Source organism: Esox lucius, chromosome 12 (genome assembly GCF_011004845.1).
Source record: "Esox lucius isolate fEsoLuc1 chromosome 12, fEsoLuc1.pri, whole genome shotgun sequence".
Lineage (NCBI taxonomy): Eukaryota > Metazoa > Chordata > Actinopteri > Esociformes > Esocidae > Esox > Esox lucius.
The window spans coordinates 32,667,477-32,810,731 of NC_047580.1; the positions used below are offsets into that span (position 1 = coordinate 32,667,477).

Sequence of the window (143,255 nt, forward strand, 5' to 3'; positions counted from 1 at the left end):
AATCTGTAAGTGGAATCAATATCTTATCTTAGCTAGCCATTTGAATTCCAAATATAAACACAAGTGTTGATTATGGGGCATAAATGACCAAATGAATGACATGGCACAACATTTTGGGGACCAGTTTTTTTTTCTTCTTGACAGCCCAATTTTTACAGAAATTGTCCAGCATCTTTAATCGAGAAATTGCATGACTAAACTAGATGTGTCATGTCTTAATTACATCACCCTGCTGTTGCAGGAAATGTGTTTCGTGTGAACAGCTTCATGTGTTGATGAAAGAAACCTAACATTTCTCCACAGTGTCTTTGCGGTGTCTCACAAGAAATTAAAAAATATTCCTCCATTCAGTTCAATTATGATTTATGACTCTGACCTTCAGAATAACCCATATCTGCATAAGGGGGAGGCGATATTGTTCAACCATGCGAGTCCATCATATTGAAGGACGATTCCAAACGCTCGTCTCCACTACACCCAAACAACACATCTGGATCCTTATTACTCCAAATCCACTGGAATCTTTCAAATCGATGACTGACACGATAAGAAAATGGCCTTTTGTCAAAACAGAAACTCATTTGATCGGGATGATGTATATCGCCATTTGCCTGAGAGGAATATTGATACTGCAAGCAGTTGTTGGCGGTCCTAAATTGTAACATTGTTGATGTAGGCTAGACACAGGGACGGGGAAAATGGAAGACTTTAATCACGGAACTAAGACATAACAGAACTTGAAGGCAGAAAAATACAAACAAGGCATGAAAACAGAACAATGTTAACCAGCAAATCATTTTAAAAAATGGCCGACAAGACATGAGGGTGATGAGGGTCACAGCAGAGGGCAATAATGACAAAGAACAAGTGGCCATGTGTCCATGTGATGGAGAGAGGGTGTTAGGTTTCACAGGCACAGCAGGCCGAAATACCATCGGACACTGTTTGGGTCTTGGCATGTCAAAATGTACAAATTAAAGAATGCACTTTCACTGTATTCACTTGTGTCACTGTGTAATGGTTGATTGAAAAAACTTTTCATGGAAGAACAAGTTGCATGTTCTTTTGCAAAATACTTGATTTTGTGTCATGTATGTCATATTTTGAATGTCCGCATGTAATGTTTTGCATGTGCATTTTGCAGATTCAGCAAACTGTTCTGAAAACGGGAATTCTGCTCGGATGAAAGTTCTCAAGTAATCGGAAAAGAAGTATAAATAGAAAAACGGGTAACACACCCCATATTGGTCTGAGAAGCCTATGTCATATCCTGTATCCTGTGTTGTCATTGACCATAGTGAAACAGTTCTGGAACCGCACCTGGTGATGACATTGCAGATGAGGAAATTGCGTCAAAGATTGCCTGGCTAGCCAGCTACTTGAGTGCTTGCCACAGATATGAGAATGAAAGATAAATAGAGTGACAGCTGTCCACTTCCCTCTTCTATAGGGTTAGTCCAAGGCATAAAACACCATGGTTACAAATTATTCGTTTACATGGACAAAACAGACATAATATTCAATAAAAGTTTCATTCTCTCTCTGCTTCCAAGTAAAATAAGCCTTTTGAGGCTCCTTTGGGAAGTGCAATTTGTCATTCGGGGACACAATACAAAGACAGTCATCGTGCCTTACAAGAGTGCTCTAAATCCCCAATGTTTCACTAGCAGCGTTGGTTCTCCCAAAACATACGCGCTTACCTGCTATGCTCGCTCAACACAATGTCGAGGGACCTATTAAGAATGATTCTGAACAGCAATCAGACACTTGAAATAACATTTGGCATTTGGCAGTAAGCAGGTCAAGTAACAGTCTGTTCTACTAGTGCAATAAACTGAACCATAAACGCAGAGTCCTTGGATTACACACAACCTGTTGGGCACAGAAACCACTGCTTTTCTTCTAACAACAAACTCTGTCAGCATCCAAACCCTCATCTGGTTTGCGCCAGGCATTACACTCATTCAGACACAATCATTATGGTTACTCCTGTTTATGCATGTCCTTCCACAGACGATCTACAGGCCTTGCTTTGAAAACATCTGCCTCTGATTTCACATGGCGTCAAACACTTTAATGAACACAACCCTGTCGATGTAAGCTTGGAAAGGCCCACGTTTTCTTTATTTTTCTCTAAAATCCATGCAGAATATATCCGTCACAGAATGTGGAAAAACTGAACGCTGCCAGATTTGAAACAGCTGCCAATATAACACTCAGTCAGTCAGCTGAGTCCTGTCATAAGCAATATGTTTTCAAAAAACCCTATTGCAACAGTGGATGATACAAATTAACGCAACCTAATTTGCACTAGTTCATCACAGCATGAGAATAATCCTTTATCAACAGGAAATGTGGAGATCGGACTTCCTTTTGTAGGTTGTGAGACGTCTGTTGGGCCAAATAAAACCTACTGGAACATCTTGAAGTAGAAATGACCAACATGCCTTTTAAATCCTTCAATAACCACTATCAAGTACCGGCGACCAGGAGGCCCTCAAACCCCCTGAACTGTATCCCTGGAGAGAGCACACAGAAGCAGATCTTCCTGACATTTGCTAAATCCCTGCAGAACTGCCTGTTAACAGGCTGGCTCCCCATCACCCAGACCGCAGGTTACTGGCTTGGCAAACCGAGTCATGAACCGGAAAACCCCCCGTGACTCACATGAATCACGACGTGACTCACAACATTACAAACATTTAACAACACGGATCCATTCACACAACCTACAGCCCAGGGGCCTGAGAAATGCATACGTACACACGCTGCCCTGCCCCATGTTTCAAGTCAACATAAAAGAAGTGTTTAAAAATATCCATTCACAGGCATGAAAACCTGCATCATCCAGCAAAAACCAACCCATCACTGTTCTCACGATGAGACGCAACACAACATGGGCAGCGTTGTAGCTTTGCGAAGGAAGTGTACACTCGTTTCTATTCACAATACATCATTTAACCAGCAGTCACGGGCGGGAATTGAACACACAACCCTGTGTTTCAACACCAGGCTCTGCCAAGGGAGCTACACAGGACCCGTGACAGATGATGACAGTGACAATTCCACCTTAAGCCTTGTCGCTGTGTTGCATATGAGAACATTGCAATACAAAAATTGTTTTGCTACTTATTTTGTACCCTTCGCCTGACTGATATCTTTCCCTCTGATGCTTTGGAAGCTCTCTGAGGATCATGGCTTTCGCTCTGAGATGCAACTAAGACAATGTCAGGAAAATCCGACAGCTGAACTTTATTTGTGATTAATCAGAGTCACTTTAAATTATGGCAGGTGTGTAATGACTTCTCATAAACATGAGTTTGAATGTGATTGGTTAATTCTGAACACAGCCACATCCCCAGTTACGAGAGGGTGTGCACACTTATGCAACCAGGATATTGTAAGGTTTTTATTTTTCATTTTTCCCCCTGAAAGACTTCCGTTTGTCTTTCAATTGAATTGTTCACATTATAGGACACATTAAAAGTGGAAAAAAGTCCTGACATGATTGATCTTCGTCTCATTCTTTTACATCACAAAAACCTGGCACTTTAACAGGGGTGTGTAGACTTTTTATATCCACTGTAATGGGAAGATATAGATCAGGAGTGGGGATAAAACCATTTCAAAGGCCGTGAAAACTCTTAGAGGAAATGCCTGAGCTTGTATCATAGGTTTAGTCGTGGGCACAGTGACAACCTGGTTTGGACAGACGCCATATTTCATCTGCTTGTCAAGGTTGTCAGTGGTGCAGCGTTAGCGGTGGCAGCGTTTATTGTGAAACCTTCACATGTCAAGAAAGGGAACACACATACTTTATTGTTGCCACTTCCATCAAACATGATCAGATGTCATCATCTCAAACATTGTCTAAGAGTAATAGTCACCAGTTTTAGTCACCAGTATTAGTCACAACCGCAGCAGATAATATGTAATGTAATTCACAATCTACGAAGAAAGAAAAATCAAAATCAAGTGATAACCAGACTCATGAAGTCTTCAAACCCTTATAAGGTTGTGAGGAAGAATATGTTTTAATGATATTAAAATACCAATGCATCACTGAAATGGAGAAGAGAGCGATAAAACAACAACATCCTTACAGAACTGTATAAAATTGTCACGTTTTCATATCATACTAACCAGAGCTGCGGGCCGAAACAAAAAGTAGCGTACTTCCTCCGCCATCATGCATAGCATCATGAAAAACAGTTCCCCCATCATGCATAGCGTCATGAAAAACAGTTCCCCCATCATGCATAGCGTCATGAAAAACAGTTCCCCCATCATGCATAGCGTCATGAAAAACAGTTCCCCCATCATGCATAGGGTCATGAAAAACAGTTCCCCCATCATGCATAGCGTCATGAAAAACAGTTCGGCCATCATGCATAGCTGATCCATAATCACAGTCTTTTTATTTGTCAAATGCACCGAATAACACATTCTGAACAATGAAATTCTTGTGACATGGCACACAGCATATGTAAGAATTAAGTTTAAAGAATTGCACATAACAATGTAAACATTACACTGATTGGACAATTTTCATGTGTCGTGTTCCTGGGACAACTAGAAATGGGTTCCTTCTCCGGTGCCTCAGCTTGATTAACTTGGCTACCAGTAGTTTTGTTCTAGCACTCAAAGCATCAAAATGCATCCAGGCTATGGCTAGGCCTCCTTCCTTCTCAAATATTTACAACTCACCACTTTTGTTGTTCCACCAGTGTTAGTGCTAAACTGCAACTTAGCCTGTTTGGTTTTAGACTGGCTCGTTAAAGGTAAACATGTCGTATTTGTTGTGTGCATTGTGGTTAGATGCCCCCAAACCACTTCCAGTCTCAATACCTCTGTCTGTTTGTCTCGCTCTCACTTTCCATCAATCTCTATAATGTGGTCCCTTTGTCGTGGCTCTTCAGAAGCCCAGGGCTGAGCTGTACTCCCAGGTCATCAGCTTGTTGACATAGTGGTCTGCTGATGGGACATTGAGACTTCGCAACACACAGCAGGTCCTCTGGTGTTTTGATGTGGTTCAGTGTTGTCGTTCCTCAGTGCTTCCAGATACTTTATGCTGAGGTAACCATGAGTAGGTTTTTGGGGGATTTGAAAAAGTATGTATATTTTTAGGTTTAGCTAGTGTTGATGTTCTGACATCATTTTTCTTCTCATTTGCCTACACATTTATGGTTTTTCCTTTTATGTTTCCTCTTTTGGAATTAAACAGTACTTTTATTGTTCCTATTAATATAAATGTGACATTTATCCACAATAAGAAAAACTTACTATGGTTTCATTTTAAGTGAAAGTGCAAGAACTGATAACATTAACGCAATCAATAATATGTTTTGTGTTTGATAAATTATTGTGTTGAAATGAAAGTATACAACTCCCTGTCATGTTTGAGCCTAATACTTCTCGAGTTGCCTGTATACATCTGGCCAGTAATGGTTTATTAGCATGTAAAAACACATTTTAACATTTGAATAAGCACAAATGAATGCAATAATGTTTTCCTAGCTCCTGGTAGATTTAATTTGTTCATAAATAATTTGTGTTAAAATCAAAACAAACTTCCAGACTCCCTTCCAAGCGGCAGTTGGCCGGCTTGCCTCTGAGACAGTCGGTATTCTGTCATGCTCCAAACCAAACAATTCAGACTTTTTTTATGTATGCCAACCCACCTGAATGCTTAACTCTTGTTCCCACAGACACACACACAAACACATTCATGCACTTACGAATCCATTGTACAATGACAGATTCTCCCCAGTACACAAACACGCCCACCCATGGACGTATGTCCGATATTACGCAAAGACTGACACACCTGCCGGGAATGGTTTTTCACGTTAGTTCATCCACATGTGGCATTGGTGTTCTGGTATTAGTTTAGCCATTGCCAGCACATTTCTACTAAGTATTTTATGCTTCCTCTTTTGTGATTAATCTGTATTTTATTGTTCCTATGTTATTTCCCCTAATGCTGAGTAAAAACATTATCCAGAATTATTTCGTAAACCTTAATGCATACACGACAATCTTTTATTTGGATGACAGGTTCACACACATATAACCACACCCAGACAAGCACGCATATTCACAAAAGACAGACAGACACAAGCACCTGCTGAAGCTGAGTCATCTGTATTGTTTAAGCCTGGCTGACGGAAACACATCCACTAAGAGAGCCAAGCCAGCCTGCAGGCTGATCACAGCCCTCGGTTTATTGAGTAGTTTGTCCATAGGACAACAGTCAGAACTAGTTATTTATTCCCTTTGGAGAAGAGCTTTAATCAACACTGTCCTTCGTACACTGTCTTTTTACAATGCTTCTGAAGCCATTAGCCATTAGCCCCCAGGGAGAGACCAGTTGACACGGAAAGGTGTTTTTGGAGCCAGAGTACGATTGACTGGGTTTGACGCCCGAGGGGTAAATGTATGTGTCATAACACTGTTTGCCTGCACAGCATAAACTTAGGTGTTCGCTTAAGGAATGAAAAAGATGTCAGGATTACGTTGTGCCTGACACGAGACGTGTCTTCTTTCATAAAGTTGAACAATTATAATAAAAACTACAGCAGTTCATCCGTTTCACATATATATATGAACCCTCAGTCTGCTGTTGGGGTGTGAAAGAGATGCAGCATTTTTTATTTTATTGCAATTTGTTCACACAATATTTCAACAGATGTGACAACACCTCATCTGTGTCAAATCCTATTTCTTTTTGCAATAATTCAGAGAAACCCTACCAACCTTCTGCCCGTCACTACCATAGGTGGTGCCACACTAACAGTGAAATGATTGGGAACGGACCCAGAGAAATGTGCAACGCTTCACCTCATTTAATATATTTTATTCCTGTTACTCAAAACCTCTACGGTAAAGTTTCAGGCATGACACAGCTCACACGTGACGGGTCATGTGATGGGGCACACAACCAATCACGTTCCCGGAATTTGGTCCACTGCCACCGGTACTTCCTGTGCCACTCATCTTCAAATTATGGCCAGCTACTGGCAGAAAGTAGACTGGGGGAGATGACCATCAGTCTCATGCACCCAGGCTGTGCCCACGGGTAAATATGGGATTTGAGTTTCATGGTCCTGTCTTCTGTCCTTACCCTTGTCCATGTGTCTCGTCTGATGTATCTACGTCATGTCCTGGAGAGCCCTGACAGATGTCCTCCAGGTTCCCCTTTTTCATTCCAAGGTGCCCTGAATGGCTACTCATCACCTCTGGTCTGCTTCTCATGTGGGCCGTAAGTGTTTTGCTAAGTGTATTGCCACTGTGGCTCGCATGAAGAAATCCCCTTACGCAGGTTGGAACGAAATCCTGCGAGTCATCTTCCTGCCTCACTATTGTGTGTCTGCGACGTACAGAGGTTTTTACTGTCCGACACCATCATAGGAATGATTTTTTATCATATGTACACTTCAACTGTGTGAGACGGAATCTAAAACAGAAATCCAGAAAACCACATAGTATGATTTTTAAATAATTAATTTGCATTTAATTACATGATATAAGTATTTGATCACCTACCAACCAGTAAGAATTCCGGCTCTCACAGACCTGTTAGTCTTCCTTTAAGAAGCCCTCCTGTTCTCCACTCATTACCTGTATTAACTGCACCTGTTTGAACTCGTTACCTGTTTAAAAGACACCTGTCCACACACTCAATCAAACAGACTCCAACCTCTCCACAATGGCCAAGACCATAGAGCTGTGTAAGGACATCAGTGATAAAATTGTAGACCTGCACAAAGTTGGGATGGACTTCAGGACAATAGGCAAGCAGCTTGGTGAGAAGGCAACAACTGTTGGCGCAATTATTAGAAAATGGAAGAAGTTCCAAATGACGGTCAATCTCCCTTGGTCTGGGGCTCCATGCAAGATCTCAACTTGTGGTACATCAATGATCATGAGGAAGGTGAGGAATCAGACCAGAACTACATGGCAGGACCTGGTCAATGACCTGAAGAGAGCTGGGACCACCGTCTCAAAGAAAACCATTAGTAACACACTACGCCGTCATGGATTAAAATCCTGCAGCGCACGCAAGGTCCCCCTGCTGAAGCCAGCGCATGTCCAGGCTTGTTTGAAGTTTGCCAATGACCATCTGGATGATCCAGAGGAGAAATGGGAAAAGGTCATGTGGTCTGATGAGACAAAAATAGAGCCTTTTGGTCTAAACTCCAATCGCTGTGTTTGGAGGAAGAAGAAGGATGAGTCCAACCCCAAGAACACCATCCCAACCGTGAAGCATGTAGGTGGAAACATCATTCTTTGGGGATGCTTTTCTGCAGGGGGGACAGGACGACTGCACCGTATTGAGGGGAGGATGGATGGGGCCATGTATCGAGAGATCTTGGCCAACAACCTCCTTCCCTCAGTAAGAACATTGAAGATGGGTCATGGCTGGGTCTTCCAGCATGACAACGACCCGAAACATACAGCCAGGGTTACTAAAGAGTGGCTCCGTAAGAAGCATCTCAAGGTCATTGGGTGGCCTAGCAAGTCTCCAGACCTGAACCCAATAGAATATCCTTGGAGGGAGCTGAAAGTCTGTATTGCCCAGCGACAGCCCCGAAACCTGAAGGATCTGGAGAAGATCTGTATGGAGGAGTGGGCCAAAATCCCTGCTGCAGTGTGTGCAAACCTGGTCAAGAACTACAGGATACGTATGATCTCTGCAATTGCAAACAAAGTTTTCTGTACCAAATATTAAGTTCTGCTTTTCTGATGTATCAAATACTTTTGTCATGCAATAAAATGCAAATTAATTACTTAAAAATCATACAATGTGATTTTCTGGATTTTTGTTTTAGATTCCGTCTCTCACAGTTGAAGTGTACCTATGATAAAACTTCTACATGCTTTGTAAGTCCGAAAACCTGCAAAATCAGCAGTGTATCAAATTCTTGTTCTCCCCACTGTATATACGAATATATGGCACTGTGTTTGAAAGTTGTTGGTCTGTGTCTGCAGAGACCTACCAAAGGTGCTAAGATGCTGGAGCTGGATATAAACCACTTTTCATAATTGATGAAAAAATCTCTCAGTGTGATAAACATGCACAAATAACTACGAAACCCAACATAAAAGACACCTGAGTAGGTCTGAAGGAAACTCAGAGCTTCAGGTTAACCGGGCTTCATGTTTAATCTCAGTTTTCCCCTGAGAACCACTTGTTTACAGTTCCTTCAGATGGCATTACGTAATATGGCTCACGCATTTGATCATCTATGATTTCGGTGAACATCCATGGCATTTCACCACTGCCATTGGAACATCTAAGAGGCATGTTCCCTAAAATGATTTAACCACACGGTTTTGCAACACCATTATTACATGCTTGTACCTGTTGTGAAATGATGCAGTTGTGTCCAGAATGACTAAAATGTACATATCAAAGATCACTTGGTGATTTAGGTCAGCTTGGGGTGGTTTTCAACAGGGACTTACACGTGGCGTTTCATCATTTTGTGAGGAGTTTGAACATTTATGTTTGATAACACATTACTGTTGACAGCTCCACACAGCGCAGCTATGTTATGTTAGAACGTTTTGTAGGATGCGTAACCTTCCTCACGTGGGATTGGATGCCCTAGACAGTCGTCTAACTAGAATAAAACACAGAAAATACAACTTGGCCCAGTTGGCCCACTGACTCAGTCTGTCACAGTTTTCCAAGTCTGAAAACAGAGAAGTGGAAGCAAAGTTCTTTCAAGACCATGTTGTGGCTTAAATGTATTATTTTAGATAACAGAAGTTCGGTTGTGATCTCACATACAGCTTTAGCATGTGTTGCAGTTCCAAAACCACTTGTTATATGACCAACAACAAACATTGTCTAGCGGAAATGAATCATATGTATGAGTCAAAATAATTTATATCAGTTATCTCACGGTGCTTTTCCCTGAACCTGATACAAATTAGATGCAATTTTGTGTACCCCTAAACATACAGGCAATAGGTTCCTATAAGAAATAGTGCTTTTACATTAAATGAATGTCATGGTTGCAGAGGTTCTGCCCACATCCCGACACAATGTTTTGACCAATATAAATCAAAACGACTATTTTGTTTTATTAATTATTATTCCAAGAAAATGTCCCTGACTGCACACATCATGTGTCAAAATGAAGGCTCTGAATTGAGGTAAATAGGGGCCATCATTAAAAAGCAAATGATGGGACAGAATGTTTACATTATTCCATTTTGGAAACCCCCTGAACCATAACAAAGTAAGCACAACATTCAGTAAGTAGGAGGGATCATTACTAGGGGAGAGGGGGTGGAGGTTAGAAATGTGTGACTACACTAAGAGTATAAATACTCAGCCCAAAGCACCACAGAGGAGAAAGGCAACTGGAGTTCCAAGTGCCAGTCACAACAAAAAGATTGGTGAACGACAAGAGGCCAACCCTGCCAACACCGTTGACGTCCGCAGAACTCCAAGTCAGAGAGTGACTTTCAGATAACTTCGCTCACTGTCTCCGAGTCCTTTCGTTGACTTCCATTTCCAGGGTAACTTTCAGCTCACCTCGGCCGCGCCATGATGAGATCCGCAGTCTTGGGTTCGTTTGTGTTGGGGATGTGCATGTTGGCGGGGTGGTGTGTTCCACTGAAGAAGACTGTCTCCGTGACCTTCCCCGGAGACGTCCTGAGGAACATGACCGACATGCAGCTTGCAGAGGTGTGTATCAGTCGAGTGGAAACGCAGCTATTAATCTCTGCGAGCAGATGTTTAATTTGTCCCGCTTTGTTTTGTGAAAACAAAACATATGGCGTGAGGGTGGAGGACTCATTTATAGTCACTTAAGTCATTTAGGGGAGTCGCCCAAAGTCGTCGTGTTTCAAAGTCGTTGGTTTGCCAGCGATTTAGAATTCAAGTTTGCTACAACAAATCACGTTGTGTTTGTATCCTCTTCCAGAGCTACCTGAAGCGGTTCGGCTACGTGAACGTCGAGCGGCGCAGCGGCTTTCAGTCCATGTTGTCCAACTCCAAGGCTCTGATGAGGATGCAGAGACAAATGGGCCTGGAGGAGACGGGTAAACTGGACAAGGCCACCGTGGCGGCCATGAAGGCCCCTCGCTGCGGAGTGCCAGACGTGCGCAACTACCAGACCTTCGACGGCGACCTGAAATGGGACCACAGTGACATCACATACAGGTGAGTTGCAGAGAGGCAAAAACACAAGTGTTGTCCTTGGACAGACTTAGACAGGTGACCGTGCGTGTAAGAAATTTAGCGTGCAACGGCTTGAGTGCCTTGTGATACTTTAGGATTACTCTCAAATTTTCTCACTTAGTCTGGTACCACTCAGAAGAGTGGTCGGGGGCATGTTTTTGAACATGGTACGGCGTTTAACACGCTTTTACTTCTGTACAGGGTCCTGAACTACTCCCCAGACTTGGAGGCCTCACTGATAGACGACGCCTTCGCCAGAGCCTTCAAAGTCTGGAGCGATGTCACGCCTCTGACATTTACACGCCTCTTCGACGGCACTGCCGACATCATGATATCGTTTGGGAAAAGGGGTGAGTGGCCGCCGTGTGTGCACCACCTGTTTAGCAGCGTTGTATATCTCAGGAGAGGGATTTGCCAAAATACAGTTTCAGTGCCTTTAAAGTTCAGGAAGCAGCCGAATTGTCTGAACTAAAATTCAATTGACCCCAACTCTATATGAGATGAATGGCATTAATGCAATGTTGTTGTTTCTTTTTAGATCATGGAGATGGTTACCCCTTCGATGGTACAAATGGTCTTCTGGCCCACGCCTTTCCTCCTGGCGAAGGTGTGCAGGGAGATGCCCACTTTGATGATGATGAAAACTGGACTCTAGGCAAAGGAAAAGGTACAGTTTGAATCCAGGCAGAGAAGTCCCCATATGAGTAGCGCACGCCGTCCGTACTATATTGAGTATTGTCTCCCCCTACTGTCCGCTTTTAGCATCGTATTGAATCTCCACTGAACTGAACAGAAGTACTGTACACCTTGGCAGGAAAATCAACCGCTGTGGAATTAAGCCCTTGGGCTGTATGAATCATTTGATAAAACACTTAGATGGCTCAATGTTTATGTAAGTCATGTCCGTTGTTCACAATTGCAGCAGGTGAAAAAACATGTTTGCTTCCTTCCAGTTGTGAAAACGTTGTACGGCAACGCGAACGGGGCCTTGTGCCACTTCCCATTCTCTTTCGAGGGCAAGCAGTACTCCAGCTGTACCACCGAGGGGCGCACTGACAACCTGCCCTGGTGTGCCACCACGGCTGACTACGGCAAAGACCAGAAATACGGCTTCTGTCCCAGTGAACGTAAGATTAGCAGTTGAGGGGAAATTGACTGGACGGCAATCCTTTAACAGGTTCTTTGCAATAATCACTGTGTGTCTTGCTCTCTTTTTCCACACCCAGTTCTGTACACGATCGACGGAAATAGCAACGGCAAAGAATGCGTGTTCCCCTTCGTATTTCTCGGCGAGACTTATAACGGTTGCACGACAGAGGGCCGCAGCGACGGCTACCGTTGGTGCTCCACAACGGACAACTTTGACAAGGACAAGAAATACGGCTTCTGTCCCAACCGAGGTGAGGCTGGCTTTTCTCTAAAATGTTATTCTTTTTATGGTTGACCATCTCAAAATTTGTTGTCCGCTGAGCGGGGTTTACCTAGGCATCTTTGGGACTATTCATTGAGCAAGAAACTATTCCAGTTCAACCATCAAATCAAGCTACAGCACATAAAAAGAAAACAGATAGCCTTTATTAACACACTAACATACAGTAGAGTGTTTCTTCCTGCTGGAACAGATTTTGCTGAAAGCTACTTGAGTAAAATATACTATTAATTGGTCTTATCTTAAGACGAACGCTGTATAACTGTCTCTCAGGATAAGAGGCTCTGCTAAATGACAAAAAAAAAGGCGAATGTAGATGAACCATTGGCTTTGTTCCCTCTGACAGTCCGTGTTGCTCCGTCTGTGTTGGCTTGACAGATACGGCTGTGACAGGCGGAAACTCTGAAGGAGAGCCCTGCCAGTTCCCCTTCGAGTTCCTGGGGAAGCAGTATGACTCGTGCACGAGCGAGGGGCGGGACGACGGGTTGCTGTGGTGCGCTACCACCAGCAGCTATGACGCAGACAAGAAGTGGGGCTTCTGCCAAGACAGTGGTGAGTGAGTCAGAAATGGCACCGGTGCAATTTGACCGTTTTCTACTGTGTCAACTTAAACGGCTGGCTCAGATGAATTACTCTCCAGTCGTCTGTAGCCCGGTTCTGGATGGATGAATATAACCAGGAAAACGGAGTGGTTCATCTTTGTTCACTAGTGCAGGAAGTGTGTACTGTTTCAGTTGATTTGCTCTAAGCTTTTACGCTCTCAGCAGCTAATCTTGTTTGGGTCTACATAAAATATTAAATACATGGAAAGAGTGGGCAACAGCACAATAATCAAGGATTATTTTCAGTAGAACTTTTAAATACTGTGAACTGTTGGTGGTCTGGTCTGGCCCAAGGTCTGTTAATTACTAAATCTATTGGCATAACTGTCAAGACAAACGTGACAAGGAGTTAGCAAGGTAACACAATGACCGGCGATAAGCAATAGGGGCTGACCACAAGGTTAAATCCAATTTACTGACATTATCTACCGCCCCCCCTCACTCTTTCTGTTTTTTTTTTTTCTTTCTCCTTCTCTCAGGCTACAGTCTGTTCCTAGTTGCAGCTCATGAGTTTGGCCACGCCCTGGGTCTGGACCACTCCAACGTCAGAGCTGCCCTCATGTATCCTATGTACTCCTACATTGAGAACTTCTCCCTGCATGAAGATGACCTGCAAGGCATTCAATATCTCTATGGTATGGACCTGACTATACAATACCAGTTTAGTCCTTTTTGCTGTCATGATTCTTGGGTGACATTGGCCATATAAGTTGGCCAGGACAAACCAGGCTAGAATATGACACGACGGCACAGCACTCTGTGTTTTGTTTCCCTGGAAACCTGGTGTTGATGGCACAAAATGAATATGCGGTCGTTCATTCATTAACATTCACACCCAATGCCCCCCCCCCCTTCAGGATCCAAGACAGGCCCCGACCCTACACCCCCAGGACCCACCACCACCACCACGGATGAGACTGAACCCGACACCGACACCACGGATGAGACTGAACCAGACATCACTACCACGGAATCGACCATGGTTACCACCACACTCCCAGTGGACCCCTCCCTGGACGCCTGCCAGATCGACAAGTTCGACACGATCACAGAGCTGGAAGGACAACTGCATTTCTTCAAGGACGGGTGAGCTACAATGTCACCTCAGCGCCCTGAGCTTTGGGCACGGTACCGTAGATACGCTTGGGGGCCGACTAGAATGTGCAAGCGATCATCAAGAGCACTTTTTTTTATTGTCTTTAAACGTGGCAAGGCTAGGTAAAAACATCCAAGGATATATTCAGCTGAAGTCCTCATGCTGATCTTTTTCCCCGATGACTCAACAGGCAGTACTGGAGGTTGTCAGACAAGACTGATAGTGGGATGGAGGGTCCGTTCTCCATGTCCAAGAAGTGGCCGGCTCTGCCTGCCGTCATCGACACGGCTTTCGAGGACCTCATAACCAAGAAAATTTACTTCTTCTCAGGTGAACAGAATTCTTATTTTACACAGACGCATTTACACACGCGCGCGCGCGCACCTGCACGCGCTACAATCCAGAAGACATCAACCTAACCTTATTGTCCTCTCCTACGCAGGCACTCGCTTCTGGGTGTACACAGGACAGAGTGTGCTGGGACCCCGCAGCATTGAGAAGCTTGGTCTGCCCTCCAGTGTGAAGAAGGTGGAGGGAGCTTTGCAGAGAGGCAAAGGAAAGGTGCTGCTCTTCAGTGGAGAGAGCTTCTGGAGGTGAGTTCAAACTTGGGGGTGGGGGGGGGGTTCCACATGGTATAAGGGCGGGGGTTAAATAAGGTTGTGAAGTCGTATAAGGTTGTGAACTGTATCGCCCGTTGCTATGGATGAAAGTGACTGCTAAGTACTGTGACATATTATTAGCCATTATCATTACATACAGCCAACTGTTTTGAAATGAAACTATAAAAGTAACTGCATCATTAGACTTCATGTGGAGTCAGGGCTGGCTCTAGGCTTTTCGGGGGTCCCAAGCAAAACATTTTAAATGCATTTGTTTTCATGTTTTGCAATAACCAAACCAAATATATCTGGCTCTCACAGGATGGATGTGAAGGGACAGAAAATCGACACTGGATACCCTCGTTTCACAGACATCGCCTTCGGAGGAGTGCCCAGTGATGCTCACGATGTGTTCCACTTCAAGGGTAAATATTAAATGTTACTCCTCCATTCACACTGTAGGCCACAGATGTGAAAATCAAATATTGTAATAAAACTGACAGATTATCAATTGAGGACGTGAGGTACAGTACTGTAAACGGATTGTTCCAGTTATTTATCACGGCGATTCCCAGAATAACGACATCAAGGCACTTCACATTGCATCCAGCATCTCTAATGAACGAACGCAGCGCACAGAAGGTTCACACTTTTGTTTGTGTTGTAGGCCACATCTACTTCTGCCGTGACCGTTTCTACTGGCGAATGAACTCCAGGAGGCAGGTGGACCGTGTGGGCTATGTCAAGTATGACATTATGAAATGTTCCGACTCCTAAACTAGCTTCATTGAGCTACCCGTCACTTACAGGCCTGAGGATGGAAGAACCTTTTCTATTTTGCCACTTTACACACAGACGGACCAGTTCAGATTATTTTGGGCAAAATACAAGAATTGGGCAAAGATGAGAGCTGTGGGGATTGTGTATGTAGCCTTATAGTGGGATCCCAGACCTGTGCATTATGTTTTGTCAGCAGCCTACTAAATATTTGTTCCACTTATTTGCTTATGACCAATCTGTTCAGCACTGAAAAAGTCTGATGTGAAAAGATCTGATTTAGTTATAATAAGCCATTCTAAGATTAATGATCAGAATTGAGCTGCCCTTGTTAAAGCAGCCACTATCACTGGTATTGTCTTCTTCCTCTTCTGCAGTTATAAGGGTGTCCCTGATGGGGAGAAATATTCATAAGGGCTTGTGGCATTGTGGGTGTGTCGTTTGTCATTTTGATACAGCATCCCTGTAAGTTGTGTACATTGTGAAAGACCGGAATGTGGTCCACAGTACATTGACCAAGCCATTAAGGTTAAATACATAAGGAAGTGCAGTATGATCAGCACTTAATTTTTCATAGCTACCTGTGTGAAGATTAGACTATCTAAGCTCCATGTAGGCCGAGCAAAAAAATTTATTGTTTTATCATTAGTAGATTCAATTCAAAATCTATTTTTGCTTTAGCCTTTCTGCCTGGTGCAGATATATTTATGATGAGCCATGAATAGATATTTATTTTGCCCTCTATTTTCATTTTTATGTTGTTACAATGCTATGTTTGTTTATTTTGTGCTATTTTATAATTCTGGACTGGCTCAAAAGCCATGTATTTTGCACTTCATCACTATTAAGTTATTTTTTTATTTTAATGGATGTTTTGTATTTAAACAGAACTGTCAATTAAATAAACAAAGAACACTTTATAAGTTGTCAATGTATTCGTCATTGTATAAAAAAGTATCATGAAAACAAACAGGCGCACAGTAGTTTACAAACGTGCCAGTTCCTTTGATGTCCACACAAAGTCACTGGCAGCCAAGTAGTATATTATCATTTCAGACAAGCGAGGCAGTGCAACACACTATAACCATTTAAACAATAAAAGAAACTCAAGAAATACATACGATGTAATTATAATCTGCAAGTTGCAATTTTACAGAAACATACACTAAGAACTACGCATTTTACTAAACATTCTAACAGGGTCTCGCTACAGTCGATATTACTGCGCCGCTGTGGGGCAAATTCTGTAATACGCCTTCCTCTGAAAACAATAGTCCTGTATTTTCCCAAACGCATCTTCATCATAAGGCGGTTTATTCAATCGAATCGTTTAAAATGGTTAAAGAACAATGCTGGACTAAATATAATAAAAATTATGAGCACAATTTAAAGCGTCTTCCACTTTTATATGGAAACATATAAATAAGATCCGGTTGGTCGAACAGGAAACGAGGAGATACTGATGGCGCCCGACTAGAAAGGAGTAGCAATTACCGCGTAGAACTTCATATTCTCTTTGGCGTGCCTACCGAGATATAAACAAATTCAAATCGTAATACACGGTAAGTAAATATCCCAAGGAATCTCGCGCAGTGTATACACATTTATAAAATTTTCCTCAGGGACGGACGTTGGGCGGACTGTTTTTGCTGAGGCCCTCGAGGTCCCTCCGCCTTAGTAGGTTCTAGAATGCCTGAATGCAAAGAGGTGGCTCGCGGAAAATGGCGGCGCCGAGCAGGCAGGAGAGAGGGCAGCTAGGCCTGTTTAAATCATAAAGAGGGTTCGTGGCTGGTTACACGCTGGACTCCAGTTCTGTTTGGCTAACGTAGAGCTGTCAAAAATAAAAAGAACAATCATTGTGTATTTTTGTTGTTATTCAAACGGCAAACGACTGTGCCTGTATGTATACATTACTGTACATCGAGTATGTGTTAAATAAAGGTAACCTCAGCAGTCAGCAGATTTAGCAAGATCTGACCTGTCCAAGAGAACCATCTAGCTAGGCAGCTAACCTTGCTGGCTAGTAACTATCAGAGCGAACGTTTGTAACTTAGTTACAGACCAATAACCTATTGTTGGTTTATACATTAATTATCAAGGTTGCCTATGTGTTATATCGTTTGGCTAATAATAAACCACGACTAGTAACACCACTGAGCATTTGCAGGTAGCTAGCACTAGTATGGTGGAGGATCTGTGCCTTTCATGTTATTGAATTGGTATCTGTACCTTTCAGTGCCAATGAAAGCGCATAAATTAAAACTAAAATACCCGCATAAAGTTTATTCAAACAGCCAGCCAGCCACAGTCAAAAGCACATGCAAACAGAGCTGTATCCATGAGTGTTCTGTAAAGTATCTTCAAAATAATCCCTTGAATTGAAGTCTACACAGTCATGCTGCACAATATAAATATCCATTAAACGGTACATATTCCTTTTTTCCCTTTCAGATTCCACTTTCATAATTTACGCTGATTTAGTACACAATCTGAATAGATGAAAGCATGATGACATGCTTAGAAGAGTAAATTGAACACTTGGGCACATTTGAATAAATCCCACTGAGATGTGCTTTTATTATTGTAGGTCAATATTGGTTATATGTATGTAATCTGGAAACACAGCACTCACTATAAGAGTATATATACAGTAAAATCTGACCGGGAGACATCCGCTTCATCTCACTTTATATTGATGTGTCCTAAGATGGAGGAGGAGATTGAGGTGGAGAGCAGCAGTGATGTGGGCCCCTCAGTCTCCGGCATGGAGGAGCCTTCTGAGAGCGGTTTGGGGATGGAGACCTCGGAGGCCATGTCTGCAGACAGCAGTGATGCAGCCGCGCCCCATGCCCACCACCACCACAGCCACCACGGTCAGCGCAACACGGCCCCGGAATCAGACTGCCACGTGGGACAGAGCTCCGAGGGGGTCCTGGTGAGAACCGCACTGTGCCTGTCGGTCACCTTGGTTACTGTGCAACTTAGTGTCCTCCTACTGGCGTCGATGTCCACCTAGCCGTGTTGTGTTGCGATCTGGACTCTGTGTGAGCACGTTAAATTTGTAAAATTCATTTGATTGATCACTACAAACACAATGATTTGATTCAAATTAGGAAAAGAATAGAAGCACCTGTGTTGTGCTTTTCATTAAGAGGCACAACACAGTTTACAATAAAAAATAATTTAACATTTGTAATCAATAACAAAACCGTTTATAAAATATAATGATGTATAGTGAGCACTTTACAAAGACTCTTGTGTGCCTTGGTATGGGCTCATGCTGTCGACTGGCATTCACCAGTCCTCTCACTACCCTGTCCTTCCAGGGGTTCCTCCCGGAGACTAGCTCGAGCACGGACGTCACCCACCACAGAGCCGCCGTAAACCTCCCGGACTCGTCCTCTGTGGCCCAGTCCACCAGCGTGTCCAGCGTCTCCACGGTAACCCAGTCCGTCTTGGTGTCCGGGTCTGCCCAGGTGAGGTGGCGGCGGTGCTGTGTAACTCAGTTCTGGTTGGGCGTGGCGCTGGAAACACTCCAGTCATGTGTTCGAGTCCGGGTTCCTCGCTACCTGCTGCGGGGGCCTCCCGTCCACAGAGCGCCCTCCTAAATGGCGTTTGTTTTCACAGGTCGTGGTTCACTCCAGCGCTGCGGTTTCAGACTGCGGGGGTATGATGGTGTCCGACTCCACAGCGTCCACATCGTCAGACCTGGGGTCGGCCATAGACAAGATCATAGAGTCCACCATTGGCCCTGACATCATGAACGGTGAGGGACAGGCGCCGTTTCCTGATGACAGCCCTCTGCTATAAATGAACGTGTTCTGGTTTAATCACCTGGTCACAGAGGCTACAGACTAATCAGAGGTGGTGGTAGTTGGCCGCGTTGCTTTGTGAAGGACGTCTGATCTTCTAAGTAGCCAGCTTGAATGGGTTCAGAGGGAAACCTACTCACAGCGTGGATGGTGGTGACAACGGGCTGTCTTTGTTCCCCAGGGTGTATTTCCGTAACCAGTGCTGAAGACGGAGCAGAGACCAGTGAGGTGCAGTATTTAATACTGCAAGGACCAGATGACGGTGAGCTTAAAAAAAAAAATACCAGTGCTTCCTGTGTGAATACCAGGAAGAGTAGCAGAGGTCTGTAATAGTCCTGACTACCTCTGGTCCAGATTTTGTTGCTGTGGTCCAGGTCACGTCTCCCTCCGTGGTTCTCCGACCTGCTGTGACCTCCTCCTCTTTCTCTCCAGGGGCTCCTATGGTTGCACACATGTCCTCCTCAGCCCTGTCCAGCCACCAGCGCATTGCCATCGAGGCTCTCGGGGAGGGCCCCACCTCCACCTGTCACGACCAGGGAGGCCTGGAGCCCGACCAGCCCGACCAGCCCTGTGGGAGCCACTACCCAGACCACGGGGAAAACCGGCCCCAGCGCTCCCATGCTTCCCAGTATGTGGAGTGTGGTGTCAGGGAGGCTGACGGCCCGGACCAGGTAAGGGGTTTTGGTCCTCAGGTTGACGCACACCAGTTCCGGACTCCAAAGGCAAAAATAAAGTCTAGAATCAAGACTACACAAATGATGTCGGAACACATCTGACTAACCAGAAACACTTGTCAATCCAGTTGTCTCAACACTTTTCAATCCAGTTGTCTCAACACTTTTCAATCCAGTTGTCTCAACACTTTTCAATCCAGTTGTCTCAACACTTGTCAATCCAGTTGTCTCAACACTTGTCAATCCAGTTGTCTCAACACCTTTGGTGCCCTAAGGGGACAATGTTTACAAAGTCATTTCATGTCAATAAGCAAATATACCATACCCTCAAATAAAATCAGAAAATCTGTACTTTAACCTCATAGTAAATATTTGATGTCAAATTTCATCCCTCTAATGAGAATACATGATTTATCATTGTCATTAATGAGAATACATGGTGTATTATTGTCATTAATGAGAATACATGGTGTATTATTGTCATTAATGAGAATACATGGTGTATTATTGTCATTAATGAGAATACATGGTGTATTATTGTCATTAATGAGAATACATGGTGTATTATTGTCATTAATGAGAATACATGGTGTATTATTGTCATTAATCAGCAATAACCTAGTTGCAATTTGGCATAACTGCCTTCCTCAGGGACAGAAAGCTTCTTATCAAACAGGCAGTAGATCCAGCGACCTTTCGCTTACTGGTCAGATGCTCTCTGATGACTTTTTCTATTTATTTGGTTCTTCAAATTGCTTTAATTCATTTTCTGAGTGTTGCAGTTTTAAATAAACTTCATTTGATTGGACCAGACAGGCGAGTCCTCCTCCTCATACATAGATGACGAGGAGCCCGACCAGACGGAGCGCTTTTCCCGCCCAGAGTATGGCGTGGTGGACAACTCGGACCAGGAGCTGCGCGGCTACGCGGAGAGCAGCGCCAGCGGAGCGGCCGACTCCAACCCCTCGTCCGCCGGCGCTCGCCGACACCACACCCACTACGTGGTGGACTGCAGCGCGGGGACAGGGGCGTACCTGGAGTGCGCCGGGAACGAGGCGGAGGAGGGTGAGGACGCGCGGTTGCAGCACTCTCGCGGCTACATTGACAGCAGCAGCAACAGCGCCAACCCCTCCCAGACTCACCAGACCCTGCGGCAGTACGTGGAATCCGGGGCCGCGGCCGCCGACGCGGAACTGCCCGGTTGTTCCAACTCCCAGGCTCACCAGACCCTGCGCCGGTACGTAGAGTCCGGGGCCGCGGCCGCCGACTCGGAACAGCCGGGCTGTTCCAGCTACCAGTCCCAAGGGACGTCCGCCGCAGACTCACATTATCGGTCCCGCGAGAGCCGGGGAGACGACCCAGACCAGCCCGGCCACTCTGACCAGAACTGCCACTACATGGACACCACCAGCAGCAGCACCGGCCCGGAGGAATCCCTGGGGAGGTTTGTCGGGGCGGGGGGCGAGGGCGGCGAGGGGTCGTCCACAGACCGCCGGCACCCGGGGGCAGACGCGGTGGACTCCGGCTCAGCCGATCACCCCGAGGCCAGGGAGTGCACGGAGAGCCAGCCCGGGCCTTACATCAGCAGCAGCGGGACCTACTCCTCTCACCCGGAGGCCGAGGTGGAGGAGGCCCAGACACCACGGTGGTCCCCCAGCTTGGAGAGACCTCCCAGGGGACAGGAGAGCGGCGGCGTGGCGGCGGGGGCATCCGGAACTGTAGCCGCGGAGGAGGGTTCTGGGGGCGTGGCAGGGCGGGGGGCGGCGGCCGGCTCCCTCCCCCACACCATGGCCGAGCTGGAGGACATGATGGAGGTGGTGATTGTCCAGCAGTTCAAGTGCAAGATGTGCCCCTACAAGAGCGTCTCCAAAGACACACTCATCAACCACATGAGGGACAGACACTTCAAACCCGCAGGTATGGCTGCTACCGCCGGAAATTGCCTCAGTTTAGAAATGTGACACGTTCAGTGCTGTAGGACATCTGTTCACTCTGTCGGGCTAAGGGCGTCGCTTGGCTAAAGAGGCCTGTGTATGATGACATGGATATGCATCCAGTCAGGACAAAAATTCGATATTGATGCAGTACTCCACTGAGCTTGATTATATTTTTTATTGTTTTCAAGGACTAATTGTATTCTGTTTCTGTGAAACTGGCCCTAAAAGTACTTTTTATTACTTTTAGGGCCGGTTTGTTGGTCTATCGTGTGCATTAAGGAATGTGGAAAGTGGCAGTTAAAGGGGCACTGTGTAGAATTTTGCCTCTAACGTTTACCAAGCTGAATTTAAACAATAAATGACCAAACAATAGCTAGTCCAGGGTGGATTAGGGTGGAGGAAATAATACTGCAAGTGTTTGAAGTGAGTACTTGGGGACTAAAAGTCAATGGCAAACTGATAGACAAAGACGAAAGTTTAAATGGGGAATATCTCCGGCCCTCTGAGCAAATTCTGTCGAGAAATATGAAACCACTAACTGCAGATGTTTTCCAGACAGGTATGCTTGTAACACCGTAGAAATGCCACGTGGCCCCTTTCATCCCCCACCTTGTAATTGTGAAGCTCTACCTGGGTGCTTGCTGTGTGTGTGTGTGTGTGTGTGTGTGTGTGTGTGTGTGTGTGTTCCAGGCGGTCCTCCTCCGAAGAAGCGAGGTCGCGGTCGTCCGCGGCGCAGTGACACGTTGGCCCGTCAGCAGGCTGAGGTGAAGCCGGAGCCAGAGGAGGCCGAGGACGACGACATCGTAGACGCCGGGGCCATCGATGATCCCGAAGGTACGCGGAGGTCACAACAGCCCAGTCAGTCAGAAAAATACAAAGAAACGGGACACTTTCAGGTCGAAAACCCACAAGGAGAGACGCCGTAACAGAGATGTCGCTATGTAGGAAGTGGTGTTGAGATGGGAGCAACTGTTCTATTGTCATATGTCGGAGGGGTCAAGGGTCTGTTTCTTCGATGGGGAAGCCGCCAGTGAGTGGAGACGGCGATTGAGCAAGAGATTTAGTCTCCGGACATGATCTGGAACAGGGATGAGGGGGATATGGGGCGGAGGGGGCGGTTTGCCAGGCGAATGGACATACCAGGTTGAAGGATTTCATCTTGCGAGAGCAGGTAAAACAGGGTTAGTATATAGGGACCAGGGGCCTCTACTGAGGGAATGAGGGCCTGACGTCATTAGCTTTTTTGGAAAAGTGGTTGACAGTCATATGCAGAGAGGGAAGATTACATGAGTGTGTAGAGGAGTGAGTAGAGGGTAGAAAATAGTTTTCTGGGGTTGGAGTGATAGAAAGTGGGAGGACAGTACATGGCGGGACTACAGAAATGTAGTGATGAGGCAGTGGAATGAGCTATGAAGGTGTCACGCTAATTTAACAAGTATCCAAGAGCATTTTATCGCTTGCTCTTGAGAGTCTCCGGCTGAGTGTTTGGCACTTTGTGACAATTGATTTTGACAGGGGCTTTATGAAACACACGTGGCCCAATAAGAAACCCACTTCCCCTGTTCTCCCTGTCGCCCCACTTCTCCAGAGGACAGTGACTACAACCCAGCCAATGAAGACTGCCGGGGCCGCCAACCCGCCCTGCTGAGACAGCCTGCACCCCCTCCCTGCTCCTCCTCCTCCACGGACCGACCCCGGCGCCGGGTGGGACGCCCCAGGAAGTTCATCTACACCGAGGGCACCTCCAATGGCAAAGGTTGGGGCGGCGGCGAACGACTGCGAGATAGACGCTTCTCACTTCTGACTGAATGTGTCTCATGCAGGCTAACATGGAGGATGCCGCCGACATAACATCCTTTAATGAGGCACTGAGCCACCCCAAGCCGCCAAAACAGCCTCAGGGCACCTTGGCAAGTGTCTGGAATTTGCCTGGAGGAATGCGGTGCATCACTGAGTGTTTTGGTTGTGATGTAGCTGGCAAAAATAAAAAATAACCCGGTCACGTCCGTAGTTCCCAGAAGTGTTCAACTAGGTTAAGATCGGGTGACTAAGGTGCCCGGGGCGTATTGTGCAACAAAAGCATGCCAATCAGGCTTAGTCACCCACACCTTTCCCAAACGTCTCTTTCAAAGTCGCTGAAGTCTTCCGACCGTGGTAGTCGGAATGATGGTCAACTGGGCTCGCCTGCCTTCTAGAACATTACATCACCTATGAATTATGGGATGTTAATTTAACATGTTGAAGCTCCTGCTGCCTCTCATCTGCTCAACGGTTCCTTTTGTCAGTTACCGGTGTCTTGTGCCACTAAGTTGTGGAGGCGACCAGCCTTAAAATAGATTGTAAGAAGATGAAACGTGGACTTCTTTGTTTTGCTGGAGAGTTGTATTCTTCTGACCAGAGGCGTTGTTTCTTTCTTTCTTGGCTTCTTGCAGAAGCAGAAGGAGCTTCGAAGCCGGTGAAGGGGAGTGTTGACCCTCAAGGCTCAGAGGAGGCCAGTTCCTCGGGCCTGGGAAGTGGACCTGCTCCCTTGGCCAATGGAAACCCAGCGGAAGCCGGCATTAGCCAATCAGACTCCGAGAACAAAGACCCTTCATCCAACGGGAGGCCGGAGGAGGCAGATTTCTTCCCCAGGAAAAGAGGTCGACCCTCCAAGCGGTTTCTCAGAAAGAAATACAAGAAGTACATGAATCGCAAGTAAGGCTGAGAAAGCTTTGTATAGTAGTTTAGTTCTTACTAACTCATTAAAGGGATAGTTCATGATTTTGGCTCTTTACCTAGGCTCTTTATGTGAAGGAAGTCTATATGTACCATTTGAACAAAATGACTGCATGTTTAGTAATCAAGCAATTGATCGCTAGAGGTTGTTTTGCAAGCCAATGCTGGACGCAGATCCATACGAATGACATCCATTTGATCCTTCAACTCTGTGTGTCCTCAAAGAGCCGTAAAGGACCGAAGGAGCTTTCAGGACCTTTTTCCTTAACCATTTGTTCTGTTAGGTATTACAAGACACTGAAACCCCTGCTGAGGCCCCACAACTGCTGGATTTGCGGCTCGCGCTTCCTGTCCCAGGAGGACCTGAGGTTCCACGTGGACTCCCACGAAGGAAACGATCCGGAGTGCTTCAAGTGCCTGCAGTGTAACTACCGCTGCAAGCGCTGGTCCTCTCTTAAGGTGAGTGGGCCAGGGTGTCCCGGTCGGGGGTTTAGTCAGACGTCCTGGGCCCTCCAGAATTGTCACACACAACTGTAACTGTTGCTAATCAGCTCGGTGAGACTCAAAATCCAACGGTTGTTTCCAAATTGTTTATAATCTTAATCGGCAAATAAATATTCTTCACCAAAAACATTGTTAACGATTGGCCTCCCTTAAATGTTGATGGGATATCGGTAGCTACGGCATTGAAAGCAATATTTCAATGGGCAAATCTGAAAATTGCTTTGTTATTACTGATGTTCTTAAGATCAATGTGTTGTCAGTGAGAATCCCGTCCGTTTATCGGGATGTGGAAAACGAACAGGGAGTCGCGCATTTAGATGCCTGCTGCTGTATTTGCTGTATTCCAGGAGCACATGTTCAACCATGAAGGAAACAAGCCCTTTAAATGTGAGGAGTGTGACTACAGCAGTGTGTATAAGAAGGACGTCATCAGACACTCGGCAATACACAACAAAGACAAGTATGAGCACACACACACAGCAGTTCAGACCAGTCGCTTCTGCCACCTTGTGTGTTTAACTGACAACTTGCACTGCAAGTCTGGTGTCTCATTGAGATTGATTGTTTTGTCGACATTCATCAAAAACCAGTAAACTGTGATCAGTCAATTTGTCAGTCAGTCAAATCAGTATTCTTTGGGCCGACTGACACGTTTTGTATTCCCTTCACAGGAGGAAGAAGCCAGAGTCTGTAAGTACTTCCCCCTTATTTTATAAATGTAAATGTCTGTCATGTAAATGGTCCCGCTGATCTGACTTGTCACGCTGTGACAGGCCTGTGGTCTGCCTGTTGCTTGACCTCCTTCCCCTGGAACCAACAAGTTGTTCCCGCTTGGCATACAGAAAAGATTGGGTCAACCTTCCACAGCGCATTAACCCCAACCATCCCTGTGTGATCTGTGCCCATTTCATTCACTGAAATCAAATGACAAATACTTTTACCCAGTAGTTTATCTGTACTCGCCTGGTGTATGAAGTAAATAGAGATGTTATGCCCGGCGCGGTACCATCTTTTGATGCCATAGCAGGCGTGTGGTCTCTCTGACTCCCGGCAGGTGTCCAAGGTGCTGTCGTTCCCGTGCCCGGTTTGCCACAGAGTCTACCCCATGCAGAAGAGGCTCACGCAGCACATGAAGACACACAGCGCCGAGAAGCCCCACATGTGTGACAAGGTCTTTGGTCGCCGGACAACCGTTTCAGTAGTACGCTTGTGTGTTCAGTGACGTTCCTCTGAATCTTCACGAATGCTTCTCTGTGGTTTCGCAGTGCGGAAAGTCGTTCAAGAAGAGATACACGTTCAAGATGCATCTCTTGACTCACATCCAGAGTGTCGGCGACAGCAGGTAAGTGATGGAACCGCCTAAAGCAGAGCTTGTTCAGCTAGTTGTCTTTGTTGGACAAGTTCAGCTAGTGCATCTGCTTTTTGTTTTCTGTACAAAACCCAGTGAACATGTTTGTATACTATGACCTTCCTTTATTTTCTCTTTTGTTAGGATTTTCTTTTTTTGCCACCTAACATCTGGTCGATTGAGAATCTGACCGAACGCCTGTTTCCGTCTGTTTCAGGTTCAAGTGTGAGTTCTGTGACTATGACTGCGACAACAAGAAGCTGCTCCTCAATCACCAGCTGTCCCACACCAATGACCGGCCCTTCAAATGTGACTACTGTAAATACTCCACCTCCAAAGAGGACTTCCTGGTCTCTCATCTGGCCATCAAACACACGGGTGAGTCACAGAAGATTAGGTGGCAGTTGGGCTGGCATGTGGGCTAGAGGTGGAAGAGATCGTGCAGTCGTCGGAAGGTGACTGGTTCAAACCCCGGCCTAGCATACGAAATGGGAACTGAACTGGGAACTGAAGGGCTGCTGATATCTGGACCCCTTTTACACAGATCCCCTGGAAAATTCATTCTGAGAAGTTTTTGAATAACGAACTGCAGTGTAGTCTGTAAGAATCTGGGCAGTGTTGTTTTCACTCTGTACTTGGCCCAACACATTGGATTTTGAAATGAAACAACGACTACAAGCATAATGTGCAGACGGTCAGCTTTTAACTGTTATTTACGGTCCTGGTCAAGCGTTTTGACACACTTTTTTTATGTCCAAACATTTGACTGGTACCGTACACCCATAAACCTTAGATGCTACCAGGAATTACAGCCCTTTCTCTACATAGTCAACCCGTTTCAGGCGACCATGTTTAAGGGCTGTAATTCCTATGGGGTTTATGGTTCATGTTTAGGTCAGATATGTAACCGTCCAAATATGTGGCCCAGGCGAGAAGCCGTTCTCCTGTGAGATGTGCCACTTCATGACGAAGCACCGCAAGAACCTGCGCCTCCACGTCCAGTGCCGCCACCCAGAGGCGTTCGAGGAGTGGAGCGCTACGCACCCGGAGGAGCCCGTCAGACGGAGGAGGAGACCCTTCTTCACCCTGCAGCAGATCGAGGAGCTCAAACAGCAGCACGAGGACACGCAGGGCCTGCAGAACACGGTGGTATGTATGCCTGTACAGACCTCACACGCTGAATAAGAGCGTCCGCTTAATGACTAAAACCTAAATGCTAGCTAATTATATGTGGAACTGACCTCAAAACCGGCATTGTAATATATATTTTTTGAAGCATTTGACTGAGCCTGACTTGGGTTTAAGTCTGTGCACCTAAAGGAGCGTGAATGAGGAGCTGGCTGATGGCTGGTCGTGGCTGAGGTTCATGCACGTTCGTGACAGTATTCATCTCCTCTGTGTCAGGTGTCTGTGGACCCCGCTACGCTGCAAGCAATGCAGACGATGCAGAGCGCTTCGGTCTCCCAAGATGCAATGGGGAACACCACCATTATCTATGAGCAGGGTATGTCCCCTCCTCCCGCCTCGTTCGTTCTTCGCCTGACCCAACGTGTTTTAGTATTTGTGTGGACCCGAGATCCCCGGCAAACCTGGCAACGTTTGCGGTTCATTTTGAGGCATTTAATGCGCATGACATTTTTGTTCCACAGCCGGGACCACAGACCTGTCGGCCCAGAATGCTCTGGACCTGCTGCTGAACATGAGCAACGCCAGAGAGCTTGTGGGAAACTCACTACAGGTACAGAAAACACTCTTCAGATTGGTGTCAGTGGTCATATTCATTCTTGTTTACTGCTGCTGACATGGAACTTTCTGCAGTTTATATGCATGGCGCTATAGCTACTAATAATGAACTATAGGCAGATGTTATTGATGGATTTTTGTGTGTTTTTTTTTGTCTTTACTGTGCTCTATTGTGTGTGTTATCAGAAACGTTCAGATCAGTTTCCTTCCATACACATGCTCACACTTAAATGTACAGTTTAAAGTACATTATGCTAATGTTTATGGAGGGATGAAATAATGCAAAAACTTGTATGTGAATGTTTATCCGTTTTGTCCGTTCTGTCTCTTCACAGGTACAGGTGTTGAAGTCATCAGACTCCAAGCGGCTAGAACCGGGGTCCTGGACCGGGGTTACCTCGGCGACAGGGGGTCCTCAAAAGGTTGTGACCTTCCACGTGACCGAAAATGGAGAGACTGTAGTCCAAGAGGTACGTATAGCCATATTCTACCCATGATGTAATGTAATTGTACTCTATAAATTGGGTAGTTTGATGATGTACAGTGGATATAAAAAGTCTACTCACCCCTGTTAAAATGCCAGGTTTTTGTGATGTAATAATAAGAATGAGATAAATCATGTCAGAACTTTTTCCACTTTTTATGTGACTTATAATGTAAACAATTTGAAATCTTCGAGGGGGAAAAATGAAAAATAAAAACCTTACAATAACCTGGTTGCTCTTATAACTGAGGATGTGGCTGTGTTCAGAATTAACCAATCACATTCAAACTTATGTTAAATAGAAGTCATTACACACCTGCCATAATTTAAAGTGACTCTGATTAATCACAAATAAAGTTCAGCTGTTCTAGTAGGATTTTCCTGACATTTTCTCAGTGGCATCTCAGAGCAAAAGCCATGGTCCTCAGAGAGCTTCCAAAGCATCAGAGGGATCTCATTGTTGAAAGATATCAGTCAGGGCAAGGGTACAAAATAATTTCCAAAGTATTAGATATACCATGGAACACATTGAAGACAGTCATCATCATGTGGAGAAAATATGGCACAAATATGGACGTCCCTATGGAGGCCTACAGCAACATTAAAGGAACTGCAGGAATTTCTGGCAAGTACTGGCTGTGTGCTACATGTGACAACAATCTCCTGTATTCTTCATTTGAATGGGCTATGGGGTAGGGTGGCAAGTCAGAAGCCTTTTCTTACAAAGAAAAACATCCAAGCCCGGCTGAAGTTTGCATGAACAAACATCAAGTCCCCCAAAAGCATGTGGGAAAATGTGTTCTGGTCCGATGAAACCAAGGTTGAACTTTTTGGCCATAATTCCAAAAGGTATGTTTTGGTGCAAAAACAACACTGCACATCACCCAAAGAACACCCTACCCACAGTGAAGCATGGTGGTGGCAGCATCATGCTTTGGGGCTGTTTTTCTTCAGCTGGAACTGGGACCTTAGTCAGAGTGGAGGGAATTATGAACAGTTCCAAATACCAGGCAATTTTGGCACAAGCCCTTCAGGTCATCTGTTAGAAAGCTGAAGAGGAAGTTCACCTTTCAGCACGACAACGATCCAAAGCAAACATCCAAATCCACAAAAGCTTGGCTTCACCAGAAGAAGATTAACGTTTTGGAATGGCCCAGCCAGAGCCCAGTTCTGTATCCCATTGAACATATGTGGGGTGATCTGAAGAGGGCTGTCCACAGGAAATGTCCTCGCAATTTGGAGCGCTTTTGCAAAGAAGAGTGGGCAAATATTGCCACGTCAAGATGTGCCATGCTAATAGACTCCTACCCAAAAACACTAAGTGCTGTAATAAAATCAAAAGGTGCTTCAACAAAGTATTAGTTTAAGTGTGTGCACACTTATGGAACCAGTTTATTGCGAGTTTTTTATTTTTCCCTCTCAAAGATTTCAGTTTGTTTTTCAATTGGAATTGTTCACGAAAAAGTTTTGACATGATTTATCTTGGTCTCATTCTTTTACATCACAAGAACCTGGCATTTAAACAGGGTTGTGTAGACTTTTTATATCCACCGTATGATAATGCAACATTATCATATATCACCATATTAGGTGCAGGAGGTGCAGGAGGGATATGAGGCGACGACCAATGAGAACGGAGAGATCACGCAGATCGCCATTCAGGCGTACGATGGGGCGGAAGGTTTTGGCGTGGTGGAACAGGCCACAGAGGAGATCCACAGCACCGGGCGTGAATACAGGTACGCCCAGTCGTCTGACCTGTTGGATACATTACCCCGACCTCATCAGGGGAGCGTTCAACTGGGGAAATCGAGGAGAATCCCTTTGTGAAAGACAATTATTTTACCACACACATCCAGGTTGCCCTTCCCCCCGTTTTTCACGATGGCCTGATCAGTCGTGTGGTTGTGTTTTCAGCAGCGGTGACGTGAGCCCACAGCCCATGGAGGAAGAGGAGGAGGGGGCTGAAACGCTCGCTGAGAACGGGGAAAAGTACTACCTGACGTCCGGGCTGGGAGACGGCGTTCTGCAGCAGGTGGAGGTAAACTCGATGGACGTTGGACTCCGGGATGGGGGCCATTTCACTGTGTCCCCTCGCCGAATGGTCACCCCGTCGCGTATGTGGTTGTCCCGACAGTGTAGGGTCTGGTGTCATCCTCCCGCTCTCTCCCGGTTCTCTGTCCCCAGCTCTCCAGCGAAGCTCCGGGATCTCCCGTCGCGCCGGGAGCCTGCCGCGGCCAGAACCAGCAGAACCCCAAACGCTTCTCCTGCCGCATCTGCATGGAGTCGTTCCACGGACGCAGTGACATGGAGAACCACAAGAGGGCGCACGTTGACCCCTCCACCTTCAAGTGTCCCGACTGTGACTTCACCGCCTCCTCCTGGCTGGATGTAAAGGTGCGTGGGCGAGGGGCTTTTCCGCCATCAACCCTGGGCCTTTGAAAAGACTCTCCCTGTTGAGACGTTGGCTTGATTTTCTTTCTTACGTCCCGCGCTATTTTGTTATCCTTCTTTTTGTGTTCGCTATCCGACGTGTTTCAACCTTTTGACGCGGCACCGAACGCCAATATGTTTTGTTTCTCCGGTCCGGTAGACCCACATGGGCCTGCACGCCTACCTACGCCCCCACAAGTGCCCCAGCTGCAGCTTCGCCTCCAAGAACAAGAAGGACCTGAGGAGACACATGATGACACACACCAACGAGAAGCCGTTCACCTGTGAGGTCTGCGGACAGAGGTACCGGCCCAGATCTAGACGGCAGACTTCACTGTCCTTCTATCGAAGTGAATTTTTTTCTTTTATTTTTATCGGCGTCTCCATACAGACGTCTGGGTTGGTGTAAGCCCTGGCTCGAGGGAGTTTCCAGGGGGGGGCACTAAAGGGTGGACAATGGGGAAGGGAGAGCTGACTAAACAGCCGCGCCGAAGCTTATTCTGCCCTCCTGTCTGTCAGGTTCAACCGAAACGGACACCTGAAGTTCCACATGGAGCGACTCCACAGCCAAGACCCTCCGGCCCGCAAGACCCGCTCCGGAGCAGGCACCCAGCAGACCATCATAGTCAACAGTGACGAGGAGGCTCTTGCTACGCTACAGTGTAAGGAGCGCACACACACACACACACACACACGCAGCCTAATTGGTCTTTTGATCCATCACATCGTGTTAAAAGCTGACCTGATAGTGCTTCACTAATTTGGATTCCGGACACACAAACGGCCACAGAAACAAACGCTAACCTGCTGACCTTTTCACGGGCTGGATTAGCTGAACTGGTTTCATGCGCGTACAACTCAATGCGCTCCTCGCTCTGTTGGAAATGCTGACACCGTTGTTACATGGTGAGTGTAAACCAATTTTTTGCATCTGTCTGTCTGTGTCTCTGTCTGTCGATGTGTGTCTGTGTGTTTGTAGCCGCCCTGCAAGCAGGTCAGGCCATCAGTCCGGAGCGTCTTCAGCAGGCGCTGGGTCAGGACCACATCATCGTGTCCCAGGAGCAGGGCCTCGATGATCAGGAGGAGGCCACGTACATCCAGCAGATCACCACCGTGGATGGACAGACGGTCCAGCACCTGATGACCGGAGACAACCAGGTGATTAACACCGTGGAGATCTTGCATCAGTTGACCGAGGCGAACTAAACGATCGCATGGGGAATGTCGCCTGGAGATTCTGGATTTCCTCTATTCTCTAATGGGAATAGGTTTGGGTCATAAGCATGTCTAGGGGGGGTCTGGGGGGGAAATACACTCTACCAGGATACATTTAGGAATTTCCAAGGTCATGACTGGGTGTGTGAGAGTGCGATGCAACCACCATACACTCAGGTTGGTGTTTAATGGTACAGACTGAACAGTTTTCAGATACCGATAAGTTGCCAGGACAGGGACCCCGTTTGACCTTTTTATCAGCTAACACATTCTATAGAATTGTACAACATCACAAAGTTCAACACAGTTAATAATAATTTCTGTCGTTGAAGTTGTATTTTGTCTTACACAAGTCTTGAAATCCGATATAGACATCCGTTCTTTTGTGGGCCCAACCTAAAAAAACTGCGCAAGCTCAAAATGAACATGGTGCCTTATGGGATTCCCCTTTGCTCCCTGAGCCTGCTTCGCTTCACACTCATCGGAACGGGCCACCAGTTGCCCTAGTAGCCCCAAAACCCACTTTCTGTAAAAACAGTGGGTGCGTGCTTCAACGTGCAAAAGGAGGACAATGAGGAAGACGACAATTCATGATTTGGTCAATAGCTAGAGAGCAGAGGAGGCTAGTGGTTGGATACAGGGGGAGGATGATCTCCATCCATTCCAGCATTCAGGGATTTTCTCAGTTCCAAGGTGTTACGCTGCTATATTATTGTGCTGGGGGATATGAGGAATGTACTTTTAACTTTTCTCTCCTCCAGTTTTACATTTTAGGAGGAGATGAGGTCCTGGTCCACACCTGCGGATTACCTCTCTAGGTTTCTTCCTAAAATTCGACCTTCTTAGGGAGTTTTTCCTAGCCACTGAAATCCAACACTACTGTTGTTTGCTCCTTGGGGTTTAAGGCCGGGTGTCTCTGTAAAGCACTTTGTGACCACTGCTGTTGTAAAAAGGGCTTTATAAATAAATGTGATTGTTTGATTGAGGGATGAGTCCTCCTAGAAACGCCGTTCTGGACGCGTGGTTGAGGAAATGACCTAGAGGGCTGGGGTGACCCCGACTAAACAGTGCAAAGACGCTTAGAGATGTGGTGCCCTCTGACCCTCCCCAGGTGCAGTACATCATCTCTCAGGAGGGGGTCCAGCATCTGTTACCCCAGGAGTATGTCGTGTTGGCCGACGGAAACCAAATCCAGCTGCCAGACGGACAGATCATCCAGTACGAACACGACGGGACCTTCCTGCAGGAACAACAGGTGACTGGGTGGGGGTGGGGGGTGGGGGGGGGGTCATCTGCACACCGTCCTGAAACCGTTATTGGCCAGTGTGAATGAACGCTCGTACCATAACGGAGCAGCAGTGGCGTTTTAGTTTTTTTGACGTTGTCTTAATGTCTCTCCAGATTGCTCTGAGTCATGACGGGCAGATTCAGTACCTGCCCATCACCTCGGAACAACAGATGGTCAGCCCTGAAGACCTGGAGGCCCACTCTGCTGTTACCGGTACGCTCCGGACATTGCCCAACCCCGTGGGTCTGAACCCTTGCCTCGGGGGGTTATATTGTACTGCTGCAGCGCGGGTTCGAATCTGGCCTGTTGCTCTTTCTGCAAAAAAAACCCCAAACATTTCCAGCGTAAAATCTTTTTGTAGAATATGTTTTAGAATGTAAAGTATTTTAGAATATGTTTTAGAATGTAAAGTATTTTAGAATATGTTTTAGAATGTAAAGTATTTTCTAGTGGCCAGCGGGTGTTTCACATGTTCACTACAGCACTGTATTGAAGGGGCGCGGTGATGTCAGGTTTGCCATTTTAGGTCCACAGCAAACATTTAAAACACATGCTAGTCTCCAAGTAGAGGGTTGGGCATCGCCCCCCCGGTGGTAATAGCAATTAAAAGAATGGTCCCTGTCTCTCCGCAGCGGTCGCGGACGAAGCCACGCGGCAGACCCAGACGGTCTACACTGAGGCCACTCCGGAACAGCTGGAGCAGCTCCAGCAGCAGGGCATCCAGTACGACGTCATCACCTTCACCGACGAGTAGCCGTGACTTCGTCGCCTTTCGGGGTCAGGCGGACGTTGAGTGCGACGTCACCGCTGGGTGCGGCGGTGGCGCGGCGCGCGTGACAACGCCGGCGACTTCCGTCCGTCCGCCGTTCGAGAGGTTTCGGCCCGGGACGCCTGCGTCACGCTGCCAAGAACTCTGGGCAGCGCCTTGCTTCCGGCTGAACCCGTTGAACGCGCCGCCCCACCCCGCGGAGAGCCTGCTGTGCTCCTGGGCTGGTGGGAACAGTGGTTGGATGCCAGCTATCACTCGTCTTTCAGAGTGTCCAATTAGACGAGACGTCACAGTTCAATAGGCGTTCAAAAAGCTTTAGTATGTTCTTTATACTGCACCTTGTCGCTTCTGAGGTAATCATAGAAGCTGCTGTACATTCAATGAGGAGGCCACTTGAGGTTGGATGGTTTACGCTGTGTAACAAATAGCCCCCTATTTCCAATGTAGGGGGTCTTAAATGGGTTGCCATTTGATACCCAGCTGGACTATGTAATTATTTAAAATAATATATCTGCGTGTGCCTCAATAAATGCATTGACTTGCAAGACAATGTCTTAGACGGAGGTTACATTAAAAGGCTGATGTGTTTTAGAATAAAGCACAGCTTTCAATGAACATTTAGTTTGGCGTCGGAGAAGACTGTGTATAGACAAATGATTATATGACCGCAGGATTGATTGTGATTTGTGGCTAAAGAGTGATGGTAATCATTTGGTGATTGATATGTACATATCTTTTTGCATATGAAGCATTTTGTTCCATAATCGAAGGATTCTGCTTGAATGAAATCGCTGAATAAGCTAAAAGCTGATACCAAATAAATCACTACTAATTCAAAGTTCCAATTGCAACATTTTATTGACGCTTACACATAACAGCAGATTATGCAGCTGTCGCAAAAAGCTTGTTTTGGCCCATGAACATTTCATTCAATTAAATAAAAACGCTTTAAAGTTTAATCCAAATGAAAGTCTGGTACATGTAAGTCCCAAGCTGCTCTGTGCCTAAAAACAGGAATCAAGTACAAAAATAAATGGATTAAATAGTGTATCCAGCCAAACTGGTCACAAAGGATCTGAAGGTGTGTGTGCGGGTGTGCGCATGCATGCGTGATTGAGTATCTGCCAGGTGTTAACCTGGGGGAGTGTGAAAGTCCATAAGGCCTTGAATGTGCAGATAAAAGTGTGGGGACAGTTAAACAACCTGATGGTCTGTGGAAGCACATTTACACTCTCTGGCTGCGATGCTCCTGAACCTCCCCTGTTGATACTTTGTGTAATGTCTTTCACCTGCCTGTCTCCCCAACATCGCTTTGTCTACTGGGTCCCATCAACCAGAGGTTCTGCATTGGTTCGAGGTACCCACTCCTTAGTCCACTCCTCTATAGAACAGCACCCACTTGGCCTGTCGATGCACAATGGCTTCCAACACAACACGCTAGCCCTAGGAATGTACAGTGTATTTAGTCTAAGCCGATAATGGCAGTGCTCTGCAAGGGTGCGTTGCAATTTTGAGACACCCCCCCCACAGATGATGGAAGTGTGTTTTTCAAACGAAGGCTCAACCAGCTTTGAAAAGCAGAAGGATGCACGTGTGAAGTCACTTGTCTGCCCTCTCCTCAGCTGGTTCCCTTTGTTCTGGTAAATGCTAGGTTATGCTGTTGTACAAGAGTGGACACAGCCTTATTTGGTCGGCGAGCAGTGGATGTGGAAGATGGCCGCCGGGGAATAGACAGGGGCTCGGCTTCAGCAAGGATTTGAAGATGAAGATTGTCTTTGTCCTGCTGCTACTATTAGGTGAGATGTTATCCCTGTGAATGTGTGCCTATTTGCAGGGTGATTTTTGACACCTGTTCTGTCACACATTGTCTGCCTTTTTAATGTTGTGTAGAATGATGAAGTGTTGATTTCATTGTTTTTTTCTTTTTTTTTTCTAAAAGTCCCCCAGATAAAAGGGCAACGAAGAACAACTGTGCATGGACAGATGTATGGACAAGTTGTAATGCAATTTTTCTTCCACCCATACTACAATACTTTTGAAAAGTTATGTTTTAAATTTACTGAAGGGAGATTTATTGTTGTTTTGAGCAACAGAAACATTTTTAGTAAGGTCCTGAATGGAAGAGTGTCAAACAACGAATACAATGGTTTAATGGAAATCAGGATATGGAATTTACAGCAAGTGGACGCTGGTGATTTTAGATGCGTAATAATCGGGACCAAAAATACCATCTACCATGATTTCCATCTTGAGATAGGTAAGGACCCTTTTACTGTGCCAAAGCTATGGTTGCTAGATCAATTGTTTGGTCTTTTAAGTCATTGATCTAGTGTATAATCCTTGCTTCTTGAAGGATCTAACAAACACTCCTGCCTTGTTATTTTCTAATGGCTTTAAATGTTTGACACCAAAACATTTCAACATTCCAGGAAATGTTCATGAGGAATAGTATTTCAACCAGACTGAACGGTTGAAATCAAGGATTTCTAAATGCTGTCTCTGTTTAGATACATTTAGTCACAGGAGTCAGCCCAACGCTCCCCTTCCTCCTGTCAGTTCCACCATCGGAGCCTCCATCTCCTCTTCCTCATCTGAGACATCTGGGCTTGTTGTCTCCAAGGACAACAGCAACAATCCCAGGTGCTGTACATGCCTTTGTTCACACACAAAGTTTATGTCGTCCTCATAGTAAATCATGTTTCAGTTCCCAATAGTTTTGTGAGCCATAATGCTTAGGTCCTTTGTCTTTTTAGTCCATTTCATGTCATTCCTTTTCATTTTAGTTATTTTCATGTTAGTTCATTCAGATCCTTGTTAATCCTATTAACAGTTATGTTAGTCCTATTCGTTTTCATTTTAGTCCTATCCACATATGTCTTGTTAATGTTAGTCCTGTTCCTGTTAGTCGTTTTTATGTTAGTCCTGTTTATGTTAGACATTCATGTTAGTCCTGTTCATGTTAGTCTTGTTTATGTTAGATATATTTACGTTAGTCCTGTTCCTGTTAGTCATTTTCATGTTAGTCCTGTTTATGTTAGACATTTATGTTAGTCCTGTTTATGTTAGTCATTTTCATGTTAGTCTTGTTAATGATAGTCCTGTTTATGTTAGATGTATTTACGATAGTCCTGTTCATGTTAGTCCTGTTCATGTTATTCTTGTTCATGTTTGTCTTAGTACTTTTTGTCCTTTTACTATTCATTTTGTATTATTCAACTTTGTCTTCATTCACCTGTCAGTATTTCCTGGAGTTTGGGTTTAACGCTGGCTGCAGGACTGTGCATAAGTGTGTTGTCTGTCACCATAATCTCAGTCACAGCTGCCATGGTTCATCGCAGAGTCAGAGCAAAAAGTAAGCCGACTTAAATTCTATTGCATGTTTTGTGTTAGTTAATGTTTAACAGACTTTCAAATGTGACTTTTACTTTGTCACACTTAATCCAATTTAAAATGTTTTTCTCAGAGAAGTGTGGAGCAACCACCAATGACTCAGCAGATCACATCATCTCTGTAAGTGCTAAATTTGAAAATTTCCCCTGTGACTCACTGTCAAATGTCCAGATTAGCATTTAGAACAATTTGAAGGAGTGGCCTTTTCAAACGGTCCCAAACATAGAACAGGGAACCCCCACTGAACGATCTAAGTCAAGAGTAACCTCTAACTAGACAAACACCAATTTTTCCAGAGATGTGAGCTGAGATTGAAGCAATGCAGATGATGGAGACAATACACATACAGTATATTAAACATTACAAAGTTGACTGAATTATAACATGCGCTGGAGCATCAGATTATATATATATATAACTTTATTTCTGCAAAAGGAAGTTAAGATGAGGCAGGTCTGTTACTATAAAGAATTATATAAAAAAAAAGATTAACAAAGGATAACACTGATATTTTTCGGCTCCAAGAGGTGGAGACCAGTCTGTACCCTGATCACAGTATTGCATATTGTCTGTTAAAAGGGCATCTAAAACCCTAAGTGATTTCTGTAACTCCCTTAAATTTGCACGATCTGCAAACGTCTCGCAGCGATGTCGTAACACGCCGTGTCTCTTCCCGCCTGACGTTTTTCTGCAGTGTCCACCTCAGGAAGGCAGCGGTGTTGTCTATACCACGGTGGACTTCAGGCCTAATGGGTACCCCCCCACAGAGCTGTACGCTAACCTGCAGACAATACACAGCAGCCGTCCCCCCGGAAGAGGTCACGACCTTGAAGCACCCCCAGAGCATGATGGGACTGTGGTGTATTCCACACTCGCCAGCAATCCTCGCTGAACTGCCAAAATACCTACATCTGTATGTTTTGTCTTGAGAACACAGACTGACACAAAATAGCACAGATTGCTCTGAAGCCGATCTGTGTATGTTGCTTTAGTGCGGATTACATGGGGAAATGTGTTAAGGTGGTTGATTTATATCCTCATTCTTTTTAGCTTGAAACCATCTAAATAAACTATAACTCAACTCCACTTGGATTTACTTGGAGTTTTTTTTCCAATTACAAGCCTTTATCGACAGGTTGCGAAAGGTCCATTAATAGAGAGGTTTCAAACCGAAGTAGCTTATTACAGGGAAAGAGAACTCAACACAGACAAATTCAAAAATACAGATGGATGTTTCCATACTATTTTATGCATTGGCAGCTGAGTAACACTTCATAATGTTCTATCTTCTTGTTGGCCTTGACCTGACAACAGACACAGGCATTTTGGAGTCAGAAAGGTAGATCTTCACCACCTGCTCCCATTTAACAAAACCTACATTCAAGTAGTTATTACTTTACTTACTGCAACTGCAAAAAAATTAAATAAAAGGGGTTCTCAGATAATATAATTAAGAGTTCTTGCTGGAAGTGGAATATTTTTAGATTTGAGATCTTCGAAAAAAATACCTTTTTCTTTGTTAGCTAGAATGCTAATACCGGTTGGAAGCAAAAGATTTCCCAAGAATAATTTTACAGATTTAATTATAATAAATACATACTTTATATACACAGGAAACTGATGAATGCCTTAAATCCACACATGATGTGATCTTGTGCAACACTGTGTTCTTCTCATGCTGCATGGTTTGCAAATACAGAAATGTGTGTTCCCTCGTAATTTCAGGATTCTTTCTGGAAAATCTAGATTTTGTAAACCTATTCCCAGTGCAAGCCAATGTTAATGTCCCAGCCACACATACAGTGCCTTGCCAAATTATTAATCTAAGGTGACACTGGTTATGTTAGGAAGTGTTTTAAAAAAGTATATAAAAACAGAAAACGTTGCTTGCAGAAATATTCAGTACCCAGTTTTACACAGATGCAAGAAACCTCCCTAACTGAGGAAAAGAGCACAAAATAAAAAGTATTTGGATTTCCCAGTGAGCACCTTTGAATCACTACTCAGGAAGGGGAAGCTGTGTCACACCAACCAGGCACTGTCAATTAAAGTCTGTGCGTGGTCAAAAACGCATAAATAATAATAATAGTAAATAAGGAGAAAAGATTTTGTGGCCAAAATGGATGAATGTCCTGTAGTTTCCCAATAAAAAAATCCAGATCTGAATTCCACTGTGTCTATTGAATTGCAACCACTCTCAGTTTTTCTTTCTTACAAATGTTTCCATAAAACCAGTGTCACCTTACAATAATTGATTTTGTCAAATATCAGACAGAACAAAAAATCAGTGTGCTATTTTTAATTCAGTAGATTTAGAGAATTGGTCAGGGATTTCAATTACTCTTGCAAGGCACTGTACATAACATACGAGTATCTATTGGAAAAGTCCATGATATTAAATGCTAGCTGATCTCGTTACACTCTTAAAAATACATAAAAATTGTGTAGACCTTCTTGGCTGTTAAAACGATTCCAATCGTTTCCCACAAATGTCTTGTTCATGTTCACACCAGATCTTTTCAAATGAGAATATAAAAATCGAAATGACTGGTCAAAAGACAGACTAGCGGGGAAAGCTCATGAATGGTCTGCCTGAGTGAACACAGCCAATGACACGCAGACGGCAGTAAGGAGGAAGTTGATGGTCGTGTGAGTGCAGCCTCCGGGAGCCGCGGTCAGAGAGACCCCCTTGACCGCATTGACAGCCTGGGCCAGGCCGACCGTGTTGTTCTGTCTGTTGAAGACTGTGTAGAACTGCCGGATGAAAACATCCCAGAGGATCCAAAGGTCTGGGGAGCCAGTACCAAAACCGGTTATGCAGATGTTGGAGGTCTACAGAGACCAAGAGAGAAAGAGAGAAATTTTTTACTTCATTCCTCTCCGATATGAGGCCTTTTGCTTCACTGTGATCTAAAAGAAGTTAGTCATAAAAGAAGTCTTGGATAAACAGACACTCTGAGGTCTTTGCTCTGCTACACATCTACATGAAATTTCCGACTGGTTTTGTGGTAACTGCGTCTTTTAGTGGACTCTACCTGGGTGGTGTAGGCAGATGCTGGCAGAGTGAAGGCATGTCCGTTGAGAGTGAAGGTCACAGAGGGCAAGTTAGGGATGTTGTTGCAGTTCACGATGGCCTAGTATAGAAATGAATACGACCACATCTTCTACATTATTCTGTGGATTAGCAACAAGAAGGCGGGGGAGGTGGGGGAGAAGAACAAGAACTCACACTGGCAGGGAATAGGAAACATGGGGTTTTGTGTGAGATCTATATCCTTGTGATGACAAGGATCGAGAGAAAAACCATATGTTAGGTTTTGAATTAGGGTTATGTTTGAGTTTAAGTATTATCCTGTAGTTTCCCAGTCCCAGATTAAGCCTAATCCTGGCGTAAACATCAAGCTCAACAGGAAAATACATAGGAATTTATTTTTAGTCCTGACCTAGTCTTAATCTGTGTTCTGACCCTAAGGGTTAGGTTATTTAGGTAAGGCTCAGAGTAAGTCTTACATTTTAGGGCCAGGGGATAGGGCAGAACATTTTCTTAAGGATCCACACATAATATAAATATCGCGGTGTTGGTTAGCCAGAACACATGGAGCAGAGAACAGTAGAACATTCCTTTATTTCTTCAAACAACAAAAGAAACAAAAGGCGAGAAACCAACCGAAACACTGTAACACAAAACAATGAACCATTCCAAGTGTGTGAGAGCTGGAACCTAAGCCAGCTCCCCAATTAGAGGCAACACAGTGCAGCTGCCTCCAATTGGGGAGCACCGAGAACGGCAGTACAGAGATGCCTAGAGGCACCTCTGCCAGGACCTGACAATACAGTACTGTGCACCTAGGCACCTGAGAAAGTTGAACTAAAGTCATTTATTTGGATATTAATTGTTTATTTGTAGAATATGTGTGTGTGGGTGGGTTTACACTCACATCTCCTTGCTGGTCTGTTGTGGCTCCGATCAAGGTGTTTATATTGTTGATGTCACTGTCTGGCCCGACAATCAGAGAGGTTCCAGTGTCCACGATCGCCTGGCAGCCACCAGTACAAGCCGCAACTTTGCTGTTCATTGTAACACTGTAATGACCAAGATCAGCTAAAAAAATGGGACCTCATTTATTTCTTATGTTTTAGTTTCATAGCAAGTTCTTCTCACAAACTCAAGACTGAAAGTAAGTACTGTTTTGAGGGAAAAGCTGATCTGGGACCAGGCTAAAGAATAGGCTATGTGTGTGGAAGAGATGCATTATGTTGCCTGCAGCAACAGGAATATAAATATTGGATCTGCTGTTTACCTGGCCATGCTGACCTGCCAGTAGCTCTCTGAGGACAGGGGAACCCAGGTGATCTGTCCAGTGTAGTAGTTAGACTCAATACCACCGAAGGACACCACACTGTTTCCTGAGCTTCTATAGGAGGAGAAGTGTCAAGGGTCAGTAATGTCATTATGGTTCTCAACAGTGGCCTTTCCTAATGCAAAACAGTTCAGTGTATTTTCCTCAATTCATCTCTGTGTTGCCTTGACAGCTATATCGGACTGGCTTTTCATGCCTTTTTGGTGAGTTGTGAGTGGTCATTGGCCTTGAAATTCTATCTGAATCTGCCAACGCTGCCCTGCTTTCAGAAGTTGGCCATTCCTCCAGGGGAATTATTACAGTTAATGCCTGTGTTTAAACACACACTGGATTTAAATCCCATCACATGTCACATAATCTTTTCAAAATCACACATATTTTGCAGAACTTATCAGGGGGTTTAGAAATTAGTACGGGAAAAGATCTGAATTTGTCTGGCTGTGTGAACGCAGCCTTGGTTACCCGCTCAGGTAGATGGAGAAGAGACTCTGGTTCACCAGGCCCTGGGTGATCATGTTGTCAAAGACAGGTGTGGCCCCAGAGGATGATATGTCAGGGAATGCCAGTCCCAGGATGCCATCTGCATCCATGTTGGTCATGAAGGTAGCTTCAGTCTGACTGGCACCAAAGATCTGCTTGATCACGGCGATGTTTCCCACCTAACAAAAAACAAAAAGGTATTTTGAGAAATACTCACTAGGGTTTGTTGAATCCATTTAGAATGTATTTTGCTGTGGCAATGTAGATGGTCTAGCTAGCAGCAGAATTTAACCCATCCACTCCAGTGGCTCCAACGCAGTACACTGTATGTCTGTATGATCAAGGGGCCTAAGCAAATTGCTAAATAATTGTTTATGTGCACTTCTCAAAACTGTTCAAATTGGCTAAATGAATTACAAAAAAAACACATTGCAATTTGCAACGTCAAAGAGAAATTTGATCAACCACAGCAGATTGCCATTTTTTATTATCTTTTGTTTACCATTTCTTTACCACCATTTGAAAGGGTGAAGATTTTTGGAATGTGTTTTTGTTATGTAAACATGGATCCAGCCATGTTTTTTTGAGGGGGGGTTGTAAATTATGTAATGTCTCCTTTCACATTAAATGTACATGGTATATAATAATAATGAGAATCTAGCAATGATTTACGTACCGAAACTGTGTCATATCCCAACTGTCCAGTCATGCTGCCAGTTCCGTACTGAACCGAAACGGACTCGTTCGCCCACTTGAAGGTGCTGGACTTTGCAGGGTTGAATCTGGCATGGTTCTCTATTCAAAACACGATTATGTTCATTACAGAACAAGTACATTGCTGAACTGTGCCATTCACCCATACATTAATTCATTCATACATTCATCAGTATTGCAAGCATTTAGTTATTATCTACAATACATGTTGTAGGGAAAGATATTAATTGAAAGCAATTGTATTTTGCTGTCTGAAACCTATTTCATTGTTTTGCAGTGAACTTCAAGGTCCCTCCCTCGGACCCAAACTTCAACTCAGTCATCCAGTTCCAAAATTGGTGGCGCAACTCTGTCACAGCAGATTGTGTATTTGATAAATAGCCGTTTTCCAATGCCCACAGTAATATTACACAGACTACTACTTTATACTCATCTCAGGCATGGCTGAAACAATAAACAGATCATCATTAAATAAGGCAGTTCAATAGTTAGACACATCACTAGGGACATGTGAGCATCAACCAGAACTTCAGGTAATTAAGAAAACGTTCCTCAACGTCCCTTTCCCAACGTTCCCCAACGTCCCAGCTCTGAGCTCTTACTATAAAGTACTTATGTTGTGGAAAATGCTCCTGAACAGCATGAAATGACAAAACCATCAACTCTGTCTTGATTGTAAATAAGAAATTCTACCCCTTGATGTTTTTTTATTTGAGTACTTAGAAATTGTTTTTTTTATGTTATTCCTGACCTGTTATGTGAAGTGACACCTTTGATTATTGATTAAAATAAAATGTCATATTTTTTTCTTTTCACGTTACCAACATGTCGAATATGTTCTCTGTATTAATATTTCCCTTACTTATTCCTCTTGTATTTCAAATGTAAAATGGTATAAATGAATAAATAAATTAATATTCATAATAACAATATTGCACAAATATGTTTCCCACTTAACTCACTGTCTCAAGCCCCAGTTTCTTATCAAAATGAAAACCAGTGTCATCCCACATAACTCAACACATGCATGTATTCACATGCCTAAACCTTACAATCTGACTGGGAAATCTCTCTCCTCCCATTGCTTCATGGGAAATATTCCAGGTATTTGACACCTGACACCCTAACCATCTCAGAGGCAGCCTCAACCCTCCCTCAACTTTGGCTGGATCAGCATTAAAAGTTGTTCTCAAAACAAAAACCAAGCATTTACATAACACAGAATTACAGATGCAAACCATGTAAGTTTATGGGTGTGGCTCTAACTAACAGTTTAGTTTGCCAAGATAATTACCTTTGGTGGCAGATACTTCCTTGTAGTGATGACACTATTAGGTACTGTGTTTTCCCCAGTATCTGTCCTGGACTGTGAAGAGACCTGTGATGACACTCCCTAGCATGGTGCGGTGGGTCAAGAGCCTGAACAGACAGCTTGTACCCCTTAAGTCATCTTCACTGTGGCGAAGCTCAACCTCTCATCCACCCTGATCCAGGACAGGCATATATGCATTATTCACAGCAAAACCACATTGCTGTACTCACGGCAGGCTTGGCTGGAGCACTCTACAGAGGGCACCCGCAGGTTGGAGGAGCCAGTATCGAAGATGACCTTGAAGGACTGGGGAGGAGTTCCAATGGAGATCACACCATAGTAGGCCAACTGCAGGGGGACAGAGGAGAGATCTGCTGTTAGGGTCACACAGGAAAACATTTTAGATCACTAAATACAGGAAAAGGCGTACTATGTAGATATATCAGTGTATCTACATAGGAGGAGAGATGTGCTGTTAGGGTCAGTCATATTGACATGTTTTAGATCAGTCAATATGGAAATAGACCTATGTAGATACATAGATGTTAAGAATCATGGTTGTTATTCCAGTCGTGTCACTCCTGGGAAACATGTCAACCCAACCTGTCAAGATGAGGACCATGATTCAGTCTGCCTCCTGGTCCAGATGTTTGTGCTCAATAGCAATTAATGCAGAAGTCACAGCACAAATAACTTTCTATTGCTCCTGTTTGCTGCCCTCACTCCTCATTCCCATTTCACCACATTTTGAAAAAGGTCATAGGTAATTGAAGAGAAATGTCTCGCAGAGTGAAAGTGGGCAGAAATGTGCTTCATATTTCCCCAAAGACGTCTGGGACTAGATTCATATTAGTAGTGTTTTTGGCTTACATCAGCATCGTTGGTCATAGCTTCATTTCCAATAGACTGAGACGACTTGGTTTTTGAGTTGGAAAGGAAATTGAACTTGGCCATTGGGTTGGAAGGGAATTCCTGTCTGGTCTCCTCCCATATACCCTTCTCCATCAGGTTCTCCCTAGCATCATAGAGATTCTGGAAAAACATTTACACTTAGAATGGGATACATTTTAACTTGCCATATCAAGGTCTATGTGCAGAGATGAATATTGATAATATTAATTCTGTGCCCTCACACTTGTCAATGACAAACATCCCCATAACATGATGCTGCCACCACCGTCCTTCCCAGTAAAGATGGTGACTTTTGGGTGATGTGCTGTGTTAGGTATGCATCAAACATAATGCTTTGCATGTACACCAAAAATTGGCAGGATTACAATTTGTAACACCACATGACTACAGAATATCCTGAGCAGATGGCTTACTTGGCATACTTCTAACTGGATTCAGGGTTGGCTTTTTTTAAAACCATACAGGACAGATTTGTGGAGTACTTGGGATATTATTGTCAGTTTCACACTGTGAGCAGTCTATGCCTGTAGCTCTGTTGAAGTTGCCATTGGGCTCTTGGTAGCACATATTTCACTTCACAATTTTCAAGACTTTTGAAATATTTGTACACCCATGATCTGATCTGTGTCTTTCAACAACTTTGTCCATTAGTTCATTTGGAAACTCCTTAACCTGGTGCTCATGGTCAAGGGCATACATTGCAATTAATTTCCTAAAAGAGAGAACCTACAGAAACTGCTGAATTTATTGCAGACCAATTAACATGCTGTGTGATTTTAAAACTGGTTATACCTGAGATAATTGCGGACTGCAGATAATTACGGATTGACACTCTGAGGCACTGACACGAAGAAAATTCAAGTGGATGTGGACTTTCTACAATCATTGTATTGATGGGAAATTGGCATGAGAAATTTAACACAACACAAATCCTGTCCATACATTCTGTCCATACCTCCTGCTAGGGAGAGAGAAATGGAAGGAAAACATCATAGACTCATGCTGAATAAAGATGGCGCTCCCCTGACTTCTGGTTGCATTTACTTTGTTCATGGATCAAACTTGGACAGAATCTAACAGTATTTTCTGTAAACTGGCAATGGACACAACATGCTAATCACATTCCATAACGCCTTTTGAAACAGGGGAAGAAAGCGGCAACGACCGGGAAAGTCCCAAGCACAGGGGAGTTGCATGTTGACGCTGAATGTGCCAAGGGTTATCTTCATTGTGCACCCTTTGCTAAACTATCTCCAGGCTGGCTGGACCGGCTCACACCGTTTAGGTGACCGACAGCGTAACAATTGTGATCACTGGCTGAACACTTGGCTGTGGTGTTGTCTCTCTCTCTCTCGTTGTGTTTTAGCCAAGAGTTCCCAGTCAGAGATGCCAGAAGCAATGGTCTCCTCTTCCACGGAGACCATCTTCCACAGAGACCACACACAATTTTGCTGATGTTGTAGACCACATTTTTGGAACAAGGTCTCATGAAACCAATGATGTCCAGCGTACAATACAGATGTAGGGTACAAATAGTACATTAACGAATGTGACGTTGTGCAGCAGCATTGAGTGATGGGTGTGTGTGTGTGTGTGTGTGTGTGTGAGTCAGAGTCAGAGTGAAGTATCTTTTTATATGTGTCTGGGAGAATGGGCGTGTGTGCGTTTTGTGGGACTAGGTGTGTGAGCGATTTTGTGGACCCCAGCGGCTATATAATGTGTTCTCTGTCTAGAAAAGCTAATTGCTAGCTCCCAGCAAGAATACTAAGAAGTTTTCTAGGTTTACTTTACCTGTATTTCTTGTAATTTTATAGACCATTTAGTTTAGCCCACAGCATGTCAGGTATTCTTTATCAGGTATTACCTTGTAATGTGGCATAATTACACAGTCCGTCTTGGATTTTGAGTAATAAATAAATTCAAGCCTTGTGATCACCAATCCCAGCCTCTAATACGGTACAAAACATGACTATTTTTATTCTGAGTAAGCTATCCCTTTAAAGATTGTTACCAAGTCTGCAATTTTTTCAAGAAAGCATTTTTAAGCATTTTTATTCATTCACCCTAAATAGCCATATTTTATTATTTAGTATGGTGTACTTTATCTCTGTAAGTATCACCATTATTGATCTGACTGTTAAAAAGTTTTCTTCTGATCTCTTTGTTTATTGTTTTCATTTTATGTGGTTTATTTTTAGTAATCTGTGTGAGTTTGTGTTATCTTGCACTGTTATGCTTCAGGCTAAATGAGAAATGGTTCTTAGGCACCCTGACTGGTGAAAAAAGGTGTAATAGAAAATAAATAAAAATATTTTTCACTAACATCTCAGAAAGAGTCTACTGGTTTTAAAACACCTTATAACAAACAAAAAAACGGTGATGAGATTCGGACCCATTGTTTGCAGGTCTCTAACCACTAGGCAATTTGACGGGGTACTCTGTCACACTTTAATTAAATAAAGGATTTACTTTTTAAAACTTGTTAATTGGTTCCATTATTTCTGAAAAACAAACTGCAACCACAGTGACTACCAACCCTATATTGCGTATCTAATCCAAAAGTAAACACAGTGTGTTTGCTTGCTTATCAGGTAGGCTTCGTATGCTCATGGGAATAGAAGACTAGAGAATTGGCTAACTAGTTTGACTTAAAAATGTACACCTTGGGGCAACGAACATCCATTAGAATTCACATTTACTCAAAGTATCAATCAATCAAATTTATTTATAAAGCCCTTTTTACAACAGCAGTTGTCACAAAGTGCTTTACAGAGACAAGGAGCAAACAACAGTAGTGTTGAATTTCAGTGGCTAGGAAAAACTCCCTAAGAAGGCCGAATTTTAGGAAGAAACCTAGAGAGGACCCGGGCTCAGAGGGGTGACCAGTCCTCTTCTGGCTGTGCCGGGTGAGATATTAGGAGTCCAATTGGAATAATAAATAAATGTCTCCAGAGTCTATTTGATTTTAGACTAGGTCAGAAGTATAACCAGGTGGACAAGGACAGGGACAGCAACGGGCCCCCCAAACCAGGTAATCCGGACTTGAAGGTAGAACTTGGACTTGAAGGTCAAATATAACTGTCGGATAGATTGGAACAGAATAGGTTAAAAGTAACCTATACAATTTAGTTTCTGTCTTGAGATGAAAGACATGTTATTAGCAGTACATTTCTTTTGATTGTTTTGATATTCAGCTTCCTCACCAACTTGTCAGTGGGTATTTTAAAAGAGGTTATCATCATATACAGATTAGTGGGGGTATAATAAATGTAGCAATTCTGAGATCATCCAATTGTAGAATTTGGAACATAGTATGCATTTAGTTTTACTTCCAGCCTGAGGTCCGTAAGTAACTTTTGTGGTAGTTGGAAATCAGACAGCAGGAAAGTAATGCTGGTGTAACAGATATAGCATACAGTACTGTGCCATCTGCTTAAAAATTTAAATGTGTTTCTCCCAGTCACAGATATAATTTATATACAGAGTCAACAGTAATGGACCCTCAAATCAAAACATTTGGATCTCGGGTGTAAATAAAAACACATAGATTCAGTCTCATCTATCCATAATAATAGCTTGGGATCTATTGCCGAGGTCCTTCTGAAACCATAGGCCAAGCCAGTTTTCCTGTAAAATAGAACAATCAACTGTATCAGTACACTGGTCAATATATAGAGCAAGTTCCTCATCTGAAGCTTTGGCAATATCATCCGCCGCCTGTGTGGCTGGTATTGTGCCCAGGTCTAAAACCAGACTGATAATTCCTCAATACACAGTCATCAAAAAAATAAATAACACTACTGTATATTCACGAATGACTTTTTGTGCTAGACAATTTAGAGAAATTAATAATCGTCAAGGTCGCTACAATCTTCACCTTTGTGTGGTGGGCGGTCTCCCTCATCCTGGGAATGACCCCAGATATCAGTGTTTAATAAATAGCCCAGCCCTAAACACAAGACCTGGGTCAAGTTTGTCAGCTTTCGACGGACAGGGGGGAGCACAGGTAGAACAATCAGAGCTTGACTCTACTAATAAAATACCTTCAGTTTCCTGCTGCATTAATATAGTTCCAGCAAAGTCTTTTCCTGTGACTGATTCACAAAGGCAACAGCATGCAAGGCCGCAGGGGAGCAGATCCTGCTCGACAACTTTGAAATGATCAATCAGGACTTCACACACAAAGTGGCCAAAGTGACACGTGAACTGCCACACCCACCCCCAAAGTAACCAGCCGCTGCACGACACAATCAGTTAGGTGATCTCATATTACATGGTAAGGAGCCTGAGAACACATTCCCATTTACAGCAACGAAGTAGGAGCAATTGTGTTTCACTGCCTTGCCCAGAGAACAGAATGACAGGTTTTGTACCATGCCAGCTCAGGATATAATCTCAAAACCTTTTGGTTTCTGGTACAATGCTAGGCCAGGGGTTCCCAACCCTTTTTCGGTCACCATACCACAGACTGAGTTTTGCTTTGCTCAGAGTACCCCTGAAGTACCCCCTCATATTATCTTTTACATGTAAGATGATGGTATCATGAGTCTTCGCATGTATCCCCTGTTGACTGACCAAGTACCCCGAGGGGTCCTTGGGTGCTTGGCTACTTGTAAAGTCAACTAAAGTAGTGGTCTCTTTCTGAGATCTGTATACAAATAGAGATCTGTATTCAGGTAGTAATTAAAAATAGTAACCTATTGAGATGTGTTTTCAAACAGTCGTCAACTCCAAAGTAAGCAATTCCCTGGTTGACTTCCCTGATTAAACAGAAAAAATGTAAATGAGAAAGAACAGTCTGTTGGTACTTACTTGACATTGCACTCGGAGATGGCCACCAGGGCACACAGGACTACAGCCCACTTCATCATGACTCCGTCTGGTTCTGGGCTCGTCATAGACTCAGTGTCAAGTTAAGTCAGGTAGTACAGAAGCAGACAGACGTCTAATGACAACATACAACAACATACCTGTGGTTCAGTGTATGGTGATCAGGCGTGGTCTGCTCACCATACAGTGATTTTGTTCACTCCGGAATGTGACTGTCAATTGACTACGCACATGCTTGCACTTGACTGAACTGAGGTAAATATATATTGAACAACAAGCTTTGTGGAAAGCAAAACCATGTAACGGAACAAATAAAAGACACATTAATATACTAATTATACTATTCCCATCTGACAGTCATCAGCATTACTTCAAAATGTTTGTGTGTGATGTTTATAAATGTGCTGTTATAGGCCTTGTGCATATTCTCCCAAATCACCAAGGGTAATGGTTCTACATTACAAAATGTTTTTCAGTGTTTAGTCAACCCTCCCCCAGTTGTGAGGAAACATATTTTTTGCAGTATCAGGATAACTGACTGTTGAAATATTTGATAGCATAATGCTACTATAGACATGTTGGTACTCTCTCCAAATGCTGTCCTCTGAATTCATTGTTTATTGGTTCAGAGCAAACATTGTTTTCTCAAGAGTTCTTTCTTATCTTCTGTTCCTATTGCCCACACATATCAGTTAACATCTATCATCATGTGAGCAGGTTGGGTTAGTTAAAAAGATACTGTAACTTGGTATCGGGGTATTGTCTGTCTATGATAGTTGTTTTGTCATTTGAAAAGGTCAAACTTTCAGATGTTATGAATAGAATCAAATGTCTTTGTCCAGTTTCGTTTGTCTTTGCCACTGCAGAGCGGAATGATTTGTGCTTTTTAAAGATTCTTTGGAATTTGGTGAGAAAATGTTATTGTAATTGTCAATTTGATAATGTTTTACATTTTATTGTTTGTTGTTACTGCCCTCACCTGTGTTCCTGATCACTTTTCTTTAAGTGCCTCCTCCCCTAGTGTCTTGTCTGTCATTGTTTGGTTTTTCCAATGTTTCCTTTTGGTTATATACAGTATATTGGTGAAGTCCTCTGTTCTCCCAGTGCCTGGGTATTGCCTCCTATGTGCAGTTTTACAATATAATATAATTTTTTTTATTTGGTCTTGGATCTTTTTTGTCGTCAATAAATAGCCTATATGATATATTTCTGCTCTCAGTAAAGAACAGTGAAGAGTGTAAAAAACTTTGGAAGATAATGTTTAAGAAAGGGACACTTATTCCCCAAAATAATCTACTGGCTTTAGAATACTTTGATACATTTTGTGAACTGTGTCATAGATATTTGGTAGTGTAAATAGCTTAATTCATCAGACCATTCTCTATTAACATCCAGCGCATGGAGAGCTGCACCAATTACTTTTACAACATAAAGCTGATGGGTCAATTTGGGTCTCGATGTTAAAAGAGATGTTAAAGGTGACTTCAAATAAACTGATGACATGGCTGATAATTTCTTGTCAGTTATCCATTAAAACTAGGTGGTTAGAGGATAAAGGAACTAAGCCATGACAGAAAAGGAACTTGTCATTGTGCAATCTTAGTAAACTTTGGTAACAAGCAGGAGAATATTATGTTAGCTGGACAATACCATACTATTGATTACAGATTTGAGTGGATACTAAGTTTGTGCCATGTTTTCAGTTCTGGTCAGGTGGGTCAGAGTTAGCATAGTGATACTTTGATATCACACACTGCACAAGTGAGTGATTTGGCTATTTCAGTCAGTAAGGATAACAAGGAATTGTCAAGAGCTTGGAAGCCCAGCCATTAGGCAATGCGTGTCTGTTGAAACATGCCACTGCTCTCTTATGAACAGTTTTGTTTGTACGACAAGTGTATTGGCCACTGCTCCTCTTCATCACTATGAGGTAAATCATTTTGAAAGTTGAGAAATTACAGTTGGACCACAGGAAATGGTGGTCCAAAGCAACAAAGGTTGGTGCAACTGAAATGACAACAGAAATCAGAGAGAACAGGGGAGGAGAACAAGAACATGCAGCCAGACTAGAACAAAAAGACTGTGCAGCTAAAGAACTTGAGCTTGAGGGATTTGAGCACGAGAATTCTGTAATAGACATAGAATGAGAAGCACTTAGAATGAAGACAGGTCATCCTACACCCTTAACAGGATTTGACCTTGATCTGAACATTCGGCTTGTACTGCCTTACGATGAAAAGCAGGTGTTTGAGCAGGTTGCCAAATTCTTAAAATGGCCATCTGAAATCTGGCCACTGTGTCTCCAGAGAATTGTTGAGGGAAAGCTCCAAAGTATATGTGTTTTAGCTATTTATTTGAGTTCAGATAAAACTGTTAAAGTTGATCTATTCCTTAGGTTAACCAGTTGGCCCATTATGCATACATGCAAAATTACTACAAATTGCGAGTTACAAAGTCATGTTGAAATTGAATGGGAGCAAAGGTGTCATTTTGAGTGGTGATGTGGTTCTCAAGAGGGTAAGGTCCTTAGGGCTTTAAAAATACTACCTGAGCTGTGTAGTATTTGTCTAGAAGAACAAAATGTTGGCCAGATTTGAATCTGAGATCAAATAAATATATACAGTGGGGAGAACAAGTATTTGATACACTGCCGATTTTGCAGGTCTGTCATTCTTATCATAGGTACACTTCAACTGTGAGAGACGGAATCTAAAACAGAAATCCCGAAAATCACATTATTTGATTTTTAAATAATTAATTTGCATTTTATTGCATGACATAAGTATTTGCTCACCTACCAACCAGTAAGAATTCCGGCTCTCACAGACCTGTTCGTTTTTCTTTAAGAAGCCCTCCTGTTCTCCACTCATTACCTGAATGAACTGCACCTGTTTGAACTTGTTACCTGTATAAAAGACACCTGTCCACACATTCAATCAAACAGACTCCAACCTCTCCACAATGGCTAAGACCAGAGAGCTGTGTAAGGACATCAGGGATAAAATTCTAGATCTGCACAAGGCTGGGATGGGCTACAGGACAATAGGCAAGCAGCTTGGTGGGAAGGCAACAACGGTTGGCGCAATTATTAGAAAATGGAAGAAGTTCAAGATGACGGTCAATCTTCCTCGGTCTGGGTCTCCATGCAAGATCTCACCTCGTGGGGCATCAATGATCATGAAGAAGGTGAGGGATCAGCCCAGAACTACACGGCAGGCCCTGAAGAGAGCTGGGACCACAGTCTCAAAGAAAACCATTAGTAACACACTACGCCGTCATGGATTAAAATCCTGGAGCACATGCAAGGTCCCCCTGCTCAAGCCAGTACATATCCAGTTCCGTCAGAAGTTTGCCAATGACTATCTGAATGATCCAGAGGAGGAATGAGAGACAAAAATAGAGCTGTTTGGTCTAAACTCCACTCGCCATGTATGGAGGAAGAAGAAGGATGAGTACAACCCCAAGAACACCATCCCAACCGTGAAGCATGGAGGTGGAAACATCATTCTTTGGGGATGCTTTTCTGCAAAGAGGACAGGACGACTGCACTGTATTGAGGGGAGGATGGATGGGGCCATGTATCGTGAGATCTTGGCCAACAACCTTCTTCCGTCAGTAAGAGCATTGAAGATGGTGTTCCAGCATGACAAGGACCCGAAATACACAGCCAGGGCAACTAAGGAGTGGCTCCGTAAGAAGCATCTCAAAGTTCTGGAGTGGCCTAGCCAGTCTCCAGACCTGAACCCAATAGAAAATCTTTGGAGGGAGCTGAAAATCTGTATTGCCCAGCGACAGCCCCGAAACCTGAAGGATCTGGAGAAGGTCTGTATGGAGGAGTGGGCCAAAATCCCTGCTGCAGTGTGTGCAAACCTGGTCAAGAACTACAGGAAACGTATGATCTCTGTAATTGCAAACAAAGGTTTCTGTACCAAATATTAAGTTCTGCTTTTCTGATGTAACAAATACTTATGTCATGCAATAAAATGCAAATTAATTACTTAAAAATCTTACAATGTGATTTTTGGGATTTTTGTTTTAGATTCCATCACTCACAGTTGAAGAGTACCTATGATAAAAACACTGTATATACGTATATATATATATATATATATATATATATATATATATATATATATATATATATATACAAATAGGGAATGCATAATCATCACAGTATAACACCAAGTCAGTTAAACTTCAGGGATATCAGTCTGTCCAGTTAGGAAGCATAAGAGATTATGAATCAATGTCACCTGTTTTGGTGCAAGTGAAAATGACAACAGGTGCACTGGAGAGGCAAGAGCAGGACAACCCCCGAAAAGGGAATGGTTGCAGGTGGTGGCCACAGAATATTGCTCTCTCCTTGTCCTTCCTGACTGATTCTTCTCTAGTTTTGTCTTTTGCTAGTGTCCTTGTCACTACTGGTAGCATGAGGTACCTGCAGCCCATTCAGGTTGCACAGGGTGTCCAGCGCCTCCAGAATGGCACATCCATATGTGACATCACAAGACGGTTTGCTGTGTCTCCCAGTACAGCCTCAAGAGCATGGAGGAGATACCAGAAGACGTGCGGTCACATGAGGAGAGCTGGACAGGGCTGTAGAAGGTTATCAACCCAGCAGCAAGACTGGTATCTGCTCCTTTCTGTGAGGAGGAACAGGAGGTGCCCTGCCATAGCCCTACAAAATGACCTCCAGCGGGCTACTGGTTTGCATACTCACTACTGAGTCACATTATGAGTTGCCCTGATAAAATGCACGCAAGTTGGAACAGCCTGTGATTTCAATTGTTTACTTTGATTTTCAGCGAGTTTGGGGTTTTTGATTTACTGTGAGTTCTCAACGAATTACACAATGTGCATTAAAGATTTTGATCTTTAATATATTTCATTTATCAAGACCCGATACATGATTTAGGTGTTCCCTTAATTATTTTGAGCGGTGTGTGTACAAACAGGGACTCAAAGCGTTAATGAGCAGGACTGCTGATCTAGGAACAGGTTTCTTTAACAGGTAACTGCTGTGGGCTAATTAACACAGAAGGGTTTTTTCTATATTCAGAAGTTCTCATGGGTTCAGCAGTCCCGTCTAGTCATTGCCTAACATCTTGTCAACATGCGTCAAGAATTTGTTTACAGGCCTCCACCTGCTTGCGTGACCAAGAATATCCATTTGATCACTACAGAGAAATGTCCAGCATTAGCTCAATAAAGCAACAGTGGGGGGAGTAGCTTTGAAGTTATTTTGATACTTTTTAAAAAGGTAAGGGTTATTGTTTTCAGAGGTTTTGGGAAACCATCAGGGACTCTGGTGTTATGCCATCAAGGCAAAGCCGGTTCCACCTTTGGGTGAGCAGGTTTGACTGGGCTGAGTGGGAGCGGCCCTCCAGGACGAGACCCAAAGGTTTGTGCAAGGTAACTGAAGGAGGGTCAGTTTCCGCCTCTTCTCCATAGGTAAGAACTACGATGTTGCTGTAGATGCGAGATTCAACTGGCGGCAGGTGGCCGGCAATGTTCTGAATTAGTTGCAGTGGGTTGATGTCTCAGAGAGACCTACCAACAGAGAGTTGCAGTATTACAGACAGGAGATGGTAAGTGCCTAAATTAGTACCTGTGTCACTTTCTGTGTGAGGGTAAGATTGTATTCTACGAATGTTGTAGAGCATGAACCTGCAGGAGCGAGTCAGATCCTTGATGAAAGTTTGTTTAAGTATTTACTCTCAGAAATATTTTTGTAACCCCCAATTTCCTTAATTATTTCCTTTGTATTAGCTGTGGTCTGTACTTATTCTTGCAAAATTCTGTGAACCTTCAATAAAATTCCTTGGCTTTTCTATACTCCTGGTTGAAAGAGCCTTGCAATCTAGAATAGACAGGACATCCAGGGATATTTGGAAAACCAGGGAATTTACTGAACATTTTGCAACTCTACCTTTGCCTTCTTAGCTTGACCTATCATGCAGTTTCCACAAGAAGGTTGTTTATTTAAGGACAATGGGGCTAAATAAAATCAGTACACAGACACAGACATGTTGCAATGCTAAATATATATTCTATTGATTAGTATTTGTGGAACAATTCACAATCATAATGTTCCTCTTCATGGCAATGCTATGCTACAAATGTAGTGGATCTTTGTTGTCAGTCTATCTGTGGATCTCTTAGACAGCCTGGGCCAGACCAACCCTGTTGTTCTGTAGGTCAAAGATAGTATAGTACTGTCGGATGAAGACATCGCCAAGAATCCAGAGCTGGTCAGAGCCGCCGTTACCAAAACCGGTAATACAGCCATGAGATATCTGCAGAGAAATAGATACACAGAATTAAAATAAGGCATTATTTCACATGCATCATGTTCCTCATCCTGAAAGCAGTCTATGGACCGGAAATATAAACTTCTGCTAACTTTAGCCATTACTAGCTACAAATCATTGAAAGTAAAGGTGTGTGAGTAATCTATGTCTTCCCCCAAAAAAGTTGTGACTTAAGTTAGCTGCTCTGTTCATCGCTTCTGTTTAAAAAAAACTGAACTATCAACAAGCATCTTTGAACCCTCATCAGATACTTTCTAGTCTATCTTGACCAATGGACTTCTATGGTGACAAACCACATTGAAAAAAAAGTCTACTCTACTTTAAAGACTATCCTCTGAAACACATCAACATTAAATATTTGCAACATGGGTTTTATTGAACTACAACCTGGGATGTGTAGGAAGATGCAGGCAGGTTGAAGGTATGTCTGTTCAGAGTGAATGTCACCATGGGCATTTTAGGGAGGTTTTTGCAGTTCACAAAGGCCTAGAAGAGTTACAACCCCAGTTAAAAAGTTAAATTATCTTGCAAAACATGGTACTCTGAGGCACTGATACAACAAGATGTGTACTGTAATAGTAAATGGGTGTGTAGACATTCTACAGGCCCTGTAAAATACGCCAATGCTCTTTTTGCATTGTGTGTTAACAAGGCTAGACAGCTTAGTACAGATTGGACTGGCTCAACTCATCTCTCTACGAGTGTATGTACAGCCTGACCAAGTAAGACCTGTACCGTTGTTGACCAAACAATGCATAATGAAAGAGATAAAAACCCAGCATTCTGACAGGTCAGGAACACAGTCTGGATGTGTCAGCCAATACAAAATCTGCCAAACATTTAAAAAACACTCGTTAGCCTGAAAGAAAACCGTATTGTCTAAAAGAGTGAGCGTATAAAAAAAACTGTATTGTGGACTGAAAAGACAGAGATTAACATAATTAACATAGCAAGAAGAAAGGGAAGTGGGGAGAAATGAAGTAACTGACATACCACCTCACCTGTCCAATATGGTGGAGGGGGGTAATGCTCTGGACAAAGCTGCCTCTGGGAAAGGCTCACTTGTTTATATTGATGATGTAACTGCTGACAGCAGCAGCAGGGTGAATTATGCTGAAACCTCTTGTCTGCTCAGATACAACCAAAGAGTTCTTCAGGGCCAAAGAGGGGAACGTTTTTGCCTGACCAAGTGAATAAACTAATCTGAATTAATTTGAACATGCCTTTCACATGCAAAAGACAAGAATGATGGCAAATCTGCCAGAAACAAGAGCATCGACAGGGAAGATAGCCCTTGACTGGAGATGTCTGTGGGCCGCAGACAGAGGCAGACGTGTGTCTAAGACCAGCCAAACAAGGGGGGCTACTTTAGGTTTAAGGTTAGAGGTATTTGTTATAAACGGTCTTCATAAGTACTCACATCTCCAAACTGGTCAGTGGCGGCTCCAACCAAACCGTTCATGTTCGAGATGTCGCTGGTTGGCCCAACAATCAGGGAGGTTCCAGTGTCAACAATCGCCTGGCAGCCACCTCGACAGGCCACAATGTTCCCGTTGATGGTGACACTTTAAATGACAAATATCATTCCAGCATGGACACTCTTTTCATACATTTAGGTCTGGACATATTTGGACACAATTTTCATAATTTTTGCATTGGATTTGGATAATTTTTTTTTACCACTGAGATGCAATTGAAATTCAGACTTTCAACTTTATTTCAAGGGATTGAACAAAAATGTTGTATATGAAACGTTTAGGAATTGCATCAATTTTCACACAGTCCCCTTATTTCAGGGACTCAAAAGTAATTGGACAAATTAACACAATCATAAATAACATTTTCATTTTTAATACTTTGTCAAGAATCCTATGCAGGCAATGACTTCTTGAAGTCTAGAATGCATGGACATCACCAAACGTAGGGTTTCCTCCTTTGTGATGCTTTACCAGGCTTTACTTCAGCTGTCTTCAGTTGTGGTTTGTTCGTTGGTCTTTCTGCCTTAAGTTTTGTCTTCAGTAAGTGAAATGCATGCTCGATTGGAATGAGATCAAGCGATTGACTTGGGCATTGCAGAATATTCCAATTCATTGCCTTAAAAAAACTCCTGGGATGCTTTCGCAGTATGTTGTGAGTCATTGTCCCTCTGTAAAGTGAAGCGACGTCCAATCATCTTTGCTGAATTTGGCTGAATCTGAGCAGACAATATGTCCCTATACACTTCAGAATTCATCCGGCTGCTTTCTGTCTTCTGTCGCATCATCAATAAACACTAGTGACCCAGTGCCATTGGAAGCCATGCACGCCCATGCCATCACACTGATAATGTGGTAGGCTTTGGATCATGAGCCATTCCAAGGCTTCTCCATACATTTGTCTTCTCATCATTCTGGTACACGTTGATCTTAGTTTCATCTGTCCAAAGAATGCTGTTCCAGAACTGGGCTGTCAAAGTCAAATCTGGCCTTTCTATTCTTGAGGCTTATGAATGGTTTGCACCTTGTGGTGAACCCTCTGTATTTGCTCTTGTGAAGTAATCTCCTTATGGTAGACTTGGATAATGATATGTCTACCTCCCGGAGAGTGTTCTTCACTTGCCTGGGTGTTGTGAAGGGGTTTTCTTTACCATGCAAAGGATCCTACGATCATCCACCACTGTTGTCTTCCATGGACATCCAGGCCTTTTTGTGTTCCAGAGCTCACCAGTGCATTCTTTTCTTTTCTCTGAATGTACCAAACTGTTGATTTAGCCTCTCCTAATGTTCTTGCTATCTTTTTTTTGCAGCCTAAGGATGGCCTGTTTCACTTGCATTGAGAGCTCATTTGCTCATGTTTTGGGTTCACAGCAACAGCTTCCAAATGTGAATGCCACACTGGAATCAACTCCAGACCTTTCACATACTTAATTGATGAAGAAATAATGAAAGAATAGCCCACACCTGTCCATGGCATAGCTTTTGAGTCAACTGTCCAAATACTTTTGGTCCCTTGAAAATTCCTAAACCCTTCCTTTGGATGTGAATACCTTCAAATTAACTATAATTACCTGCATATATTCTCTTGTGCTCTAGTTGTACTGTAAAAATGCTATCACAAACTTAAGATTGGAAGTAGGAATGTACATTTCATGTATAGCTTCAACAGATATTATTAATGGGTGTTCCCCAACTACTGCTGTAGTCGCACCAAATTCAGCAGGCTGAGGCAAAGAGTAAACATTTCAAAACTCTTACGGGTTTAGAAAAAACATGTTTCTCGTCAACAAAGTCATCTGCATAATCTCTCTGGACTCTGCTACTCTTACCCTGCAGGGACTAAATTCTTTGCATGTTTTTTTTTGCATGAGAGAAACAATGAAGTAATTCACGACGCGCTCTATGTTGTGATTTCAGCTTGCAGAACAATAATCTTGAGGCAACAGGAATAAATATTGCATCTGTAGTGTACCTGTCCATGCTGACCTGCCAGTAGCTCTCTGAGGACAGGGGAACCCAGGTGATCTGTCCAGTGTAGTAGCTAGACTCAATGTTACCAAAAGACACCCTGCTGTTTCCGGAGCTTCTATAGGAGTAGCAGAAAGGTTAAAGGTCAATCATATTATTTAAGTGGCTCACTGGTAGCCTCACCAATAAGTTAACGTTATTGCGACCTTGATTGGCATAGATTGGATGAACCTTAATTTTTAAAGCAACATTTCTGCACTTAATAATCAGACCTTCCTTCATATGACCACACCTACAAGAGAGTAACTCTAGGCGATGTGAGTGTGTCTCTCCGAAGTTTCTCAGCCCAAACTGTATAGACTAGGTATAGACTGTATAAACTGTATAGACTGGGGAAAATCTGTTGTCCTGACCTTCAGTTAAAACAAAAAATATATATATTTCTGGATATGTTTGCTAAATGAACAATGTGGCATGTTTAAATGTTGATTACCAGCTCAGGTAGACAGAGAACAGGCTCTAGGACACCACACCCTTGATTAAGTTGTTAAAGACTACCATTAATGTTTTGTACCATTAATGGGTTGGTAGCTACGTATACATACCGAAACGGTGTCATATGCCAGCAGTCCAGTCATGCTGCCGGTTCCATAGTCAGCAGACACAGGGTGGTTGGCCCGCTTGAAGGTGCTGGACTGGGCAGGGGTGAATCTCACATGGTTCTCTATTCAGAACATGATCAGGACTACTGTGACTATACACATAATATATTCATCCTACACACTGACTGCGCATGAGACTACTTCGTGATTAGTCTGACATACTTTAGACAACGAAGTGAGACAACTAAAGACCACACAGGAAAAACAAATGATCCTGTACATAGACTACCCACAGACTTCTCGGAAGAACGAATCAGAGAGGGTGCTGAGACACAGGTTGGTCAAACTACACGGTCCACAAAGACACAATATTAAACAGTGTACAGAAGATACTGTACATAGACAACTCAAATGATTTGGACTACACAGAGAGACAGACCACTCAGCTCAGAGATTGCCAACAGATCACAGACACTACGTGCAGAGAGCACTGAGGTTACTCAGACTAGCCAGAGATTCTACAAAGAGAGACTACTCAAAGACTACTCCAATATGAATATAAGTATTGTCAAAAGGGCTCCTGGTCACTGTAATGTTTTGCCGTGAGGGGCGGACCCCCAATAAAATCCGAACTAGGGACCCCAGAAACAAGGCCTGGCCATGAAAGACTACTCAACCCCTGGAGCAGTTCACAGAGGGCACCCACAGGTTGGAGGAGCCAGTATCAAAGATGACCTTGAAGGACTGGGGAGGAGTTCCAATGGAGATCACACCATAGTAGGCCAACTACAGGGGGACAGAGGAGAGAATATTAGGGTCACAAAAGTCAACATATTTGAGTACCAAATATACAAACAGCTACGCTGAAACAGTGATGTAAAATATAAAATCGACAAAAATGTTTCACCTACTAACAACTTGACTTTTCAACCACTTATCAGTGAGTGGGAACAAAGGAGAGAGGTGGGGAACTGACTCTCCCCCAAATGAAAAAAGGCCAAAGGATCATTGGACAAGACTAGTAAGGTTTCTGTCTTACATTGGCGTTGTTGATCATTCACTCCTTTCCGTTGGTCTGCAAGAACTTGGCTGTTGGGTTGGAAGGGAATTTCTGTCTGGTCTCCTCCCATGTGCCCTTCTCCATCAGGGTTTCCCTGACAGTCTTCCCCCTAATCATAGAGATTCTGGAGACACGTTCTCAGTTAGACTGGGATTCATTCAAACCATGGCGTTGCAGGGTCTACGCACATATGCAGCGTCTTCATTGAGAAGACTTTTCACCGTGTCAACACACTGTTATTTCTGAAAAAAGGAAAGTCATACTGGCAATGGGAAAGGCCTGGTAATAGTAGATGTTATACCCAAGACCAGTCTGTGAGTTTATTGGATCACTGCAAAAAAGGATTATCAGAAAACCAAACAACGTTTGAATATTATAGATGTTATTTGAAAATAAAATGATTTGTGATAACTGGGCAGGTTGAAGACAGAAAAAGCTGTCAGCCTCTGATGAACAGTACTTAAAGGTCACTTCCTTCAGGAACAGATAGAAATCCAGAGGTGGCGGCAATGGAATGGGTTTAGATACTCTGAAAAGGAAGGAATACAGGGTTTCAGATGAGACTGAGGGGGAACTTCTTAGCCTCAAATTAATGTAATGTCTGAACGAGGAGGCAGTTTCAGGTGCTGGAAGAACAGAGAGCATCACTTAACTGATCATATCTTTATGCTTAATTGACTGGGTTACAAAACAAAAAACTTAAAAAAGGTCAAGAAAAATAGAGAATGAAAGAACAGTTGGGCTGTTACTGACCTGGTATGACATTCGGAGAGAGCCACTAGAGCACACAGGACAACAGCCCAGTTCATCATGACTCCGTCTGGTTCTGGGCTCTTAGTAGAGTCACAGTGTCAAGTTATAGCAGATAGGTATAGAGGTGCTTAGATAGGTGTGGTCTGGTGGATTTTATTTTATATAGTAATGTGTCGATTGATTACGTGCAGTGGGTATAGAAAGTCAACACCCCCTTTCAAAGCGTCCACCTTTTGTTGGCTTACAGCCTGAAAGGCATGGTGTTCTGATTTACTGTAGCCATGGTATTCTGATTTAATGCAGGCATGGTGTTCTGATTTACTGTAGGAATGGTGTTCTACTGTTGAGATGGTGTTCTGTTGTAGGCATGGTGTTGTCATTTACTGTAGGGATGCTGTTCTCATTAACAGTAGGCATGGTGTTCTACTGTAGGCATTGTGTTCCATGGTTGGTATGGTGTTCTACTGTATCTATTGTGTTCTACTGTAGGCATGGTGTTCTACTGTATGCATGGTGTTCTACTTTAGGCATGTTGTTGTACTGTAGTCATGGTGTTCCATTGTACGCATGGTGTTCTACTGTAGAAATGGTGTTCTGATTAACTGTAGGCATGGTGTTCTACTGTAGACATGGTGTTCTACTGTAGGCATGGTGATCCACTCTTGGCATTAATGTTTTACTGTAGAAATGGTGTTCAGATTTACTGTAGATATTGGGTTCTACTGTTGGCAAGGAGTTCCACTGCTGGCATGGTGTTCTACTGTATGCATGGTGTTCTCATATACTTTACAGTAGGCATGGTGTTCTACTGTTGACATGGTGTTCTATTGTAGGCATGGTGTTGTCATTTACTGTAGGCATGGTGTTCTCATTTATTGTAGGCATGGTGTTGTCATTTATTGTAGGCATGGTGTTCTCATTTATTGTAGGCATGGTGTTCTCATTTACTGTAGGCATGGTGTTCTACTGTAGACTTGGTGTCCTGATTTACTGTAGGCATGGTGTTCTACTATAGACTTGGTGTTGTGATTTACTGTAGGCATGATGTTCTGATTTACTGTAGACATGGTGTTCTACTGTAGAAATTGTGTTCTGATTTACTGTAGGCATAGGGTTCTACTGAAGGCATGGTGTTCCACTGTTGGGATGGTGTTCTACAGTAGAAATGGTGTTCAGATTTACTGTAGACATTGGGTTCTACTTTAGGCATGGTGTTCTACTGTAGGCAAGTAGTTCCACTGCTGGCATGGTGTTCTACTGTATGCATGGTGTTCTCATTTACTGTACTAAATTGTGTTCTATTGTAGGCATGGTGTTGTCATTTACTGCAGGCATGGTGTTCTCATTTACTGTAGGCATGGTGTTCTACTGTAGACTTGGTGTCCTGATTTACTGTAGGCATGGTGTTCTACTGTTTGCATAGTGCTCTACTGTATGCATTGTGTTCTACTGTAGAGATGGTGTTGTCATTTACTGTAGCTATGGTGTTCTACTGTAGGCATGGTGTTCTCGTTTACTGTAGGCATGGTGTTCTACTGTAGACATGGTGTTCTCGTTTCACAGGATGGGATTCTGTCATCTGTGTTGTCCCTCACTTTGACACACCTTTGGCAGGATGAAGCATTGTGCTCCCATCCTGTGAATGGGTTGGGTAAGTTAAAAGACACTGTAACTTGGTTTTGGAGTATTATTGGTTTTTTGATTAATATTTTTAAACATTACATTATTTATAAAAAATTACCAGTGTTGTAAGAAGTATGTATATTTCAGCACTTACACTGAACATGAACATGCAGCAAATGTGACCAGGTCAAAACTACATATAATGCATCACAGTCATGATCAAGTCATTGATTTGTCTTTTCTATTCATTTGATTTCATTCATTCTTTTGATTCATATTTATATAATTCATCCGATGAGTGAAATTCTAGTGGATGAGAACATTTCTTACCAATTGTTTTAAACAGTTGTAGCAACCTAACAGTAACCTACAGATACTCATACAATTACCACACAGCATTAACACCACCATATTTAACCGAATATTATGGCATTTACTATCGTAGTTGGTGGTAGTCTATTACATAGCTATTCCAGCCTGTAAGAAAATAAATAATATCATTAAAAAAAAAAAGAGAATTCTTTAGCGACAGATGATCAGTAGTTTTAAAACAAAATGTTTACTTTAGATTATGTTTTGTCATATAAGTTGGGCACCATAAACAGGAAATGTAAAACAGATGATAGCGACAATGGCGGCAGTCACCATGAGCAACTGAACAGCAAGCTGATTGCTTTTTCTTTAAACACAAATGCAAAGAAAACAGTTTGGATGGGTCAGTGCAGCTCCATTTTTTTGTACCATAATTCTCAATGGCCTATTGGGCTTATTGCCCTCTGGGGTACCCACTGTATCTGCTCTATGAAGTGGTAAAACATCACCTTCTAAACACAAACTTGTTTTTCCATTGGTAAACTAGCTAGACCAGACTGGTCCCTAATGAGACCCGTCACATTGTGTTAGGGTTTCACGTACATATTATTCATTCACTTTTTCCAAAGAGTTTCTCTGTTTCTCTGGAAAGAAATTAAACAACTCGGAAGAGAAACTACATATGTATGGAATGAGCAGTGACATTGGAAGTTAGGGAGCTTCCATTAGGCAAATACTGGTTCTGGTTCACTTCAGAAAAGTAATTATTAAAAGTGCCCTTTATTGACATGTTTACTGCATTGAAAATTAATATTGATATTAAACTACAATATGGCCACAAATTGGCAACCACAACAGATTTCACAACACTTTTCACAACACATTTTTCACAACACATTTCAGATATCAATATAATGTGACTTGATGAAAAAACAGCTTGCATTCCACTGATCCACATTTTAGATTCCTTTTTTCCTTCGTTGCCAGGCCCGTAGGGCTTTAACATACACCTGCAGGGCAAAGAGAAATAAAAAAGAACAATCCCATTGTTTTTGGTTCATAACATCTGAAGGTGTGGCCTGTTTAAAGCCAAACCAACCTTCAAAGACCAAGGCACCGATACCAGCATACTGAAACTGGCCGAACCCACTGTCAAAATAGGACAACAAGACCTAATCCTCCAAAAGGTGTGTCAACGTTATCGAGCGGTACAGATAAGTGAGAGTTTGCTCTGAACAGCTACTACGCACTTCAGATCAGCCGATTATAGAGTGCCTTCACATTCTCCACATATTGTTACGTCGTGGACTTCATTTATATTTGATTAAATATATACAGTGCGGTTTGAAAATATGTGAAGCCCTTGTACAGTTTGAAACTATTGTTCACCATGAAATCTTTATTTTATCACAAACACTCTTTTTCATCCAAGATAACAGGTTTGTAGTTACCACTTTCACATTTATTCACCGTTAAACCAACCTGAAGATCGCAGTTAACCGACACTTCACAGCCCATATGACAGAGCTTTAGAGGATCTACGAGGAAGAATGGGAGATCAATCAAATTCAATCAATCAAATTTATTTATAAAGCCCTTTTTACAACAGCAGTTGTCACAAAGTGCTTTACAGAGACACCCGGCCTTAAACCCCAAGGAGCAAACAACAGTAGTGTTGAATTTCAGTGGCTAGGAAAAACTCCCTAAGGTCAAATTTTAGGAAGAAACCTAGAGAGGACCCAGGCTCAGAGGGGTGACCAGTCCTCTTCTGGCTGTGCCGGGTGAGATGCCAAATCCAGGTGTACTAAACTGGTGGAGGCATAGTCAAAAAGATGTGATTGCTGCCAAAGGCGCATTTACAAAGTACTGTAAAAAGCATCTGAATACTTGTACATATGTGTCATTATGGGGTTTTGTGGGTAGATTGATGGCAAATAATAAATGCAATAAATTATAAATGAAGTCAATAACACAAGAAAACACAGAGAAAGGGAAGGGGTCTGAATACTTTCCAAGGCTGTACACACTCTGATGAACCAAAACATTATGACCACTCACAGGTGAAGTCAATAACGTCGATCATGCCCTAACAAGGGCACAGGTCAAAGGTCTGGGTAGATTAAATGGTAAGCAAACAAGAAGTTATTGTAGTCAGTGTGAACCCTAACCTTAACCCTACCTAACCCTACCTAACCCTAACCCTAACCTAACCCTAACCCTAACCTAACCCTAAACCCTAAACCCTAACCCTAACCTAACCTAACCCTAACCCTAACCCCTAACCCTAAGGATATATGGGCAGAAGTATAGACCTGAGTGACTTTGACAGGGCCACATTGGCTAAATGACTGGGTCAGAACATCTCTGAAACGGCAAGGCTTGTGGGGTGCTCCCAATTAGCAGTAGTGAGTACCTACCGACAGTGGTCCGAGGAGGGACAAACCACACACCGGTGACAGGGTGTCAGGCACCAAGGCTCATCGCTGTGCAAGACCACGCACGTGTGCGCCGTACACCTGGGGAAGTGATGGCACCAGAATGCACTGTGGGAAGACGACAAGGCCGGTGGAGGGAGGGTGACGCTCCGGGCGAAGTTCTGCTGGGAAACCCTGGGTCCGGGCATTCATGTGGACACCAGGTACACCCCTCTAAAGCAATGGTATTCCCTGATGGCAGTGGCCACAGTCAGGAATTGCTCGGGAATGGTTTGAGGAACATGACCAAGAGTTCAAGGTTTTGCCCTGGCTTGAAATTCTCCAGATGTGCAGGACCAACAGGTCCCATCCACGGCGGCTCCACCTCACACCTTACAGCACTTGTAGAGTCCATGTCACCTTCAGGGGTCTTGTAGAATCCATGTCTTTGAAGGTTGGTGCTGTTTTGGTGGCACGCGGAGGACCAACAGCAATTTGGCAGGTAATGTTATAGCAGTGTGTATATTAGCATACACATACACTGATATACACATCATTGTATATATATGTGTGTGTGTGTGTGTGTGTGCTTACACACTCCCTGTAAGCGTTCATGTAAATATTTCTGATGCTATTATTATTTGTTTTTATATTGAAGGAATGTGAAGTACATATTTGCATTGTCTAGCAGGAATGGGAAGTACATATTTTTATTGTGTATACATGGTACACTCTGGTTAAAACAATGTGAACTTCAACACACATTCCGGAGTGAATGAAATACAACAGACCACGCCCTCCCACAGGTGTGTTGCTGTACGTTTTCTTGACATCTGTCTGTCCCTATATTACAACCGGTCTGCTGTAAGATCACAATTAGTTTGAAGAACCAGACGGAGTCATGATGAAGTGGGCTCTTTTGCTGTGCGCCCTAGTGGTTCTTTCTGAGTGTTGTATCAGGTCAGTACCAGAACACCGGTTCTTTCATTACTTCTATTTTTGTCTCAAGTCATTTGATTTAACCAGGTAAGTATTAGGCAACCTGTGTGATCTACTAAATGTAAACTTGAATAACTACAGCTCCTATAAGTTACTTTGGAGGTGACTAAAATTATTTAAATACAGATTTCAGAAAATAAGGACATTTAAAACTACTTGAATTAATATTCCAGAAAACAACTACTTTGTAGAAGTATTTTAATACAGATATCAGAAGGGACTACTAAAAAAGATTACGGGAATACAAAATATACAAATGTAATACTTTTAAATCTACTTTAATACAGAGCTCAGAAAGTAATTGAATTAAGATCTAAAGTAATACTACTTTAGTGAACTATACTTGAATACAGATCTCAGAAAGAGGAAACCAGAAAATTCCTTCATATACAGATCTCAGAAAGTAATGCGTCACCTAACTGACTGTGTGCAGGTGCATTCCATTATCTTCCTGAGTCTGTGCCATCAGTCTTATGTTCAAATTTCTGCCAGGGGAGGGTAAGGCCAGCTCAATTGACTCAAAAGTCAAAACTTTTCTTTCAACTTTTTTGGAAAGGAAATAAAAAGGGGCAGTGGTCTCTTAATATTTTCTGGAGCAATACATTTTATGACTGCAACTGTGATAATTGTGCTTTAATGTACTTTAATGAAGCACCTGGGCTATTGTTGTAGTATGCACTGTGTCTCCCAGCTCAGCTCAGACTGGAACTCCTCATGGTGGCTTCCCTGACCACAGCCTTTCTTGCCTGGACACAACATTTCTGAGGATGGCCAGTTCTACACAGATTAACAGCTGTGCATACTGCCTCCGTTTCTTAGTATGGGACTTTACTGTGCTCTGGGGGATATTTAATCCCTTGGATGTGTCCTTACACATTCACCCAAATGTAAAGAACCTTGTTCTTTTGAAGGACCTTATTGGTTTGCTTTAGATGTTCCTTTGTCTTCATTATTAGTTATTATAGGAAGTGTACAAACCAACTAGGGCACTCCCAGAGACAAGTGTACCTGAAATTGTGTAGGACACATTAATTGCAAGCAGATGGACTTCATTCAAGTTTCTGACTTCTAAAGTAAAGACAGTTTGTAGCACCATGGCTCATTCTAGTGTGTAAAATCAAGGAAGGTGAATAATTCTGCTAACATTTATGTTCTTACTGTAATTAACATTTTATTTTTCAATTTAGGGACATTAAGGGCTTTTTTAAAAAATGGTGTTGCAATTAAAGCTATATAAGGATGGGACATATGTTTTAGGTCCTCCATCCTCAAAACGTTTTAATGTTAGTTAAGGAGAGAACCGTCTTCAAAAGTCCATTGTTTTCTGCACTGGCCTGACTAAATTACAATGTTCAAATCAATCAAACAACAAATGGGTATTTACGGGCATTTTCCAATAGTGAAAGCAACAGATTAATCTTTTAAATAAAGACACTGCGTATGTTCATATGGTGATATGGGAGATTTGAATAAATCCCAATCTGAATGTGATTTGTTTTCTCCAGGATCCCTCTGATTAGGGGAAAGACTGCCAGAGAGACCCTAATGGACAAGGGTATATGGGAGGAGACCAGACAGAAGTACCCCTTTAAACCCATGGCCAAGTTCCTCCAGACAGGGGATGTGGCTGTTACCAACGACGCTAATGTAATAGAGAGATGTAATAGAGAGATGTAATAGAGAGTCTAAAGACTGATTGTGTTGGATTTTGTGAGTGAGTAGTTTGAACCCTTGGGCTACACATAAACAAGATTTGCTAAAAAAAAATTAGACAGTTAGATGGAAGGAAAGATCCAGACGATGTGTTATAACACAACAGGGGATATTTTGACAAGAGACCAAGAGGGGATGTTGGCAGGGCCGGAGGCAGGCAGTTTGGAAGTGGTGGGGCTTGAGGCAGTGGTGTAAAGTGGTAAACTCAGACTCAGCCTTGTCCCCAAAACTCTACAACCTGGATCTGGTGAGGGTGAGGTGGTCGGCTGTACCGGAATGCGGTGATCCAGCTGGTTGGTGGAAAGTTAGGCCCTCCCTAACTTTGTCCTTTGACAGTTAGGGAGGGCCAAGGAGGTGATGGACCTCCAGGCCATGGCCAGCTTGCTTCCAGGCACAGAGCTCTGGTATGAACCAGGGGGGGGAGGTGGTGAATTAAACAAGCTTGGTTATTAGTCATGAGTCTTGACACTGATGTATCTACATAGTATGCCTTTTCCTGTATTTAGTGATCTAAAATGTATACCTGTGTGACCCTAACAGCAGATCTCTCCTCTGTCCCCCTGTAGTTGGCCTACTACGCCGTGATCTCCATTGGAACTCCTCCCCAGTTCTTCAAAGTCATCATTGATACGGGCTCCTCCAACCTGTGGGTGCCCTCTGTGAACTGCTCCAGCACAGCCTGCCGTGAGTATACGCCAGTGGTTGAGCAGTTTGGCTAGCCTTAACTATTTTAAGGCCTTACGAGAGATTTGGTTGGGTGGCTGCCAATGTGCCTCAAAATCTTTTATTGGACCTCAGTAGAAAGAAACAATTTATTTCTCTCTTTCTGCAATTTCACCAAATGTGTTCATCTACTGTCACATCTAAAGTCACTAGAATCCTGGATAAAGATGAACAAAGGATGCTGAGCTGCGTATGTTGCTATTTTTCTAACATAGAATATGTATACAGAGATTGGAAAATACATTGGAAAAGATCTTAGCCTATTCCTTCATACAGAACCTATAACTGATGCTTTTAGTGGGACTCAAGGCTCATAGACTAAGCTGGCCATTGCACATTTTGTTTTACTATTGTTAAGAAGAAGTCCTTTGTAGATCTCTACATGTACTTGGGTCTTGCACAGAAGTAGTCTGTATCTGATTACTGTTCCAGCCAGGCCTGTAATGAGTATATACACTCACCTAAAGGATTATTAGGAACACCTGTTTAATTTCTCATTAATGCAATTATCTAATCAACCAATCACATGGCAGTTGCTTCAATGCATTTAGGGGTGTGGTCCTGGTCAAGACAATCTCCTGAACTCCAAACTGAATGTCAGAATGGGAAAGAAATGTGATTTAAGCAATTTTGAGCGTGGCATGGTTGTTGGTGCCAGACGAGTATTTCACAATCTGCTCAGTTACTGGGATTTTCAAGCACAACCATTTCTAGGGTTTACAAAGAAAGGTGTGAAAAGGGAAAAACATCCAGTATGAGGCAGTCATGTGGGCGAAAATGCCTTGTTGATGCTAGAGGTCAGAGGAGAATGGGCCGACTGATTCAAGCTGATAGAAGAGCAACTTTGACTGAAATAACCACTCGTTACAACCGAGGTATGCAGCAAAGCATTTGTGAAGACACAACACGCACAACCTTGAGGCGGATGGGCTACAACAGCAAAAGACCCCACCGGGTACCACTCATCTCCACCACAAATAGGAAAAAGAGGCTACAATTTGCACAAGCTCACCAAAATTGGACAGTTGAAGACTGGAAGAATGTTGCTTGGTCTGATAAGTCTCGAATTCTGTTGAGACATTCAGATGGTAGAGTCAGAATTTGGCGTAAACAGAATGAGAACATGGATCCATCATGCCTTGTTACCACTGTGGAGGCTGGTGGTGGTGGTGTAATGGTGTAGGGGATGTTTTCTTGGCACACTTTAGGCCCCTTAGTGCCAATTGGGCATCGTTTAAATGCCACAGCCTACCTGAGCATTGTTTCTGACCATGTCCATCCATTTATGACCACCATGTACCCATCCTCTGATGGCTACTTCCAGCAGAATAATGCACCATGTCACAAAGCTCGAATCATTTCAAATTGGTTTCTTGAACATGACAATGAGTTCACTGTACTGAAATGGCCCCCACAATCACCAGATCTCAACCCAATAGAGCATCTTTGGGATGTGGTGGAACGGGAGCTTCGTGCCCTGGATGTGCATCCCACAAATCTCCATCAACTGCAAGATGCTATCCTATCAATATGGGCCAACATTTCTAAAGAATGCTTTCAGCACCTTGTTGAATCAATGCCACGTAGAATTAAGGCAGTTCTGAAGGCGAAAGTGGGTCAAACACAGTATAAGTATGGTGTTCCTAATAATCCTTTAGGTGAGTGTAGTAGGCATCTGATTTAGACTTATATCTATATATAGGTCTGGGGCTGTATTCACAAACCATTTTATCTTACCACTAGGAGGACTCCTGAACAACACCTAGCTAAGAGTTTCCTCTTAAAACCTATTCACAAAGCTGCTAAGACAGGGGTTGACCCCGTTGCTATGGATGATATGTTCCACGAACAAGCTTACATACTAAGTCCACAGTGATTGGCTGATAGGGGAGGGGTCTCTGTCAGTGAATTCATCATAGCAATACTGTAGAACGATGTGTCATGTTGCCATTTTGAAATAAAGTTGTAGTACAATAAAAATGTAGGCTAAATGTCACTGATTAAACATGAAACCAAGAATGACATACTGACTAGTCAAGATATGTTCAGCTAATTGTCAACCTCTTACATGTCTGACAGCTAGTAAAGAAATGCATCTTTTGATTGTGCAATAATTAGTGAAACTATGTGTCCCATCTATCGCACCAACTACACCAGTTGGTCCAGCTGTGGCCATGAAGTCGGCTTTGTACTTTGTGGTTGGCAAATCAGGAAACCGAAAGATTTATCAGATGATATGGTGTCTGGAGAGGACTTTTATTGTTTGATGTAATATTAAAATGACAGATGATTGAGATACAGCCTACGTAGTTCGTCTGCGCTGCATAGCTGCATTTTCCATGTGGCCATTTAGTGTTGAGTTGCTCTAACCTTTTGGGATTTTTTGTGACTCTGTCTTAGTGATTTAGGAGTCCTCTTGACCACTCCTAACTTTTCCCAGATTTAGGAGCTGGTTTTAGCACTGAAACACTTTGTGAAATACTCTTAAAGGTTTCGGAGTACTAAAATCAGGACTGACACATCCATTTTCTTTAAGAGTTACTCCTAAATCAGCAAGTTAGGAGCTACTTTTAGCTTTAAGATGTTTTGTGAATACAGCCCATGATTCCTATTTATAAGTATACCTGTATAACAAACGATGTCTGAGTAGGCTCTTGCTACAGAGTTGCATCACTAGTTATATTGAGTACCTAGCCTGTAACTGGAAGACTGAGCCTAGGTTCTTTGGGCAGAGCATTACAATGAATGCTTGAATGATTGCATGAATCAGTGAACAAATGAATGGGTCGATGTTTAGTCATGCAGTGACGCAGTGATCCCTCAGTCTGCAGTTAACATGATCATGTGTTTAATAGAGAACCACACCAGATTCAACCCTGCCAAGTCCAGCACCTTCACATGGGCCAACACGTCGGTTTTTGTTCAGTATGGAACTGGCAACTTTTCTGGACTGCTGGCCTATGACAATGTAACGGTATGTAAGAGTGTCTAGCTCCCCATTTAAACGTCTATTTAATACTCCGTTATAGTGTTGTATAGGGATTCATGGATTAGACAACACTTCGAGGATACTGATAGTGGATATAAATGATGCAATCATGACAAAATGCAGTGCCAATGTTCTATCATATCTGTGCCTTTGTACCCTAGAATGAATTAAATAATGTGATGTAAAATATTTTTTCTAGATATTTTAGTTACCAAATAAAGCTGATAATGAATGGATATCAATAAACTAAATGATAAATACACATTCCCTTTCTTTAACTGTACATTACACAATTCCTTAGAGGGTTAAAACATTTAAAAAAATAACTCACAATAACCTGGTTGCATTAGTGTGCACACCCTCTTATAACTGGGGATGTGGCTGTGTTCAGAATTAACCAATCACATTCAAACTAATGGTAAATAGAAGTCCTGGCATTTTAACAGGGGTGTGTAGACTATTATATCCACTGTATATAGACACAGCAGGTATACAGTAGAAAGTCACCATCCCACTTTCAAAATGTTGCCTTACATATTAAAAAACATATAAAATCAGACTATTTACGGCTTCATTTAGACACAGTAAACTAAAATATCCTTTTGAAAATACAATTACATTTAAAACAGTAAAAAATACCCTAACTGGATAAGTGACCCCCCCCCCCCCCCCCCCACCCACCCCAAATTGTTTTATATGTTACATTATGATTATTTTTTTATCTGCTGTGCATAATGCTGGTAGTACCACAACACAGACAACACAGTGGGCAATTTATTGTTTTATGATAGATCTGTTTGAACACTGTTTTGAGCGGTCCAATACAAAGCAGGTCAGAAGAGTAAAGCTGGAATGACGGACGTTTATCCCGCTCTGGTATGACTCTGTCAGGGGCTCCGGGGACCCTCGGCCCAGCATGTTCTATTCTTCAACACTTTCTTTTGAGACTGCTTGGATTCTTACATCCCTTAAAAACCCTGCATAATCACAAAATTATGAGAGCGTCAGCACTGGTAGGAACCCAAAGGCAGACTGGACGAGGTGCAACAAAACAAGTTTATTGTGTGTGGGGAAGATTGAGGATGGAGAGGGGTTGATTCGAGGGCAGGAGCTGGTGCAGAGTAGATGTGGGCAAGCAGGGGGGTCGATACATGAGCTGGCGGCAGAGGTATAGGCAGGGAGTAGGCGGAGTAGTTGTGGACAGGCAGGAGGTCTATACACGAGCTGGCGGCAGAGGTACAGACAGGGAGTAGGTGGATTAGGTGGAGTAGTCGTAGACAGGCAGGAGGTCGATACACGAGCTGGTGATGGTCGTCTGGTGGAATCCTGTAGTCACAGGAAAACAAGATAAGCACAGACAAAACAACAGAGTGTATAACCGGATATCGTTCGGCTTGGGCAACGTAGCACGTACAAATGTGGATCAATGATCCGGCAGGGACGGGTCGTCATGGCTCCTCAGAAATACAGCCGGTGATGAGTCAAGTGGGAACAGGTGCGTAATAGGTGATTGGGAACAGCTGGTGCCGGCTCTACTCCAAGGAGTGACGCCACGCCCCCTAAATCGTTGCCCCGACAACCAGGAGAAACCAAAACAAGGCACCTCAAGGGAGGGAGGATAAGACAGAGGGGTGTTTGTTAGATTAGGTTTTGAACAGTATATAATTGAGCAAAATGGAGGGACAGTTTATTTCCTGTATGTCTGGATTGTGGCGCAACACAGCTCTGCTTACATAGTGTAGTTGGATAGCGAAATAACAAGTGCTTGCTAAAAAGCATGGCGTCATTTTCACATGCATTTTAGGCACTTTAAGATGGTTGTGAAAAGTGCTACAGAAATGTCATTATTAATCTAGTGTAATTATTTTTATGCTGCCCAGTAACTGATGTCCACTGTGATGTGTTTTCAGGTGGGAAGCATTTCTGTGAGCCATCAGATTTTTGGACTCAGTCAGACAGAGGCTGACTTCTTCGCCTCTGTGGTTACTGACGGCATCATGGGACTGGCTTTCCCCAGCATTTCGGCGTCTAATGCCACACCTGTCTTTGACAACATGATCACCCAGGGCCTGGTGAACCAGAGTCTCTTCTCCATCTACCTGAGCAGGTAACCAAGGCTGCGTTCATGTATTTTCTTTCACAAATGTTTGTTTTGACCCAAAAAAAAATCAGGTAAAAAAAATTATATAAACAATAATTAATTGTCAGTAAACAGCATTTCTAACTGCAATAATACAGCTAGAATTTTTTGGATGTTGTTGAGCTTGACTGTTCCAGTGAAAGTAAGTATTGTATATAATATATATTTTAATGTATTTGATGGAGAGGAGACATCCATAATAAAATGTATTGATGGTTAAAGCCCTTTCCAGTAGAAATCTACTCATTCAGCGTTTTTAGACAACCAGATCTTACTCATGATTTTGAATATTGATGTCTTGATTGATGTCTTGTAATAAATAATATCTTATAAATGAAGTCAGATTGGTTTGAACTTAAGGTGGCAAATAAGTTGTGCCAATTCCTGTGAGAGGCACATTGATTTCAGTGTAGTAATCAGAAACCCCTACAATTTAGATTTCTTTAGAGCTGCAACCGATAGCGTTGTGCATTAGGCTGCACTTGGTCACACTCCACCAAAGCAATCTGTAATAGCAAAGGAATGTTTTCGTTCCTCCACATTTTTACCATCAGATAATCATACACCTTTGAAAATTTTTTTTGTTTCTCTTATTTCTGAGCTAGTCTATAGATGGATAGATGGTAAAATTGTGCGATGATTGCATTTTAGAATCATATAACAATCACACTTCTGTTTCCCCAAGATAAATGGAAAATAAATAAGACATAAACCACTAAATGACCAAGCACATTTATTTTGCAACCATGTCGCTCTAAGCACCCCATTACTATCAATAGAACAAAACCGGCGACCCTTGTTGAGAAAGAGAAACAACTACTTCAAGGTCTCAGAGTGAGTGACATGACCAATTATAATGCTTCCAGCACCAACTGCAGAGCTGACTAGCCTTTTACACCTGGTACAGCCGTGAGGCCTCTGGGAAGCAGGGTCTGCTCATGTCCCCTAATGTAATCTGAACCCCAGCACTGTGAAACCTAACCTTAACCTTCAACTGAATTATATTTAACATATCATACGTTTATGCAAATTTGTAACATGATGCATTTCAGTAGCGTTCATAATGTTAGCGCATTGTATTGTAACCTAACATAACAAAACATGCTAAAACGAAATCGGATGTCACTGATTAACATGTAAGATGTTACGTAATCAACCGCTGAGAACCAGCTGGCCTCCCGCACCTTTGAGTCATGCTGGGTTTTTTAGCAAACGCAAGCCAAATTGTTTACACATGAATGTGTCCAATAGTCTAAGGCCCTATTCGCTTCATAGCATTGACTTTATTCATGAATCGACTACAAGAGAAGTACATCTAAATTTGAATCTTTCTATAGTGCAAGACTTGATGAAATAAGCCCTAGCCTACTGCTGTTTAGTTTGTTTGAAATATGTTTTATGTAATCGGGCAATATTATTTATTTAGACTATTTGGGGCATTTATAGATAACTCATGTGTGTTAATTCATTGTGTAATTCACACAAACATAACCCTCATTGTGCACAGCGCATATGCCACTTCCATGGATATAAAAGACCATTACATGTACAGTAAATTGAGGCTGTATACCTAATTTTATGCTTAATGTTTATATATAGAGCTAGTTTCCGTGTCCGGGGATCGGGTTGTCTAGGCCCCCGCCTTCGACTGCCGCCCGATCCTCTCTGCACCGGCCCCTTATGGTCCCTCCTGTGGGTGGTGAGCCCACGGGAGGGCAGCCCCATGTCGCTCGTTCGGGCTGGGCCCGGGGACCACACGATTTCGTCTCTGCTCTTTGCGGATGATGTTGTCGTGTTGGCCCCTTCAAGCCAGGACCTTCAGCATGCACTTGGACGGTTTGCAGCCGAGTGTGAAGCGGTGGGGATGAAAATCAGTACCTCCAAATCCGAGGCCATGGTCCTCAGTCGGAAAAGGGTGGCTTGCCCACTTCAGGTTGGTGGAGAGTGCCTGCCTCAAGTGGAGGAGTTTAAGTATCTAGGGGTCCTGTTCACGAGTGAGGGAAGGATGGAACGGGAGATTGACAGACGGATCGGTGCAGCTTCTGCAGTAATGCGGTCGATGTATCGGTCTGTCGTGGTGAAGAAAGAGCTGAGCCGCAAGGCGAAGCTCTCGATTTACCGGTCAATCTACGTTCCTACTCTCACCTATGGTCATGAGCTTTGGGTCATGACCGAAAGGACAAGATCCCGGATACAGGCGGCCGAAATGAGCTTTCTCCGCAGGGTGGCTGGGCGATCCCTTAGAGATAGGGTGAGAAGCTCGGTCACCCGGGAGGAGCTCAGAGTAGAGCCGCTGCTCCTCCACATCGAGAGGGGTCAGCTGAGGTGGCTTGGGCATCTGTTTCGGATGCCTCCGGAACGCCTTCCTGGGAAGGTGTTCCGGTCCCGTCCCACCGGGAAGAGACCCCGGGGAAGACCTAGGACACGCTGGAGGGACTATGTCTCCCGGCTGGCCTGGGAACGCCTCGGTGTCCCCCCGGAAGAGCTGGAGGAAGTGTCTGGGGAGAGGGAAGTCTGGGCATCCCTGCTTAGACTGCTGCCCCCGCGACCCGGCCCCGGATAAGCGGAAGATGATGCTATGTTTATATATACTTAGATGCTGCCAACTACTGGTCATAGAGATTTGTTAAATAGTCATGGAAAAGTTGTGTGTGTAAATGTACACATTTTGCATTACTGACCCTTGACCCTTCCTCCAATAGAAATCCAACTGGCAGTGTGTTGACCTTTGGTGGTATTGACTCTAGCTACTACACTGGACAGATCACCTGGATCCCCCTGTCCGCTCAGACCTACTGGCAGGTCAGCATGGCCAGGTAAACCACAGATGCCGTATTATATTTGACATGTCTTGTTGCTTCAGGATTCTTTTTCAGCCCAGTTAAACTGGATCAAATTAAGATTCAGCATCTGAAGTGCACACTTTATTGATTTGCTTTGGCCAGGCCCCAGATCGTTTTTTTTTTTTTTTAATGGATGTACTGTCACAGTCTTGTAGGGAGTGGAGACAGCCATATATATAGGCATGAAAATCAGTGAGAATGGGATACAGGTGTGGGCGACAATATGGGGGCAGTCCGAGGTGAATGTGATTAGCCGGATCAGTGGTGCCTAAAGGCTGGTGACGTAGACCTCCGGAATAGCGGTGCCTCGAAGGCTGGTGACGTAGACCTACGGATCAGTGGTGCCTAAAGGCTGGTGACGTACACCTCCGGAACAGTGGTGCCTCGAAGGCTGGTGACGTAGACCTCCGGATCAGTGGTGCCTCGAAGGCTGGTGACGTAGACCTCCGGAACAGTGGTGCCTCGAAGACTGGTGATGTAGACCTCCGGATCAGTGGTGCCTCAAAGGCTGGTGACGTAGACCTCCGGATCAGTGGTGCCTCGAAGGCTGGTGACGTAGACCTCCGGAACAGTGGTGCCTCGAAGGCTGGTGACGTAGACCTCCGGAACAGTGGTGCCTCGAAGGCTGGTGACGTAGACCTCCAGATCAGTGGTGCCTCGAAGGCTGGTGACGTAGACCTCCAGATCAGTGGTGCCTCGAAGGCTGGTGACGTAGACCTCCGGAGCTTTTGCAACGGGGGAGCACCTGGGCCGGAGGGATTTGTGACATGTACAGTCAACTCAGTCAGCATTGGCATCCTTCATGAAATGGAGCAAAAGCGATTGCAAAAAATAATCAATACAAACAGTAAGTCATATTTTGGCCTCAAACATAAGTGGGAGCCGTATGTATTATACCTGTTCCTGAATCCCTGGGGATTAAACATGAGGTTGCACACTTGTAAAATCCCTTAGTCATCTATCACTATGGGTAAAACCAAAGAGCTTTCAACTGAAAGGAAACAGGTGGGTATTGACGTACACAGATCAGATAAAGGTTATGAAAAATACATAGACCATTGAGAATACCACTATGCACAGTCAGGAGGATAAACAGTGGCAAAAAGTTGCACATTTGTCAAGAGGAGGATGCTTGTAAATATTGCCTCAACAAACAAAACGGCCGTGAGGGAGGCAAAGAAGAATCCAAGGATCACAATTTCAGAACTGGACAGTCTAGTGGAATCTTGTGCCTGAGCTTGTTCCAAGCATTATTGGTAGTTGAATTGGAATTGTTTGTTGTGGTCAGATAGAGCAAGCATACAAGCCAAGTACCTGATACCCACAGTAGAATATGTTGGGGCATCATTGATTCTTTGGGGCTGTTTAATACTAGTGGTCCAGGGGCTGTTGTTCCACTAAGTACGGGGATATTTCTGGGAATAATCGGCACCAGAGCAACATCATTAATGTGCATATATTGCTATTTTCATAATAAAAACTGCAGTAAGATTGCGTGCTAATCTCAAGGCTTCAGTATGAAGGTCAAGAGTGAAGAACAACACTTGTGTGTGGTAAACATTGTCTGTGATTGGCCAACAAAGTATGTCTCTCTAGTATCAGTGAGATGGATTGGCAATTCATTGTTATGCTGGGGCGAGACCTTCCAAAAATGTAGTAACTTCAACATAATTTTACGTTGCCTCACCTTTATGGAAAAGAACCAATGTAATGTCATTTGACATAGTCAAGAAGTCAGGAATCCTATGGGAAAAAACGCAAGCTTCTAGCACATACAGTTCAGAGCAGTTTTTTATATAATAAAAATTACGTTTATCGCTAACTACATTTTTAAGAATTTAACTGATTAACGATCATTGGTGTTAACTTTTTGGCAAAAGGACTAACGGTTAAGAAAGAAAACTTTTTTTTAAATTGTGCCCATCTATGGATACAGCCATCATTATGGTCAGCCATTTTTCAATACAGTCTAAACAATCTTCTTACATCCCTAGGTTGTGGAGTTTTTATATAAATGCAATGTTTGACAGTCAAACGCTTTAGCCAAATCAGTTAAAAAGTCATTCAATATGTCTTTTTTGTCTTAAGCTGATGTGTAGTTTTTGTAGCCTTAGAGATTTGGTGATGTCCCCATGGCTCTGAAGCCTGGCAGAACCTTAGACAGAAAAAAATGAAACCAGATGGCTGTTTGACTGTTTGTTGACCAGGCATCAAAACACTTTAGACGGACATGGCAAGATTCAGAAATGCCTCAAGAAACAATGACAGCAGCTTCCCAATCCTGTGGGATGACAGCTGATCATAATTAGAGATTTAAGAGGCAGATTATATGGGCTTCGATATTTGAAACAGACAACCTCAAAAATGATGTTCCGTATCATCCAGGCCAGCAGATGTGTGGGTCCAGTTAAAGCAACTCTTTCCACACCACATTTACCAGTGTTGGCCGAAATGAAGTAAGCTGGAGAGGTCTTAATGCATGTCCAGCCTTGACAAAAGGGGCTGTTGAAGGTCTCAATCTTCATCAGTAGACATTAGATTATATAGACGTGCTCAAATTTGTTGGTACCCCTCCACAAAAAATTAAGAATACACAATATTCCCTGAAATAACATGAAACTGACAAAATTGGCATCCACCATTGTTTATTACATATTTAATAGAAATCAGACTTTGCTTTTTTACATTTTTTATTCAACATAATATTGTAAATAAGAAAACAAATGAAAATGGCATGGACAAAAATGATGGGAGCGTTAAACTAATATTCTGTTGCACCACCTTTAGAGGCAATCACTGCAATCAAACGTTTTCTGTAGCTCTCAATGAGACTTCTGCACCTGTTAACAGGTAGTTTGGTCCACTCCTCCTGAGCAAACTGCTCCAGCTGTCTCAGGTTTGATGGGTGCCTTCTCCAGACTGCAAGTTTCAGCTCGTTCCATAGATGTTCGATAGGTTTCAGATCAGGACTCATGGAAAGCCACTTCAGAATAGTCAAATGTTTTGTTCTTATCCATTCTTGGGTGCTTTTAGGTGTGTGTTTTGGTCATTATCCTATTGGAGGACCCATGACCTGCGACTGAGACCGAGCTTTCTGATACTGGGCAGTACGTTTCGCTCCAGAATGCCTTTATAGTCTTGAGATTTCATTGTGCCCTGCACAAGTCCTCCTGGGTCTTCTTCCATGGAGCCCACTTTCGCTCAAAAAGCAACGGATGGTGTGATCAGAAACTGATGTACCTTCACCTTGGAGTTCAGCTTGCATCTCTTTGGCAGTTATCCTTGGTTCTTTTTCTACCATTCGCACTATCCTTCTGTTCAATCTGATTTTCCTCTTGCGGCCGTGCCCAGGGAGGTTGGTTACAGTCCAATGGACCTTAAACTTCTTAATATTTGCAACTGTTGTCACAGAGACATCAAACTGCTTGGAGATGGTCTTGTATGTGTCCTAATTAAATAAACAAATTAGTTTGATATATAACTATGATCCAGTTATTTATCTTTTCTAAGGGGTACCAACAAATGTGTCCAGGCCATTTTAGAATATCTTTGTAGAATAAGCAATAATTCATCTCTTTTCACAGCTTCTTTGCTTTATTCGATGACATACCAAAGGCATGCAAGTATACATGATAAAATAGCTTTCAATTTCATCACTTTTTAGGAGGAATTAAGCATTATTTCAATGAGCTGTAGGGGTACCAACACATTTTACCAACACATTTTGAGCACATCTGTAAGTATGTGATGTGCCCTTTTTTAAATGTATTTTCCATGCGTCCCTTCAAAACATGTCCCATTCTACACATTTCAATACTCAAAGTTGTTGTCATTACAGTGTTAGAGTGAAAGGCAAAGTTGCGGCTTGTACTGGTGGCTGCCAGGCGATCGTGGATTCTGGAACCTCTCTGATTATCGGGCCAGACAGTGACATCAACAATATAAACAACTTGATTGGAGCCACAACAGACCAGAATGGAGATGTGAGTAGACATGCATTTGTTTTTTATCCTTGTGGGGACCAAATAAAAATATTCCCTTATCTCCAAACATTACAGTTATCCTAATTCTTACCTTAAACTAACTCAAACCTTAACCTAACCCTGATCTTAACATCAACTGGGGAACCTGAAATGTTCTAGATAAAATGAAGTATCCACAGACTAATCAGAGGACCAGGACATTTTGCATCAGTAGCAAAGTCATGTAAAAGACAATACGACTGATATAGAAAGACAAGCTATCAAATTTACAATAAGCTACACATATTAAAACCAGCAGAGACAGGGGCAAAGTGTTATTTTTGACAACTATCAATACGTACAGTACTGTGCAAAAGTCTAAGGGCCATCTGAAAAGTGTGTAAAGCTTTTTGTCTTGGTATTAGAGGTCTATTTGCTTGAAAAACACCATATAACATTAAAATGAAAATAAACGTGAAAATACATAATACAAATGAAGAATAATGTCTTGAGGTAATTGATATCTTGTGAGATGGTTAGAACTAATGTCGTAAAGATGAGGAAGTTGAAAACAGAAAACACAGAGAGGATGGAAGGATCCCATGGAAGGATTATCTCGAGTTTCCCCAGGGGACGCCGGTTGTTTCAGATGCAGTAGTGAATCATATAACATACCGTATGTCACGATTGTGGAAGGACACAGGCACAGAGTCAAAATGGTGGAAGTAATCCATGGTATTAATCAAAAATAGAAACAAAACTATAGCAGCCACCAGTGACATAAGGCGTTCAGTACAAGACAAAACCAAAAGAACCACAACAGATGTGGCCACACACAGAACATAAATAGGGTCCCCAATTGGAGGCAACGATCTACACCTGCCTCCAACTGGGGAGACCAAAAGGATTAGAGGTAGCTAAAAGGCACCACCTTGGCTAGGGGCATAGCCAGGACGTGACACCATAGCGGAATACATATCATATCAACCATCTCTCTGATAGATATCAGAACCCAAATACAGATGATGAAATAGAGTCTGGTGGAGAGATCAGTGATCCTCTATTAGTGATTGCATGTAGCTAGATCTTACAAGCTTGTCCTAACTCAAATCTATCTTAGGGCTAACCTAGCCCTAACACGTAACCTAACCACAAATACCTAAACCAAACCCCAATTCTAACACCAACACCAATTTTTTGTTTTAGCCGAAACCTAACTAGGAAATAGTATTTTTCCTTGTGGGGACCTGCTTAATAAACTTTTACCCCAACTGTCCGATTTTATTATCTTTGTTTTCTGTCTTTGTTTGTTGGGACAGACATGCCTGTTGGGTTCTTTGTTTTGTCACCCCCATCTCCCATTGTTCTCCAGCAGAACAATCACATGGTGTAACTTGTTCCTTTTCTAGACCACTGTGAACTGCAGCAACATCTCCAATCTGCCCGCGGTGACCTTTACCCTCAGTGGAAGCTCCTTCACCCTCCCAGCATCTGCCTACATCTTACAGGTGGAGTCTTTTAAAGTCCAACTGACAATAGCGACAATGTGTTTCAGAGTAAAGTCCGTCATCAGAGCAGCTGTACATCCGAGACTGGACTCATTTAAGAGCCTAAATATCCTCATAACCAAGAACGAACATTTTATTAATAACCTAACCTGAGTTTTTTCACTCTTTGTCCCTCTAGATCTCCAATGTCTGTTTTTCTGGTTTTAGTCCCGGCTCCCCAGACTTTTGGATCCTCGGGGATGTTTTCATCCGACAGTTCTATGTCGTCTTCAACAGACAGAACAACATGATCGGCCTGGCCCAGGCTGTCAACGTCTCGTCAGCTACCAACGCCTCGTCAGCTGTCAATGAGTGTGTTTACACGACTCTCGGCTTTCTCCTCTCTGTCTGCTTCTCATTGGTCTGTGTTTACTCTGGGAGCCCAATTCTGAGCTTTTTAATCTGATTGGAAAAGATCTGATCTTAATGGGGAAAAATACCAATTAATATATGAAACTCCCCACAAAAGTTCAATTACGACCTTCGTCTGCCAATCAATAAAACATGTAAACTCTAGTTAAAAAGAGTTAGTGAAAAGTTTACGACAGTTGAGCTGAGATCATTTCATGAGGAAATGACAAGTTACACATTTCTAGAGAAAAAGAGTAAATGGGTATTTCATTAATCCAGAAATATACAATATAATGAAGCAATTTTCGATTAGATTAGTTTCAACTTTATTGTCATTGAACAGTACAAGAACAGTACAATGAAAAATGTCCCATTTAAAGGCTCAAAACAGTGTTTGTAATTGTACTATTATACCATGTCTGTCCAATAAATCACTGTGTATTTAATGACGATGATTCATTTTAATCATGTATGTCCCTCAGTCTCCATTGGCTCCTTTTGGGCCATTAGATATTTACATACACAGACACGATTTGCTGATAGGATGAATTAACGACCACCCCATCCCCATCTGTGACGTCACAAAGACAACCTTTCCATCCCACTACTTTCATAATTGTCGTCATTTTACAACTTAATTGTCATAAAAAAGTCAGACTGTAGACACTGTGAAAGAAAAATCCCTGGATTATGGAACTCAGCAGTATAGACCCTTCTCAACTCACCATAGTCTGAGAAATAAGTCACTCATCTGACTCCTCATCCCTTTCATCATATCATGCAATGTGCTACACTGCAAACCTCCAATGTGCCTCTGAGACGTCACAGGGGACAAGCAATGAGGTGACACCGTCCACAACATTGCCCACATTGTTATAATCTTTGGCAGCCACCTCCCGATTGGCAGCTGCACCCTGGGTCGATTGTAGGCATAAGCGACATTGATCATTATAACAAGTTATAGACCACCCAAGGCATCTGAGCTGTTTTTATCTGAATTGTCTTTATTAATTATTTAAATCTCTGCCTCTTCTCCCATTGTATTGCTTGTAGGCGATTTAACCTCCAGAGACCCTGTGTCCACAGATAAAGACACTGTTGTAGGCTTCCAACACCAAGTACTTCATTCTGCTTAACTTAAACCTATTGTCCTTATTAGAGGACAGTTGTCTGCGCCATGCTTAGATATTATACTTATCACGTCAACCAATCATAAATAGCTAAGAGAAATTAAAAATGCAAACATTTTTAAAGCTCAGGTCTTAGGAGGTTAAAAACAAGTGGGAGACGTCTTGAGCGTCAATATAAAAGGACTGGCCTAGTCTCTCACTCACAAGCCTACGAATATCACCTTCTGGAGTATATAAAAGCACTTTCCGTAGCCGGAACATCATACTACTCTGATATTATCAATTGTAATAGCAACTCAAAGCTTCTCTTTTCTACAGTAAACCGTTTACTTCTTCCTCCTGACAACTTCCCTTCAGAACCCTCCCCCGACGCGACAACTTCCCTTCAGAACCCTCCCCCGACGCGACAACTTCCCTTCAGAACCCTCCCCCGACGCGACAACTTCCCTTCAGAACCCTCCCCCAAACTGTGCAATACGTTTTAGAACTTTTTTAACTCTAGAAATCACAACATACATCAGCACAAGAAGAAGAGGCACATTAAAGTCCTGGAGTGGCCTAGTCTCTAGACCTTAATCTCGCTCCCTCCACTCCGTCTCAACTGCATCAACTCTGGGTGCTTGGGCTTTCACCTGCTCAGCACCTTGGCTGTGGAACTTGCTTCCGCCACACATTCAACATGTAGATACAGTTAGTTATTTATTTTTTTTATTACTAGTGACATCTTTTCCAGAAAGCTTTCAATCTGTAGTTTCATTTTTATTTTATTTTACATGTTTTGTTACACCCCACTGTACTACAAACAATACCAGGTTGTAATCTTTTATTCTGTATGTGTGAAAGCTATCTTTACTATGTAAGGTGTCCTTCAGTGCTCAGAAAGTCTGCCAAATAAAATAATGATAATAATTAATATTATTAGCGGTTGCTTAGGCCCCTGACCGATAGTGAGCCCCCGACCACTTGGGGAGAGGGGGCCACAAACAAAATGTTGCTTAAGGCCCCCAAAAGGCTAGAGCCCGCACTGGCTGCATCAGAATTAGGTTCAATACTAGCCTTGAGAGACATATTATTCCTTTACTGTCCAATTATTTAAATAGTTTTACATTACGACAGATCATTGTTCCATAAACTTTATGTGCTAGACAAGGCCCTCATCCCCTTAATTTTATACAATTTCCCTTTCTGCATGTCTTTGTTGCCATTATGGCTGCCACTCTCCAGTAGCATGCAAAACCCACTGTATACATCAGACACTATCCTCCTATCAGAGATTTTATCTGATGATTCCGATCATTAGGAGAGTCATTTTTCATTCAGTTCACCCTGTAAAGACTGGGACAGTAAAGAAAACATGTTTATTTTGCTCTACACTCGAGGCATATGAAAATACAATTAAAATATGAATGAGGCTAAAGCAAAGAACGTCACCTTTTATTTCTGTCCATTTTAAAATGTATATGTTTCACCAAAGAATAACAGCAATATCAGAATTCCAACCCCCCAAGAGTTCAATCTCGTCCGAAAAACTGGTGACTAAAACTGAAGGATCAATTATAAGGTGATAAACCCAGTTTTAAAATGTCCTCTACATGTACATTGCTATCATAACTTTCCTCTGAAACACATCAACATTAAATATCTGATTGCAATGTGTTTTATTGGACAACCTGGGAGGTGTAAGAAGAAGGAGTGAATGTCACCATGGGCACTTTAGGGATGTTTTTGCAGTTCACAAAGGCCTAGAAGATTAATAACCTCAGTTAGCATAAAGTAAAATAATTTTAGCACTGAAGATGTTCTGAGAATAATAACAATATCACAATTTATATTTCATGTGGTTAAAGAAAAGGGAAGTTTTCATTCCAAAATCATAAACCACTGTTCTTGAGGCAGGCAAGTTCAGTTTAGGGTTGTTTGGACTATATTATTTCATTTCGTGGGTCCAGCTCAGCTCTTTTTCCCTAACCCCTTTACCGTGTGTTTATAATAAACGTTTTATGTTTGACGGTAGCTTTTGTTGTCTGTGTCGTTTGTTCCCACTGTTCATGTACACTACACCACTTTGCATGAGTTTAATGTTACGGGTCTCTGTACCATCCAGCCCAGACTGCTAGAGCCACTGAACAGTAACATATGCAGTGTGTGGGGGCCAATTGGGCTGTCACGCCCAAATTCTATTCACCTGTCTTGTCCTGCGCCTCACCAGTCTCCCGTGATCTTGTAATCCTTTGTGTTAAACCTGTGTTCTTCCTTTGATCTGATTATCAATTCATCTTGTGTTGTCAGGCCATGTCAGTGCTTTCTTGTCTTCCCTGTCTTTCCTGTCTGAGGCCCAATATGTGCTAGAACCAGGTTCAGCGTTTGCATTTACTTTAACAGCGTTGTACAGCCGAACAAAGAGCATCACATTTGCATGCTCAATGTTGGGGTATTTTTTATTTGTAAGTGTATTTTTAGTCTACATATTAACATTGTATTTGTCACATTCTGCCGTGCCAGTGAATCCAACGCCCTCTCCCACATTTCACCACTGGCACCTGTTCTCATTCATCACGGACCCTATTTAATGTTCCAGCTTCCCCAATGTGCCCAGGCAGCCTTTGGTTTTACCAAATGTAACAGTGTTCAGGGGTTTTGTTCCTGCCCATCCTAGTTCATTTGTCCAGTTTTTTGTGGTTTAGGTTTCTGTTCATTTATTACTGACGACCGTTCTCCTAGCAAATGTGTCCTGCCAATGATTTCAACTAGTTATGGGAAAGCAAACTTTTCTGAAGCATTCAATGCTTTGTCCAAATTGGGATGAAAACGGTTCATTGTCTGAACTCACAGCAGTGGTGACACCTGCTGGTCAGGAATAAATGTCACATGTTTAATGTTCATGAAAATGTACTTTCTGCTATGTCCTACAGGAATCTGTGTGTGTGTGTCATGGTGCAGGGGGTAGATGTGCGCTGTGTCAAGGGAAATTATAAACCGAGGTTCGTATCCCTCATTCTTCTTGCCTTTCCAGCTAGCATGTTTCAACTGTGCATCCATAATTATGTTTTGTATTATTAAGGTAAGTGTCACAAGGCACCAAGTAAAATGAATTATTTAAACAACAATAAACATTATCGTTTCCACTCAAAAACTAAACAATGTGGATTCGATCTCACTTCATAAGAGAGCGTTTGAGTGTCGGCGTCGCTACCCGCTGCGCCATGGTTCGATTTACCACATAGCTAAAAAAGTTTGAATATAAATGACTAAATAAGGTGACCAGTAGAGGTCGGTGTTTGAATGTCTCAGGCATGAACAACCATAATAGCCTGCATTTTTCATGAGGCACGTGATCAAACGAGGCTTCTGACTTCATTTATCACATGGTACTACACTGATACAGGCCTTGGCCCTTTCACATGGATTCAAATGGGTTGAAATTTCAAAGTCAGCCCCGATCGGAAGAATTTGATTAAAACTTTTGCATCCTTGGTATTTTTAAGGCTGCGGAAGACAAAATACTAACATTATGCCAAAATAAAAATAAATATTTCAATAAGTGTGCTGTCACAGAAAACCTAAACCAATAAGCCAACTGGATTCAACGCTGTGACTGTGATGTCAGATTGCTATCTAATTATCAGCTTTACCTACTTAGCTATCGTTTATGTGCAATATATGGGAAGCACTTGGCATGGAGGACTTGGCATGGAGGACAGCCCCAGTGCCTGTCAGTGGAGATGGACATCTGCAGTCCGCTTCGAGAAAACGCATGGGATGAAACAAAGCTTTGGGCTTCATTCATCACCTGGTGATCATACATCTGAATGCTACATCTCTACGAGAGAAACGCCAGAGTTAAACATTTATAAAATATGCTGGACCCAGTGCTTGATATTAAAAACTGACGAGCAAATGCAGTGTCACCAGTGTTTTCAGCACAACGATATATGAAGGTAATAACTGGGAATCGAACCCAGCTTTCAAAAATAATACCAAAGTGTTCTCGCTAGTGGGGTGCAAGACCGTAGGGGGTCCTCTTGCACACTTAATGCACCCCTTCCACAAGTGTGCATCAGACCAGACTTTGCGATAGGCTATTACCCAGAATCCCTGTAGTGTCGTGGCGTTTCGAACCGCTAACCAATGGGGAAGCAAAACGGTTGTTTTGGTGCAGGTAGCACAACCGGGATGAGTGGCGACATCGGGGACGTGCAATGGAGAAGAAAGAACGGTCCCAATTCTGCTCTTAATATCTTCGCGGAAGACCTCAGGGTGCAGTGTGGATATTGGGACAGGACCTAACATGGTTCCCTGGTGGAAATACATATGTCTAGTCCTGGTCTAGTCTATAGGTTTACAGAGGAATATTTCTGTTATGGTTATACCTGCCCCTTGGGAATACCCTTCAGTTTTCCCCATTTCTTACATCAGATACAGGAGTTAAACATAAACATACTTTTCCTCAGGGAAAGAGAATGAAACATAATCAAATTCCGTACACAGACATTGCTAGTTATAGATTTTATTCATCAGTAGCAGCGGAACATTTCACAATCAATGTGTCACAATTTGTTCTAATGTTGATTCATATGAAAAATATTGGGTGCACATTATGACATATTTCTAAAATGGATCTTAATGTGTGACAGAGATATGTAAATGTATTAGGAATAAATCCATTAGTTTTGTTATATTACTTGGCTTTCATATGAATTTTGCATGTCTCCAATTATAACATGTCATGATCTCCTTAAGGATTTTGGGATTTAAGATGTCTGGGGTCTAAATGGACATCTAGTTAATCTCTAGAAAGGGTCTTATCAGTGGATCTCTTAGACAGCCTGGGCCAGACCAACTCTGTTGTTCTGTCGGTCAAAGATGGAATAATACTGTCGAATGAAAACATCTCCAAGAATCCAGAGCTGGTCAAAGTCGCTATAACCAAAACCTGTAATGCAGCCATAAGAGCTCTGTAGAGAGAGAGAGAGAGAGAGAGAGAAAATCAGAAATGTCTTTACTTATTTGTATTACGCTGGTGCCTTTTCATGAGAGATATTAGACCTTTTGCTCCAGTAACTAAAATAAATGGGTTTCAGGTATACATGTGGTCTGGTTGAGGAGCTCAAACTAACACTGACTGTGATTGTAACATCTGGAGACCTTCCATGAAGAAGCCTCAAGCCCTGATTCATTCTTTCACCTGTGCAAATCTACCAGAACAACTAATAGCCCAACATAGAGCTAACCAGTTAGATTGACAGACTAAACACACCACCAGCAACGATCAGACAAGGTCAGAGAGATTTTAACGGCATGTTTGTTATTGGGCTCTACCTGGATGGTGTAGGCGGTAGCAGGCAGAGTGAAGGCATTTCCGTTGAGTGTGAATGTAATCTCAGGTGTGCTGGCAAGGTTGCCGCAGTTCAATGAGTTCTAGGACAGAAGTAATATAGAACACGTTACATGTTATTGTGTGGTTAAGCAAGGTGTAATTGTGAAAAAAAACAAGTGTGTGTGTGTGTGTGTGTGTTTCATGTTTTAAAATATCAACAGGGACAAAAACGTCCCCAAACGATTATACGTTAAAAGAAGGATTCAAATTGGGACATTCTTCAAGTCATCATTTTGAAAAAAGGGATTTGTTTAGGGCAACAGTTACCAATGGGGTTGTGATAAAGTTTTGTTTGTTAGGTTAAGTTTAGACATTAACTTTGGTTATCAAAGTTATGCTGAAGTTACTAAGATAAGGATTAGAAAAATATATTGTTTAAGTGTAATCAATGTGTGTGTGTGTGTTTGTGTGTGTGAGAGACAGAGAGAGAGACTCTGTTTGTGCAAGTGTGTGGTTGGACTCACCTGTCCATACTGGTTAGGTGTGAACCCGAGCACGGAATTTATGTTGCTGATGTCTCTGTTTGGCCCGACGATCCGGGAGGTGCCAGTGTCAATAATCGCCTGGCAACCACCGTTGCAGGCCACAACGTTGCCATTGATGGTAACACTGTAATGATCAATATCAGGAGAGTCTGAGTACTGGCTTTGTGTACAGTTGTATATTATGTACAGTATATTTCCCTCTCATACATGTGTTGTGTTTTCATTCTGAGGTCTCTTTGTGAGGAAGGTTTTTCAATATTATCATCAAACTTAGAAAATAAAGTTGGTTCTGCCATTAACTTAAACACGGAAGCAGCCATGTACATTCTAGGTATTCCAGTGTGAGAGATCCTACAACACCCCAGAGATTTGCAACTGTACCTGTCCATGCTGACCTGCCAGTAGGTCTCAGAGGTCAAGGGGATCCAGGTGATCTGTCCAGTGTAGTAGCTACTCTCGATGTCACCAAAGGACACCACGCTGCCCTCAGCAGAGTTGCTGTTTGTGGAGGAAGAGAAGAGACCATAAGGTAACTGCTTAAATTGCCAAAACAGACATTTCATTTTAAAAACACTATGTCAGTTTCACTACTATTAACTCAGTAGTCCAGGGTACCTGCTGAGGTAGACTGAGAACAGGTTCTGGGACACCAGGCCCTGGCTCATCATGTTGTCGAAGACAGGTGTGGCCCCAGAAGCCGCAATGCTGGGGAAAGCCAGTCCCAGGGTGCCGTCAGCAACCATGTAGCTCATGAACGTAGCTTCTGTCTGACTGATACCAAAGATCTGCTGGTTCACAGACAAGCCTCCCACCTGAAAACACACATGCAGCCCACATCAGCTACCAGAAAACACAGGACCAGAATAACGCGTTCAACTGACATGAACGTACCGAAACAGTGTCATAGCCCAGCCTTCCAGTCATGCTGCCGGTTCCATAATGAATAGACAGAGGCTGGTTGGCCCACTTGAAGGTGCTGGACTGTGAAGGGTTGAATTTGACATGGTTCTCTGTAAAACACAATCAGGCTGATTGGCCACTGAACCAACAGGTCCATGAGGAGTCTACTTTGTGTCCCCTGAGATTAATTGCACAGCCTGTGGAATGGAGGTTAGATCACAGGGCCAGTGTGGAGCTACTAACTGACACAAGATGGCATGGAGGTTAGATCACAGGGCCAGTGTGGAGCTACTAACTGACACAAGATAGCATGGAGGTTAGATCACAGGGCAAGTGTGGAGCTACTAACTGACACAAGATGGCATGGAGGTTAGATCACAGGGCCAGTGTGGAGCTACTAACTGACACTAGATGGCATAGAGGTTAGATCATAGGGCCACTGCGGAGCTACTAACTGACACAAGATGGCATAGCTGTCACCGGACCCCTCCGTCTCTGTTCCAAGGTGTTACGCTGCTATATTATTGTGCTGGGGGATATGAGGGATGTACTACTAACTTTTCTCAGTCTCCTCCAGTTTTACATTTTAGGAGGAGATGAGATCTTGGTCCACACCTGCGGATTACCTGGTTTGGGGGGCCCGTTGCTGTCCCTGTCCTTGTCCACCTGGTCATACTTCTGACCTAGTCTAAAATCAAATAGACTCTGGATTTAGCCCGGAGAAATGTATTTATTATTCCAATTGGACTCTTAATATCTCACCCGGCACAGCCAGAAGAGGTCTGGTCACCCCTCTGAGCCTGGGTCCTTTCTAGGTTTCTTCCTAAAATTCGACCTTCTTAGGGAGTTTTTCCTTGCCACTGATATTCAACACTACTGTTGTTTGCTCCTTGGGGTTTAACCCAAAGTGGTCAGTGGGCATTCCAGGCCGGATGTCACTACTTGGACATTTTGGGTCCTAGATTCATTTCTGTAACCGATACCATGGATTATTGCATATCCTGGTATTCACCACACCCTCAGCTACAATAATAACACATAAAAACAGACTTTTGAATCACCATTTAGAAAACTCATCTGTTGGAAAGGCAAAAGACATATTTTTCGGGAAAACATTTCTGCCATTCAGGATGATAAAATTGTATTGAAACCCTTATGAAGTTTTGTTTCAATTGTATTCCCTGATAGTTTCATGCCTTTACTGTCATATTACATTGCATTTAGTTGAAACTCATGAATAAAACAAATAATAGAAGGTCAAAAATATAGGCACCCCAAAAAAGTTGGTTCTTGTACCTAGAAATAAAACCTTATAAAATAACTTAGAAATAAAAACTTTTTGGGAATTTTTCCCTGTGATGAAGCCAAACGGCCACCAGATGGCAGCACGAGACCGTTAGATAGTTTTGACTTAATAAAATAAGAAATATTACAACTTTTTCCCAAAAACCCATGAACATCCTCATACTATGTTGACAAAAAAACGTTTTCATATCATTTTTATAATACAAACGACATAATAGGGTGCCATTTATCAGAAATAGCGATGTACTCACTTATAATCTGGATGCGTCACCTGTCTGAGCTGTCTCAGCTGGTTGGTCATTACGCGTGCCTGGTAGAAAGTGTTCCTGGACAGAATAACCTTCCTCGGCCTCTTGATTACGTTCAAATATGTTCTAAAACGTTTTGGATGAAAACAAAGAGCTATCTTGCATAAGCGGAACGAAAACTACTAATCGCCATTATTGATCAGTGATCGTTGAGATCCTCAATTTTGTTTATCGTCTCTATGGAAGTGACTTCTATGACGTAACATCCTTCCTAGGTTGCAGAGATCATGTTTCCCCTAGAACAAATATGGTACAAGGGCTATTTTTGATTCGGGCAAAAAATAAACATAGGAAGACTTGGCTAATTCAATGCGTAATGGTGACCGGTTTGGTCCAAATCTACCAGGCGGACTCTATTATCCATATGTATACAAACTATTTTCCAGTCGCTTCGTTAGGATGCCTAGATGTTAGCAAAAGCCTGCCGTAAGATCCTGTAGATAATTTTTCAGGATAATTATGGAATTGTAGCCTACGCAATGCGCTTCGGTTGGCGACCATTCTGTGGAGTCTGTTTGGCTGTTTATTCCCATAGGGATAAACGTTCCTTTTGTTTATCCACAAACTGATTGCTTCACGAATATGTCTAGATATAATCCCCCCAAAAAACTACATCATAACAGCCTTCTGAGAAACTCATTATACTGTGTATATGCAATGAATGCAAAACACACGTGCATCTTTTTGTGGTTTTTATTATCCATAAATACAAGAACTGAAAATCACCATGGGGTTTTGATTCTAACACAAATAACAATAAAAAAAATAGAACTATGCACATTTACTGGGATAAATTGTTTTACCCAAAAATAAATAGGTAAACAGAAAAAGTATTTTGTAGCTGTGCCACAGATGGAAGCAGTTCCTAAATGTTCTGTGAAAAAAAAAAGAAAAAATAACTCTTTACATGAATCAGTTACCATGAATCAGGTCTTACTCAAAAATAAATGAGCACCCACAAATAGTCTTTTTAGCTGTGCCACAGATGGAAGCAGTTCCTGTCTGCAAGCAAACAGAGTGGCACATCACATTCACCGCATTTCCAGGGAGTGTCTTTCTTTACACCATTTCGCTTGCAGAGCTCACACCTGAGGCGTCCAGCTGTGGCCCTCGAGCTTTGGTCAGTTGTCTCTCTGGTAGGCAAAGGGGTATGTCCGGTTAGTTTTGGTGTGGCAGCAACAGCCAATGTCACCCCACACAACTCAGCTGCAAGTTGCTCAACAAACGCCTCATGTGTCAGGGGCCGACTCTGTGCACTCTGGCACAGCTCCTGGTGGAGGATGTAGCTATTGGTAATAGCAATGTCCAGGAAATGGAGGAAGAGGGTCCTGTACCACCTCTTGGTTATGTGGTGCACTGAGTAGTACTGGATGAGTTGGTCAGACAAGTCAACACCTCCCATGTACTTATTGTACTCTATGATTGGGGTTGGGATTTGAATGTGACTTGTCTCCCAGTGTCCTTCCCTGCTCTTCTGCCTTCTCTGTACTGTGTCACCTGAGTATGCAGGATGAATGGTGGAGCACATTGAGACTTCCCTGTTGTCCATCCATTTTGTGAAGAGGAGGTCGCCGTCTCTAATCCACCTCAGGGATCCTCTTGGGGACTTCCTGGTCAGGGCATTGACCTTGGTTTTTGGAGCCTCCTTCCTTCCTTCACGGATGGTCCCACAGGCTCCAAATTTCAAGGACCTGAGGTGTCTGAACAGATGTGGGCCGGTGTAAAAACTATCACCGTACAAGTGGTACCCTGAACCAAGGAATGCTGGCTTCATCAGCCCCACCACAGAGTCAAAGGACAGTCCACAGCCAGTGGCAAACTTGCTCTTCCCAGTGTAGACTGTGAAGTCACAAGTGTACCCATTGCTGGAGTCTGCCAACACAAACAGTTCGAAGCCCCACTTTGTAGGTTTGGCCTTCATGTATTGGGTCATCCCTGTTTTGGCCTTTGTGGCAACCATCCGTCCATCAATGGAGAGGTTCAGCCGGGGCTGGTAGAATGACTAGCATGCTATTTTGATGTCATCCATGAGTGGCCTCACACGGAAGAGCGTGTCATACTCAGGGGTCCCTTCTTACGGTCGTTGATAACATCCTAAGCATTCACGAGGTGTTACAAGCATGGCTTGCAAAAACATATACCCTACCAAACAACCCTGTGAACTTATCACTAAGTCAGTATGAGTACAAACCTCAATAAAACCTAGAGCAAATCCAATGTTATCCCGGACTGGGTTCCGTTACTTATTTCATTCTAGTCTAAGTTCTATATACCAGAACAGTAGGTTACTAACTGTAACAACAAATCAAGAACGACCCTGTATAGAATATGTGTTCTATTTACCAGAACAGTAGCCTACTATGTAACAATAGGCCATGGAAACCAATTTACGCATTATGAAATAATCATGGTGATCCCAACATGACTGAAATCTACTTACATTTCATCCTCCATTCGATCCATTCCATCGATGAAATCTTCTTCCTCGTCAGTAAAAAAGTCATCCGGGCCAGAATCTGCTGCAGCATCTTCATCACTTTCGAAGATCTGTTCCATGACTTGCTGGGCTGTAAACCTTTTCGCCATCTTGCATAAACAAAAGTTTTCGTTGTTGAAAATGTTCTTTGTTGGAATAAAAGCAAAGCAATTTATCTCTAGATACTCTCTCGACTGATGCGCTGGGTAAGTAGAGGCCACTTGGAATGGGTGCTTGCGCCTTATACCTGAGATTCGCAGGGTATGCTAATTTGAATTGCTATTGAATGCCAGGCGTCAGATGACATAGTACACACACCGTTTGCGACTAGTCAACAAAGATTAGCCTTCTAAACAGCGGATATAACTAGGCTACATTTCGTGATGTGCGTAATGGCTCCCATTTTTGGTGCAACTTTGCGGTCGTCTTACGAAGGCTGTGATGAACGCATGAACACAAATCTTATATCAATCGCTTCATTGGAATGTGCAGCACACGGGAAAGGAAACAGCAAGTTAATAGCTATAACCATTCGGATTCTACGATTAGAAATATACAGTGTCCGATTTTCCGCGATACTGCGGATTCCGACCCGGAGGGGTTAATTAAGGCCGGGTGTCTCTGTAAAGCACTTTGAGACAACTGCTGTTGTAAAAAGGGCTTTATAAATACATTTGATTGATTGATTGATAGAGGTTAGATCACAGGGCCAGTGTGGAGATACTAACCGACACAAGATGGCATAGAGGTTAGATCACAGGGCCAGTGTAAAGCTACTAACTGACACAAGATGGCATGAAGGTTAGATCACAGGGCCAGTGTAGAGCTACTAACTGACACAAGATGGCATGAAGGTTAGATCACAGGGCCAGTGTAGAGCTACTAACTGACACAAGATGGCATGTTAACCTTTTATAGATATCAAACCTTCCTTTTTTTATCGACGTTACACTTGGGTAAAAGAGTCACCGGAATTGGATCATTCATTGTTTATCAGTTAATTTATAGCAGTTTTTTTGCCAACACACATTGCGATGGTAAATAAAATAAAGAATATGTTTTATTGTGTGATACCAATGTTTTCCATTGACAATTTCTAGCCTTGAACCACGCTACTTTTTGCTGCGACTCACAACAACAGGTAGACATGCAAGATATCAAATTCAAAGTCAAAATTTCTAGGCAAAACATTTGCAGTTGTTTTAGTTGAGGTAGTTAATGGCTGCAGTGATCTCAATCTTGCTAGCTACTTTGTTTTATTCAATCAGACAAAGTTGTGACGCTTTAACACTGACATGGTTCTTCTATGTCAAAAGAAACCAGACTCTTTTCAACATGTTTTATACTTAAATAAGGTTTCGGAGACTTCTCTGACCACACAGTGTGTACTCACGGCAGGCTTGGCTGGAGCAGTAAACAGAGGGCACCCACAGGTTGGAGGAGCCAGTATCAAAGATGACCTTGAAGGACTGGGGAGGAGTTCCAATGGAGATCACACCATAGTAGGACATCTGCCGAGAGAGGATTACACAAGGTGAGCAATTCAGTATGAATAGACAGTTGTGCATTATGTCCATAGTACACTTTATCAATCGCTCCCATTGGGGACCAGCCTGGTATCGTACCCAAGTTAATAAACTACAGTTAATAAACTTCATGCATCTACATATCTTAGTCACTAAGCAGACGGAGACGCTCATCCAAAGCAAGGTAGGGTGAAGGGCCTGGCTTGTGGATACGTAACAGATCTTTCACCTTGTTGCGTCTGGGATTTGTGGTCACCGGCCCTATACTCAAACGGCTAGGCTAAGCGTCAGTCTCCGGCTTACGTCGGCATCATTGGTCATTCCCTCGTCTCCGGTCTGCAGGAACTTGGCCATGGGGTTGTATGGGTACTTCTTGCTGACCTCCTCCCACAAACCCTTCTCCATCAGGGTCTCTCTGGCCGTCTTCCCCTTGATCAGAGAGATCCTGGAAATGCATTTACACTTTGGTCGTTTGGCAGATTGCACAGGCAGATAAAAAACAAACATTTAATGCAAAAAGGAGTGAAAGAACAGTCTGTTGGTACTTACTTGACATTGCACTCAGAGATGGCCACCAGGGCACACAGGACTACAGCCCACTTCATCATGACTCTGTCTGGTTCTTGGTTATTGGTGAAGTTAGAGCTGGAGAGGCAAGGCTTTATATACAGTTACGCTGGACACCAGAACCCACTCACCCGGTGGTCATTGACCATGACATGCCCTCTGTTATCATACAGTAGCACGGGAGTATCGCGTCCTTGACTGGCACGGTATCTCAGGTGTAGAGCAGTAGAGGGCTTGGGTCAGAAGTACCGCACTACACAGGTAATATGCTGTAGTTCAGAACACAGTCGATATCTCAGATTCAGATTGTGAAAGTGCGATATACGGTTATGTGGGACGGCTATCTACCAAAAGTAAATAGGTTTCAGAACAATGTTGAATTTACACTTCAGACTTGTTTTCATTCACTTCGAGAGGGGTCAGCTGAGGTGGCTTGGGCATCTGTTTCGGATGCCTCCGGAACGCCTTCCTGGGAAGTTGTTCCGGTCCCGTCCCACCGGGAGGAGACCCCGGGGAAGACCTAGGACACGCTGGAGGGACTATGTCTCCCGGCTGGCCTGGGAACGCCTTGGTGTCCCCCCAGAAGAGCTGGAGGAAGTGTCTGGGGAGAGGGAAGTCTGGGCATCCCTGCTTAGACTGCTGCCCCCGCGACCCGGCCGCCGGATAAGCGGAAGATGATGGATGGACTTGTTTTCATGAAATTAACACATTGTACGTTTTATGAGGTACAACCAAATGGTCGTTGAGGTCATGACATAGCAGGCCTTTTCTCTTTTGTTTTTTATTTTGTTCTTGACTGCTTTATTGTTCCTCAGTCAGAGGTGAAGACAGATGACGGCACTTATTTCCACCGGACCCAACTGCTTATATTTAGTGGTTCTTTTGAAAAGCAAATTATATCCAAGCTTAATTGTACTTATTTCAGCAGTTAAAGGTCAAACATCTCCTTAGAACATATTGATTGTCAATCACTGTCATAATTTAATGATGTAATGAAATCCATAGCTAAATATATGCTGCCAGCACCAGCTTTGTCATTTTCTTTAAAGCCACACATTGAGATCAAGAGTATGATGGCCCTTAACTAAAACACCAGAGAAATCATCCCGTGGGTTCTTTTTGCTTCAGCCCAGAGCGGGGAAGGAGACCAAATCCAATGCTTGCTGTGCTGAATATCTAGATGTTATTTTCATAGTAAAAACTGCAGTAAGATTGCGTGCTAATCTCAAGGCTTCAGTATGAAGGTCAAGAGTGAAAAACAACACTTGTGTGTGGTAAACATCGTCTGTGATTGGCCAACAAAGTATGTCTCTCTAGTATCAGTGAGATGGATTGGCAATTCATTGTTATGCTGGGGTGAGACCTTCCAAAAATTTAGTAACTTCAACATCATTTTACGTTGCCTCACCTTTATGGAAAAGAACCAATGTAATGTCATTTGACTTAGTCAGGAAGTCAGGAATCCTGTGGGAAAAAACGCAAGCTTCTAGCATGTACAGTTCAGAGCAGTTTTTTATATAATAAAAATGTACATTACGTTTATCATTAACTTCCCTTACATTTTTAAGAATTTAACTGATTAATGATCATTCATGTAAATTTTTTGGAGAAAGGACTAACAGTTAATGAAGTTAACTTTTATAATTGTGCCCATCTATGGATACCGCCATCATTATGGTTAGCCATTTTTCAATACAAGCTAGACAATCTTCTTACATCCCTAGGTTGTGGAGTTTTGATATAAATGCAATGTTTGACAGTCAAACGCTTTAGCCAAATCAGTTAAAAAGTCATTCAATATGTCTTTTTGTCTTATGCTGATGTGTAGTTTTTGTAGCCTTAGAGATTTGGTGATGTCCCCATGGCTCTGAAGCCTGGCGGAACCTTAGACAGAAAAATATGTGACCAGATGGCTGTTTGACTGTTTGTTGACCAGGCATCAAAACACTTTAGACGGACATGGCAAGATTCAGAAAGGCCTCAAGGAACAATGACAGCAGCTTCCCAATCCTGTGAGATGACAGCTGAATGTATTAGAGATTTAAGAGGCAGATTATATGGGCTTCGATATTTGAAACAGACAATCTCAAAAAATGTGGTTCCAGTGAGCTGTTGAGGTCTTAATGCATGTCCAGTCTTGACAAAAGGAACTGTAGGTCTCAACATTTTTGATTTGTCAGACCTTAGATTATAGGTATGTGATGTGGCCCTTTTTTCTTTTTTTTGTATTTCTTTTCCATGCGTCCCTTCAAAACATGTCCCATTCTACACATTTCAATACTCAAAGTAGTTGTCATTACAGTGTTACAATGAACAGCAAAGTTGTGGCTTGTACTGGTGGCTGCCAGGCGATCGTGGACACTGGAACCTCTCTGATTGTTGGGCCAGACAGTGAGATCAACAATATAAAAAACTTGATTGGAGCCACAACAGACCAGAATGGAGATTTCTTTTTTATCCTTGTGGGGACCAAATCGCCAAACCTTACATCTAACACTTATCCTAATTCTTACCTTAAACTAACTCAAACCTTAACCTAACCCTGATCTTAACCTTGACATCAACTGGGGTACCTTAAATATTCTAGATAGAATGAAAAATCCACAGACTAATCAGAGGACCAGGACATTTTGCATCAGTAGCAAAGTCATGTAAAAGACAATACGACTGATATAGAAAGACAAGCTATCAAATTTACAATAAGCTACAAATATTAAAACCAGCAGAGACAGGGGCAAAGTGTTATTTTTGACAAATATCAATACTTACAGTACTGTGCAAAAGTCTAAGGGCCATCTGAAAAGTGTGTAAAGCTTTTTGTCTTGGTATTAGAGGTCTATTTGCTTGAAAAACACCATATAACATTAAAATGAAAATAAACGTGAAAATACATAATACAAATGAAGAATAATGTCTTGAGGTAATTGATAACTTGTGAGATGGTTAGAACTAATGTCGTAAAGATGAGGAAGTTGAAATCAGAAAACACAGAGAAAGCCAAAAGGAGAGCAATGGAAAATCCTGGAAAATACAAATTTACCACAAGAATAATTGAAAGAAATACACAATTTCCCTAAGCAAAATTCTTCAGTTCTAAGAGGAACCACAAAAAAACACATTTGTTTAAAAAACACATGATGTTTTTGTTAGTTTTCATTGTATTAATGTTTCTGTGTACTGCAATGTTATACATTGTATGTTCTGAAAAAGTAGAGTTACAGTTTAGAGAAATAGCTTTTGCACAGTACTGTATATTTGACAACCAGACTTATATTACAGAACAATAGAAAGTAGTATATAAACACAGACAGATTTACTGTACTTATGATCATACAGCACAACAAGACTAGCATCTGTGATAGTAATTCCATCGATCGGAACTCTTAAAGGAGCAAGGTAAGACAACATTTTCTTGGCACAATTAGCAGTTTATTTGCACGTAGAGAGACGCGTCAAAAGCGTACAAAATAATCCTCTGAGGAAGATACATGAACAGTCAGTATTTATTACAGTTAAAAGGGGTGTGGTAAGTTGCTGCACAGCTGACCTAAATCAATAGCACAAATTCCCTTTGTTCACAACCAAATGCCAGTGTTACATACCAGGTAATAGAAAGACAGTAATTTCTCAAATGTACATTTGTTCAAGAATTTCCATAACACATTACAAAAAAACAGCACGATTACCTATTCGGACAATCCTCGACTTGGACTGTTTTACATATCTTAAGGACCCAGACTCACGGAAGGATTATTTCGAGTTTCCCCAGGGGTTTTAGATGCAGTAGTGAATCATATAACATACATGTCACAATTGTGGTTGTGGTAGGACACAGGCGCAGAGTCAAAATAACCTTTTTCCTTGTGGGGACCTGCTTGATAAACTTTTACCCCAACTGTCCGATTTTATTATCTTTGTTTTCTGTCTTTGTTTGTTGGGACAGACATGCCTGTTGGGTTCTTTGTTTTGTCACCCCCATCTCCCATTGTTCTCCAGCAGAACAATCACATGGTGTAACTTGTTCCTTTTCTAGACCACGGTGAACTGCAACAACTTCTCCAACTTGGCCCCAGTGACCTTTACCCTCAGTGGAAGCTCCTTCACCCTCCCAGCATCTGCCTACATCTTACAGGTGGAGTCTTTTAAAGTCCAACTGACAATAGCGACAATGTGTTTCAGAGTAAAGTCCGTCATCAGAGCAGCTGTACATCCGAGACTCATTTAAAAGATCTGATCTTAATGGGAAAAATAGCAATTAATATATGAAACTCCCCACAAAAGTTAAATTACGAACTTTGCCGCCTGACCTTCGTCTGGCAATCAATAAAACATTTAAACTCTAGTTAAAAAGATTTAGTGAAAAGTTTACGACAGTTGAGCTAAGATCATTTCATGAGGAAATGACAAGTTACACACTTTTAGAGAAAAAGAGTAAATGGGTATTTCATTAATCCAGAAATATACAATATAATGAAGCAATTTTAGATTAAATTCGTTTCAACTTTATTGTCATTGAACAGTACAAGAACAGTACAATGAAAAATGTCCCATTTAAAGGCTCAAAACAGTGTTTGTAATTGTACTATTATATCATGTCTGTCCAATAAATCACTGTGTATTTAATGACGATGATTCATTTTAAAGGTAGAAGAAACGGACACCTTAGTTGACGAGGTGCTGGCTAAAGGGTACCAAATGGAAACAAAATGAATGAAAAAGCAGCACACTCTAAACTCAAATGCATATACATATAAAAAAAAAAACGTACACAAAAGAGTAATAAGACCACCGTTTCGACGGACAGGCTGTCCTCATCAGGGTACAATGAAAAACACTGCAAATCACATGCTTTTATAGGGTATTGTGGGACACACACAGGTGCTTGTAATATGTCAATCAGAGAGATTATCTAATTGGACAATAAAGGAGTAGTGTGTCAAAATGAAATAGGGAAACAAAATAAAGAATAGATATATACAAACAGGAATACACCAAAGGCCACAATGGCACTAAGTTTGATCAATAATCAAGAGCAAACCATGTTAAAAATGAATACACAAATCAAAGAAATGGTTTCAGATCACCTCTCCTTGAACTGCCACCTTAACGTGGTGGAGAGGTTTTGAGTACCCGAGTGACCCTAGGAGCTATGTTGTCTGGGGCTATATGCCCCTGGTAGGGTCTCCCAAGGCAAACAGGTCTTAGGCGACGGGTCAGACTAAGATCGGTTCAAACCCCCCTTAATGATGAAAAACATTATGAGTACCGTGACGTCGCCCGGTATGGCGCAGCCGGGGCCCCACCCTGGAGCCAGGCCCGGGTTTGGGCTCGTATGCGAGGACCTGGTGGCCGGGCCTTCCCCCATGGGGCCCGGCTGGGCTCAGCCCGAACGGGCGACGTGGGGCCGCCCTCCCGTGGGCTCACCACCCACAGGAGGGACCATAAGGGGCTGGTGCGAAGAGGATCGGGCGGCAGTCGAAGGCAGGGGCCTAGACAACCCGATCTCTGGACACGGAAACTAGCTCTAGGGACGTGGAATGTCACCTCGCTGGCGGGGAAGGAGCCTGAGTTAGTGCGTGAGGTTGAGAGGTTCCGATTAGAGGTAGTCGGGATCACCTCTACGCACGGCTTGGGCTCTGGAACCACACTCCTTGAGAGAGGATGGACTCTTCACCACTCTGGAGTTGCCCATGGTGAGAGGCGGCGGGCTGGTGTGGGTTTGCTTATAGCTCTCCAGCTCTGCCGCCATGTGTTGGAGTTTACCCCAGTGAACGAGAGGGTCGTTTCCCTGCACCTACGGGTCGGGGATAGGTCTCTCACTGTTGTTTGTGCCTACGGGCCGAACGGCAGTGCAGAGTACCCGACCTTCTTGGAGTCTCTGGGAGGGGTGCTGGAAAGTGCTCCGACTGGGGACTCTATTGTTCTACTGGGGGACTTCAACGCCCACGTGGGCAACAACAGTGACACCTGGAGGGGCGTGATTGGGAGGAACGGCCCCCCTGATCTGAACCCGAGTGGTGTTCAGTTATTGGACTTCTGTGCTAGTCACAGTTTGTCCATAACGAACACCATGTTCAAGCATAAGGGTGTCCATCAGTGCACGTGGCACCAGGACACCCTAGGCCGCAGGTCGATGATCGACTTTGTTGTCGTCTCATCTGACCTGCGGTCGTATGTCTTGGACACTCGGGTGAAGAGAGGGACGGAGCTGTCAACTGATCACCACCTGGTGGTGAGTTGGATCCGATGGCGGGGGAGAAAGCTGGACAGACTCGGCAGGCCCAAGCGTACTGTAAGGGTCTGCTGGGAACGTCTGGCCGAGTCTCCTGTCAGAGAGATCTTTAACTCCCACCTCCGGCAGAGCTTCGACTGGATCCCGAGGGAGGCTGGAGATATTGAGTCCGAGTGGACCATGTTCTCCACCGCCATTGTCGAAGCGGCCGCTCGGAGCTGTGGCCGTAAGGTCTCCGGTGCCTGTCGAGGCGGCAATCCCCGAACCCGGTGGTGAACACCGGAAGTAAGGGATGCCGTCAAGCTGAAGAAGGAGTCCTATCAGGCCTGGTTGGCTTGTGGGACTCCTGACGCAGCTGACGGGTACCGACAGGCCAAGCGGGCTGCAGCCCGGGTGGTTGTGGAGGCAAAATCTCGGGCCTGGGAGGAGTTCGGTGAGGCCATGGAGAAGGACTATCGGCTGGCCTCGAAGAGATTCTGGCAAACCATCCGGCGCCTCAGGAGAGGGAAACAGTGCCCTACCAACGCTGTTTACAGTAGAGGTGGGCAGCTGTTGACCTCAACTGAGGATGTCGTCGGGCGATGGAAGGAATACTTCGAGGATCTCCTCAATCCCGCTGTCACTTCTTCCATTGAGGAAGCAGAGGATGAGGGCTCAGAGGTGGACTCGTCCATCACCCGGGCTGAAGTCACTGAGGTGGTCAAGAAACTCCTCGGTGGCAAGGCACCGGGGGTGGATGAGATCCGCCCTGAGTACCTCAAGTCTCTGGATGTTGTGGGGCTGTCTTGGTTGACACGCCTGTGCAACATCGCGTGGCGGTCGGGGACAGTGCCTCTGGGATGGCAGACCGGGGTGGTGGTCCCTCTTTTTAAGAAGGGGGACCGGAGGGTGTGTTCCAACTATAGGGGGATCACACTTCTCAGCCTCCCCGGGAAAGTCTATGCCAGGGTTCTGGAGAGGAGAATACGGCCGATAGTAGAACCTCGGATTCAGGAGGAACAGTGTGGTTTTCGTCCGGGCCGTGGAACACTGGACCAGCTCTATACCCTCTACGGGGTGTTGGAGGGTTCATGGGAGTTTGCCCAACCAATCCACATGTGTTTTGTGGATTTGGAGAAGGCATTCGACTGTGTCCCTCGCGGCATCTTGTGGAGGGTGCTTGGGGAATATGGGGTCCTGGGTCCTTTGCTAAGGGCTGTCAGGTCCCTGTACAACCGAAGCAGGAGCTTGGTCCGCATTGCCGGCAGTAAGTCAGACTTGTTCCCAGTGCATGTTGGACTTTTATGGACAGAATTTCTAGGCGCAGCCAGGGGCCAGAGGGTGTCAGGTTTGGGGACCACACAATTTCGTCTCTGCTTTTTGCAGATGATGTTGTCGTGTTGGCCCCTTCTAACCAGGACCTTCAGCATGCGCTGGGACGGTTTGCAGCCAAGTGTGAAGCGGTGGGGATGAAAATCAGTACCTCCAAATCCGAGGCCATGGTCCTCAGTCGGAAAAGGGTGGCTTGCCCACTTCAGGTTGGTGGAGAGTGCCTGCCTCAAGTGGAGGAGTTTAAGTATCTAGGGGTCTTGTTCACGAATGAGGGAAGGATGGAACGGGAGATTGACAGACGGATCGGTGCAGCTTCTGCAGTAATGCAGTCGATGTATCGGTCTGTCGTGGTGAAGAAAGAGCTGAGCCGCAAGGCGAAGCTCTCGATATACCAGTCAATCTACGTTCCTACTCTCACCTATGGTCATGAGCTTTGGGTCATGACCGAAAGGACAAGATCCCGGATACAGGCGCCCGAAATGAGCTTTCTCCGCAGGGTGGCCGGGCGATCCCTTAGAGATAGGGTGAGAAGCTCGGTCACCCGGGAGGAGCTCAGAGTAGAGCCGCTGCTCCTCCACATCGAGAGGGGTCAGCTGAGGTGGCTTGGGCATCTTTTTCGGATGCCTCCGGAACGCCTTCCTGGGAAGGTGTTCCGGTCCCGTCCCACCGGGAGGAGACCCCGGGGAAGACCAAGGACACGCTGGAGGGACTATGTCTCCCGGCTGGCCTGGGAACGCCTCTGTGTCCCCCCGGAAGAGCTGGAGGAAGTGTCTGGGGAGAGGGAAGTCTGGGCATCCCTGCTTAGACTGCTGCCCCCGCGACCCGGCCCCGGATAAGCGGAAGAAGATGGTATGGTATGGTATGGTCATGCAACTAATCTGTATCCAGAGCATCTTCAATACACATCAAACAAAACAAAAAAGCTTCCTGTCACAGTAAGCAATGCTGTATTCTATGGTCAAGCAACCGACAACACTTGTCTCTCTGACTGCAACACATACACACTTATTAATATATTACAGATTGCCAATTTTGACAAGATAACAGTCCTGAGTTAAATACATTTTTGTGGGAAATGGTTTTGGGTAGGAGTTGACAAATGGTTTTACCTCTTCAGTGGTCTCGGTTTCTTCAGCTGCCTTTCTTGCAGCTTTGGGGAAAAAGGAAATAATCTGTAAATGTGATTTATGTAAAACATCACCTGCTAATATGCAACAGCAAGCATAATGCATTAAGTGATGTTTCATATCGAATTGCACACCAACATCGGAAAGAACATCCTGTAGCCTACCCTTTCTTTTTCTTTGAAGGTGTGGTGGTTAGAAGCACAGATTCTGCTTGGTAACGACACATGTAACAAAAAATAAAATAATTTTTATTAATAAGCATGTCAGAAATTATCAGCTTCAAACCCATTAAAGTATTTCGTCTTGTATACTGTACATTTATGTACTCACTAAAATTAATAGTCATATTCAAGTACTTCAGTTTGGATTTTAACAACTATTAGCAGAAAGTCATGATTCTATTTTTCTTGTTGTGGTATGTATTCTGGAAATTATGTTCTCCAAATTATCCAAAATCGAGAGACAGTTGTTGTATGGCATAACTTACTCAGTAATTAGTTTTCCTGTAAATGTAGTTGTATTATTTGTAAACATTACATATCCTCATTATTTTACCTCTGGCAAAATGACCTCTGTTATGAATAGCTGCTTCTCAACTACAGTTCTAGGTACTATCAGTATTTTTTCCAGTCTCTGGATAAACCTTGTCTGTCTGTGGTATTAAGTAAGTAAAAACCATGAAAACAATTTGACAGGGGATATTAAGAAGGGTTAACAAAGAAAATTGTTAAATGTTTCACAGTCAAGGCAACATTTTTATTATCCATTACTCCCGTTCCCCCTCCTCTGCCTGAAAAGTAATTTCAATCCTTCCCTGTATAACCAGCATTCATCTGACTAAAAAGGTTTCCTTCCCAAAAATGACAGGATATTAGTTTCAAAATCAAAATAGTTAATGTGCTCGGTTACTATAGCTTTCTTCGTCATGTTGTCCTTATATAAGGTTCTCATAAATTTGGTCTTTCAAATACAAATAGTTAATATGCTAAACATTTTCATTGTGATATGGAATATATCTGTAAAGATCTGTGACTTCAATGTATGTTCCAGTCACATACTATTGCATCTCAACCTGCCACCGGCATCTCAACCTGCCACTATAAATGCCACTACTAACTCAACATGCCACTAAAAATGCCACTGCTAACTCAATATGCCACTAAAAATGCCACTGCTAACTCAACATGCCACTAAAAATGCCACTGCTAACTCAACATGCCACTAAAAATGCCACTGCTAACTCAACCTGCCACTATAAATGCCACTGCTAACGGGGAAGATGCCGTGGCATCTCAACCTGCCACTAAAAATGCCACTGCGAGCTGCCGATGCCGCAAATTGAGCTAGCCCCTGCTGCCAAGGAATTATTCCAAGAGGGCACAGGTGGCAAAAAGAACCATCATTGGGCCAGCGCACAAAGGAATTCTGTGATCGCTGGTGCGCCATCCTGAACAAATGTTGATTTAATGACACTAATTGTCGACCAGTTAAAAAAGGACTCGAAAGAAATGAATACACTTATTGAAGAGAAACGTGTAACTCTGCAACTAGCCTTCAATAATGAAAGTATATTTATGGAAATTATGAAAACGAATAAAGAGCTCCAAAACAAACTTTCTACGGAAATCAAGGAAATTTAAATCAAGAAGTTCAACAATGACAAAAAGGATAAGTCTGAGAACAAAGTCTACAATTGGAGATGTCCCGAAATAAGAGGTACTGGCCCTGAAGACCTACGCAGTACCTATGGTACTCATACATGCCGTGTTACTTCTCAAATCAATTACTGAAACACTCATACATGTGCTTGTCACTTCTCCACTCGATTACTGAAACACTGATACATGCCCTAGTCACTTCTCGACTCAATTACTGAAACACTCATACATGCCCTTGTCACTTCTCAACTCAATTACTGAAACACTCATACATGCCCTTGTCACTTCTTGACTCGATTACTGAAACACTCTACTCACTGGTGTTCCCCAAAAACTCACCAAGAGACTCCAACTGGTCCAGAACTCAGGGCCCAGAATCCTCACTTGCACAAAATCATCTGAACACATCACACCCATTCATATCAGTCTTCACTGGCTTCCTGTGCTCTACCAAATATAATGTAAGACCCACCTCCTCACCTACAAAGCCCTGCATTATCCTGCACCTACTCACCTCCCTGACCTCCTGCCTGGCCATGTCCCCTCTTGCTCCCTCCCTCTGCTCAGCCTCTGCTGGTTTTCTTGTCACCCCCCATTTCCGCCTATCAACTCTGGTTGCTTGGGCTTTAACCTGCTCAGCACCTAGGCTGGGGAATTTGCTTCCGCCACACATTCATCTGTAGTTCCATTTTTATTTTATTTGACATGTTTTGTTACACTCCACTGTACTACAACCCATACCAGGTTGTAGTCTTTTTTCCTGTTTGTGTGAAAGCTATCTTTACTATGTAAGGTGTCCTTCAGTGCTCAGAAAGTCTGCCAAATAAAATAATAATAATAATTAAAGCTGCAAGCAGCATTTATCGGGGTTCAAGCTGTTAAGGCCTTTAAGCACCCAAACATCAAAAGACATTACGTTTTATTTAGCAAGCATTTAACCACTGAAATAATAAATGGAAAAGTCCATTCACAGCCAATACAGGCATTGTAGCTTTGGACATTTTTCAAAGCTTTTTGACAGTTATAGTTGCACCTATTGTCTGATCTCCACAAAACTCTGCATGCTTCTTCACTATGTTATGACACATATGCTCATCTATTTTTGTGAAGTTTGGGGTTTTTCTATGGGATTTATTGGCTTTTGAGTGTATTTTGTCCTGCCACTTGAATAAATTATCCTGTTACAGCCAGGCAAATGGAAATTTTTTTTGATAATTATTGATCTAGAGAGTCCAGAGAATCATCGTAGACCAAATTGGTTCCGAAAGGCCAAAAGTCCAGGTACTAGTTCGCAAAAGTAGGTTTTTAACATATTCGCGAATATTAAATGAACAGTTTGATTGACAGTAGTGGTTCTTGAGGCAAAGTTTTTCAGCATGAGGAGATCTATCAAGTGATATGCATTTTTTGACGAAATTTGTAACAACACGTGATTAGAGAGCCTTAAAACTTGTTAGCGCCAACTAGTGGCCGATTTTTTTCAAAATTCTTACAGACCTCTAGGACCTTGTGCCAAACATGCCCACCAAGTTTCGTTCTGATCAGAGTATGTCAACCTGGTTTAATAGGTGCTCAAATCTCATTGGCCAATTGCGGCCATGTTTTTTGAGATACGCCAATATCCTCTTAGGCATACATGGCCCCTTGGGCAAAGACACTGCATACCAAATTTCAAGTAATTTGGACAAACGGTCAGGTGTCTATACGTTTTTCGTATTCTTTTTCATATTATAGCGCCACCATGTGGCCAATCGACGCAGTTTTTTTACTGTGACCTCAGACTGACTTCTAACACATGTATACCAAGGTTGGTGAAGTTTACTTAACTACTTCTTGAGTTATAGCCTTTTTAGTAAAATAGGCTCCTCCCACAACTTTAATTTTGCGCCCCCTAGCGACCATGAATCGAAATTTAAACTTTTTTTTGATAATTATTGATTTTCAGACTCCATAGAACATTTCTACACTGGATTGGTTCCGATCGGGCGAAAATCCAGGGACGAGTTTGCAAAAGTAGGTTTTTGACAAAATTCAAAATGGCGGAAAATCTATCATGGCGGAAATGAAATCGGAGATATACGTTTTGTTCGTCTTGAGCCAAGGATTACAGGGATATAAGACACTTGAGTCTACAACATACGGTCTAGGAGTTATGACCGCTTTCGCGCTATAGGTCGCTATAGCGCCACTTATGGGCCAATCGGGCTCATATTTTGATAACCTCTCCTCGATTTTTGTACTACCATATGCCAAAGTTTCAAAGCTCCAGCTCTTACGGTTTGGGCTGCACGATGCGTTTTACGGCAGAAGAATAATAATAAAAATCTGTACAATAACAATAGGGTTTCAGCACTTCGTGCTTAAACCCCTAATTAATATTATTAGCGGTTGCTTAGGCCCCTGACTGATAGTGAGCCCCCGACCAATTGGGGAGAGGGGGCCCCAAACAAAATGTTGCTTAAGGCCCCCAAAAGGCTAGAGCCCGCACTGGCTGCATCAGAATTAGGTTCAATACTAGCCTTGAGAGACATATTATTCCTTTACTGTCCAATTATTTAAATAGTTTTACATTACGACAGATCATTGTTCCATATTTTTGTTCTTAATTTTATACAATTTCCCTTTCTGCATGTATTTGTTGCCATTATGGCTGCCACTCTCCAGTAGCATGCAAAACCCACTGTATACATCAGACACTATCCTCCTATCAGAGATTTCATCTGATAATTCCGATCATTAGGAGTCATTTTTCATTCAGTTCACCCTGTAAAGACTGGGACAGTAAAGAAAACATGTTTATTTTGCTCTACACTCGAGGCATATGAAAATACAATTAAAAATATGAATGAGGCTAAAGCACAGAACATCACATTTATTTCTGTCCATTTTAAAATGTATTTGTTTCACCAAAGAATAACAGCAATATCAGAATTCCATCCCCCCAAGAGTTCAATCTCGTCCGAAAAACTGGTGACTAAAACTGAAGGATCAATTATAAGGTGATAAACCCAGTTTTAAAATGTCCTCTACATGTACATTGCTATCATAACTTTCCTCTGAAACACATCAACATTAAAAATCTGATTGCAACGTGTTTTATTGGACTACCTGGGAGGTGTAAGAAGAAGGAGTGAATGTCACCATGGGCACTTTAGGGATGTTTTTGCAGTTCACAAAGGCCTAGAAGATTAATAACCTCAGTTAGCATGAAGTAAAATAATTTTAGCACTGAAGATGTTCTGAGAATAATAACAATATCACAATTTATATTTCATGTGGTTAAAGAAAAGGGAAGTTTTGATTACGAAATCATAAACCACTGTTCTTGAGGCAGGCAAGTTCAGTTTAGGGGTGTTTGGACTATATTATTTCATTTCGTGGGTCCAGCTCAGCTCTTTTTCCCTAACCCCTTTACCGTGTGTTTATAATAAACGTTTTATGTTTGACGGTAGCTTTTGTTGTCTGTGTCGTTTGTTCCCACTGTTCATGTACACTACACCACTTTGCATGAGTTTAATGTTACGGGTCTCTGTACCATCCAGCCCAGACTGCTAGAGCCACTGTCATCTTTCACACCACCGGTCCAAACCCAACCGTGCCATGGTTGTTCCAACAACTAACTGGTCTGAAGGATCACCTTGTTTGAGTCGTTTTTGAACAGTAACATATGCAGTGTGTGGGGGCCAATTGGGCTGTCACGCCCAAATTCTATTCACCTGTCTTGTCCTGCGCCTCACCAGTCTCCCGTGACCCTGTAATCCTTTGTGTTAAACCTGTGTTCTTCCTTTGTTCTGATTATCAATTCATCTTGTGTTGTCAGGCCATGTCAGTGCTTTCTTGTCTTCCCTGTCTTTCCTGTCTGAGGCCCAATATGTGCTAGAACCATTATGTTTTGTATTAAGGCAAGTGTCACAAGACACCAAGTAAAATGAATTATTTAAACAAAAATAAACAGTATCGTTTCCACTCAAAAAGCTAAACAATGTGGATTTGATCTCACTTCATAAGAGAGCGTTTGAGTGTCGGCGTCGCTACCCGCTGCGCCATGGTTCGATTTACCACATGGCTAAAAAAGTTTGAATATAAATGACTAAATAAGGTGACCAGTAGAGGTCGGTGTTTGAATGTCTCAGGCATGAACAACCATAATAGCCTGCATTTTTCATGAGGCACGTGATCAAACGAGGCTTCTGACTTCATTTATCACATGGTACTACACTGATACAGGCCTTGTCCCTTTCACATGGATTCAAATGGGTTGAAATTTCAAAGTCAGCCCCGATCGGAAGAATTTGATTAAAACTTTTGCATCCTTGGTATTTTTAAGGCTGCGGAAGACAAAATACTAACATTATGCCAAAATAAAAATAAATATTTCAATAAGTGTGCTGTCACAGAAAACCTAAACCAATAGGCCAACTGGATTCAACGCTGTGAATGTGATGTCAGATTGCTATCTAATTATCAGCTTTACCTACTTAGCTATCGTTTATGTGCAATATATGGGAAGCACTTGTAAATGACTGGGCATGGAGCTTGCCAGGGTGAACTGCATTGTGGGATTGTTGACGTGCTGTACTCTGCCTGCTGTTACCTACCTGGCTACCTGCCAAACTTTTTCGAATTTACTCGATATAAACTAATTGGTCAAAATTCTATTTTAGAGTTTTACCAACGCAATATTTATCTGTTGACCTCTTACCCAACTTTTCTACACCGGGACTCTTTTTGGACATAATTAACAGAACTACTCACCCCTGAACACCGGAGGCTAAGTATCATTACAATGCCTTTTCACTGTAATTGTTGTAGCAACAACACGGAGGAGAATGTTCGTCTTAAGTTAAAGATAGCAGAGTTAGAGGCTCGGCTTCTGACGCAAATGCCAGGCAAGGATTATGCTAGTGTAGAAATAGAAAAATCTGCGTCAGTGCCACCAGGTAGAAACGATAGTTTTGTTAGCCCCCCGGCACAGCTCCTGCAGCCGGGCAATAACTTTCTCTTGGTCACTGGGAAGAAATGCCGTCGACCAGTTAAACCTGAATCGTTGCTAAAACCAACTGAGACTTTGAACAGGTTTTCCCCACTGGAGTCGGAGTCAAGGCCCGAGCCGTCTTCGGAGGGGAATGGTCGGCAGGCATGTTCTACCGGTGGACTTGAAAAACTGAAAACTTTAGTCATTGGCGATTCCATCACACGCAGTATTAGACTAAAGAATCAGCCGGCGATCGTACATTGTTTACCGGGGGGCAGAGCCACCGACGTAGCCGCTAATCTGGGGTTGGTGCTAGCGAAGTCTAAAACTGGCAAGTATAGAGAGTACAGAGATATTGTTATCCACGTTGGCACCAACGATGTTAGGATGAAACAGTCAGAGGTTACGAAGCAGAACATAGCATCAGCGTGTAAATTAGCTAGAAAGATGTGTCGGCATCGAGTAATTGTCTCTGGCCCCCTCCCAGCTAGGGGTGGTGACGAGCTTTACAGCAGACTTGCGCAACTCAATCGCTGGCTGAAAACGGAGTTCTGCCCGTCGCAGGAGGTAGAGTTTGTAGATAACTGGCCTTCTTTTTGGGACTCTCCCAGAAATAGGGCCAGGCCTGATCTGCTGAGGAGCGACGGACTCCATCCTAGCTGGAGTGGTGCTCTTCTTTTGTCTAGGAACATTGACAGGAGTCTCACTCCTATAGCTTTAACATGAGATAGGGTGCAGGTCAGGCTGCAGGCTGATAGCCAGCCTGCTAGCATAGTGGAGTCTGTCAATAGCATAGCCAGAGTAGTTAGTACAGCTTTACCTATTGTCACTGTGACTTGTTCCAGGCTGAGAAAAGTTAAACAAGGTAGTGCTAACAAAAACAACCTTATTAAGATAAAGCCTTCCTCCACCTCGGTCAAAAATAAAAATAATTGTATCACTTCGCATCTCAAAATGGGACTCCTAAATATTAGATCTCTTGCTCCAAAGGCAGTTGCGGTAAATGAATTAATCTCTGATCATAAACTAGATGCTATTGGTTTATGTGAAACGTGGCTAAAGCCTAATGAATTCACTGCCTTAAATGAGGCCTCTCCTCCTGGCTATACTAGTGATCATATCCCTCGTGCGTCCAGAAAAGGAGGGGGTGTCGCTAATATTTATGACAGTAAATATAAACTTACTCTCAAACATATCACAGAGTTTCATTCTTTCGAAGTTTTACTCATGAAAGTTAACCAGGCCGATAAATCATTTTACATAGCTACTATTTATAGGCCCCCCGGGCCATACACATTGTTCCTCAATGAGTTTCCAGAATTCTTGTCTAACCTTGTAGTCATGGCAGATAGTATTCTAATTTTTGGCGATTTCAATATCCATATGGAAAACCCCAATGATCCTCTTCAAAAAGCCTTTCAAGCCATAATCGACTCAATGGGTTTCATCCAACATGTCTCAGGTCCAACACATTGCCACAATCATACCTTAGATTTAGTCCTGTCACGAGAAATAGATATTGTAGATCTAATAATTTACCCCCAAAATCCTGGATTATCGGATCACTGTCTTATTACATTTACCGTTAAAACAAGAAATCCACTTGCCCCCCAAACAATGAGTTTCAAAAGCCGTACTATAAATTCTCGGATTACAAATAAATTCCTTGATATTCTTACTAGTTCGCTCATAAATGACAGAGTAAATAAATCTGTAAACGATCAAATCGAGGATCTAAACTCAATACTGCGAAATACATTAGACATAGTTGCACCACTAAAAACTAAAGAAATACGCAATAAGAAACTTGCTCCTTGGTACACCGACAATACTAGAGCACTTAAGCAAGCCTCCAGAAAATTGGAGCGAAAGTGGCGCTCCACCAAGTTGGAAGTATTTAGACTAGCCTGGATAGACAGTACAGTACAATACCGAAAATCACTCACGTCTGCTCGATCAGCTTATTTCTCCAACCTGATTGAGGCGAACAAAAACAATCCAAAATTTCTCTTTGATACAGTTGCAAAGTTAACAAAAAAGCAAAGCTTAGCAAGTGAAGTGGGTCTTCACTTTAGTTGTAATGAATACATGAACTACTTTGATGAAAAGATCGTCACCATTAGAAAACAAATAACTGAATCCTTAAATAGTTATGGTCCTAAAAATCTCAGTTGTCCAAAAAATTTCCGGAACCTCCCTGATCAGGTGTCAATGGGGACACTTGAGTTTTTTGATACTGTATCGCTCGACACATTTACAAAATTTGTAATGAGTTCTAAACCCACAAACTCTCAGCTAGACCCGATTCCTACAAAATTACTTAAGGAGTTATTTCCTGTGCTAGGTCAGCCAATGCTGAACATAATAAATTGCTCCCTTTCCTCTGGATGCGTACCAAACTCATTAAAAATTGCGGAAATTAAGCCTCTTCTAAAAAAATCTAATCTAGATCCCGACATATTAAACAATTATAGGCCAATATCGAACCTCCCGTTCCTCTCAAAAATCTTAGAAAAATGTGTTTCCCAACAACTGAATGCCTTCCTAAAGACAAAAAACATTTATGAAATATTCCAGTCTGGTTTTAGATCTCATCATAGTACTGAGACTGCACTCGTGAAGGTAACAAATGACCTTCTAATGGCCTCAGACAAAGGTTCCGCATCCGTCCTGTTACTTCTTGATCTTAGTGCTGCTTTTGACACTATTGATCACTCCCTTCTCTTAGAGAGACTGGAAACAAATATTGGGCTACGTGGACATGTTCTAGCCTGGTTTAAATCTTATTTATCTGAAAGATATCAGTTCGTTAGTGTGGATGGCATATCCTCTGACAAGTCAAAGGTATGCTTTGGAGTTCCTCAAGGCTCGGTTCTGGGCCCATTACTTTTCTCACTATACATGCTCCCTCTGGGCGATGTAATCCGAAATCACAATATTAACTTTCACTGTTATGCTGATGACACACAGTTATATATTTCAATGAAGCATGGAGAAGCCCCTAAATTAGCTATTTTGGAAGCATGCGTTTCAGATATTAGGAAGTGGATGACAGAGAATTTCTTGCTCTTAAACTCAAATAAAACAGAAATGCTCCTTTTAGGACCCAAAAAACAAAGAGCGTTGTTAGCAGATCTCACTGTGAACCTCGACGGCTGCATGGTCGTATCCCAAAAAACTGTAAAAAACCTTGGCGTTACCCTTGACCCTGACCTCTCTTTTGAAGAACATATAAAATATGTCTCAAGAGTTGCTTATTTTCATCTTCGAAACATCGCAAAAATTAGAAACTTTCTATCAAAAACTGATGCAGAAAAATTAATTCATGCTTTCGTTACTTCTAGATTAGATTACTGCAATGCTCTTCTCTCTGGTTATCCAGACAAATTAATAAATAAACTTCAATTAGTGCTGCACACAGCTGCTAGAATCCTAACTAGAACAAAAAAATTTGAACACATTACTCCTGTCCTGGCATCCTTACATTGGCTGCCTGTTAGGGTTGGGGCTGATTTTAAGGTTTTACTCTTAACCTATAAATCAATACATGGACTTGCTCCTACTTACCTTGCTGAAATGATCCAGCCATACATACCTACACGTAACCTTAGATCGCAAGATGCAGGCCTTTTAATTGTACCTAGAATTTCTAAACAAACAGTTGGCGGCAGGGCCTTTTCTCATAGAGCTCCACTCCTGTGGAATGATCTGCCAATTAAGGTTAGAAATGCAAACTCAGTGCAAACTTTCAAGTGTCTACTAAAAACTCATCTCTACAGCACGGTTTATAATTAGGTGTAGCCTGGCCCGGGGGCGTGAAGGTGACCAGTAGGCTTGATACTGTCCACCCTTGCTGTCTTGCCAGGTGGGCTCTCGTCGCCACTGGGATGCCCTCCCTCCAATGCCCTTCGGGGGAAGAGTCACTGGCTTGTTGTTGACTCTCTATTGCGCACTTGTGCAGTTGGGCTGTACGCTGCTAGCAATACTCGGCCCTCATTCAGGGGGGTTGCGGTTGGTGGGTGTCCCTTTGGTTGATGCCTGGCAATGTGGTTGGATTGATTTCCTGCCTGTTGGGCCCTGTCCGGGGCCTCCCCCGGGTAGGGCCACAGTGTCACCGGACCCCCCCGTCTCAGTTTCCAAGGTGTTACGCTGCTATATTATTGTGCTGGGGGACATGAGGGATGTACTACTAACTTTTCTCAGTTTCCTCCAATTTTAAATTTTAGAAGGAGATGAGGTCCTGGTCCACACCTGCGGATTACCTGGTTTGGGGGGACCGTTGCTGTTCCTGTCCTTGTCCACCTGGTCATACTTCTGACCTAGTCTAAAATCGAATATACTCTGGATTTAGCCAAGAGAAATTTATTTATTATTCCAATTGGACTCTTAATATCTCACCCGGCACAGCCAGAAGAGGGCTGGTCACCCCTCTGAGCCTGGGTCCTCTCTAGGTTTCTTCCTAAAATTCGACCTTCTTAGGGAGTTTTTCCTAGCCACTGAAATTCAACACTGCTGTTGTTTGCTCCTTGGGGTTTAAGGCCGGGTGTCTCTGTAAAGCACTTTGTGACAACTGCTGTTGTAAAAAGCGCTTTATAAATAAATTTTGATTGATTGATTGATGGAGGACAGCCCCAGTGCCTGTCAGTGGAGATGGACATCTGCAGTCCGCTTCGAGAAAACGCATGGGATGAAACAAAGCTTTGGGCTTCATTCATCACCTGGTGATCATACATCTGAATGCTACATCTCTACGAGAGAAACGCCAGAGTTAAACATTTATAAAATATGCTGGACACAATGCTTGATATTAAAAACTGACGAGCAAATCCAGTGTCGCCAGTGTTTTCAGCACAACGATATATGAAGGTAATAACTGGGAATCGAACCCAGCTTTCAAAAATAATACCAAAGTGTTCTCGCTAGTGGGGTGCAAGACCGTAGGGGGTCCTCTTGCACACTTAATGCACCCCTTCCACAAGTGTGCATCAGACCAGACTTTGCTATAGGCTATTACCCAGAATCCCTGTAGTGTCGTGATGTTTCGAACCGCTAACCAATGGGGAAGAAAAACGGTTGTTTTGGCGCAGGTAGCACAACCGGGATGAGTGGCGACATCGGGGACGTGCAATGGAGAAGAAAGAACGGTCCCAATTCTGCTCTTAACATCTTCGCGGAAGACCTCAGGGTGCAGTGTGGATATTGGGACAGGACCTAACATGGTGCCCTGGTGGAAATACATATGTCCAGTCCTGGTCTAGTCTATAGGTTTACAGAGGAATATTTCTGTTATGGTTATACCTGCCCCTTAGGAATTCCCTTAAGTTTTCCCCATTTCTTACATCAGATTCAGGGGTTCAACATAAACATACTTTTCCTCAGGGAAAGAGAATGAAACATAATCAAATTCCGTACACAGACATTGCTAGTTATAGATTTTATTCATCAGTAGCAGCGGAACATTTCACAATCAACGTGTCACAATTTGTTCTAATGTTGATTCATATGAAAAATATTGGCTGCACATTATGACATATTTCTAAAATGGATCTTAATGTGTGACAGAGATATGTAAATGTATTAGGAATAAATCCATTTATATTGTTATATTATTTGGCTTTTAAAATTTCACATGAATTTTGCATTTCTCCAATTATAACATGTCATGATTTCCTTAAGGGCTTTGGGATTTAAGATGTCTGGGGTCTAAATGGACATCTAGTTAATCTCTAGAAAGGGTCTTATCAGTGGATCTCTTAGACAGCCTGGGCCAGACCAACTCTGTTGTTCTGTCGGTCAAAGATGGAATAATACTGTCTAATGAAAACATCTCCAAGGATCCAGAGCTGGTCAGAGCCGCCATTACCAAAACCTGTAACGCAGCCATAAGAGCTCTGTAGAGAGAGAGAGAGAGAAAATCAGAAATGTCTTTACCTATTTGTATTACGCTGGTGCCTTTTCATGAGAGATATTAGACCTTTTGCTCCAGTAACTAAAATAAATGGGTTTCAGGTATACACGTGGTCTGGTTGAGGAGCTCAAACTAACACTGACTGTGATTAGTTCTTTCACCTGTGCAAATCTACCAGAACAACTAATAGCCCAACATAGAGCTAACCAGTTAGATTGACAGTCTAAACACACCACCAGCAACGTTCAGACAGGGTCAGAGAGATTTTAACGGCATGTTTGTTACTGGGCTCTACCTGGGTGGTGTAGGCAGTAGCAGGCAGAGTGAAGGCATTTCCGTTGAGTGTGAATGTAATCTCAGGTGTGCTGGCAAGGTTGCCGCAGTTCAATGAGTTCTAGGAGAGAAGTAATATAGAACATGTTACACGTTATTGTGTGGTTAAGCAAGGTGTAATTGTGAAAAAAACAAGTGTGTGTGTGTGTGTTTCATGTTTTAAAATATCAACAGGGACAAAAACGTCCCCAAACGATAATAGGTTAAAAGAAGGATTCAAATTGGGACATTCTTCAAGTCATCATTTTGAAAAAAGGGATTTGTTTAGGGCAACAGTTACAAATGGGGTTGTGATTAAGTTTAGTTAGTCAGGTTAAGTTTAGACATAAACTTTGGTTATCAAAGTTATGCTTAAGTTACTAAGATAAGGGTTAGGTTCAGGATTAGAAAAATATATTGTTTAAGTGTAATCAATGTGTGTGTGTGTTTGTGTGTGTGAGAGACAGAGAGAGAGACTCTGTTTGTGCAAGTGTGTGGTTGGACTCACCTGTCCATACTGGTTAGGTGTGAACCCGACCATGGAATTTATGTTGCTGATGTCACTGTTTGGCCCGACGATCCAGGTGGTGCCAGTGTCAATAATCGCCTGGCAACCACCGTTGCAGGCCACAACGTTGCCATTGATGGTAACACTGTAATGATCAATATCAGGAGAGTCTGTGTACTGGCTTTGTGTTCAGTTGTATATTATGTACAGTATATTTCCCTCTCATACATGTGTTGTGTTTTCATTCTGAGGTCTCTTTGTGAGGAAGGTTTTTCAATATTATCATCAAACTTAGAAAATAAAGTTGGTTCTGCCATTAACTTAAACACGGAAGCAGCCATGTACATTCTAGGTATTCCAGTGTGAGAGATCCTACAACACCCCAGAGATTTGCAACTGTACCTGTCCATGCTGACCTGCCAGTAGGTCTCAGAGGTCAAGGGGATCCAGGTGATCTGTCCAGTGTAGTAGCTACTCTCGATGTCACCAAAGGACACCACGCTGCCCTCAGCAGAGTTGCTGTTTGTGGAGGAAGAGAAGAGACCATTAGGTAACTGCTTAAATTGCCAACACAGACATTTCATTTTAAAAACACTATGTCAGTTTTACGACTATTAACTCAGTAGTCCAGGGTACCTGCTGAGGTAGACTGAGAACAGGTTCTGGGACACCAGGCCCTGGCTCATCATGTTGTCGAAAACAGGTGTGGCCCCAGAAGCCGCAATGCTGGGGAAAGCCAGTCCCAGGATGCCGTCAGCAACCATGTAGCTCATGAAAGTAGCTTCTGTCTGACTGATACCAAAGATCTGCTGGTTCACAGACAAGCCTCCCACCTGAAAACACACATGCAGCCCACATCAGCTACCGGAAAACACAGGACCAGAATAACGCGTTCAACTGACATGAACGTACCGAAACGGTGTCATAGCCCAGCCTTCCAGTCATGCTGCCGGTTCCATAATGAATAGACAGAGGCTGGTTGCCCCACTTGAAGGTGCTGGACTGCGAAGGGTTGAATTTGACATGGTTCTCTGTAAAACACAATCAGGCTGATTGGCCACTGAACCAACAGGTCCATGAGGAGTCTACTTTGTGTCCCCTGAGATGAATTGCACAGCCCGTGGAATGGAGGTTAGATCACAGGGCCAGTGTGGAGCTACTAACTGACACAAGATAGCATGGAGGTTAGATCACAGGGCCAGTGTGGAGCTACTAACTGACACAAGATGGCATGGAGGTTAGATCACAGGGCCAGTGTGGAGCTACTAACTGACACAAGATGGCATAGCTGTCACCGGACCCCCCCGTCTCAGTTCCAAGGTGTTACGCTGCTATATTATTGTGCTGGGGGATATGAGGGATGTACTACTAACTTTTCTCAGTCTCCTCCAGTTTTAGGAGGAGATGAGGTCCTGGTCCACACCTGCGGATTACCTGGTTTGGAGGGCCCGTTGCTGTCCCTGTCCTTGTCCACCTGGTCATACTTCTGACCTAGTCTAAAATCAAATAGACTCTGGATTTAGCCCGGAGAAATGTATTTATTATTCCAATTGGACTCTTAATATCTCACCCGGCACAGCCAGAAGAGGTCTGGTCACCCCTCTGAGCCTGGGTCCTCTCTAGGTTTCTTCCTAAAATTCGACCTTCTTAGGGAGTTTTTCCTAGCCACTGAAATTCAACACTACTGTTGTTTGCTCCTTGGGGTTTAACCCAAAGTGGTCAGTGGGCATTCCAGGCCCGACGTCACTACTTGGACATTTTGGGTCCTAGATTCATTTCTGTAACAGATACCATGGAGTATTGCATATCCTGGTATTCACCACACCCTCAGCTACAATAATAACACATAAAAACAGACTTTTGAATCACCATTTAGAAAACTCATCTGTTGGAAAGGCAAAAGACATATTTTTCGGGAAAACATTTCTGCCATTCAGGATGATAACATTTTATTGAAACCCCTATGAAGTTTTGTTTCAATGGTATTCCCTGACAGTTTCATGCCTTTACTGTCATATTACATTGCATTGAGTTGAAACTAATGAATAAAACAAATAATAGAAGGTCAAAAATATAGGCACCCCAAAAAAGTTGGTTCTTGTACCTAGAAATAAAACCTTATAAAATAACTTAGAAATAAAAACTTTTTTTGATTTTTTCCCTGTGATGACGCCAAACAGCCACCAGATGGCAGCACGAGAACGTTAGATAGTTTTGACTTAATAAAATAAGAAATATTACAACTTTTTCCCAAAAACCCATGAACATCCTCATACTATGTTGACAAAAAAACATTTTCATATCATTTTTATAATACAAACGACATAATAGGGTGCCATTTATCAGAAATAGCGATGTACTCACTTATAATCTGGATGCGTCACCTGTCTGAGCTGTCTCAGCTGGTTGGTCATTACACGTGCCTGGTAGAAAGTGTTCCTGGACAGAATAACCTTCCTCGGCCTCTTGATTACGTTCAAATATGTTCTAAAACGTTTTGGATGAAAACAAAGAGCTATCTTGCATAACCGGAACGAAAACTACTAATCGCCATTATTGATCAGTGAACGTTGAGATCCTCAATTTTGTTTATCGTCTCTATGGAAGTGACTTCTATGACGTAACATCCTTCCTAGGTTGCAGAGATCATGTTTCCCCTAGAACAAGTATGGTACAAGGGCTATTTGTGATTTGGGCGAAAAATAAACATCGGAAGACTTGGCTAATTCAATGCGTAATGGTGACCGGTTTGGTCCAAATCTACCAGGCGGACTCTATTATCCATATGTATACAAACTATTTTCCAGTCGCTTCGTTAGGATGCCTAGATATTAGCAAAAGCCTGCCGTAAGATCCTGTAGATAATTTTTCAGGATAATTATGGAATTGTAGCCTACGCAATGCGCTTCGGTTGGCGACCATTCTGTGGAGTCTGTTTGGCTGTTTATTCCCATAGGGATAAACGTTCCTTTTGTTTATCCACAAACTGATTGCTTCACGAATATGTCTAGATATAATCCCCCCAAAAAACTACATCATAACAGCCTTCTGAGAAACTCATTATACTGTGTATATGCAATGAATGCAAAACACACGTGCATCTTTTTGTGGTTTTTATTATCCATAAATACAAGAACTGAAAATCACCATGGGGTTTTGATTCTAACACAAATAACAATAAAAAAATAGAACTATGCACATTTACTGGGATAAATTGTTTTACCCAAAAATAAATAGGTAAACAGAAAAAGTGTTTTGTAGCTGTGCCACAGATGGAAGCAGTTCCTAAATGTTCTGTGAAAAAAAAAAGAAAAAATAACTCTTTACATGAATCAGTTACCATGAATCAGGTCTTACTCAAAAATAAATGAGCACCCACAAATAGTCTTTTTAGCTGTGCCACAGATGGAAGCAGTTCCTGTCTGCAAGCAAACAGAGTGGCACATCACATTCACCGCATTTCCAGGGAGTGTCTTTCTTTACACCATTTCGCTTGCAGAGCTCACACCTGAGGCGTCCATCTGTGGCCCTCGAGCTTTGGTCAGTTGTCTCTCTGGTAGGCAAAGGGGTATGTCTGGTTAGTTTTGGTGTGGCAGCAACCGCCAATGTCACCCCACACAACTCAGCTGCAAGTTGCTCAACAAACGCCTCATGTGTCAGGGGCCGACTCTGTGCACTCTGGCACAGCTCCTTGTGTAGGATGTAGCTATTGGTAATAGCAATGTCCAGGAAATGGAGGAAGAGGGTCCTGTACCACCTCTTGGTTATGTGGTGCACTGAGTAGTACTGGATGAGTTGGTCAGACAAGTCAACACCTCCCATGTACTTATTGTACTCTATGATTGGGGTTGGGATTGGAATGTGACTTGTCTCCCAGTGTCCTTCCCTGCTCTTCTGCCTTCTCTGTACTGTGTCACCTGAGTATACAGGATGAATGGTGGAGCACATTGAGACTTCCCTGTTGTCCATCCATTTTGTGAAGAGGAGGTCGCCGTCTCTAATCCACCTCAGGGATCCTCTTGGGGACTTCCTGGTCAGGGCATTGACCTTGGTTTTTGGAGCCTCCTTCCTTCCTTCACGGATGGTCCCACAGGCTCCAAATTTCAAGGACCTGAGGTGTCTGAACAGATGTGGGCCGGTGTAAAAACTATCACCGTACAAGTGGTACCCTGAACCAAGGAATGCTGGCTTCATCAGCCCCACCACAGAGTCAAAGGACAGTCCACAGCCAGTGGCAAACTTGCTCTTCCCAGTGTAGACTGTGAAGTCACAAGTGTACCCATTGCTGGAGTCTGCCAACACAAACAGTTTGAAGCCCCACTTTGTAGGTTTGGCCTTCATGTATTGGGTCATCCCTGTTTTGGCCTTTGTGGCAACCATCCGTCCATCAATGGAGAGGTTCAGCCGGGGCTGGTAGAATGACTAGCATGCTATTTTGATGTCATCCATGAGTGGCCTCACACGGAAGAGCGTGTCATACTCAGGGGTCCCTTCTTACGGTCGTTGATAACATCCTAAGCATTCACGAGGTGTTACAAGCATGGCTTGCAAAAACATATACCCTACCAAACAACCCTGTGAACTTATCACTAAGTCAGTATGAGTACAAACCTCAATAAAACCTAGAGCAAATCCAATGTTATCCCGGACTGGGTTCCGTTACTTATTTCATTCTAGTCTAGGTTCTATATACCAGAACAGTAGGTTACTAACTGTAACAACAAATCAAGAACGACCCTGTATAGAATACGTGTTCTATTTACCAGAACAGTAGCCTACTATGTAACAATAGGCCATGGAAACCAATTCACGCATTATGAAATAATCATGGTGATCCCAACATGATTGAAATCTACTTACATTTCATCCTCCATTCGATCAATTCCATTCGATGAAATCTTCTTCCTCGTCAGTAAAAAAGTCATCCAGGCCAGAATCTGCTGCAGCATCTTCATCACTTTCGAAGATCTGTTCCATGACTTGCTGGGCTGTAAACCTTTTTGCCATCTTGCATAAACAAAAGTTTTCGTTGTTGAAAATGTTCTTTGTTGGAATAAAAGCAAAGCAATTTATCTCTAGATACTCTCTCGACTGATGTGTTGGGTAAGTAGAGGCCACTTGGAATGGGTGCTCGCACCTTATACCTGAGAATCGCGGGGTATGCTAATTTGAATTGCTATTGAATGCCAGGCGTCAAATGACATAGTACACACACCGTTTGCGACTAGTCAACAAAGATTAGCCTTCTAAACAGCGGATATAACTAGGCTACATTTCGTGATGTGCGTAATGGCTCCCATTTTTGGTGCAACTTTGCGGTCGTCTTACGAAGGCTGTGATGAACGCATGAACACAAATCTTATATCAATCGCTTCATTGGAATGTGCAGCACACGGGAAAGGAAACAGCAAGTTAATAGCTATAACCATTCGGATTCTACGATTAGAAATATACAGTGTCCGATTTTCCGCGATACTGCGGATTCCGACCCGGAGGGGTTAAGGCCGGGTGTCTCTGTAAAGCACTTTGAGACAACTGCTGTTGTAAAAAGGGCTTTATAAATACATTTGATTGATTGATTGATAGAGGTTAGATCACAGGGCCAGTGTGGAGATACTAACCGACACAAGATGGCATAGAGGTTAGATCACAGGGCCAGTGTAAAGCTACTAACTGACACAAGATGGCATGAAGGTTAGATCACAGGGCCAGTGTAGAGCTACTAACTGACACAAGATGGCATGAAGGTTAGATTACAGGGCCAGTGTAGAGCTACTAACTGAATCAAGATGGCATGTTAACCTTTTATAGATATCAAACCTTCCTTTTTTTATCGAAGTTACACTTGGGTAAAAGAATCACCGGAATTGGATCATTCATTGTTTATCAGTTAATTTATAGCAGTTTTTTTGCCAACACACATTGCGATGGTAAATAAAATAAAGAATATGTTTTATTGTGTGATACCAATGTTTTCCATTGACAATTTCTAGCCTTGAACCACGCTACTTTTTTCTGCGACTCACAACAACAGGTAGACATGCCAGATATCAAATTCAAAGTCAAAATTTCTAGGCAAAACATTTGCAGTTCCAGTTTTAGTTGAGGTAGTTAATGGCTGCAGTGATCTCAATCTTGCTAGCTACTTTGTTTTATTCAATCAGACAAAGTAGTGACGCTTTAACACTGACATAGTTCTTCTATGTCAAAAGAAACCAGACTCTTTTCAACATGTTTTATACTTAAATAAGGTTTCGGAGACTTCTCTGACCACACAGTGTGTACTCACGGCAGGCTTGGCTGGAGCAGTAAACAGAGGGCACCCACAGGTTGGAGGAGCCAGTATCAAAGATGACCTTGAAGGACTGGGGAGGAGTTCCAATGGAGATCACACCATAGTAGGACATCTGCCGAGAGAGGATTACACAAGGTGAGCAATTCAGTATGAATAGACAGATGTGCATTATGTCCATAGTACACTTTATCAATCGCTCCCATTGGGGACCAGCCTGGTATCATACCCAAGTTAATAAACTACAACCACACTTCACGCATCTACATATCTTAGTCACTAAGCAGACGGAGACGCTCATCCAAAGCAAGGTAGGGTGAAGGGCATGGCTTGTGGATACGTAACAGATCTTTCACCTTGTTGCGTCTGGGATTTGTGGTCACCGGCCCTACACTCAAATGGCTAGGCTAAGCGTCAGTCTCCGGCTTACGTCGGCATCATTGGTCATTCCCTCGTCTCCGGTCTGCAGGAACTTGGCCATGGGGTTGTATGGGTACTTCTTGCTGACCTCCTCCCACAAACCCTTCTCCATCAGGGTCTCTCTGGCCGTCTTCCCCTTGATCAGAGAGATCCTGGAAATGCATTTACACTTTGGTCGTTTGGCAGATTGCACATGCAGATAAAAAAAATAATGTAACGCAAATAGGAGAGAAAGAACAGTCTGCCGGTACTTACTTGACATTGCACTCAGAGATGGCCACCAGGGCACACAGGACTACAGCCCACTTCATCATGACTCTGTCTGGTTCTTGGTTATTGGTGAAGTTAGAGCTGGAGAGGCAAGGCTTTATATACAGTTACGCTGGACACCAGAACCCACTCACCCGGTGGTCATTGACCATGACATGCCCTCTGTTATCATACAGTAGCACGGGAGTATCGCGTCCTTGACTGGCACGGTATCTCAGGTGTAGAGCAGTAGAGGGCTCGGGTCAGAAGTACCGCACTACACAGTTAATATGCTGTAGTTCAGAACACAGTCGATATCTCAGATTCAGATTGTGAAAGTGCGATATACGGTTATGTGGAACGGCTATCTACCAAAAGTAAATAGGTTTCGGAACAATGTTGAATTTACACTTCAGACTTGTTTTCATCCACATCGAGAGGGGTCAGCTGAGGTGGCTTGGGCATCTGTTTCGGATGCCTCTGGAACGCCTTCCTGGGAAGGTGTTCCGGTCCCGTCCCACCGGGAGGAGACCCTGGGGAAGACCTAGGACACGCTGGAGGGACTATGTCTCCCGGCTGGCCTGGAAACGCCTCGGTGTCCCCCTAGAAGAGCTGGAGGAAGTGTCTGGGGAGAGGGAAGTCTGGGCATCCCTGCTTAGACTGCTGCCCCCGCGACCCGGCCCCGGATAAGCGGAAGATGATGGATGGACTTGTTTTCATGAAATTAACACATTGTACGTTTTATGAGGTACAACCAAATGGTTGTTGAGGTCATCACATAGCAGGCCTTTTCTCTATTGTTTTTTATTTTGTTCTTGACTGCTTTATTGTTCCTCAGTCAGAGGTGAAGACAGGTGACGGCACTTATTTCCACCGGACCCAACTGCTTATATTTAGTGGTTCTTTTGAAAAGGAAATTATATCCAAGCTTAATTGTACTTATTTCAGCAGTTAAAGGTCAAACATCTCCTTAGAACATATTGATTGTCAATCACTGTCATAATTTAATGATGTAATGAAATCCATAGCTAAATATATGCTGCCAGCACCAGCTTTGTCATTTTCTTTAAAGCCACACATTGAGATCAAGAGTATGATGGCCCTTAACTAAAACACCAGATAAATCATCCCGTGGGTTCTTTTTGCTTCAGCCCAGAGCGGGGAAGGAGACCAAATCCAATGCTTGCTGTGCTGAATATCTAGATGTTATTTTCATAGTAAAAACTGCAGTAAGATTGCGTGCTAATCTCAAGGTCAAGAGTGAAAAACAACACTTGTGTATGGTAAACATCGTCTGTGATTGGCCAACAAAGTATGTCTCTCTAGTATCAGTGAGATGGATTGGCAATTCATTGTTATGCTGGGGTGAGACCTTCCAAAAATTTAGTAACTTCAACATCATTTTACGTTGCCTCACCTTTATGGAAAAGAACCAATGTAATGTCATTTGACTTAGTCAGGAAGTCAGGAATCCTGTGGGAAAAAACGCAAGCTTCTAGCATGTACAGTTCAGAGCAGTTTTTTATATAATAAAAATTTACATTACGTTTATCATTAACTTCCCTTACATTTTTAAGAATTTAACTGATTAATGATCATTCATGTACATTTTGTAGAGAAAGGACTAACGGTTAATGAAATTAACTTTTATAATTGTGCCCATCTATGGATACCGCCATCATTATGGTCAGCCATTTTTCAATACAAGCTAGACAATCTTCTTACATCCCTAGGTTGTGGAGTTTTGATATAAATGCAATGTTTGACAGTCAAACGCTTTAGCCAAATCAGTTAAAAAGTCATTCAATATGTCTTTTTGTCATATGCTGATGTGTAGTTTTTGTAGCCTTAGAGATTTGGTGATGTCCCCATGGCTCTGAAGTCTGGCGGAACCTTAGACAGAAAAATATGTGACCAGATGGCTGTTTGACTGTTTGTTGACCAGGCATCATAACACTTTAGACGGACATGGCAAGATTCAGAAAGGCCTCAAGGAACAATGACAGCAGCTTCCCAATCCTGTGAGATGACAGCTGATTGTAATTAGAGATTTAAGAGGCAGATTATATGGGCTACGATATTTGAAACAGAAAATCTCAAAAAATGTGGTTCCGTATCATCCAGGACCAAATCGCCAAACCTTACACCTAACACTTATCCTAATTCTTACCTTAAACTAACTCAAACCTTAACCTAACCCTGATCTTAACCTTGACGTCAACTGGGGTACCGGAAATATTCTAGGTAGAATGAAGAATCCACAGACTAATCAGAGGACCAGGACATTTTGCATCAGTAGCAAAGTCATGTAAAAGACAATACGACTGATATAGAAAGACAAGCTATCAAATTTACAATAAGCTACACATATTAAAACCAGCAGAGACAGGGGCAAAGTGTTATTTTTGACAAATATCAATACTTACAGTACTGTGCAAAAGTCTAAGGGCCATCTGAAAAGTGGGTAAAGCTTTTTGTCTTGGTATTAGATGTCTATTTGCTTGAAAAGCACTATATAACATTAAAATGAAAATAAACGTGAAAATACATAATACAAACGAAGAATAATGTCTTGAGGTAATTGATATCTTGTGAGATGGTTAGAACTAATGTCGTAAAGATGAGGAAGTTGAAAACAGAAAACACAGAGAAAGCCAAAAGGAGAGCAATGGAAAATCCTGGAAAATACAAATTTACCACAAGAGTAATTGAAAGAAATACACAATTTCCCTAAGCAAAATTCTTCAGTTCTAAGAGGAACCACAAAAAAACACATTTGTTTAAAAAACACATGATGTTTTTGTTAGTTTTCATTGTATTAATGTTTCTGTGTACTGCAATGTTATACATTGTATGTTCTGAAAAAGTAGAGTTACAGTTTAGAGAAATAGCTTTTGCACAGTACTGTATATTTGACAAACAGACTTATATTACAGAACAATAGAAAGTAGTATATAAACACAGACAGATTAACTGTATTTATGATCATACAGCACAACAAGACAAGCATCTGTGATGGTTATTCCATCGATCGGAACTCTTAAAGGAGCAAGGTAAGACCAAATTCTCTTGGCACAATTAGCAGTTTATTTGCACGTAGAGAGACGCGTCAAAAGCGTACAAAATAATCCTCTGAGGAAGATACATGAACAGTCAGTATTTATTACAGTTAAAAGGGGTGTGGTAAGTTGCTGCACAGCTGACCTAAATCAATAGCACAAATTCCCTTTGTTCACAACCAAATGCCAGTGTTACATACCAGGTAATAGAAAGACAGTCATTTCTCAAATGTACATTTGTTCCAGAATTTCCATAACACATTACAAAAAAACAGCACGATTACCTATTCGGACAATCCTCGACTTGGACTGTTTTACATATCTTAAGGACCCAGACTCACGGAAGGATTATTTCGAGTTTCCCCAGGGGTTTTAGATGCAGTAGTGAATCATATAACATACATGTCACAATTGTGGTTGTGGTAGGACACAGGCACAGAGTCAAAATAACCTTTTTCCTTGTGGGGACCTGCTTGATAAACTTTTACCCCAACTGTCCGATTTTATTATCTTTGTTTTCTGTCTTTGTTTGTTGGGACAGACATGCCTGTTGGGTTCTTTGTTTTGTCACCCCCATCTCCCATTGTTCTCCAGCAGAACAATCACATGGTGTAACTTGTTCCTTTTCTAGACCACGGTGAACTGCAACAACTTCTCCAACTTGGCCCCAGTGACCTTTACCCTCAGTGGAAGCTCCTTCACCCTCCCAGCATCTGCCTACATCTTACAGGTGGAGTCTTTTAAAGTCCAACTGACAGTCGCGACAATGTGTTTCAGAGTAAAGTCCGTCATCAGAGCAGCTGTACATCCGAGACTCATTTAAAAGATCTGATCTTAATGGGAAAAATACCAATTAATATATGAAACTCCCCACAAAAGTTAAATTACAAACCTTGCCGCCTGACCTTCGTCTGCCAATCAATAAAACATTTAAACTCTAGTTAAAAAGATTTAGTGAAAAGTTTACGACAGTTGAGCTAAGATCATTTCATGAGGAAATGACAAGTTACACACTTTTAGAGAAAAAGAGTAAATGGTTATTTCATTAATCCAGAAATATACAATATAATGAAGCAATTTTAGATTAGATTAGTTTCAACTTTATTGTCATTGAACAGTACAAGAACAGTACAATGAAAAATGTCCCATTTAAAATTTGTAATTGTACTATTATATCATGTCTGTCCAATAAATCACTGTGTATTCAATGACGATGATTCATTTTAAAGGTAGAAGAAACGCACACCTTAGTTGACAAGGTGGTGGCTAAAGGGTACCAAATGGAAACAAAATGAATGAAAAAGCAGCACACTCTAAACTCAAATGCATATACATATAAAATAAAAATTACAAAAAAGAAGACCAACGTTTTGAACAGACAGGCTGTCTTCATCAGGGTACAATGAAAAAAACTGCAAATCACATGCTTTTATAGGGTATTGTGGGACACACACAGGTGCTTGTAATATGTCAATCAGAGAGATTATCTAATTGGACAATAAAGGAGTAGTGTGTCAAAATTAAATAGGGAAACAAAATAAAGAATAGATATATACAAACAGAAATATTAGTGAAATATCAGTGTAGAGTGACTCAACATCAAACGTGACCAATAACGTGTTCTCGGGAAGGGGATCGAGAGATTCGATTGCAGTAATCATGCTGCCAGTATCCTTAACAAAGGAGAGTAGCTGTTCAGCAATAGGTCTAATAATATAATCAACAAAGGTGGATAATGTTGCGGTTACCGCATCAATGCCTGCTACAATATGGCGTCCTGGTGGTTTTGTTGCATTCTTATGTATTTTAGGCAAAATATAAGGGTATTGGATAGCCAAAAATTCATATTCGTTCTTAGTGATATGGCCAATGCTAAAAAACCCATCTAAAACACTGACAATGGTTTCCTGAAACTGGACAGTAGGATAACGTTTGAGTATCTTATAAAATGTGCAATCGAACAGTTGTCTGTGACTCATTAACGTAATCTGTCCTATCCAGGAGTACAATTGAACCTCCCTTATCAGCAGGTTGGGTAAGGACTGTCTGATCAGACTGTAGATCAAGCAATCTTGTTTTTCGTCCTTAGATACATTTTAAAATTATCTATGGTAATTATTTGTCTTCTAAAGAAATGTGTGTGTTTCTTCTACCTTTATCCTGTATATTACTATATCCAGTAAACAGCACCCTACTGAAGCTCTATCATGATGCATACCGATCTTTCCTGTCCTGAAACTGGTCCAGGAACTCTAAAGGACTGTTTTGAATAATCCCTCCGGTCATTCTGATCTGTCTAATGAGTTATTGAACTTATCTTAGCGTCAGACGAGAACCCGCTTACACATTGTTACCCTCAGTGATTACGTACGCCAAGAAATTATTCCAAGAGGTCTCAGGTGTTAAAAAGAACCATCATTGGGCCAGCTCACAAAGGAATTCTGTGATCGCTGGTGCGCCATCCTGAACAAATGTTGATTTAATGACACTAATTGTCGACCAGTTAAAAAAGGACTCGAAAGAAATGGATACACTTATTGAAGAGAAACGTGTAACTCTACAACTAGCTGTCAATAATGAAAGTATATTTATGGAAATTATGAAAACGAATAAAGAGCTCCAAAACAAACTTTCTACGGAAATCTAGGAAATGTAAATCAAGAAGTTCAACAATTACAAAAAGGAGAAGTCTGAGAACAAAGTCTACTATTGGAGATGTCCCGAAACAAGAGGTACTGGCCCTGAAGACCTACGCAGGACCTATGGTACTCATACATGCCCTTGTCACTTCTCCACTCGATTACTGAAACACTCATACATGCCCTTGTCCCTTCTCCACTCGATTACTGAAACACTCATACATGCCCTTGTCCCTTCTCCACTTGATTACTGAAACACTCTACTCACGGCTGTTCCCCAAAAACTCACCAAGAGACTCCAACTGGTCCAGAACTCAAGGCCCAGAATCCTCACTCGCACAAAATCCTTTGAACACATCACACCCATTCATATCAGTCTTCACTGGCTTCCTGTGCTCTACCAAATATAATTTAAGACCCTCCTCCTCACCTACAAAGCCCTGCATTATCCTGCACCTACTCACCTCCCTGACCTCCTGCCTGGCTATGTCCCCTCTCGCTCCCTCCCTCCGCTCAGCCTCTGCTGGTTTTCTTGTCACCCCCCATTTCCGCCTATCAACTCTGGTTGCTTGGGCTTTAACCTGCTCAGCACCTTGGCTGTGGAACTTGCTTCCGCCACACATTCATCTGTAGTTCCATTTTTATTTTATTTGACATGTTTTGTTACACTCCACTGTACTACAACCCATACCAGGTTGTAGTCTTTTTTCCTGTTTGTGTGAAAGCTATCTTTACTATGTAAGGTGTCCTTCAGTGCTCAGAAAGTCTGCCAAATAAAATAATGATAATAATTAATATTATTAGCGGTTGCTTAGGCCCCTGACCGATAGTGAGCCACCGACCACTTGGGGAGAGGGGGCCCCAAACAAAATGTTGCTTAAGGCCCCCAAAAGGCTAGAGCCCGCACTGGCTGCATCAGAATTAGGTTCAATACTAGCCTTGAGAGACATATTATTCCTTTACTGTCCAATTATTTAAATAGTTTTACATTACGACAGATCATTGTTCCATAAACTTTATGTGCTAGACAAGTCCCTCAACCCCTTAATTTTATACAATTTCCCTTTCTGCATGTCTTTGTTGCCATTATGGCTGCCACTCTCCAGTAACATCCAAAACCCACTGTATACATCAGACACTATCCTCCTATCAGAGATTTTATCTGATGATTCCGATCATTAGTAGAGTCATTTTTCATTCAGTTCACCATGTAATGACTGGGACAGTAAAGAAAACATGTTGATTTTGCTCATAACTCGAGGCATATGAAAATACAATTAAAATATGAATGAGGCTAAAGCACAGAACGTCACCTTTTATTTCTGTCCATTTTAAAATGTATATGTTTCACCAAAGAATAACAGCAATATCAGAATTCCAACCCCCCAAGAGTTCAATCTCGTCGGAAAAACTGGTGACTAAAACTGAAGGATCAATTATAAGGTGATAAACCCAGTTTTAAAATGTCCTCTACATGTACATTGCTATCATAACTTTCCTCTGAAACACATCAACATTAAAAATCTGATTGCAACGTGTTTTATTGGACAACCTGGGAGGTGTAAGAAGAAGGAGTGAATGTCACCATGGGCACTTTAGGGATGTTTTTGCAGTTCACAAAGGCCTAGAAGATTAATAACCTCAGTTAACATAAAGTAAAATAATTTTAGCACTGAAGATGTTCTGAGAATTATAACAACATCACAATTTATATTTCATGTGGTTAAAGAAAAGGGAAGTTTTCATTACGAAATCATAAACCACTGTTCTTGAGGCAGGCAAGTTCAGTTTAGGGGTGTTTGGACTATATTATTTCATTTCGGGGGTCCAGCTCAGCTCTTTTTCCCTAACCCCTTTACTGTGTGTTTATAATAAACGTTTTATGTTTGACGGTAGCTTTTGTTGTCTGTGTCGTTTGTTCCCACTGTTCATGTACACTACACCACTTTGCATGAGTTTAATGTTACGGGTCTCTGTACCATCCAGCCCAGACTGCTAGAGCCACTGTCATCCAGCCCAGACTGCTAGAGCCACTTTCACACCACCGGTCCAAACCCAACCGTGCCATGGTTGTTCCAACAACTAACTGGTCTGAAGGATCACCTTGTTTGAGTCGTTTTTGAACAGTAACATATGCAGTGTGTGGGGGCCAATTGGGCTGTCACGCCCAAATTCTATTCACCTGTCTTGTCCTGCGCCTCACCAGTCTCCCGTGACCCTGTAATCCTTTGTGTTAAACCTGTGTTCTTCCTTTGTTCTGATTATCAATTTATCTTGTGTTGTCAGGCCATGTCAGTGCTTTCTTGTCTTCCCTGTCTTTCCTGTCTGAGGCCCAATATGTGCTAGAACCATTATGTTTTTTATTAAGGCAAGTGTCGCAAGGCACCAAGTAAAATGAATTATATAAACAACAATAAACAGTATCATTTCCACTCAAAAAGCTAAACAATGTGGATTCGATCTCACTTCATAAGAGAGCGTTTGAGTGTCGGCGTCGCTACCCGCTGCGCCATGGTTCGATTTACCACATGGCTAAAAAAGTTTGAAAATAAATGACTAAATAAGGTGACCAGTAGAGGTCGGTGTTTAAATGTCTCAGGTATGAACAACCATAATAGCCTGCATTTTTCATGAGGCACGTGATCAAACGAGGCTTCTGACTTCATGTATCACATGGTACTACACTGATACAGGCCTTGGCCCTTTCACATGGATTCGAATGGGTTGAAATTTCAAAGTCAGCCCTGATCGGAAGAATTTGATTAAATCTCCTGATCAACAATAATTGAAAAAACTTTTGCATCCTTGGTATTTTTAAGGCTGCGGAAGACAAAATACTAACATTATGCCAAAATAAAAATAAATATTTCGATAAGTGTGCTGTCACAGAAAACCTAAACCAATAGGCCAACTGGATTCAACGCTGTGACTGTGATGTCAGATTGCTATCTAATTATCAGCTTTACCTACTTAGCTATCGTTTATGTGCAATATATGGGAAGCACTTGGCATGGAGGACTTGGCATGGAGGACAGCCCCAGTGCCTGTCAGTGGAGATGGACATCTGCAGTCCGCTTCGAGAAAACGCATGGGATGAAACAAAGCTTTGGGCTTCATTCATCACCTGGTGATCATACATCTGAATGCTACATCTCTACGAGAGAAACGCCAGAGTTAAACATTTATAAAATATGCTGGACCCAGTGCTTGATATTAAAAACTGACGAGCAAATGCAGTGTCACCAGTGTTTTCAGCACAACGATATATGAAGGTAATAACTGGGAATCGAACCCAGCTTTCAAAAATAATACCAAAGTGTTCTCGCTAGTGGGGTGCAAGACCGTAGGGGGTCCTCTTGCACACTTAATGAACCCCTTCCACAAGTGTGCATCAGACCAGACTTTGCGATAGGCTATTACCCAGAATCCCTGTAGTGTCGTGGCGTTTCGAACCGCTAACCAATGGGGAAGCAAAACGGTTGTTTTGGTGCAGGTAGCACAACCGGGATGAGTGGCGACAATGGAGAAGAAAGAACGGTCCCAATTCTGCTCTTAATATCTTCGCGGAAGACCTCAGGGTGCAGTGTGGATATTGGGACAGGACCTAACATGGTTCCCTGGTGGAAATACATATGTCTAGTCCTGGTCTAGTCTATAGGTTTACAGAGGAATATTTCTGTTATGGTTATACCTGCCCCTTGGGAATACCCTTCAGTTTTCCCCATTTCTTACATCAGATACAGGAGTTAAACATAAACATACTTTTCCTCAGGGAAAGAGAATGAAACATAATCAAATTCCGTACACAGACATTGCTAGTTATAGATTTTATTCATCAGTAGCAGCGGAACATTTCACAATCAATGTGTCACAATTTGTTCTAATGTTGATTCATATGAAAAATATTGGCTGCACATTATGACATATTTCTAAAATGGATCTTAATGTGTGACAGAGATATGTAAATGTATTAGGAATAAATCCATTAGTTTTGTCATATTACTTGGCTTTCATATGAATTTTGCATGTCTCCAATTATAACATGTCATGATCTCCTTAAGGATTTTGGGATTTAAGATGTCTGGGGTCTAAATGGACATCTAGTTAATCTCTAGAAAGGGTCTTATCAGTGGATCTCTTAGACAGCCTGGGCCAGACCAACTCTGTTGTTCTGTCGGTCAAAGATGGAATAATACTGTCGAATGAAAACATCTCCAAGAATCCAGAGCTGGTCAAAGTCGCTATAACCAAAACCTGTAATGCAGCCATAAGAGCTCTGTAGAGAGAGAGAGAGAGAGAGAGAAAATCAGAAATGTCTTTACCTATTTGTATTACGCTGGTGCCTTTTCATGAGAGATATTAGACCTTTTGCTCCAGTAACTAAAATAAATGGGTTTCAGGTATACATGTGGTCTGGTTGAGGAGCTCAAACTAACACTGACTGTGATTGTAACATCTGGAGACCTTCCATGAAGAAGCCTCAAGCCCTGATTCATTCTTTCACCTGTGCAAATCTACCAGAACAACTAATAGCCCAACATAGAGCTAACCAGTTAGATTGACAGACTAAACACACGACCAGCAACGATCAGACAAGGTCAGAGAGATTTTAACGGCATGTTTGTTATTGGGCTCTACCTGGATGGTGTAGGCGGTAGCAGGCAGAGTGAAGGCATTTCCGTTGAGTGTGAATGTAATCTCAGGTGTGCTGGCAAGGTTGCCGCAGTTCAATGAGTTCTAGGACAGAAGTAATATAGAACACGTTACATGTTATTGTGTGGTTAAGCAAGGTGTAATTGTGAAAAAAAACAAGTGTGTGTGTGTGTGTGTGTGTGTTTCATGTTTTAAAATATCAACAGGGACAAAAACGTCCCCAAACGATTATACGTTAAAAGAAGGATTCAAATTGGGACATTCTTCAAGTCATCATTTTGAAAAAAGGGATTTGTTTAGGGCAACAGTTACCAATGGGGTTGTGATAAAGTTTTGTTTGTTAGGTTAAGTTTAGACATTAACTTTGGTTATCAAAGTTATGCTGAAGTTACTAAGATAAGGATTAGGTTCAGGATTAGAAAAATATATTGTTTAAGTGTAATCAATGTGTGTGTGTGTTTGTGTGTGTGAGAGACAGAGAGAGAGACTCTGTTTGTGCAAGTGTGTGGTTGGACTCACCTGTCCATACTGGTTAGGTGTGAACCCGAGCACGGAATTTATGTTGCTGATGTCTCTGTTTGGCCCGACGATCCGGGAGGTGCCAGTGTCAATAATCGCCTGGCAACCACCATTGCAGGCCACAACGTTGCCATTGATGGTAACACTGTAATGATCAATATCAGGAGAGTCTGAGTACTGGCTTTGTGTACAGTTGTATATTATGTACAGTATATTTCCCTCTCATACATGTGTTGTGTTTTCATTCTGAGGTCTCTTTGTGAGGAAGGTTTTTCAATATTATCATCAAACTTAGAAAATAAAGTTGGTTCTGCCATTAACTTAAACACGGAAGCAGCCATGTACATTCTAGGTATTCCAGTGTGAGAGATCCTACAACACCCCAGAGATTTGCAACTGTACCTGTCCATGCTGACCTGCCAGTAGGTCTCAGAGGTCAAGGGGATCCAGGTGATCTGTCCAGTGTAGTAGCTACTCTCGATTTCACCAAAGGACACCACGCTGCCCTCAGCAGAGTTGCTGTTTGTGGAGGAAGAGAAGAGACCATAAGGTAACTGCTTAAATTGCCAAAACAGACATTTCATTTTAAAAACACTATGTCAGTTTCACTACTATTAACTCAGTAGTCCAGGGTACCTGCTGAGGTAGACTGAGAACAGGTTCTGGGACACCAGGCCCTGGCTCATCATGTTGTCGAAGACAGGTGTGGCCCCAGAAGCCGCAATGCTGGGGAAAGCCAGTCCCAGGGTGCCGTCAGCAACCATGTAGCTCATGAACGTAGCTTCTGTCTGACTGATACCAAAGATCTGCTGGTTCACAGACAAGCCTCCCAACTGAAAACACACATGCAGCCCACATCAGCTACCAGAAAACACAGGACCAGAATAACGCGTTCAACTGACATGAACGTACCGAAACAGTGTCATAGCCCAGCCTTCCAGTCATGCTGCCGGTTCCATAATGAATAGACAGAGGCTGGTTGGCCCACTTGAAGGTGCTGGACTGTGAAGGGTTGAATTTGACATGGTTCTCTGTAAAACACAATCAGGCTGATTGGCCACTGAACCAACAGGTCCATGAGGAGTCTACTTTGTGTCCCCTGAGATTAAATGCACAGCCTGTGGAATGGAGGTTAGATCACAGGGCCAGTGTGGAGCTACTAACTGACACAAGATGGCATGGAGGTTAGATCACAGGGCCAGTGTGGAGCTACTAACTGACACAAGATAGCATGGAGGTTAGATCACAGGGCAAGTGTGGAGCTACTAACTGACACAAGATGGCATGGAGGTTAGATCACAGGGCCAGTGTGGAGCTACTAACTGACACAAGATAGCATGGAGGTTAGATCACAGGGCAAGTGTGGAGCTACTAACTGACACAAGATGGCATGGAGGTTAGATCACAGGGCCAGTGTGGAGCTACTAACTGACACTAGATGGCATAGAGGTTAGATCATAGGGCCACTGCGGAGCTACTAACTGACACAAGATGGCATAGCTGTCACCGGACCCCTCCGTCTCTGTTCCAAGGTGTTACGCTGCTATATTATTGTGCTGGGGGATATGAGGGATGTACTACTAACTTTTCTCAGTCTCCTCCAGTTTTACATTTTAGGAGGAGATGAGATCCTGGTCCACACCTGCGGATTACCTGGTTTGGGGGGCCCGTTGCTGTCCCTGTCCTTGTCCACCTGGTCATACTTCTGACCTAGTCTAAAATCAAATAGACTCTGGATTTAGCCCGGAGAAATGTATTTATTATTCCAATTGGACTCTTAATATCTCACCCGGCACAGCCAGAAGAGGTCTGGTCACCCCTCTGAGCCTGGGTCCTTTCTAGGTTTCTTCCTAAAATTCGACCTTCTTAGGGAGTTTTTCCTTGCCACTGATATTCAACACTACTGTTGTTTGCTCCTTGGGGTTTAACCCAAAGTGGTCAGTGGGCATTCCAGGCCGGATGTCACTACTTGGACATTTTGGGTCCTAGATTCATTTCTGTAACCGATACCATGGATTATTGCATATCCTGGTATTCACCACACCCTCAGCTACAATAATAACACATAAAAACAGACTTTTGAATCACCATTTAGAAAACTAATCTGTTGGAAAGGCAAAAGACATATTTTTCGGGAAAACATTTCTGCCATTCAGGATGATAAAATTGTATTGAAACCCTTATGAAGTTTTGTTTCAATTGTATTCCCTGATAGTTTCATGCCTTTACTGTCATATTACATTGCATTTAGTTGAAACTCATGAATAAAACAAATAATAGAAGGTCAAAAATATAGGCACCCCAAAAAAGTTGGTTCTTGTACCTAGAAATAAAACCTTATAAAATAACTTAGAAATAAAAACTTTTTGGGAATTTTTCCCTGTGATGAAGCCAAACGGCCACCAGATGGCAGCACGAGACCGTTAGATAGTTTTGACTTAATAAAATAAGAAATATTACAACTTTTTCCCAAAAACCCATGAACATCCTCATACTATGTTGACAAAAAAACTTTTTCATATCATTTTTATAATACAAACGACATAATAGGGTGCCATTTATCAGAAATAGCGATGTACTCACTTATAATCTGGATGCGTCACCTGTCTGAGCTGTCTCAGCTGGTTGGTCATTACGCGTGCCTGGTAGAAAGTGTTCCTGGACAGAATAACCTTCCTCGGCCTCTTGATTACGTTCAAATATGTTCTAAAACGTTTTGGATGAAAACAAAGAGCTATCTTGCATAAGCGGAACGAAAACTACTAATCGCCATTATTGATCAGTGATCGTTGAGATCCTCAATTTTGTTTATCGTCTCTATGGAAGTGACTTCTATGACGTAACATCCTTCCTAGGTTGCAGAGATCATGTTTCCCCTAGAACAAGTATGGTACAAGGGCTATTTGTGATTTGGGCAAAAAATAAACATAGGAAGACTTGGCTAATTCAATGCGTAATGGTGACCGGTTTGGTCCAAATCTACCAGGCGGACTCTATTATCCATATGTATACAAACTATTTTCCAGTCGCTTCGTTAGGATGCCTAGATGTTAGCAAAAGCCTGCCGTAAGATCCTGTAGATAATTTTTCAGGATAATTATGGAATTGTAGCCTACGCAATGCGCTTCGGTTGGCGACCATTCTGTGGAGTCTGTTTGGCTGTTTATTCCCATAGGGATAAACGTTCCTTTTGTTTATCCACAAACTGATTGCTTCACGAATATGTCTAGATATAATCCCCCCAAAAAACTACATCATAACAGCCTTCTGAGAAACTCATTATACTGTGTATATGCAATGAATGCAAAACACACGTGCATCTTTTTGTGGTTTTTATTATCCATAAATACAAGAACTGAAAATCACCATGGGGTTTTGATTCTAACACAAATAACAATAAAAAAAATAGAACTATGCACATTTACTGGGATAAATTGTTTTACCCAAAAATAAATAGGTAAAGAGAAAAAGTATTTTGTAGCTGTGCCACAGATGGAAGCAGTTCCTAAATGTTCTGTGAAAAAAAAAAGAAAAAATAACTCTTTACATGAATCAGTTACCATGAATCAGGTCTTACTCAAAAATAAATGAGCACCCACAAATAGTCTTTTTAGCTGTGCCACAGATGGAAGCAGTTCCTGTCTGCAAGCAAACAGAGTGGCACATCACATTCACCGCATTTCCAGGGAGTGTCTTTCTTTACACCATTTCGCTTGCAGAGCTCACACCTGAGGCGTCCAGCTGTGGCCCTCGGGCTTTGGTCAGTTGTCTCTCTGGTAGGCAAAGGGGTATGTCCGGTTAGTTTTGGTGTGGCAGCAACAGCCAATGTCACCCCACACAACTCAGCTGCAAGTTGCTCAACAAACGCCTCATGTGTCAGGGGCCGACTCTGTGCACTCTGGCACAGCTCCTGGTGGAGGATGTAGCTATTGGTAATAGCAATGTCCAGGAAATGGAGGAAGAGGGTCCTGTACCACCTCTTGGTTATGTGGTGCACTGAGTAGTACTGGATGAGTTGGTCAGACAAGTCAACACCTCCCATGTACTTATTGTACTCTATGATTGGGGTTGGGATTTGAATGTGACTTGTCTCCCAGTGTCCTTCCCTGCTCTTCTGCCTTCTCTGTACTGTGTCACCTGAGTATGCAGGATGAATGGTGGAGCACATTGAGACTTCCCTGTTGTCCATCCATTTTGTGAAGAGGAGGTCGCCGTCTCTAATCCACCTCAGGGATCCTCTTGGGGACTTCCTGGTCAGGGCATTGACCTTGGTTTTTGGAGCCTCCTTCCTTCCTTCACGGATGGTCCCACAGGCTCCAAATTTCAAGGACCTGAGGTGTCTGAACAGATGTGGGCCGGTGTAAAAACTATCACCGTACAAGTGGTACCCTGAACCAAGGAATGCTGGCTTCATCAGCCCCACCACAGAGTCAAAGGCAAACTTGCTCTTCCCAGTGTAGACTGTGAAGTCACAAGTGTACCCATTGCTGGAGTCTGCCAACACAAACAGTTAGAAGCCCCACTTTGTAGGTTTGGCCTTCATGTATTGGGTCATCCCTGTTTTGGCCTTTGTGGCAACCATCCGTCCATCAATGGAGAGGTTCAGCCGGGGCTGGTAGAATGACTAGCATGCTATTTTGATGTCATCCATGAGTGGCCTCACACGGAAGAGCGTGTCATACTCAGGGGTCCCTTCTTACGGTCGTTGATAACATCCTAAGCATTCACGAGGTGTTACAAGCATGGCTTGCAAAAACATATACCCTACCAAACAACCCTGTGAACTTATCACTAAGTCAGTATGAGTACAAACCTCAATAAAACCTAGAGCAAATCCAATGTTATCCCGGACTGGGTTCCGTTACTTATTTCATTCTAGTCTAGGTTCTATATACCAGAACAGTAGGTTACTA

At 42.8% G+C, this 143,255-nt stretch overlaps 8 protein-coding genes and 1 pseudogene across 9 annotated transcripts in view; 3 read left to right on the forward strand and 6 right to left on the reverse strand.

Annotated features, from left to right (window-relative positions):
• Positions 1–10,351: 10,351 nt before the first annotated feature.
• On the forward strand, positions 10,352–16,211 carry mmp9 (matrix metallopeptidase 9). The gene is made up of 13 exons (XM_010893186.3): positions 10,352–10,702; positions 10,941–11,179; positions 11,399–11,547; positions 11,736–11,864; positions 12,151–12,324; positions 12,424–12,597; positions 13,005–13,178; positions 13,708–13,863; positions 14,086–14,314; positions 14,515–14,654; positions 14,767–14,917; positions 15,245–15,348; positions 15,591–16,211. The coding sequence occupies exons 1-13, from the start codon at positions 10,562–10,564 to the stop codon at positions 15,698–15,700; spliced, it is 2,070 nt and encodes a 689-aa protein (XP_010891488.2). The 5' UTR covers positions 10,352–10,561; the 3' UTR covers positions 15,701–16,211.
• A 743-nt stretch (positions 16,212–16,954) lies between these two features.
• Positions 16,955–39,098, forward strand: znf335 (zinc finger protein 335). Its single transcript, XM_010893182.3, has 34 exons — positions 16,955–17,262; positions 18,408–18,635; positions 19,027–19,176; positions 19,328–19,466; positions 19,694–19,774; positions 19,945–20,183; positions 20,999–22,103; positions 22,814–22,957; positions 23,712–23,879; positions 24,556–24,817; positions 25,123–25,297; positions 25,690–25,802; positions 26,014–26,032; positions 26,370–26,513; positions 26,608–26,684; positions 26,908–27,068; positions 27,619–27,839; positions 28,095–28,194; positions 28,340–28,428; positions 28,769–28,903; positions 30,508–30,656; positions 30,835–30,958; positions 31,105–31,314; positions 31,511–31,653; positions 31,870–32,012; positions 32,330–32,508; positions 33,677–33,820; positions 33,967–34,066; positions 34,486–36,418; positions 36,562–36,879; positions 37,130–37,262; positions 37,862–37,974; positions 38,086–38,132; positions 38,707–39,098. The coding sequence occupies exons 2-29, from the start codon at positions 18,408–18,410 to the stop codon at positions 34,605–34,607; spliced, it is 5,064 nt and encodes a 1,687-aa protein (XP_010891484.2). The 5' UTR covers positions 16,955–17,262; the 3' UTR covers positions 34,608–36,418; positions 36,562–36,879; positions 37,130–37,262; positions 37,862–37,974; positions 38,086–38,132; positions 38,707–39,098.
• A 1,198-nt stretch (positions 39,099–40,296) lies between these two features.
• LOC105023754 (pepsin A) lies at positions 40,297–50,721 on the reverse strand. 2 transcript variants are annotated; one of them, XM_034295952.1, is made up of 9 exons: positions 50,604–50,721; positions 45,750–45,911; positions 45,110–45,227; positions 43,530–43,648; positions 42,836–43,032; positions 42,314–42,427; positions 41,951–42,095; positions 41,048–41,146; positions 40,297–40,844 (listed from the first exon to the last, which is right to left on the reverse strand). In XM_034295952.1, exons 2-9 carry the CDS (start codon positions 45,882–45,884, stop codon positions 40,590–40,592), a joined length of 1,182 nt encoding a protein of 393 aa, XP_034151843.1. In that variant the 5' UTR covers positions 45,885–45,911; positions 50,604–50,721; the 3' UTR covers positions 40,297–40,589. The 2 variants fall into 2 exon arrangements, with proteins under 2 accessions (XP_034151843.1, XP_034151844.1); XM_034295953.1 differs by lacking the exon at positions 45,750–45,911 and having other exon boundaries at positions 50,604–50,674.
• A 6,058-nt stretch (positions 50,722–56,779) lies between these two features.
• Positions 56,780–62,849, reverse strand: LOC105023797 (annotated as a pseudogene).
• A 5,133-nt stretch (positions 62,850–67,982) lies between these two features.
• On the forward strand, positions 67,983–84,855 carry LOC105023753 (pepsin A). The gene is made up of 9 exons (XM_010893179.5): positions 67,983–68,099; positions 69,644–69,785; positions 70,418–70,535; positions 73,430–73,548; positions 75,474–75,670; positions 78,406–78,519; positions 82,385–82,529; positions 83,918–84,016; positions 84,195–84,855. Exons 1-9 carry the CDS (start codon positions 68,041–68,043, stop codon positions 84,459–84,461), a joined length of 1,260 nt encoding a protein of 419 aa, XP_010891481.3. The 5' UTR covers positions 67,983–68,040; the 3' UTR covers positions 84,462–84,855.
• Positions 84,856–90,223: 5,368 nt separating this feature from the next.
• Positions 90,224–98,573, reverse strand: LOC114828695 (pepsin A-like). Its single transcript, XM_034295954.1, has 9 exons — positions 98,463–98,573; positions 98,217–98,358; positions 97,781–97,898; positions 92,290–92,408; positions 92,014–92,210; positions 91,780–91,896; positions 91,378–91,522; positions 90,856–90,954; positions 90,224–90,491 (listed from the first exon to the last, which is right to left on the reverse strand). Exons 1-9 carry the CDS (start codon positions 98,519–98,521, stop codon positions 90,354–90,356), a joined length of 1,134 nt encoding a protein of 377 aa, XP_034151845.1. The 5' UTR covers positions 98,522–98,573; the 3' UTR covers positions 90,224–90,353.
• Positions 94,697–96,485, reverse strand: LOC114840496 (piggyBac transposable element-derived protein 4-like). The gene is made up of 2 exons (XM_034295955.1): positions 96,352–96,485; positions 94,697–95,611 (listed from the first exon to the last, which is right to left on the reverse strand). Exons 1-2 carry the CDS (start codon positions 96,465–96,467, stop codon positions 94,882–94,884), a joined length of 846 nt encoding a protein of 281 aa, XP_034151846.1. The 5' UTR covers positions 96,468–96,485; the 3' UTR covers positions 94,697–94,881.
• Positions 98,574–119,202: 20,629 nt separating the features above from the next.
• LOC114840495 (pepsin A-like) lies at positions 119,203–127,588 on the reverse strand. Its single transcript, XM_029124193.2, has 9 exons — positions 127,479–127,588; positions 127,234–127,375; positions 126,801–126,918; positions 121,424–121,542; positions 121,148–121,344; positions 120,914–121,030; positions 120,512–120,656; positions 119,987–120,085; positions 119,203–119,674 (listed from the first exon to the last, which is right to left on the reverse strand). The coding sequence occupies exons 1-9, from the start codon at positions 127,535–127,537 to the stop codon at positions 119,537–119,539; spliced, it is 1,134 nt and encodes a 377-aa protein (XP_028980026.2). The 5' UTR covers positions 127,538–127,588; the 3' UTR covers positions 119,203–119,536.
• A 9,590-nt stretch (positions 127,589–137,178) lies between these two features.
• LOC117595382 (pepsin A-like) overlaps positions 137,179–143,255 on the reverse strand; it is an 11,515-nt gene continuing 5,438 nt past the window's right edge. The window contains exons 5-10 of the mRNA XM_034295868.1: positions 139,255–139,373; positions 138,979–139,175; positions 138,745–138,861; positions 138,343–138,487; positions 137,809–137,907; positions 137,179–137,446 (exon numbers count right to left, since the gene is read on the reverse strand). Coding sequence (XP_034151759.1) covers positions 137,309–137,446; positions 137,809–137,907; positions 138,343–138,487; positions 138,745–138,861; positions 138,979–139,175; positions 139,255–139,373 — 815 coding nt within the window. The 3' untranslated portion in view covers positions 137,179–137,308. The remainder of the gene's footprint in view (positions 137,447–137,808; positions 137,908–138,342; positions 138,488–138,744; positions 138,862–138,978; positions 139,176–139,254; positions 139,374–143,255) is intronic.

Bases quoted from the DNA above. Each gene is read 5' to 3' on its own strand.
- znf335 (XM_010893182.3), top strand. From the start codon at position 18,408: ATGGAGGAGGAGATTGAGGTGGAGAGCAGCAGTGATGTGGGCCCCTCA. The intron at 19,775-19,944 runs GTGAGCTTAAAA...CTTTCTCTCCAG, and splicing joins ACTGCAAGGACCAGATGACG to GGGCTCCTATGGTTGCACAC. The intron at 24,818-25,122 runs GTAAGGCTGAGA...TTGTTCTGTTAG, and splicing joins AAGAAGTACATGAATCGCAA to GTATTACAAGACACTGAAAC.
- LOC114840496 (XM_034295955.1), bottom strand. From the start codon at position 96,467: ATGGAACAGATCTTCGAAAGTGATGAAGATGCTGCAGCAGATTCTGGC. The intron at 95,612-96,351 runs GTAAGTAGATTT...ACATCTGTTCAG, and splicing joins GATCGAATGGAGGATGAAAT to ACACCTCAGGTCCTTGAAAT.
- LOC105023754 (XM_034295952.1), bottom strand. From the start codon at position 45,884: ATGGAGAAGGGTATATGGGAGGAGACCAGACAGGAATTCCCTTCCAAC. The intron at 42,428-42,835 runs GTAACCAAGGCT...CTCCTCCTATAG, and splicing joins TTCTCCATCTACCTGAGCGG to AAGCTCAGGAAACAGTGTGG. The intron at 41,147-41,950 runs GTGAGTGTAAAC...TTTCTATACTAG, and splicing joins CAACAGACCAGCAAGGAGAT to GCCATCGTGAACTGCAACAA.
- LOC114840495 (XM_029124193.2), bottom strand. From the start codon at position 127,537: ATGATGAAGTGGGCTGTAGTCCTGTGTGCCCTGGTGGCCATCTCTGAG. The intron at 120,657-120,913 runs GTACAGTTGCAA...TGATCATTACAG, and splicing joins TGGCAGGTCAGCATGGACAG to TGTTACCATCAATGGCAACG. The intron at 120,086-120,511 runs GTGAGTCCAACC...CTTCTCTCCTAG, and splicing joins CACCTAACCAGTATGGACAG to AACTCATTGAACTGCGGCAA.
- LOC105023753 (XM_010893179.5), top strand. From the start codon at position 68,041: ATGATGAAGTGGGCTCTTTTGCTGTGCGCCCTAGTGGTTCTTTCTGAG. The intron at 69,786-70,417 runs GTAATAGAGAGA...GTCCCCCTGTAG, and splicing joins CTGTTACCAACGACGCTAAT to TTGGCCTACTACGCCGTGAT. The intron at 82,530-83,917 runs GTGAGTAGACAT...TTCCTTTTCTAG, and splicing joins CAACAGACCAGAATGGAGAT to ACCACTGTGAACTGCAGCAA.
- LOC114828695 (XM_034295954.1), bottom strand. From the start codon at position 98,521: ATGATGAAGTGGGCTGTAGTCCTGTGTGCCCTGGTGGCCATCTCTGAG. The intron at 92,409-97,780 runs GTGAGTACACAC...TGTGTTTTACAG, and splicing joins CTGCTCCAGCCAAGCCTGCC to AGAACCATGTCAAATTCAAC. The intron at 92,211-92,289 runs GTACGTTCATGT...GTGTGTTTTCAG, and splicing joins TGGGCTATGACACTGTTTCG to GTGGGAGGCTTGTCTGTGAA.
- mmp9 (XM_010893186.3), top strand. From the start codon at position 10,562: ATGATGAGATCCGCAGTCTTGGGTTCGTTTGTGTTGGGGATGTGCATG. The intron at 10,703-10,940 runs GTGTGTATCAGT...ATCCTCTTCCAG, and splicing joins CCGACATGCAGCTTGCAGAG to AGCTACCTGAAGCGGTTCGG. The intron at 14,655-14,766 runs GTGAACAGAATT...TCTCCTACGCAG, and splicing joins GAAAATTTACTTCTTCTCAG to GCACTCGCTTCTGGGTGTAC.